Genomic DNA, 144,179 nt, shown 5'->3' on the forward strand with positions numbered 1-144,179 from the left:
CAGTCGTGTATACAGACAGAGGGGACGCTGACACAGAACACAATGGACAGGGCACTGCCTGTAATGACACTGGCATACACTGCTACCAGAACTCAGAAAGAAAGTGGTGATAGTTCAGTCCTGTTGCTCTGCGGTTTAAGGTCACTAGTGAAAACACACCCCTTCATCTTTTAGATTCATGAGCACATGGGTATTTGCAGGTCTCTGAAATATCAGCATGGGCCCTCAGCCCCTCTCAGGTTCACACCCTGATCATGAGCCCTCTTGCCCAGTATATGGGTCTTTTACTTGCCAGCTAGTTCAGTTCCATGCTCACTGGCAGAGGCATGCACTCACACATTTGTCTCACAAGCACTTTTACACTTGTCGATCCCTTGATCATCAGCAAAGGCTCCCAGCTTGGTCCACGGGCTGTGCTCTAAGCTCCTGTAGCCACCTCCCACTCAGACATGAGTCTTTCCAGGTTTTCCTCCTATGAACTGGGCTGTACAGCTTGAAGTTATTAGGTCATCTGATGGAAAAACTAATCTGCGCATCCACAGAGGAGCACAGAAAGATGATGGGGGGTGGGGGGAAGCCTAAGTGGTACCCTACCCTGGCTGCTTCCAGGCTGTCACAAGAGCATGTCCCATCTCCCCCAGCCCAAAGGTGCTCAGGGGTACAATGGCACATGAGAACCCAAATTCCACTGTTCTGGGCTCCTTCCAGGGCTGTCCCCAGATAGACATCAGCCCCATGGTGTAGAGGTAAAATCCATTACATCAGCAGTGGGGGAAGGTGCTGCAAGGGGGTCTGGGATGCAGGGAAAGATCGTTTTGGGTTTCTGGTTGGACTTTTATGGGAGGAAACAAAGGCAGGGAAAGGAGTGAATGTTGGTGATGTTGGGAGGAATATGGGAAAACAGAGGTATAAGGGGATAAAAAAGGCTGGTTGTATGTAAACGTGACTTGGCTGCCGCAGGGGCCCAGGTTGTCCCGGTGAGCTCTGTGTGCACGCTTGTATGTTTGCATGGGTGGGAGCCTGGCATGGTGCACCCAGGGAGGGGAGGGCCTGTCCTCTATAGGTAGTTCTAACAGGGATAAAGTGTGCTACACCTATTTCTGGGATAGAATTGGTTGCACCTGTCACCTTCTGCTGCCTTTTCCTATTACTTGCAGTACTCACTATTTACTCACTATTTCCACTTTCCTATTTTTTATATTAGTGACCCAGGAAAAGTAGATGGTGTGATGCAGTTAAATTACATGGGTATATGTGTTTCTCTCCTTCTGTGTCCCACAGTGTGCCTGTAGCATGCCTCTCAGGTCTTGCTGGTGCTGCTGGAGAAGCAAGAAATCAGCAAGAATTCCTTTCTCAAAGCCTTGGCTGCTGCAATGGCTTTATGTCCTCCTGTGATCCTAGGTTTACCTAGGGAAGAAGTAAACCACTCTTGGCTGGAGCTAGATGGCAAGGTGGTTGCTTTCCCTTAGGATCTTTTTTAACAAAGTGCCTTGTCTTCACCAGACAAGCCTTCCCTTCTGCATTTCCTCCTCACTGCTTGCAGTGTAGCTTGGAAAGGGTGAAGGTACCCAGACAGAAACATCCCATGCATCCCAGAATCGTAGCAGTGCCAAGTACTCCTCTGCTTGCACAATATTCCACGGGAAGCTCTGTTTGGTGCTGAGAGGAAGACAGCCAGGGAAGTGCATCTTTGCTGGGATACTCACCGATTACAAAGAAGTATTCCGTTCATCTCAGTGCAGCCTTTTCTGCCTCAGTCCTTGGCACGGGGTGGTAGGGGGTCCTGGTGCTGGGCTAATGAGGTTAGTGGGGTTGTGTGGGAAAGGATTTGCTTATCTGTGTGTCTTCTCAGCTGTCTGAGACAAACTCATATTTCTTTATGTATGATGATGGCTAGAACAACAGTTGTGTTTATGCACAAATGAGTCTTGTCTAGACCGTGCTGACTCCCACAGGTATTTCTTCTAGGCATATGATGCTGGGGTGCTCTGGACAAGTTCTCAACAATCTGCGTTTCCACAACATTTACCCTCTGATCCAAAAAATCATACCCATGTTGAAGTTTCAGACCTTATTCTTTTCATATACTTAGTTGATCTGAATAAGGTTCATTAAAAAAATCCTTCACATTCTTCAATAAATTAGCAACTTTCTTGGGTGGAGAGGGTGTGTCTACTGGAAGGGTATGGCTTGGATTTTGAGGGATAAATGGAGGCCAAGAGAGATGACAGAATGCAAGGGAGGTTTTTTCTTTGAAGGCCTGAAAGAAATTCCATTAGGAGACAAGGCAACAAAACTTCACCTTCTATTGCATCAACGTGGACTTTTTCAAACTACCTTCATATGATTAAAAGAAATTACATGACAGACACCTGTAGGTATGACCACCACTTGCCATTTGTGGAAAGAAATTTTCTCTTACCATATGATTGGTACAGCTTTGGGAGACAATAAATCATCATGGTATAGAGAGAGAAAAGAGAAGAGAAGCTTTTCCCTCCAGTCGAATGTGTGATTCACTTGTACATAATTCAGATGACAGGCCTGCATCTAAAGCAAGGACAAGAACAACCTTGTTGAGTTTCTCTTCTCACAAAGTGCTCTCTAGAAAATTTTTTCTAGTCCTCACATTCTATGTGACAAGCATCAATACCCAAAAGATGAAACAGAACTTTGATGATTTCTTGCAGTTCAGTCTCCATTCCTAACAGTCTCCAGAAAGCCGTCCTGTGTGTCTGGAAGGAGAAGCATAAATTTGAGAAGAGATCTTTAAACCATTTCTAATAAGAAAATATTGTAAGATGAAAAAAGTTACAAAGAAAATATTTAGAAATAAGAAGCACCAAGTGTCCAAGCAGTTTTGGCAACAAAAAATTGTAAGGGAAATAAGAAAAGTTTTCTTAACAGTCACGCTTGTATGTCTTCTAAGTATGCAATCACTTCTCTGCAAATAAACCAAACTTAGGTAAACTAATCCTACATGCAGGTTGTTCTGGCTCTGCTACTACCCAGTTAGCATTTTATGGACAAAGGTGTATTTCGAAAAGTGGTCGGTACAACTCAGCAGCCTCTGTCACTATCTCAGCTCTTCAATGTCATCATAGCCTGTATCTTCATGAGCAGGGGACACACGCCTCTCAGCCCCAGCAGTCCTGTTTCCTGACGCGTTCGGACTCCTGTCTGAAAACATGAAGGGAAGAACACCGAGGTAAATGGATGTCCTGTGCATATTACCTGTACATGGTTGTGCAGCTAGCAGCATGGGCTGTCAGTTGTCTCCTCCAGAAGTTAGAACCTGAGATACGCATGGCTGTGAAAGACCTGAGGACTGCTTGTCTCATTTTACCTCCTGCTACATGTACACATGTCCAAGGATCAAGCTTGCTGTTCCCAGAAAACAAGCTACTGATCAGACTTTAAACACTACTAATAAGGGCAATTCTTCAAAATCCCTAAATAATTCCATTTTACTACCTCAAGTGTTATCTGACACATTGCAAATTTAGTAGGTCTGTCCTTGTCCATCCCACAAATGTGCCCTGATACATCATGTCCCAGGGCTGTGACGGAGTGCTCAGCCCACCGGGTTTGAAGCCTGTGAAGAGGATGTCACCCACCCTGGTGACCGGGGAGGCACAAAGGCATGGGACTTGTTGGGACATACAGGGGAGAACATCTTGGGACTATAGACAGCTTACTATGGACTGCTTAGGGGAGGAAACAGAAGCACAGAGAAGGAGGGGTCCATGTAGCTTGGGGAGGAACAAACGTGAGCAAATAGAACAGTAAGTGGATAAAAGGGGCTGGTAGCCTGTAAACAGGCTGCTGGCCAGTCTGTGTGTTTGGCCATGCCCTGTGCCTGATCAGCAGTATCTGTCCTGTTGTCTTCTTGAACTCCATCTCTAACTGCTTCCCTCCCAGGTGTCTCTGTTTGGTGTGTCTGTGTGTGCACAGGGGTCTGAGTGCCAGCAACCAGAGCTGGAGCATGGCTCAGAGGGGTCATGCCAGTAACCGGAGAGACTGGAGTGGGCAGAACTCTGAAGTGCCACCAGCTGGGGTGGGACTCAGGGCCTGCCCAGGTGCCAGCAGCTGGGGTAGGGTACCCAGGGGCCAGTTGCCTGGGAGGCTGCATGTCTAAGCCCAGGTACTGGGGGACCAGTAGTGTGCACGTGGGTGTGTGGAGTAACTGGAAAGCCAGGGGCTTCCAGGACCAGTTACGGGATAGGCCGAGTGTCTCAGTTACTGGTGGAAGTATAGTGTGCATGTGCACGGGGAGGTGCATGTGTGTGTAGGTCTGATTACCAGAAACTGGAGTGGGTCCATGGGTGCCCAGGGTTAGCACATGCAGGTGCCAGCAGCTGGACGAGCCGGGTCCTGGGACAGCTGCTGGACAAAGTGCCTAAGGCCAGCAAGGGGAGGAATCCCTGCCACGTGTGTACATAGGCATGTTCCACCAGTAGCCTTTCACCCTGGTCAGCCAGAGTGGGGAACAGGATGAGGCCGTTGGTGCTGCTGGTGTTTGAGGGCTACGTTTGCTGTCTGTGTTGGCTCTGTAAGCCAGCCCTGTGTGCCTGCGTGTGCATGCCTACACGTGCTCAGCCTCACCCCTGGCTGGAGCTCCATCCCACTACCAGATTTAGCAGGCCCTAGCACCTCCTAATTTTTAGAAGACAAGCAACAGACCAGAGAGGTGAATATACCTTAACTATATGCAGTTTTTGCAAACAGCAAAGTTCATCAATACAACTGAGCAGCTTTGTATGAAGTCAACAGCAAGTGAGGTTCACAAGGACACTGAGAATTCATTTGAGTAAGGTAGAAGTGTATAAAACTTTATACATAATGTTAGAATTAATATAATCATGGGCCGTGAAACCCCCCCAACTCTCTAACGTTTCTCTAATCACTTTGAGTCCTAAAATATTTTCATTATTTTTTTCACACCTTCAGTCTGTCAAATATGTTTATCCCTACCCCAAAACGTGGAGCTGATCAGAAAGTGTTCCATGGTTACACTAAGTACACAGAGAAAGAAAAGTCTGTCTTAAATATTTTTTGTTGATTCTTTCTGAATTAAGTGCCTGACAAAACTTAGTGCTAGGATATAAACCTAGCTAAATCCACCCTCCAGGCACTGTCCATTGTCTTTAAGAGCTCAAAGAGATCAGGCTCTGAGGGACTGGAAAAACATGAACAACTTATGCTGATTTTTAAGATGGTGTGTGTGGGAGAAGAAAGAAGATTAGGAGTTACAGAAAGTTCAGCTTCAGAAAGGTATGTGAACAAATAAACTCCTTGTAAGGAGACAGAAGAAAAAAAGCAGGTAAATAACAGGTAACATGGATTTAACAAAAATAAATCACAGCAGATAAATATGATTTTTCTTTTTGATTATTTAAAAGTGCTTTTATAAGGGAGTAAAGTAAATTGTCACTCAACTCATGGGATATTTTTGTAAGTAAATTAGAGTCTAACTCAAACCTCTGTAGACTGGGTACATATTCAGTGAAAAATGGTATTCTTAGTGTAGCTCACTGTACCAGGTGAAATTCTTTGACAGCCCTAAATACAACTAAGTATTTTCATTAAGTCCTAAGATAAGAGAGACATGTTCTTATTACATTTTCCAGATGATGCCATACTGACAAGGTTTTGAGGGACATAGAATGAAATCTAGTAACAACATTTACAAGACTACAGATGAAGGGGGAAACAATCAACTGCATAATTAGAAAGATCAGTGTCTAATGGTATGTAGCATTTTACAGAGTGGGATTTGAAGTTGCATCAGGCCAGGGACGATGAACCCAGATCAGGATTCAAAGTCAGGAGTGTCATGTTGTTGCAAAAAAGGGAAACATCACACCAACATGCATAAACAGAAGGATAACCTCTAAGACATAAGAAGTAGTCCTTTGGCTCTACCTGATACTAGTAAGGTCTTAGTACCATGCTGTACAGAAATACTGTAAAATATTGTTTCTGAAACACTTATTGGAAGATATGAACCTACTGACACAGCCTGAGTGGAGACATACAGAATAAGCAGAAGTCTAGTCGACAAGAAGCAGAAAATTGACTGATGTAGGTTGTGGTAGTCAGAGAAACAAAATGCAAAACCGAACTGAGGGGGGATATGTTAACAGTCTTCAGGTACTTAAAAAGGGTGTTACAAAGATGAATGCAACTCCTCTATTCCCACGGTCATTGGAATAAGAAGTAACAATTCTAATTTGCAGCATTGAAGACTTATGTTAGGCCGCAGGCATTTTGTAGCTGTAAGGAAGGTACTGCACGGGTATATGTTACCTGTAGAAGCTGTGGGAACGTGGGAATGTGCTACTGAATGGCTATAAGAACAGAGTGATGACATCCAACCTGCATCCTCATGCAGGCAGGTAGCGTTCCCCCTGACAGGGCTTAGATAGAGCCTGGGTGATCCCCTGAGGTACCCTCCACCTTGTTTTCCCCTGCGTTCAGTACAGTAGCTATAGATTATGAAAACAAACATGAAAGCACTGCCCTTCTGGCCTCACCCGTCTGTGGATCCTGGTTTCCGTCACTTTCTTCAGAGATCCCAGTGATTTCCTGTCCATTCTGCCCAGAAGAAGCATCATCTTTAGGTCCAAAAGCTTCTGTTGCATCATCATAACCATCTTCCAGGGCATTTTCAGGCAGCGGGGAGGCCTCTGGAACAGTACAGGTATTAATTATAACAGGGAAAGATCCTCCACGACAGAAAGCAGTAGCTGATGATCCAGCAATAAGGGCCTGTAATACTGATATTATGATGCTAATGAACAATAATAACCCAAGAATCCCCCTGAGGACTCTGAGGTGTTTCAGACAACAGTGATATAACTCCAATAATTGTTATACATTGCTGTTACAAGTAGAAAGCGAAAATCAACACGGAGTAGGGACAGGAGGCAGAAGACGATCTGAAGAGGGAGGCAGTTTGTGACAGGGTTTTATTTCAGACTAAGATTCCCCACTGCATTTCATAATTGCACAATGACAAACTGCTCCTTGTTTATCCCTCTGTGGCACCTGCTTCTTACTATTTTCGTTACTTTAACCACCTTCTGTTAAATTGCCCTGAAATGGTCTAGCTAAGTAGCCATCCTTGGCTGTTTGCATATGGACATGTGGCTACAAGCTTAGGGCAAACCTCTAGAGAAAAATACCTGCAGTTCTGCTCCTTTTCTCCAGGCTGAACAGCCTCAGCTCTCTCAGACCCTCTCCACAGCAGAGGACTCCAGCCCTCTGATCACGTTTGTGGCCTCCTCTGGACCCGCTCCAACAGGTCCATGTCTGTCCTGCACGGGGTGCCCTGAGCTGGAGGCAGCGCTGCAGGGGGTCTCACCCAGGGGCAGAGGGGCAGAGCCCCCTCCCTCACCCTGCTGGCCACGCTGCTGAGGATGCAGCCCAGGGCTCAGCTGGCTTTCTGGGCTGCAGGTGCACACTATCAGGTCATGTCATTTGTCACCAGCAGCCCAGGTCCTCCACAGGGCTGTTCTCAGTGCGTTCCTCGCCAGCTGGTACTGACCCTGCGGATTGCCCTGAGCCAGATGCAGGACCTCGCACTTGGCCTTGGTAGACTTCATGAGATGAGGTTCACATTGGCCTACTTATCAAACCTCTCAAGCTCCCCCTGGGCGGCATCCCTTCCCTCACACGTACCAACTGCACCGCTCAGCTTAGTGTTACCTGCAGACCTGCTGCAGGTGCGCTCCATCGCACTCCCTGTGTCATTAATAAGGATGTTGAACAGTGCCAGTCCCAGGACGGACCACTGAGGGACCCCATTTGCACAGTGAGCTGCTGACTGCAGTTCTCTGGATGCAGCCATCCAGCCAATTCCTTATCCATGGAACGTTCTACCCATCACACTCACTTCTGTGCGCAGCCAGCTCGCTCTCTCATTTCTCAGGACAGCTAGCCCTGTGGTCCAAACTGCACTGGAATCCACCCCTCAGAAAATACTGGTTTTCATTGTTTTATGGAATATATGTATATATGTGTGTATGTATATATGTTATATACACATAGACATACAAATAATACATACATAAAATTAAAATACATACAAAAAATAAAAAGCACTCTTATTTCACTTTTTACCTATTACTCAATATTCAATCTGAATAAGAAAAAGAGATCTATTTTGGAATAATTATCCTCTTAATAAGTATTTCAAATCGTGTAAGGAAAAGAAAAGCTTTTAGTTTTATTTTAAATAATAAACCCCCTTAATATAAAAAAAGCAATAGAAAATAAAATCAAAGACATGGTACAGCAGAGAGTCTGGGATATGAGCAACTGAGGTCCAAAACTGCTTGTGCCTTTGACAGTTGATCTCTCAGAGACCGGGCAATAGCTAAGAGAGCATTTTGATCAGCTCTAGGAAAATGAAATTCTTCTCCAAACACTTTCTCTTACTCAGCTTTTTCAAATTATAAAAAACAAAAACAAACAAAACACAAAAAAATCCCCCACATCTGGCAAACTGCATTTTCTTCAGATCACTCAGATTAAAAATCTTTAATCAGCTCCAATGACCTGCCAACATTCTTATTTGGAGCATGTTTTTCCTGTATCTTAATTCTCCTCATTTATCTCAGAAATGAAGGAATAGCTTACAAGCTGCTACAGTCTCAATTTCTGGGAGAACAGTGGTCAAATTGTTAGATTCATATGACTGGATCCTATGAAGAGTGCAATACTGCCAGTAAACATCTATTTGCAATTTCTCATATAGAAGAGAAGACTAGCACTTATATATGAGATTGCATTGCATTCTCCAACCACAAGAGTTAAACAGAAATTTTTGGTTCACATCAAAACATCACTAGTGGACATGAAGTGCAGCAAGAAAAAAATTTTTAATGGCCAATAATGCTTTGGAAATTAAAAGCTGCCCTGATTTTGAGTCTCTTTCTTTGTAGGATCCCCATCTTCCATTACCTTGAGTTGCTCCGGGACCATTTTCTTCATCACTGTCCCCACTATAAAACTGTGCTTTTGGTTTTGTACTCTCTGAATAAGAATCTAGGCAAATGAGAAAGACAATGGTATCAGATCAAACTCGCCTTAGCTGCTAAGACTGCATCATGAGGACAAGGGTAGGCTACAGTAATACCATCCAAGGTCAACAGATTCCTGGGCAGCCAGTATTACTCCTGCAAGGTAAAGAGCTTACAGCGCAGTAACCAAGGATCCACTAGGAGCCCCATAATGCCTCCTGTGGCTCATGGTGGGGTGCAAGCCACCAAGGAAGAAAAGAGTCGGCAGGGGGAAGCCTACAGAGACACAGCTGCTGGGAGGGAGATACAAATTATTCCTTTATTTGTTCCTGCTTTAAATAATGGCAGCAAGAATCTTTTTATTTGTTTGTTTGTGGCAGGTTTTCTTGTTAATTGGTTTGACCTATATGGCTGCAGTGAGGACAGCACGAAATGAACTGTCCCTGTGAGAGGAACTTGCAGGGTCCAGTGGGCAGGAAACTTCTCAACTCAGATCTAGGAATTCTGTTTCCCTGGATATTTGGGACCTGCAAAGTTTCAGCTTGGGATCTGAGCCACCAGGAGGAATTTTCCCTTGACAAGAGGAAGACACACAGACCTGCCAGGCCAGCCATGCCCTGCTTTTCCTTCACCACGTCGTAGTCGATCTCCTCATAGACAGTCTCAGGGAAGGGGTCATAGGACAGTCGAGAGCCTGCAAGTAAAAGGCAGTGATCAGTCACACAGCCTCTGCTCATACTCAGGCTGGGGTCATGAAAAGGAGAAGTCACCTAAAGGGGTCTGCGTGGCCCGGCCGGTACCCAGGTCACCGAGAGGTGCTGGCTGAGGATAAGCACTGCTGGGCTCTTTCCCAGCCAGACGGTAAGTGAGAATCTCAGTGTAGCAGCACATGCCACTCATCTCAGTCACCCAGCCCCAGCCTCCCCAGCCAACTAGACGCTTGCCAGCCATGTGGAGGAGGCATCTCATACCAGTCCCAAGGGACCCACCTCTCTGCTGTGCCCTGGCATGTCGGATCTGTCCAGCAAGAATGGCAAGGACCAGGCAGAGAAGGGCCCCCAGGACAATGCAGAGGATGACAGGCACTGAAATTCTTGTACTGTCTGTTGGAGGGCGGCGGGGAGGATCTGAATGGAAATGGAGAAGCAACAGATAGAGAATCAGGTGACCCAAAGGGCTGATCCTCTGTGGCCTCCTGCTGTGCCCACGCTGGCAGGGTGAGGCAGGTCACCTGCTGCCCAGTGGTGGATCCCGCTCAAGCAGCTGGAATTCAGCAGCTGGGGATGGTGCCACTGAGCTCTCCTTTACAAAAGGCTGCTGGAGATGCTTGCTGATGAGCTGGAATATACTGCTGATGGATCAGGGACTTTAAATTCTCATTTGATGGAAGAAAGAAAGAGGGAAGAAGTAATGTGTTACCTGCTCTAGTGGGTGATGCTGTTGTTTCTGTCATACCTGCAAAAGGAAGGTGAGTCCAGGTTAAGGAAGATGCAAATGTGAAAAATAGGGAGAACATCTTCATGTCATTCATAATATTACTGCAGTCAGAATTATGAAGGGGCTAGTCACCGGGCTGTACAGCTGGCACAGTGTGGCTCTATCCACCTCCTTCCCAGATCTGTGTAATGAACCAAAGGACCAGTCACTAACCAGAGCAATCCACAGCAGCATCTTCTTTATGATCACAGGTTTTGCCCACCAAGGGCTTGGCAGGACAGTCCCAGAGAGACAGCTCCGTTCCTTTACAATGCACCTTCTCCAGCCAGATGGGACCAGTCCCTTCCCCAAAGGCAGCTTCACCCAGAGCAGACACAGCAGATCCACAGCCCAGCTGCCTGCATACGACATTAGCATCTGCCACATCCCAGGAATCGTCACAGACCGTTCCCCAAGAACCTTGGTGCCAAATCTCCACTCGGCCTGAACATCCATCCTCTCCTCCTATGACTCGTAACTTCTCCCTGTCTGCAAGACACAGAAACCTTCTGTATCGCTGAAACAGCAGGAAGGTCCGCAGGGAGTGGTAAGGAGAACCAAAGAGGTAGAGGTACCTGAGCAACTTGTAGCGTTCGGGCACTCAGCAAATGAGGTTGGGGTCGTTGCCTCTTTTCTTCCTGCAAAATTTAAATACCGAAGTAAATAATTATTCTCTGAAAAGTGCAAGGGAGAATAAAATGCTTGAAAATTCATCATCAGGTTAATTTTTTCCTATAACATACATGGCCCATACTTGGTGAATCATTGTTCGGCTATTGCTGTGAATTAAATAATCTTCCTGATGACTCTGCTTGCTTTCTTTCTTTCTTCTTGTGTGAGGCAGCTGCAATCCCTTTCAGTAGATTTAAATGTCATCTAGAATTCATTTATATTACAGTGGGAACCCACAGATATGAAATACTGTCATAAAAGCAGGCACTAGAAATGGACCTTTAGAACTAAACTAATTCATACACTTGTCCATGGCTATGTGCATGCATGAGTGTACATGTACATATGCACTGATGCACCTCCATACATGCAGAAACACATACATGCCTCTAGACGTCTTGAGAAGTCTGACCTTAACTCAGATCTCACAGACTGACTGTAGCATAGATTTTTTGCTTTAAAAATATGCAATGGCACCATCCTATCAGGAACTTCCTTGGGATTTTCACTGTGTAACTGCACTCGGTGCCATTCATGTAACTATAATTTACTCATTTATATCAAGGACATAGACAAAAGAAAATGTTTGTGCCATTTGCATGAAACTAGAAATAATATATACCAGATAACAAATGAACGTGAGGTAATTAGTACAATGTCCATATATGCTTGCGTAGGTTTATGTGTATGTCTGGGCAGTCCCGTACAGATGCATTTCTAATTACCACGGCAAGAAATATGGGTCTCTTCTGCGCGGTTATCACATGACTGAGGATCCCAGGGGTCTGACTGACATTGCCAGAGAGAGCTATGTTGCTCTGTACACTCAACGTGGTCCAGCCACGTGGGCCCAGAACCTCTGCCGTACTGGAAGTCACTTGCGATTTCCCCATCGTCTCCACAATTCAAGTGTTTGCATACAGTTCTTGCAGTGACTTGAGACATGTAATTTGAGCAAATGCTCCCCCATGTCCCATTGTAGAAAACTTCTAGCCGCCCAGCACAGTCATTGCCATTCACCAGCCTCAGAGCCAGGAACTCTAGAAGTGAAGACACAAAAATGTAATTAGCCAGGAACTTGGCTGTGATCAGTGAAATCCAGAATCTGCTAACAATCCTGTTCATCATGCTGAGTCAGAAAAAAACCACTCTGGAAGGGACAAACACTTAAACCCAAAAGTTAACATCATATACCAATCTCAACATATATTTGTTACAAGATTCAGAACTTGTCCCTGCAAAATGCATGAGCAAGAATATAGCTTATGAGGTAAAGTAAGATTACTCTTTCATATGCCATTTTTGTAAAGGCACACATTTGATTGTTCTTTTTCCAAAGACCAGCCAATAGGCAAACCCTGCTCTTCACACAATAGCAACCACTGTCTTAGGGATTGCAGCTGTTGCAGGCTTCCCAATCTAAGCATCCTCAGGGCTGGCTGGTACTTCGTCACTCAAATAGGCCTAGGTTTTCTCCTGGGCTGCATGGGTTTAAATAAACCATTGCTCAGCTCTACTTTCCAGCTGCCTGGTGATGTACCCACTCCACTCATTCTCAAATGGTTGAATTTTTGTAATGACTTATGTTGTCTGATTCCCGCCTAAGCGGCAGTGCCAACAGGTACTGTTTATATATCCCTTCTAAGGTGCTACCTGTGCCTGCTGTCTGAGTGGGGAAAGCTTCTAACCACCGTGGTGGTGCTCTGCCACTGAGACCATAGCATCTGCCGGTGTTGCTGGGGAGGAAGGTGTTGGTCGGTATAATCCATCGCCAGCCATCTCCCAACATTCACTTCTCTCACCGTGCATACTGTTTCATCATTCATGATGCGTGGTGTGTTACTCCACAGACATCACACTGCCACATTGCTTGCATTGTGTCTTCCCAACACAAGCTTAAGCAGCCTTCTCTGTCCTCAGTCCCTCACAGCATGGTCAGCAGTTTCCTAGGCTCATCTGTCTCCAAATAATTTTCCTTTATGCTCCTGTCCCAAATCTCTACTGACAGTTGAGCCAGCTGGTCAGCTTGGTTGCTATGTTTCTTGAGTTGCCTTTGAACTTGGGATATGTGCATTATTAGCATGACATACTAAGTGGGTCTTCCTTCAAGCAGCTGTTGTACTGCTTTCCATACTTCAGCTCAAAACAGTTTTCCTCACTGCTGCCCGTTATCACACTTTCATTCAAGCCATTTCCTTACCACATTTTTTCACTATCCAGGAGCCTGTATACATGGGTCTGTTGGTGCTCCTGAGTATGTCCCAAGGCCCTTTTCAAGGCCTTTCTAATTTCTTCAAGTCTCCTTCCGGATGGCAGCTTCTCCTATAGAGGGGTTCCAAGGATTTCCACCTCCTGTATCCTGCCGTGCTTTTACAGGATCCATCAGTAAAGAAACTCTGTTGTTTATTTTTGGTACTTAATTCACCATATGCTAGGGCTTTGACAGCCAGAGGTGTTTGGTCTTCCTCATGCTATTGATTGCTGGCCATTGACTTAGTTCAACTAATCCTGCTCTGGAGCTTGAACCAGTGAGTGCAGATGGGAAAAGGGCCAGTAACCAGTTTTGCCATGTAGTTGTGGTTGCTCTTCCCTTGGTGGTGTTGAATCCTTGAACCTAAAATTCAGGATGGCTGGTCTAGGGCGTAACCGCAGTGGCTGCTCTGCGCTCACTTCAGTGGCACCCAGACACCCTCTGCATATGCAGCAAGGGCTTCTTGCTTTATAGGGCAGTCGACATTTTCTGCTCTTTTGTGGCTCTGACACCAGAGTGCCAACAGTGTCTCTCATCTCTTGAGATGCTCATAGTACCACAGACTCCATATCATGTTTTTCTTTCCTGTGTGTGTATATAACAAAGTTTTTACATTGCTACCTACCTATATTGGTCCTAAGGCCAGGGCATGGACTACCTTCTGCTGATTAGCTCCAAAGATTGCTGGTGTTCCTCTTCCCACCCAAAATGAGGCTTAATTTCAGGTCATTTGTTACGTGGGTTTAGTCCATTGGCTATCACCAGAGATATGCATACATCAAAATTCAGCAGTGCCCAAGAAAGCTCAGGTTCTTGTTTGTTGTGTGGAGGTCCATGGTGCTTATCCAAGCAATCTGGTCAGCTGGCATGTATCTGCATCCATTTTGTGTGCCTAAAACACGTATATCTTGAGGGGCCCTTTTTACTTGGGAGTGCTTGATGGCAAACGCAGCACTGAGAAAGGTATGGTTACCTAGAGCCCTGTACTTAGTACTTCTGGAGTTGTTCTTCCAATCAATACATCATCAAGTTAGAGGAAAGTTCTTTGGAATGCTATTGCTTTAAAATCTGGTGGATGATGCTATAGCAAATAGCAAGGGCTGTGTTTCCACGCTTGGGACAGCTGGTTCCAGATGTGCTGCACACCACTCCAGGTGAAGGCAAACTGAGGTCTTGCATCTTCGACCAGTGGGATTGAGAGAAAAGAGAAAAAAAAGTATTTGCAATATGAGTTATGGCATACCTGGTACATTCTTTAGCTTCTAGCTCATACAAGAGCTGCAATGGGTCTGGAACTGTAGCAGCTGCAGCTAAAGGGTGTGTGACTTCATTCAGAGTTCTGAAGTCTATTGTAAACCATCATCCTCCAGCAGACTCCACACAGGTCAAACAGCACTGTTGTATGGTGTGTGTTTAAGACCACCGCTTGCTTTCCCACGGAAACAATTATTTAGGGGATTTTATTGGCAGCCCCATGGTCAGGTTGATAGTGCTTTCAGCAAATCGCTTGGATTGGCAAAGGACTGACATCGGGATCTATTTAAGCAAATTCAGCAATGTTTGGATGATTAGAGAGTCCTGGGGAGTCCCATAGCTTGTTCTCACCTGTGCAAGCCACAGTGCCTATTCCAAAAACCCTGAAGCCTTTCTGTCCCATCCATCCATCTCTGGTGGTCAAGAAAGTCAGTGTCAAGGGTGACAGGGGTAGTAGAGCCAGTGGCAGCAAATAGGGTGTGCCAAACCCGCCTGTTCAAGCTCAGATTCCCTTCCTCCAGAGCTGGGCGTGTTTCTCCTCCAGTTACTCCAAGGACAGTTTATTTGTCACTGCTACACAGAGGGGATAGTAAGATGCCCCGAGTGCTGCTATAGTTCAGTATTGACCCAGTGCACAGTGTTGTTGAGGCAAGGGTGCCTGGCCACCTTGTCTGGCCAGCCTAATAACTTTGGTTAACTTCATCCACTGCCAGGCCAGGGGACACCACCCCTCAGTGCAGTAAGTTCAGATCAGCTGCAGAGCACAAAGTGGTCCAAAAGTGGGGGTAGCAAAAGGGAGTGGTTTAAATAAGCTCTCACCTCTCTCCTGTGCTCAAAATTCTAGGTCTATGGACCTAGAGGGCTTTTCCTTCCAGTCTCTCATATTGTCTCCCTTTTCTTTCAGATCCATCCTTAAGTCTCAGTGTGTAGGAGGGGCACACACAGCACTCCCATTCTCATTTTCCTGAGGCTGGCCATGCTGCTGGTTCCTCAGTATTATCCTAGTCTGCGCTGCTAAGCTTGCACTCTTCTTCTGGCATCCTCACTCCAGAATGGTATACATAAGTCACTCCTTGACTTGATCAGCAGGGCATCCCCCCAGGTGGTACCAGAGGGGCACAAGTAGCTGTGCCTAGCCAGTGGAGAACCCAAGCTCTAACATTAATGATCACAAGCATTTCAGGATCTCTCTCCCTTTGCCTGTGACCACACTCCAGCAGTCCAGGAAACTGCAGTTGATTATTCGCTCCTTCCCAGTCCTTTCAGAGGGGTATTTTGTTTGTAGAATCAGCACAATTAGGCACTGTTCAACATACCTCTCCATAAACTGGTCCCAAAGCCCTCCTACGTTGTGCAGTATGATCTTTACAAGTGGCTTATGACCTGAACTCCCCAAAGCCCTGCTGTCTGAAGCTTTCAGCTCTATCTCTTCTGCTCTGGTGTCCCAGCAATGCCACAGCCACTGCAGAGGCCTCTCCCTGGAGCAGTGACTGCAAGTTTCTCCATTTATGCTCAAAGACCCATCGAATGGTCATAGTCTGCAGAGCAGCATACCCTTTTCCGTAGGACTCTGTAATTACTGTAACTAGGGCTGCTGAAAGGACTCGGTTTTTTAATTCATCATAAGCCCCCAGTTTCCCCTTCCAAGGTGTCAGGGTCCACTTCCAGGTCAGCCAATATGAGCTGTAGGTGCTCCCACAAGCAGCAATTATTCCAGTCCCAGGGCATGCCAGGTACTAGTGTTGCTGGAGTGTCTCCTACATTTACTGTCTGCTATCATGGGCAAAACAGTTTCCACTTGGGAAAAAGAACTTTTTTTTTTTTTTTTTTTTGCACTTAATATAATCTTAACTATTACTTTGGGTAACAAGGAAAAAAGAAAACATTAACAATTAAACATTAGGGAAACTCCTTTGATCCACTCCATTGGTCCTAACTTCCTTTATTTTCCCTCCCAATTCCTTCAGTGAGGGTGGCAGTGCAGGAGGTTGTTTTTTTTTCTGCTCCTGGCTTCTTATTCATTTTCCTCTACTCCAGCATGCATGCATGCTCCACAGCCTGCAATCCCTTCAGGGACTGTATTTTCTCCACTGTGGGTGCTCCACAGGCTGCAGTGCCCTCAGGAGTTTATCTGTTCCAGTGTGGCTTACCACAGGGACAGCATACCTCCTCTGGCACAGAAACCATGTCTTCATCCATGTCCCCAGCAGTGTCTTTTTCCACTTCTCCTTCATTTCTGCTTTCTTGCAGCTGCCACTCTGTCTTAAATATGCATAGGCAGAGCCACCATATGCTCCTCTGATCGGTGATTGCTGTGGGGCCCAAAGGTTTATTTCTGTTGGTGTCAGAGCCGGTCATAACTGACTGTAATGGGGACATGGCAGTTGATGGCCTTTCCCACACAAGGAACACACACAGCCCTTTGCTGTGGAAATCTTTACCAAAACCCTCAAATTTACCACCCAGTTATCCCACTCCACCACACACACATATGCATGTGTGTGTTAATGCAAAATAAGGACTTCTGTAGACCCTTTGCATCTTGGTGGGACCAAGGGGATGGGCTGACCAGCTATGCTTGTAGCCTAGAAAGCAAGAGGCTGTCCAAGCAACTCTCCTCTATTCTCTGCTTCTCCTTCATGTAACCCTTCCCTTTCAACCCACAGACTCAGAAAAGGCTTTTCCAAACATACCTGAGCACAGGACTCCAGCATCCTCTTTGTGTTGGCAGTTGTGCTCACCCCATGCCCTAGAGGGACATGCCCAGAGATCGGATTCAGCCCCAGTGCAGTTCACATCATCCAGCCAGATCTGTCCTGAGCCTTCACCATAATGAGCAGATACAAATGCCTTGATGGCATGTCCACATCCCAGCTGTTTGCAAACAACATTAGCATCTGCTAGATCCCAGTTATCGTCACAGATGGTGCCCCAGATGCCATCATGATAAAGCTCTACTCTCCCAGCACACCGCTTTGTTCCATTCACCAACCTGATCCGTCTGCTACCTGCAGGGAGAAAACCCAGCTGTCAGCACGCAACGTAACAGTGATGCACAGGCCAGTGCAATGGATGCACGTTTAAAGCACTGTTAAGGCATCACGTTCTTGTTATATTCCAGTGTTATATTCTTGTGTTATGGTTTCTTGGGTAGAATGCCTGTGATGCTAAAACCACACAAAAGGGAAGGCCTACTCCTGCATCAAGTAAATGTTTGAACAGTTCCTGTGAGATGTTGCAGAAAAGGAGTGTCTAGTCATAGCGAGTATATGCAGAGATCACCTTATCTTAGAAAGCCGGAGAAGCTGTTTTCTATCTAAACTCATTTAGTTTGGCAGAGACAGAGACAGTTTCTGTTACAGATAGATTACAAGATAAGAGTAGAAACAGTTCTAATTTACCTTGGAAAGACTGCAGCTATCTATACATACAGAAATGTCACAAAATGTCACCTATTTAATTCCTAAGCGACAGCCAGAATGCGTGGCAGTCATGGCCAAATTAGTGTTCTTATGGCTTCTGTATTCTATTTTTTTTTTTTTTTGATTGTGTGGGATAAATCCTCTAACAAATCCAAATGAAGGAAACACTATGTAAATTACATTTGCTTCCTTAACTATCATTGTCCCCTAGAGTACAGAAGCAGGTGGATTTTGCAAGCTCAGCCCCATGCCTGTTTAACACCAGGTGAGGCCACATCATGGTGGGCTAGAGGCAGCCCTGGGAAGCACCGTGTACCTTTTGCACAGTAACTCACCTGAGCAAATCACACCAACATCTTCAGCAACTCCCGCTGGCTCTGCCTGGAAAAGGGAGGTCTTACACAGCATCAGCTGAGTCTCGGTTCCAGCACACTGGACGTTTCTCAAGCCAACATGACCCACGCCTCGCTCAGACCTTGGGAGGTAATAGGCTTTCTTGGCAATTCCACACTGGAGCTGCCTGCAGACCACATGGGCGTCTTTAATGCCCCAGTCATCATCCAGGACTCTGCTCCACGTGCCATGGAGTGAGATCTCAACACGCCCATCACAACGGCTGTTACCACCTGAGAGTCTGAGCGATTCATCAAGACCTGGGCTCAAGAGAATTGGAAAATGTATTGAATAACATCTGCCACTCTTACTGCAGTAGAAATAACACGCAGGAAAGATGGGAAAGACAAATCTCTATGCTGGTAAAAGAATAATTCTCACCACTGGTTAAGGAGACTGCATCTGTTAAGGATTTATTTGCTTGCATGCACACAAGGGTCTGTAATGGGAAGCGAGAAAGGCTTCCCTAGCTCAAAGACTAGATCCTGTCAGGAGTCAGGCACATCTAAATAATGTGAAGCCTTCTACTACATGAAGTTTCTGTGCTGAAGTAAAGGTTGGAGGCAGGGGGGAAAGGAAAGGCCATTAAAGATAGGCTGACATACCAGACTTGCTTGGCAGGGCGAGATCACCAGCCGTGCTCTGGTCTGAAGTTGCACTGCCTAAATGGCTGCTCCTGACTTACCTGAGCAAACAACAGTGGCTGCTTCTCTGGCTGAGCAGGCTGGATTGCCCAAAGTCACTTGAGCACAGTCCCACAGGCAGGACTCTGTCCCTTCGCAGTGAAAAGCATCTCTCCATATAGGCCCACTCTCCTCCACAAAACGGTCTCCTGTCTGGATTGACTTCGCATAGCCACAGTTCAGCTGATAGCAGAGGACGTTGGCAGCTTGCAAATTCCAGTGGGAGCGGCAGAGCCCTCCCCATGTGTCTCCATGGCGGATCTCCACCCTGCCAGAGCACGTGGTGCCATTCACCAACCTGCCCCCCGGGCACCCTGCACACAAAAGAAGGTGAGCACTGAGGTGTCGCACCGGTAACTGCTCATGGGCATGACCTGAAAGGGACTGGGAAAAGGGAATGAGTTCTCCTTAGCATTCAGTAGCAAAAATTACTCCACTGGACCACTGCAACTTCTATACTCATACCTAGAATTCAGCCCATCCTATTTTACTGAGAAGAACGACTAGAAATCAGGATCTGGTCCCCTTTGCAATTTTTAAACTCAGGGCACCAGGTTTCAGGGCTCTGGCTGAGCCATTAGACCTTGATTGTTCTGACCAGCCTCAGCTGGGGTGTCCAGCTGTGCACCCCCAGGTTGCTGGTCCAAGGCTCTGAAACTGGACCAGACCTTCAGTCCTTGCCTCAACTATGTGACTGGTTTAACTGTCTCCAGTCCCATCTCTCGCTAATCCTGCCAACCCTCTCCAGCTGGGCCCTACATCTGATTCATTACTTTGCCTTGTCTGGAACTGACCATAGACCTTGCCATCAGCACCTTCCCCTGTGCGGGTGGTGTGGACTGTGCCTCGGTGCATAAGGATGCTGCCTGTGTTGTTCTCACCCTCTGCCCCCAACTCATCCTACCTGGTGGAGCAGCCCTGTTCTTGCTGTCCCCTGACACCAGGAGCATTTCACAGAGAGCAGCCTTGTGGCATGAGTGAAAGTGCAGCTCAACTCCTGGAAATGCCTGTAGCAGTGGACAAAAGACAGAGCCTGGCTCCACAAACACCCTCTGGAGTCTGGGTCAGTATTTTTCCTCAAAGAGATTTTTCTGTTCTGCTCTTAGACCTTTCCACTGCTCACCTGAACATACCACACGAGCCTCTCTCCCGGCAGGGCACTCATCGTGACCCAGCACACTCACAGGGCAGTCTCTCGGGTGGGAGCCATTCTTCTTGCAGCTGAATGTGCCGTTCCAGACAGATGCATTTCCTTGCCCAAAGGACCGTCCACTTGGTATCAGCACAGCAACGCCACAGTCCAGCTGCTGGCAGAGGGCATTGGCAGCTGGGAAATCCCACAGGTAGTCACACAGGGTTCCCCACATGCCTCCATGAAGTAGCTCTACTCTCCCTGAACATGTGGTACTGCCATTTGCCAGCCTGTACCCACCATAGCCTGCAGGAAGAATACAGGAACTTAGCAGTTACTTTTGTGTGTGTGCATGCTGTTGCACTGAAATTTGTAAGAGGGATGCAGCTGCAAGGAACTAGCAGTTGCTATGTCTGAAGTTACTGGGAAGCATGTTAGACCAGGATGTTCATGAGCCAGCTCTGAAAATAAGTCTTTATTGTCCATGCTGTAGCCTGCACTACATGACTAAAAGTGTCTTGACTCTTTAAGTTCAGCCTCTCCTCTGCTCTGCTGTCTCCTCCTCCCACAATACTGCTGCTACCTTGCAACATTTTTTTCTTGCAGAGGCAGTTCCAACATCACACCTTGCATTTGGAACATGTGAGAAACTCACAGCAGGAGCTCCCAGTAACACTCTCTCTCTCCTAGTAGCTGGTCATCTCACACTACCTAGTAAGCAGCAGCTGCTGTGTGCAATTCTCAGCTTTCATCCATGCCACAGCACAAAACTCTGAACACAATGGGCCATGCCCACAGGCAAATTCACGGTAATTTAAGTGCAGCATGGGTAGGACTGTGGTACCCTGCTGCTGGCCCTGTGCAGCCCCGCTGCCTTCCCACGCTGTCACTTGCACTTCCCTGGTCCCTGCAGCGTACTCCCCAACAAGACCTGTATTTCTGCTCCAAGCTGTGACTCTTGCAAGCGGAGGCAGGAATCAAGACTTGCCAGCTACTGATACCTCAGCTAACGGGGCCACTCAGCGGGCACAGCTCATCTGGCACAACTTGGCTGGCACAGCTCAGCACAGCTTGGTGGGCACAGCTCGGTGTTTGGGGCTGCAGGTCACCATGGCTGTAGGGAAGTGCCCACAGCAGCCTTGGACAGACTGCCGCTGCTCAGCTGGGGGGCGGCTGAACTGGTCCTTCCCAGGCATGTCTGGTGGCAGCATGTTGTAGCAGCTCTGCCCCATGCTCAGTTTACTCACTTTGATTTGTGCCCTTGGAAAAAAGTTGTGTTTGCTAGGTCTACTCACCATTTTGGTAGTGGCTGGCAGTAAGTTAGCTGTATTTAGAGCAGCCATAGACCATATGGAGTTCTTAAATAATGTTATCTGACAGTCACATCTAAAGACATCCAGGCCTCTGACAACTTTTTTTTTTTAATAGATTTGTAACTTGTGCCTCCTTTAACCTTTTGGAGATATGGCACCTCTCCCAGTTTCATGATTAATTGAAATGCCAGGGATTAACACACACACTGGCAGCACAGAAAATAATTCCGTTTCTCCATGTTCCTGCTTGTCTGCTCTGGCCATCTCCCCTTTTATGTGCATGAGAAAGACATGGAAGGAATTCTCAGCACTATAGAGTGCACACCTCTGGTAGCATAAAATAAGTCACAGCCTTTTTGAGATCAGCACCCCTGGTGCAGAAGTGAAGTGACAGTAAGGCCTGTGTGAGGCGCGGGCTCTCGGCAGAGCAACCGAGAAAAGGCTGGGCTGCTCTCGACTGTGCCCTGGCCTTCCCTGGGTGGCTTGAGGCACGACAGGGGAAGCACCCCAGAGCCCTGAGGCGGGTCTGAACTGTGGGTCAACAGGAAGACGACATAGGAATGTCACCTATGAATGATGCCTCTCAGTCCGAAGTCTCACCTGAACACGCCACAGTGGCACCATGCGAGCAGGCCTCGCTGCGGTGCGGCGCCCTTGGACAGTGTGCCAGGTGAGTCTCATTCCCCACACAGTGAAACTCTTCTTGCCAGGTCACTTCACTTCTGTCTCCAAAGTGAGTTCCTCTCGAGATACCCACAGCGTGGCCGCACGCTAACTCGTTACATACAGCAGAGGCAGCTTTGAAATCCACATGTGAAAAGCAGACCGTAGCCCAGGTTTCTTCTTGCTTTACTTTCAGCTGTCCTGAGCAGGCAGTGTCCCCTCCAGTCAGACGCAGCTCAGAGAAACCTGGGAAAAAAATTCCGAGAAATCCATCATCAAGGGCTGGTTGTACTGACCTGATTTAGAAACTCCCATAACTTTGTGGGCAAGACAAATCACCGCTGTGAGCAAGACACCTCACCTCTGTGAGGACCACTGACGCTTTTAAATAACCATTGTGGCAATTCCTGTATGCCACTAACAAGAGAAAATTGTGTGCAGGAATGCTGATTTCTTAGTATGTGAAAATACTAAATCCTTGGGAAACTACAGAAGAAGGGAAGTTTTGAACATTTGCCAAATGCTTGGGGAGCAGCAATCCCCAGATAAACAGATAAATAAATAGCCGTTTCCTAGTGTGTGTCCTTGAGACTCCATTGTTCAAATGAATAGGAAACCAAAGTGTCCCAGAAAGAAGACAGGAAGTTGCACCCATCCTCGGAAAAAGCTAAAAAGACAGCCTGGTGATCTACAGGCTGGTCAGCCTCCCTTGGTACCTGGGAAAAGCATGGAGTGAATCCTCCTGGAACACATTTCTGGGCACAGGAAGGTGAGTGGGAAGAGGCAGCACAGATTTACCCAGGGTAGATCATGCCTGTGTGACATTACTTTCTCTGATAAATTTAAGTGACTGGATTTGTGGATGGGGGGAGACCAGTGCATGCCATTTACTTCACATTTAGCAAGGCCTTTGACACTCTCTTGAACAATAGCCTTGTATCCAGACTAGGATGTTACAGTCTGGGTGGTTGGACAACTACTCGGCTGGAAAGCTAACCAGAGGATCAGGCTCAGAGAGGAGCCATCAGTGGGTGGCACTCTCCCCGGGGCTGGCAGCACGGGAATGCCACTTGTTGGGCCCTTCCTGGGAACTGCTCTGTTCAGAACCTTTTCCAAGAGCCTGGAGGAGGTGAGAGTGCACTCTTATCCATTTAGGGGGTTGGAGAGATAACCCCAAGGGCAGAACTGCCGTTTGGAGGGACCTAGACAGGCTGGATTAATGGGCTTGACAGGAACCTTATGAAAATCAAAAAGGACAAATGTGAAGTCCTGAAGCTGGGAAGGAAACACCTCCTGCGATGGTCCTTTATCCAAAGAGCAAAACCAAGCACATTTTGCAGAGGAAGGCAGCCACACAGACATTGGAGTTTTTTGCCTTTGTAGATTGTCTTGTCTTAGCTTACACAAAGAGCTGGAGAAGGGTAGCTGTATGGCACAACATAGCGTTTTCTTGCTTCTCCACCTACATCTGCTTTTTTAACTCCTATTCTTGGTCAAAGACAAGTTTAGTACTGCTTACCTGTTGCCTGGGATAGCTGTGATAGAAACCAAGTGTTTCTTGTCCTGTTCTATGTCATTTACTATGTCTGCTTCCTTTCTATGTCATTGCTGTGCCCCAGCAAAGGAGCCATACACTTGACAGTCAGTAGAAGACATAATGCTGATGCAACGTGCTTTGGCGGAGCGGAGGCCATGGAGAAAGCATTACCTCTACGCAGTACCTGGTTTTATCCAGCTAGGACAAAGTTTAATCTCAGCCCTGTAACATTTTCCATTATACAAGGTTGGATGACTTCTTACCTGAGCAGATCACTCCAGTATCATAGTAATGAGGGCAGGTAAAAGCACCCCATCCTGTATGTGAACAGTTCCAGAGATTGGGTTCATCACCACGGCAATCAACCCGATACAGCCACGTCGGTCCAGATCCTTCTCCAAAAGGAGATTGTTCAAGGGCCTGAACAGCAGATCCACATCGTAACTGCTTACAAACAACCTCAGCATCATCTATGGTCCAGTCACCATCACACACAGTTCCCCACTGCTCCTCATATTTTACTTCCACTCTCCCAGAGCAGGGGCCAGTTCCATTTGACAGCCTCAATTCAACAGCACCTTTGTACACAGAGACAGAGCCAGGTTATGGAAAGGACAGTGCCTAATCATGATTACCTATTGCATATGGTTAATGAGATTATTACTACTCTTAATTTACTATTAAATTAGACTTATTCAGTTCACCTTTCTAAATAGTCCAACTTAAACTTTTTTTGCAGGGAGTTGTGTCTGTATTTACAAGTTTGAGCTAACCATACTGCTAAAACGTAAATTATTTCTAATGACTGGTGAGTTTTCTCTTTTTCTGACCTGACAGGGCTCGGAAATGCTGAGTGATGTCCCTGCTGTGTGATTCACAGCGGCTTCAACAGGAACGCCTCCTTTTTCTTTGCTGTTCTGCCATGATGATACTCAGCTGAAAATGCTTGCTGGGCACATCCCCATATTCCTTCATTCCTATGTTCAGTACGGTGTGAAGAAGCAATTTCCCTCATCTGCCTCAGCTTCTTCCTCTCAGACAAACTATTACTTGCACCTCAGTGTTCCAATACTCTCTATTCGTTCCCTCCTTTCTTGCTCGAGACACAGGGTCCCCAACAAGAGAAGAGGATTACTTAAGGGCGGGGGGGGGGGCAAGCCATCTCAGGAGATGCAGCAGCATAAGCAGCAGAAGGACAGGTAGGTCTTCATGTTGTTCCTCACGCCCCATCATCTCTTGGAGTGGGGCTGATGCCCAAAGAACCCTCTTTTCCTGCTCTGCTCCCAGGCATGCCTCTTTCCTTTGGTATGGATACACTTTTCCCAGTTCTTTTTCCTGTGGACTCACAAAATAACATTGCAGTAACCAGAGAGCACTTGACAAAGAGCCTGACAGAAGAGGGAAGATGCACACATTGGTTTCTTGCTCTACAATGTTGGTCTGCTACTACAGATGCTTCAAATACCATATAGTAGCTTAGCACAGGGATTTAAAAGGTAGAGAACACAAAGAATTTTGTTACAGTCAAATGCAGGAATAACGGTGGGACCCAGACGCAGTCCTTAGGAAGCCAAGCTACACAAAAACCTACTGGGACCCAAGAAATGCAGGGGAACAGGTCTGAGTCTGCACCTTACACAGACACAGTCAACACTGGAAAAACTGAAGTGTGTAGTCTAAGGTGTAATGACACCTAAAGAAAAAAAGTTGACTTGTTCAGGAACTGTCTTAATCTAGTTTTTTTTCCGAGTCAGGAATTCTAAGGCAAGAGTTTTGGAACATATTTTCATTAAAAAGTTTCTTTACTTACAGGAAGGTTCATAGCTGCTTTGGTGAAAAGTATACACAGAATCACAGAACATGGTGAGTTAAGGTTCTGAATTGACATAGACAATGATTTTCTGTAGACGTTTGTGGAAAAAAATTGTTGAAACAAAAAAAACCCGCCCAAACCTTCTGCCAAATTCCTTGAAAACAGTCACCATTGTAATTAAACAGCAATACAATGGCATGCATTTGTTAGGATATGTGCTAGAAAGCTTGTCTCCACGTGCAAAGGAGAACAGAGGCACAATGGGTGAAGGGGTGGCCCTGCCCTGACCCTCTCTGGGACCCTGCCAACAGAGCCACCAGCTCTGCTCTGCAGCTGTGATCAACGCAATGGCTTCCCCGGTCACTGTAGAGGCTCAAGGGGATGGAACACCATGGGATGCATGGGAAGAGCATCTTGGACTTGCACAAGGCTTATGATGGAACATTTAGGAGAGGAATCAAAGGTGGGGAAAGGGAGGGATCAAGGATGTTTGGGTAGGAGGAAGTGTGGGAAAATAGGTTAGGTGGACAAAAGGACCAGAGGAAACAGGCACAAATTGAAACACAGGAGCTTACTTCTGAACTTCAGGAAACGCTTTTTTTTTCTACGAGGATGACTGAGCACTGGAACAGATTACCCAGGGAAGCTGTGGGGTTGGGTCCCTTGGACATACTCAGAAGCCATCTGGATGTGGTCCTGCCAGCTGGCTCTGGGTGGGAGGCTGGAGCAGATAGCTCCAGGGGCCCCTTCCAGCCTCAGCCACTCTGTGATTCTGTGAGAAGCAGCCAGGGGTGGGTAGGTGGGCTGCTGATCGGTATGATTGTCTGGCTACACCCTGCACCTAAGCAGCACTGTCCATTATGTCTCCTCAGTAAAATGTTTCTAGCTGTTTTCCTGCGTGAGGTGACTAGTCGGTGTGCATGTGTGTATACGGAGGGCTAAGTGCCGGTGAGTGCGGCTGGACCACAGGTCACAGAAGCACATATCTTTGGTGCTGTACTGGTTTTGGCTGACAGAGTTAAGTTTCTTCATAGCAGCTCGTATAGGGCTGTGTTTTGGATTTGTGATGAAAAGAGTGTTGATTAATGCAGGGATGTTGTAGTTACTGCTGAGCAGTGCCTACACAGAGCCAAGGGCTTTTCTGCTGCTCACACCATCCCACCAGTGAGTGGGCTGGGGGGCACAAGAAGCTAGGAGGGAACACAGCTAGAACAGCTGACCCCAACTGACCAAACAGATAGTCCATACTATATGACATCATGCTCAGCTTATAAAACTGGTGGAAGAAGGAGGAAGGGGGAATATTTGGAGTTACATTTGTCTTCTCAAGTAAGCATTACACATGATGGAGTCCTGCCATCCTGGAAGTGGCTGATGGGAAGTGGTGGCTCCTGCCTGTGATAGGAAGTGGTGAATGAATTCCTTGTTTTGCTTTGCTTCCACACACAGATTTTGCTTTACCTATTAAATTGTGTTTATCTCAACCCAGAAGTTTTTCCTCACTTTTACCCTTCTGATCCTCACTCCATTCGTGACCACTCGCTCAGCTCCCATAACAGCACATGCTGAGGGCTGCTGCATGCCCGAGCAGCGCCTCAGGCCAAAGGAGAGCACCAGGTAGGCAGGACCTGTGCCCAGAAAGAGCCAAAGGGCCATCATAGGGCCACTGTCACCTGCAGAGTGCTGGCTCCTGCTGCCCCTGTCTTCTGTCTGGCTGTTTCTTCAGAACCTGCTAACTTATGGAAATGGTATAGAGCAAACCTCCAAGGTGGAAGGTATAAAACATCACAGACAACAGCACAGAGCTGAGCTGGAGGCTGTAGCTCACAGGGTTCCCCAGGGTCAGTGCTGGGGCCAGTCCTGTTCAGCTTGTCCATCACTGACCCGGCCAAAGGGGCAGAGCGCACCCCCAGCCAGTTTGTTGATGATACAGGACTGGGAGGAGCAGCTGGTACCCCAGAGGCGGCGCTGCCATTCAGCCAGCCCTGGCCAGGCTGGAGAGCTGGGCACCGAGGGACCTCATGGAGTTCAAAGGGAAGTGTAGGGTCCTGCCCCTGGGGAGGGACAGCCCCACACACCAGTATGAGCTGGGGCTGACCTGTGGGAAGGCAGCTCTGTGGGGAAAGACCTGGGAGTGCTGGGGGGCAGCAAGTTGCCCATAGGCCAGCAGTGTGTCTGTGTGGCCAAGGGGCCAGTAGGACCCTGGGGGGCACGAGGAGTGTGACAAGCAGGTTGAGGGAGGGGATCCTGCCCCTCTGCTCTGCCCTGGGGAGGCACATCAGAGGGGCCAGCAGAGGCTACGAAGATGATGAGGGGATGGCAGCATCTTGTGTACGAGGAAAGGCTGAGAGAGCTGAAGCTGTTCAGCCTGGAGAGGTTGAGGGAGAATCTTATTAATGCATGCAAGTACTTTAAGGGTGAGTGTCAGCAGGATGGGGCCGGGCTCTGTTCAGTGGTGCCCTGCAACAGGGCAAGGGGAAACGGCCACAAACTGCAACATGAGAAGTTCCATCGGAACACAAGGAAGAACTTTACTGTGAGGGTGATGGGGCACTGGCAGAGGCTGCCCAGAGAGGCTGCCCAGAGAGGCTGTAGAGTCTCATTCTCTGGAGGCATCCACACCCACCTGGACGCAGCTCTGTGCAGCCCGTTCGAGGTGACTCTGCTTTAGCATGGGGTTGGGCTGGTTGATCTCCAGGGGTCCCTTCCCACCCCAAACATGCTGTGATTCTGTTCCTAGGTATCACACTGCTTGCTGTCATTTGAGACTGAAACATGAATATGTCATTTTTATTTGCATTTGAAACCAGACCTAATTTCTCTCTCTGTTCCCTGTCAGTATACCAGCCCATGAACTGATGCTAACGCAGCCACTTCCTTCAGTCACTAACTATTGCTTCATTTCTCTTCCCAGAGTAAACTGCTAGTCAACTAAGAAGTGATTCTGCCTCCATCTCTGTCCGATTGTAGGCTGATTCTTGCCTGCTGCATCAGACACAGACAATGTAGCTCTGACACATGACTTCCTCTTATACATAGGGAAAAGGTTTTACCTGTTTGCTGACAGTGCTGGACTTTCTTACAATTTATTCTTTATTATTTAGATTCTGAAATACAAAAACTTTAAGGTACATTATTCAAGTGACTGACAGCTAGTAACTTACAAAACCTATTTTTTCTGTAGACTAGCCTCGCTCCTCAAGTTTCCCGAGTAAGAAAGTCTCTTACACACGTAGCACGAGCCTCTGATCACTACAAAATCCCTTGTACTTGCAACTTGTTGTCTCAGGAGTATAATCTTTCTGTAAATAATCTTTAAAACTATTCTGAAAGATGTTCTGGAGAGCAACCCACAGTGTATTTGCAGAACATGGTCTGAAAAAGTTTTCACAGCTAAAAGTATGTGTATTTAAAAGAGAAATAATTTCTAAGAGAAGTTCATAGTAAATTATTAAAGGAACAAGATAACTATTTCCATAAGCCATATCCAGGAGTAAAACACACAGCTCCTCACTTGACCGATCAACCTTTCTGCAACTACATTTTTAAATAATCCAACACCTGCTGTTTTCAACACGCGGCAGCATGCAGGGCTGGGCGCAGAGGCAGCATAACCCAAGCAAGGGGCCGCGTGAGCGGCGGGGGATGCAGCGGCGTGGGGATGCACTGCCAGGGCAGAGATGTGGCTCCTAGGTGCTGCTGATGGTCTCAAGATAAAGCTACTCCTGTCTGCATCTGCCAGTCAGTCTCTATTTTACCATTACTATTTATACCATCACTGTTAAAAAGAAGTTGGCAGAAAACTTACTCTCATTTCTACAGTACTGCTCAGCTGACACTCAAACATTGCTACAAAGAGGTCTAAATACAAACGTTTAATATTGTTCTTCCCACTCCTTTGCACAGAAAGGCCTATACCTCCTCCTCCCATCCACTTGAACCATGACTACATCCACACAACCAGTAAGAACCTTTAAGACTAGGGCCATGCTACATCAAAATATCAACCACAGCAAAGTCTTGTTCTTGTTATATGGAGATGCAACCACCACCACAATACCAAAGTGCCACCTCCACGTGTACAGGGAAAAAGATGAGGATTCCAAATCAGTCTTTTATTATCAGCTTCAAACATGTACACAGAGCTCTAGAAGAGCAGAGACAAATAGCGGTAAGCTTCAGATATACAGGAACAACGGAGGGGACGGTACGTTATCCAGCCAAACCCCACTGGGCACACAGAGCACCACAACATCATCTTACTGATGTTGGATAAAAGCCTGGAGTTATTAATTCTGTATACACAGAGCTCAACAGGGGAGGCAAGGCAGTAGTAAGGATACCTAGCTGGTTTCCATTACAGTTTGGCTGTTTACTAAACCTGGGCTCGAATTCCTGTGAGAATGGCCAGTCACTGATGTCTGAGTAGAACACAAAACCATCACACATGGCTTACTCTTCGTTCTCTCAGGATTGCCAAGGAGACTGAATCAAAGACAGAAATGTATTTAAACACCTTCCTGTCACTTTTCCTGGCAGATTGATGGAATAACAACTTATTCATATTGAATTTACAGTATTTTCCTATCTCACTGCCTTATGTGAAAAAAGTATGTACTTACCCAGGGAGGCCTGAACAGAGAGGAGAAGCAGCCACAGCACTGGAGTAGAAAGATGTCCTTTTGCTGTCATCCTGATTGCAGACAGATGAAACATCATGCTCTATCAGGCACTGCCTAGACCAAACTCTGCATGGGCTTCTCTGTGCCTCACGAATGACTACAAAGGAGGAAATATATAGGTTCACATGCTAGCATGAACTAAGTGAAGGAACCAATAGAAATACTGTTCACCTTTTTAGACATTATCAGCAGATTAATCTCAAATCTGAAGGAACCAAAACCTCCAATAAAATTTGAAATTTGTGCCTATGGCCTTATATGAAGGACGATTGCACTTCTGACGCCATTGGTATTGCCTTGTTTTATTATGGGACCAATATCAGTTGTACAGGCAGAGCAGTACACAAAATGGTTATTTCTCACCTGGCAAAGTAATGTGAAAGTGCAGAACACTGGTCATTTTATGAGTCACTTCAGAAAAGAAAAAGACGAAGAAAATCCCTAAATTTGTAGCTCATCCATCTCCTTGGGAGAAATCGTACTCTTACTATAAAATCAACAGAAGTTATGTTTATCATCAGTGGTGGTTCTGTGAGTAAAAAATTATACTTGCACTGTCTTGGAGGCAAGCGCTGCTCAGGGTTTCCTTATTCAGCCCAAACCTGAGGACTGTCTGGGCAGAAGCCCTTGAAAGCCCATCTTCCCCAGGGTGCAAATTACGTGAGCTCCCGCTTCCTCTGCTGAGTTTCTTTTTGTTTCAAGTTATGTATACTGGTAGCTCTGCCTACTTGCTCATTCACTCTAGAATGGTGAATTTAGGGAAATAAAAGCTGCTGTTAAACACACCGTGGCTACTTCCAGTTGCTCATTCTTGGCAACTGGAACAAGTTGCAGGGTGCTGTCTGCTTACTCCCATCTAAACACACGCTCCTCTTTATGACACTGACACACACATGCCTTTTGCCTGATGGCATGTCTGGTGTTCAGCTAGAATCCCAAGCTCTGTGACATTCAGGGTGTCAGGTCCTTTGAACAAGCTCTGTAGCCTCTTCCCCTTCTCCCTGGGCTTTGCCTGCCCATGCGAGGTCTGTATAACCTTGCAGCAGTGTCAAACTGCTGTGGAGAGAGCTGCATGAAGAAGAGCAGGGAGAAGTCTGGCTAGAGGCTCCCTGTTCTTTACTCAGGAGCTCAGACACTTGTCTGCGGTCTCTGCTAGAGCTATATGGCAGCCAAGTTTGGGTCCAGCTGTGAACTTTGCTCATACTGACCCTGAACTGCTAACTTGACTTTATGGTTTCATCTTGGACCTACTATCTTACCACGGCTTTGTCCAGATTGCCAGGACTGCCGACTTAACCTGGTTGCAGTCACTGCACCTACTCTACTTTTGCTCAGGTACTGTGGGACTGTACCTCTTGCTGAGGGACCTGCTTCATGCCTGGCTTGCTGTCAGTGTTGGCTCCTGGGTGACCTTCTCTTGCAGAGCAGCCTGCTTCTGCTGCCTGATATGGACCTCTGAAAAACAGTCACTGCCACTCTATTGGAAGTCTAATCAGGGTGAGGAAGAAAACACTACAGGTGTGTTAATGAGAGACAGACAAGGGTTGTGGTTTAACCCCAGCTGTCAACTGAGAACCAGGCAGCCATTTGCTCAGCCCTGCTCTCCCCTGGTGGGATGGAGAGCAGAACTGGGAAAAAGGTAAAAGTTGTGAGCTGAGGGGAGAATAATTTAATAATAGAAATAAAATTTATAATAATAATAATAACAACAACAATTGTAACGAAAAGGAGAGAAGGGGAGAGGGGGAAGAAATCCAAAAGGAAAAATAAAGCTACAAGTGATGCACAATACAATCTCTCAGCACCCACTGAGCAGTGCCCAGCCGGTCCCCAAGCAGTGATCCACCAGCCCACACCACCCCCCCCCCCCCCCAGTTCATATACTGAGCATGGCGCTCTATGGTATGGAATATCCCTCTGGCCAGCTGGGGTCAGCCCTGGCTGTGCCCCCCGCAGCTTCTTGTGCCCCCAGCCTGCTGGCTGGCAGGGCCTGAGGAGCTGAGAAGTCCTTGAGTTAGTATAACCACCACTGAGCCACAGCTGCAACCAGCCGCGGGCTGCCAGCACCGCTCTCAGCCGAGCCCAAAGCACGGCACCGCACCAGCTGCTGGGGAGGAAATCGCCGTCCCAGCCAACACCAGGACAAGGTACCCATCACAATGCCTACTCCTGTACCGAGGTTCAGTGGTTTCACTTAGCACTCTTTTCCTTGCTGATTACCAGCTGTCAACAGAATTCTCATTGACATTTTAAAACCTCTCCAGGAAGTCTAAGAGTGAGATCTGTTTCTCAGCATGCAGCCCTTTGATGGCTGGAGTCTCCTTCATGGGCACTGTGACCAAGGAACCAGGTACATGCCAGTGCCTGTGGATGCTAGAACTCCAGAATTCCCAGCTGGGGAGAAGCTGTACTCCCCTTTGCTTCTCTTTCCCATTACAAAGAGGCATGTCATCAGGACTGGTAGTCACTTGGGCCAAGACCAGCAGCAGCAGGGATTCCCTGTGCCCCATGGGCATGAGGGCTTATCTAAAAACCACAGTCCCCACAATGACTTCTAACAAGTCTTGAATATGTCTGGTGACACCAGGATGTGCTTCCAGGTGATCCACAGGACACTTTCCTATCCCACCAGGAGAAGACATGTATTCAAGAACAAGTTCAACAGCAACATGACACTGCATCCAGCCTTATCTACCTAGCAACAGTTGTGAATGACCTTAAGGGTATCTTCTCACTAGACACAGAATGTTCCTCTATGGAAGAGTAACCCAGCGGTTAGCATTGCACAACCCATCAGCACTGTTGGTATCCTTTGTCTTGATAGACAGGCACTCGGGGGCATCTTCTGTGCTCTGGCAGCAGAAGAAAAAATCCAGCACCATCTCCACTAAGCACAAACATCTTGGTCTGCCTATCCAGAGGAATACAAAGTCTGTCTTACAGTCAAAAGGTGATGAAGAGACTAACAAAAAATGTCAGTCTAAGAAAACAAACTTCTGCATCTAAGTATCTTCAGACAGGTTAACACTAACTGCAGGGCTGTGTAATGTGAAGAAAAGTATGAAGTTGGTGTGAAGATATGTAAGACTGGATGTCACAAGGAGGCTTCTGACAATCAGAAAAATGAGCTCCTGGAAGAAACCTCCAATAAAAATAGTAACAGAAAGAAACTTTTGTAGTAAAGGCCGAGGTCATAATCACTGAAAGGAATTACTGGACATGTTTCCTTCAGTTAACACAGGTGTGAACCTGACAGCCAAGGTGGTCCCCTCAATTCCCTTGCCCCATAATTCAGGAATTACCACAACAGACCTTCTGTATAAGCCATACTTTTGCTGTAAAAACACAGCAAATACATAGTGCAAGGCGCAATAGAACTACAAACTCCACTGTTCCCTGGAACTACCCAGAGAAGTAAATCTAAATTTGAAGAGAATGTTGCTGTAGAGTAGACAAAAAGCCCTTACTCCATAGCTGCCATGTGACATTTTCACCTGGTACTTGACAATGGACTCTCCGCTGTAGACATGTAAAATCCCAGATTTCCCTACATCGCAACCAACAAAAGGGGGAATGAGCAATATTAGTGGAATATTTATTGGTCAAGTGAGGTACAGATGGGACTCGGGCAGACAACAACTGATGAGCCTGAGCTAATCCTAAAAAGACAAGCAGGGGCAAGATGGTTTCATGAGTAGAACTATGAGTTTTGCTGACAGGTGTCCAAGTCAGCGAAGACCACAGTTGATGTTTATTAGATCATCTTTTCCTGGTTAAACTGTTAATAGAATTAATCTGTTATTATGAATAGCAGATAACTATTCACAGGGAACGCTCAGTTACCGCCTCCCATGCAGACACCAACAGTTACCTGTTTAGAGCAGGATCTGGGAGGCCCATGCAGTATGCCAAGGGCTGGCACACCAGGACTGCCAGCTGAGCTCAGGAGGAGCCTTTAGGGCCCATTTTCAGTAGGTCTGAATGCAATCCTGTTATCTTTGTGCATGGAAGTCACTGCATCCTGGGAGGCAGTCGAAGTTACACAAGCCACTGTTGGTATCATTGCATGCTGGTTAACGCCAAGAGACTTGAGGTTCTTGTTCTGTTTCCGTGTTCTTGTGGACCCACAGGACTGAGGGTCTCCACACCATGTGTGTTTCCGGAAGACTCTTGCATGTTGCCTTTCAGCACCTACCCGTCCTTCCTTTGATCTGATTTCTGGTTACCGTTTTTCCATTCACACACGTAGGCACCACTCATTCAGGCAAATTCATCTGATATGGGCTTTTATGACAGAAATGCAGTGCCTGAGCTGATCCATAAATCTGCATGTGATCCACAGGACACTTCTCTCCAGATTTCAGCTCGCAGCTGCGATCTTTACCACCAATCCCTTTGGACACAGCTCTCTTGTATTTATGTACAATTTATACCTTTATGGTTGCTGCACATTAAAACCTAGAATTTTAAAATATGTCACTCAGTGCAAAGAAACCAGGAGGCAAATAGCTATAGCCCGATTGTTTTAATTCGGTCTACCACATGCCGAGACACTGAGCCCACTCAGATGACAGGAACTGGGTCTCCACAGAGCTCTGTTTTCTGCAGTTTTGGCTCCAGGGGTGTTGGGTTTCTAGTTAAACTGGCAGAGCACACTAGTTAAACTGGCAAAGCACAGCAGATCCTTGCCTATAAGTTGTGGGTCTCCAGCCCGCACAGCCGGACAGCATTCCAGGGACTGTCATCCTGCAGCTGCTTCTGCTGGCCCTCAGCTGCTGCCCCGTCAGCCCCTCTGGCCCCAAAAGGTGGGCAGGTGGGGGAGCCTCTGCCCCAGCCAACATAGCCACTTGCTCTGCAGCGTTCAGGGAGAGCTGCTGTACTCCCCACTTACCAGACAGTGCTGTTGGTAAGGGCTTCTCGTAAGCTGTCAAACTGCTGCAGGTAAAGCCAAACTCCTAAATATTTATCCTACAGCGTTATTGAATGGACTTAATCAGGATACGAACCTTTTTGTGCAGAAGGCTGTATTCATTTCTAAAAGACTCCTCCAGGTCTTAAGACTTTTAGTCCCATAGGTCTGTGAAAGTGGGTGAGGAAGATAAACACACATCTTGTTATCTAGAGTTAATACAGTCTGCTCCAAAACTTGTTTGGGGGCTATATAAGTATGCATCTTTGAACTGCTGTTATCTTAAAACAAAACATAGATGGAGCTAATACGCGATGCTAAGGTAAAGATGATTGTGTCTGCAGGAAAACAAGCAGTTAGGAAGGAAACCACTTTCTTACTTGGGCTGTGCTGGAGGGATTATGAGTTTCAGAGAAATTAGATGTATCCTGTGGTTAAGTTAAACCTGAGCATTGATAAGGATTAATCTCTGTATCTCAAACTGACAATGGTTTAAACAAACATCTGAAATGAAGTCATCTGAAGTGGCATTTACCTTTGTGTATCTTTACGAATGTATTTTTCAAAAACTTCCAAAAGCTAGTCATACGTTTTGTTACTCTTGTGGGCCCAAATGCTTTCGGAGAAGTGGCTGTAAGAAATCTTCCAACAAAAGTATGACTTGAGAAAAGTGTACTTTAAAAAAACACATGTATTTGACAAAATTTGTTTTTATAGAGGGCTTAAGTGCAAGCCAATATGATTTATATTGTAAGAAAAATTAAGATGTCATTCAGTTTCAGAATAAACTATATTTCAATCTTATGATCCATTGAATGTCTGTGTCCCCAAGAGTTAAATAGAAAGTAAAGTCTTAGTGACTTTCTTGGAATTGTGGTCTAAGGCAGATGTTTGTGGTGCACTTTCTCTGAGACATTTTAATTTATACATGGAAACTTTGGTGGCTTCTTTTTGTGGCTATTATTTCTTTCTGTCCCATTTTTCCTTAAAAATAATAATGAAAAAAATCTTTTAGTATGATTGTGTTGCTTCCCCCCCCCCCCCCCCCCCCCCCCAGTTTTTATTAGTTCCAAGTAGTCATGAAATCACTGTTTATTCAAGCCACATATGGTAAAGTTAACTTGAGGTAACTGTCCACAGTTTCATCATGAGTACGCAATCAACTAACAACAGAACAACTGATCCAATGGCTCCTGAAAAGTTGCATTAACGATGGTGCATTATGCTGTGACCTTTGCTTCAGAGGACTGTGAGGTGACCCCTGTTTTTTAATTAAATGCCAGGACCTCAGTTCTCAAGATCAAAATGTTTTTTTCCAAGTTTCAACAGAAGGGAGGTGATGTGTGTATGTCTGTGCTTGTCCCTTTTCTAAGATAAGATTTCTAAACTTTTTCTCCAAATTTTTAAATCCTTCATCCCTGAACTTGAAGGCACAGATAAAAACCAGTGGATCAGGTCTCTCTGGCAGCTGTCTCCAGGCCCTCAGGTCCTCCAGTACTTAGCTCCTAAGCTTCTTACTCTACTCACCAGCAAGCCCAGCTTGAAGTTTGCTGGTACACCACCATCTCCATCTGCATCTGTGTGGTACCACACTAAAAAACATCAACTTTGTCTTACATTTAGGTGTGTTTTGTAGCCTATCAGCAAAAGCACAAAAATTCTTATCAGCCAACTGCCAAAACCAAAACTCTGCTGTGGACCTCCTGGGGATGCAGTGGAACCAGCGATGCCCAAAAATGCCAGGGCTGGCGTGACAGCTCATGGATGCAGGCTTCCCTCTGAAGGAATAAAGATGCCCAGGGACAGCTGTGCTCCAAAAGCCACCAAACATGAGGGGTAGCCAGTGGTGCTGGGCTGGCTTCCTGAGCTGCTTGTGTGTGGTGAAGGAGCTAGTAGCACCCAAAAGCACCAGGCTGTGGCATAACATAACCCCAAATGTTGGAAAATTCCAGAGAACACTTGAGAACAGGGGTTCCAAGTCCCTCACTTCTGCCAGCCGCACCTCCCCAGGATGGACTTCTGGTCCTTCTGGTTTGTGGGGAACAGAAGAGTGGACAGCACTGCTATGTGTATCCCATAATCTCCGTTGTTGGGGGGTTGGGAGGATCTTTGAACAGGAAGCCACGAACCTCCTATAATTTCTTCATAGTTCTGAACCTGAGGCCTCGGTTTCCCCAGGAAGTCGAGGCACATCCTCCTGTCCCCCCTCCCCGCCCTCCCAGAAGAGCTGCACAGGCACATGCATGGGGGCTGCTGGCTGTTCTGCACACAGGGTCAGCTCTCCGTGCAGAGGGGCTTGTGGCAGCCTTCTGCAGGGGGTGGGGGGGAAGACCAACACTACCCCAGGTGGGGCTGGAGGCTCTGCTGCCTTCACAGCTCAGACGTGGAGAGAGCAAGAGGCAGAAATCCACTGGGCAAGAGAGGAAACGTGGTTCCAAGTTGTGGTTAAAACATGCAGTGACCTGGGTTAGCTGACAATGACAGGTAAGAGCCTTAAAAATTGTGGAACAGAAATTAAACCAGTGAACACAAATGGAAACATTAAAAACAACTGTTTTTCAAGGTTAAATTTCCATAAACATGTAAGAGTGTGTCCATGTCCTTGTCCTATGTAACAAAGCAATGCTTTATAACATCTGTTACAAGTGACAGTCCATAACAGAACCTCTTTAGGGTCACAGCAGAAATTGCACTGAAGGAGCATCTCCCCTGAAGTGAGAAGCGCTGTTAACAGGTTTCTACATGATGCAAGTAAACAAGCAGGACATGTTGGGGATGACAGGAAATTACTTTGCATAAGTTATTTTGAAGTGCATTTCAGAAACTGGAGGAAGCCTTTTCCCAGATAAACTCCACAGGCTGGAGTTCCAGCAGGAATTATTCTGGAGTGAAAGGTTTTACTAGAGCATGACTGAACATTTGTTCTTCAGGATTCTTTTTCCCTAGGTATCAAAGAAAGATTCAGAAAGAGCGAGACTGAAAATAACTCTAATCTAGCTTAAGAAAGTGCTTTCAGATGGTGATCCTAGGGATGCAAATCAGTTAATAACTTTCTACTGCTGCCCACAACATTTGCATATTTTCCAGTGCTAGTGATTGATTGTTGCTAATATTGCAATTCTGGTTTCCTTTTGTAATTACATTAGGGGTGTGTGAGTGAATCCTACACATACAGGAGAAAAACAGGAAAAAACAATTCTATCTAGTACTGTAGGAAGGAAAAATACATTTAAAGGAAGTCAAGGGAGTGGAAAGAAAGACTGCAAAAAAGATCTGAGCACCTCTTCATGCTCACTGTTCTGGCACAAGATCTTCTTGCAAAAGTTCTCATCACTACACCACAAAAATCATTCTGTATGAATTTGTGTAGGGTGCAGGTGGAGAAATATTTAACAGAAAGCAGCAGGTTGAAGAACTGAAAACTGCATGCTTAGAGGTGTCATGAGAATGTCTCCCAACCACTGATACACTCCAGGCACCAGTGGTACTGTGGAACCCACAGGAACTGGTAAGTTCAGAACATGAGAAGACTGATGGATGGGTGCTCAGCCACCAGCACCCACTGGTGTCAGCACAGGTTGAATAGCTCAGGGCACAGCCAAGGAGGCAATGGGTGTTATATGCAAAGATTATAAGATTAAATATATACATATCTATGTATATTTGATGAGAGGAAGGATCCCTTTAGGAATTTTCTGAACATTGTTCTAAAAGCTGCAGTTGGGCAGCTGTTGAATAAACAGCTGGGGCTGGTCTCTCAGCCATTACTCTGAGCAGGCTACTGCAAGTGAGTATGTGTGTGTCGGGGGTGGGGGTGGGTCTATGTGAGACAGAAAGAGAGAAGGGACCTGTGTAAGGGGGTAAGCATGTACTGTTCAAATAGCTATCTATTAATGAAAAAGGTATTCTAAGAAAACAGCAGCTTAATTAGTAAAAGACATTAAAGTAAATATTTTTTGTGATCTGGGTTTCTCCAAGGTGTAATCTTCTGTCAAGGAAAGTAGGATTTGCAGTAACCCTAATATCACATGTATTGATACACAGAAGGAGACAATCTAGTCAAGAGTTTTAAGTGCTCCTGTTATGTATGTCTGATTGAATCCTTACATTTTCAAGTTTGGAGAATAGAAAAATGCCTGTATCTTTCCAAGGAAATAATTTCAGCACTGAACATTTGGGTGCCAAGTATGATTAGTCACTTTTGACTAAACTTTCAAGGTTTTTATATTTTTACATTACATACAACATATATTGAGCACAATTTCAAGATACTGTCTTAAAATTATTTATCACCCTTTGCAAGTACCATCTGTGTACAGACATTAATCAAACTAAAATCAGGGTAGCAGTACTGCTCTTAAAATACTACTGTGATAAACGCAGAGTTGTGGATCCCTGGGAAAGCCTCCAAGATGCCATAGGATTTTCCATTTCTCTTAGCTCAGGAAAGAATGCTTTGATTGTAAAAGCCCCTCAGTAACCACAAGGATGCAAACTACAGTGAATGGCTGTTTGCATATACTGTTTGAACCATTTACCTCTTTCGACATTTAACCTGTATTGTCTTTCTGCACAGTTCCATCTTGTGTCCAGAAAGAACAGGCAATAAAAAATTTAGGAATTAACTGGAAGCTGTGCCAGTTAAGCTGCATTTGCTTTGTAACTACTGCCTGAAGAGTCTACAGAAGTAGAAATGAGTATTGCACACCTAGAACAGAGCTGACCTAGCCAATACCAATAACCAAGGCTCTGGAGGTTACATGACATTGATTAGGGAAAGCAGAGGGATAGAATCCCCACAGGGGATTTGGAACCCATGTACAAAGAAAGAACACTCAGGGCTTCTCTAGAGCAAAATATAGGCCAACAGCACGTAACCCAAGCGTAAGCATGACATCAAATCCCCAGGAACACACTACAGCTCCTATCTGTAGGATTGGATCTGCGTGGGGTTTTTTTCCCATCCTATTTCTACTGGATTTTTGTCCAATAAAAATTTCACATAAACCTGATAACCCATGACAGAAAAGGAACTGGAAACAAGGACTCTGCTCCCTGAGCTTGGACAAGACTTGTGCAGCCTGCCATACCAGATACACTGTTTTAGGCACACGGAATAGCTGCATTCCGCTAGCCCCACAAATTATGTGGGGAGGAAAGAAAATGAAGTGTAATGAGAAACTATGCTCTTTTAAAAGATCTATTATTAGGTTTAATTAGTTATCCAGTTTAATGTTGAAGTCCTGCCTTCCATTTCTGTAAGCAAACGCAGAGGTGTAAAGAACCATCATGCAAGACACCTGGTTGTCAATATATTCCTATGCATGTGTATGTTGGTGTGTGCCTGTAGTGTTCATTTCAGGAAGGTCTGTGAGGAATGAACTGTACATGTACTATTGATAGCTCTTCCTATTTCTTAAAATGATGTTCTGACGGGCATTGAAAATAGCATCCATAGCAGGTTTTCCAGAGTTTCAGTTATGAAAATTCCAGCTGTGCTTATGGGTATGCAAAGCAGAGAAGGATCCTGTAGTGATCAAGTCTGTCAATTACATAGCACATCTTTGCATTTCTTGCCTGGAGCTAATGACTAGAATCAAATTACTGTTTCATTACTTGGAAAAAAGGCAAGACTGATTTAGAAAACAAATGAGAGCTGTTTTCCTTTTCTTTCTCTGAAGTACCCATTGATGATCTTTTATTGTACAAAGGGATTTATGATTTACCATTCATCTGTAGGATATTTTAATACCATATGTTGATATTATCACAAACCTGAAGTTCTAACTGTAACCCATTTTATTAACCATTTTGTTCAGAGCCTTTTCAGTGTATGGCTTCATCAGTATCCAATAGTCCACAGTCTCATGCAGCATAACAAATTGCAATTTGGATTAAGACAAACAACAAATATTGCAATACACCCATATCAATTAGTTGCAACGGCTCACCTCTCACTGTGTCTGTTACGGGGCGCAGGTTCTCCCACTTGCCTCAGCTACGCTGGGCACCAGTTGTTGCAGTCGGAGCCCAAATCAGTCAGCCTCACATGGGGCACCCACTGTTGCAGCACAAGCAAGCTATCAGGCTGCAACAAGGCTTTTATGGTCAGTCAGATTCTACTCTCCATGCTTTTTGCTCTTCCTCCAGAGGCCATGCCAGGCCACACTCTACTCCTCAGGGCTATTTAACTACTTAGCAGGAACAAGCTACAGCGGCACATTGTCAATGTCAATCAACCCACTGCCTTGGTAGCAAGGCCACAGCTGCAGATTATCAATGCTCATCAACCCTCTGCCTTCACTCCTCTACAGTAACAGAAGTCATTTTCTGTCTGTCTGCTACAAAGGAATACTAAAGGCCATATACCTTGTTAAAATACACTCATAATGTTGCCATACTTTAATACTTCCCTTCAGGGAACAGAAATCACATCACATAGTAATTTAAGAGGAATTTGGTCCTCAGACAAAAATAAAGGCTTCTGATTAAACCAGAAAATTACAGAACTCCAGAAAAGTCTTGTTAGCGGAAAAGAGTTCTGTTTTAAATGCTGGCATCTTTGTTTTATGCTACATTTGAGCAGTTCCCTAGAAAATCTTGTCTTTTTTCTTTTGTCTTTTTTTTTTTTGTTCCTGCATCCTCAATACAAAGAACTATAAGACAACATGATTTGTATCATCTCATTCTGCTGACATTAGAACAGGATAAGCTTTGAACTTTGCTTGTTTCCTGATCTGATTTATGATACCAGATTTTAAATAGACCTGCCAGTGCATCTAATTAACATTGGGGTGTGTGGAAATAGTTGGGATGTTTTAGAAAGATCTGGTAAGATGAATTTCCAATCTCCTTCGTGATGGGGGAATCAAACCAACTTCCAGCTTACAAACAAAACAGAGAAAAGAAAAATGCCTACTATCAGATAAGATGCATAACATTAAAGAATCTTAACTCTAGTAACTATTATTTTCTTACTAGCAAATGGGTTGGTTTTTTTCCCAGAACAAATATTTGTCAATCTTATTTAATAATTTATCTAATAGAACAACAAGGATTTAGTAGACTGTGAGATGCATTTTAAAGATATTTTTATTAATATGACAAGTTAGCTGTTACAGAAAGAAGTTACAGAAAGAAATATCTGCCAGAACATTGACCCTACAAGGTGTATTCCAGTATTTCTGCCTACTTTCTCTTTTAGATTCCAAAACATGTGTTGAGGCACAGGTAACTCTTTCATTTAACTCTAGGCAAAGAAAGCTTTGGAGGGACGACCCATTTAAAGAGCCTTAAAGGTAACACAGGAACCTCTTTCAAAGCACATGTCCGCTGAGGAACACGGTTAGGCTCTTTGTTCATGAGGGGGGAAATGGAAAAGAAACAACATAATGTAAATCAAATCATATGATAAGGGCTATTCCTGCTGAGCAGCCACGTACCTTATGGCTCAGCCTGCAGCAGGACAAAATGCATGTTCTCTGGGTTGACCGTACCCCATGTGTCTTGCTTGTTCCTGTGGCCAGAGAGGTCAGAGTTTGTTTCCCCAGGGCCAGTAAGAGCATGCCATACAGGTGCAGAGGGTACACCAGACCTCCCAGCACATGTGTTTTGTGCTGCTAAGCTGGGAATAACCCTTTTTCACAGATGGTGAAGATGCCACATCATGGTGTCATTGCCATGTCCTGCCATAGAAAATTCCTCTGTGAGCCACTGCTGTCACCTGTGGAACAGTTTATAAGGGGAAGAATGACTCCCAACAGAAATAATTATTTGACTTGGTATTTTTAAATCTCTTTGAAGACCCAGTTCCAGCACTTGCTCAGTTGACAGATAGATTGCTTCAAGCAGACTGAACGTGATGACATCAAAACCAGGTATGTGAAATCAGAATGGGCTTTGTCCACACAAGTGATGATCACTTTAAAAGAACGTAAACTCCCACTGCAACTGAAAAAGATCATAAACTTCCAGTCCTAGTCTAACGATAATGTGCTGAGTTTTGGACTCTGCCAAAACATGTGATTTGTCCAGGAAATTGTAATTTATTTCTAAAGCTGAAGGAATTCCTGTGTAGAAAAAATTATAGGACACAGCTTGTCAAAATTGAGACACTTCACGAAGATGTGCAATTTCTAGAAAATTTTAAAGATAATATCAAGCCATGCATTTAAACATTTCTGAACTACTTTATCAGTAATGCTAATTAATTAATTTAAATATTTTAGTAATTTAATGATACTTGACAATATTTAAATGACACAAATCCATGCTTCTGATTTGAAGAATCTATTCTCCATAGCAAATCCCAAAATAGTATCCTGTCAATTCATTATTCAGAAGAGTCTGATATTAAGGAAATTCTTTTTCCTATCCAATATACCTTTTTGCTGGGAACAGAGACACTGATTACTAGTTCATCAATAGCAGGAAGCTCAGAAGGCTGTCTCATTCTTTACCAAATCATACTGGAATCTTAAAGATGCTTTTAGAATCAACAAATATTTTTCTACTTAGAGAATCAACAAGCAGTCAAAAATTTTTGGGAATTCCTTAGCATCCTCATTATGTGCTAACTGACCAGAAACAGCTTTCAAGTTTCATATTCACATTTAAAATTTGCACGTGCTGGTGCTTAAGCAAGTCTGTTCTGTCAGCATCATGAGTCTGATTTGTAACTTAGAGCATTTTGAGTGATTACATTATTGTCCAAGTCTTGGCCTTGTTTTTCTGCTGTCTTAGAGAAACAGTGGTGATTTCTAAAGAAATACAGCAAGCAGAGTACATGTATTCTGCAGGCAATCATCTTTCAACATAGGAGAGAACTTTTAGAATTCTTCATTACAAGATCATGTCTAAGTGAAGCAAATTCCCAGCTTCTTCGCGTTTCCAGATCAGGCCTATAGCCTACTCATTCATGCTTCTATTACTTCATACCTCTGGTGGTGACTTGGATCTAAACTGGAAAGCCCAGACTAGCCCACTGTCTTTTCCATGGATCTAGTTCTGACAGGACAGCTTGCATGGTGCAAAACCCTAGCTAGTAGCTCTCGAAATTTGGGGTTGCTCCATATTAAGACCATTGAGTGTCCTGCAGGACAGGCAGCCATTACAGCTATACACATGGCTTCCCCGATGCTTAAAGGTAAAAAAATGTCAGCTAAAATTGGAACCAAAGAAATAAAATACGTAACATAGAAGATAAGGAAGGAAAGGACTGACTTGATGGCACCAATATGGGCCTCTAAGCTGGGATTCCTGAAGCCAGTTGCACTGTTTTGTATCTGCCTGGTGTGTATCCAGAGAGATCTGATCAGCAGGATGCTTGAAACCACAAACACTATTAAAGGCAAAGCTATACCAGCATTACAGAGAATAATCAATAAAAAGAAACTAGCTTTCATTGTGACTCTCCTTTCTGAAGAATTTGTCATGGTTGAAGGAGCAGAGAAGTTGTCGTGCACATCGTAGACATCCCAGGCAAAAAGAAGAGAGGTTGCAAAGGAGAAAAGAGATGATGTTATCAGCACCCAGGGCACGAGACAGGAAATTCTTTGCTTCAACCAGATGAAGAAAGACTGAGTAAAACTAGCAATCTTGATACAATAGAAGGCACTAAGCCAGGCTGCAGACCAGAAGCTGGAGTAGTTCAGAAACATAAAAACTGTCTTTAAAATTACAAACAAATGTTCTTCATAATAGGAAGTTTCGCAAAACAGACTTAGGAACAAATCCAGCATCATCCAGGACTGCAAAAAGAATCTGGATAAACTCAGAAAGATCATAATTGCATCATATGAGGACAATATTTTGCTCCTGATGCAGCTAGTTGAACTGGCAACCAAAATAGTTCCATTTCCTAGAAGTCCTGCCATGGATTCAATTATAGCAATTGCTAGAAAAAGGAGACAAAGTAACATGGACATAGCAACTCAAGAACTCACAATTTTTACTCAGCTTTTCATGGGCTCCTGAAAGCCTTAGACTTGCAGGGCAATGCTACTAGCTGTTAACAGTGCATGCTCACCTATTTATATCAGAGGAAGAAGTATCATAATAAGTCATTTAATATCTATGTTATTTTACATTTTTTGATGATTAAAATAGCTCAGCTGTTTTCTCTAATCATGCAAATTCGATAAAGATTCAGTTACAGACTTTTCAGTTCAGAAAAAGGATTTGCATTTAAAGGGCTCAGATGCATTTTTAAAAACTTGTGGTAATCCAGTTCACAGAACTCTCTGAATTTATGTATTTACAGGTGGAGAAGAGTTTCACATGTGTGTATGCTGTCTCATGCTAGGACTGGGCCCCATGCCCCTGTCTGTCGGGAGAGAAAGATCATTTCAATATCAGAAAGTGCAAGAAATGTAAGACATTTTCAGAAAATACACAATTAACTAAATTTTGTACACAAATGCTTAAAGCATCTTAAACCTGTTTGAGGAGCTTGATCTGATTTCCACATCTGGCCATGATGCAGTTATTCTTCCTCTTCCCTCACTCCTGCAACTGTTTGGCAAGCATTCTCACTGTGGGTCCTAGGTTTGCAGAAAAGACATTCAGCTTGGCTACTATTTGCTTTATTTTTCCTAACAAAACAAAGGATTCAGACCTTGGTTCAGCTTAAGGAACTAGAATGGAATAGCTAGTGCTACCTAAGGGGAGCATTTGTCTGGCAACTGACTGACAAGCTAACTGGTGCTGCTGCCATGCTGCTGGGTTTTATTCTGCTCCTGCTGTCGTCTCAGTTAGATTTATCCAGAAAGTACCGGACCAATCTTTTTCTCCAGGAAGGGGAAAACTGAGGTGCTGGAGGGTAGATAATTTCTTCACGCTGCAGAAGATGACCCTCCAGCTCCTGAGGTCGTATGGTGTTGTGTGCCTGGGTGGGCCACAGGAATGGCCAAATTTCGACATCAAGAAGGTCACCTTCAAGGTTCTATGCAGTAACCTAGTGCCTGTCACCAAGTGTCACCTTATCACATTCTGGGTGCCAACACTTGTGAAGAAGGTCCTCTACTGCATTGTGTAGCCTTACCATCTCAATGTTGATTGCTAGGCAGCCAATTTGAAGTTCATAGCACAGATGGAGGTGCAGGTCTCCCAGGCCATTTTCCAGACTGTTTACCCATGAGTCAAAGACATCACAGAGATAAGATGGGTGTTAGCTGAACCTGAACTCCCCATCTTCATGGACACAATGTGTACGTACATATCCCTGTATGCTATTTATGAAGAGGCTAACATCAGTACATTTAAAAAGCTACTCAAAATGTTGCAAGTCCAGAGAGACAATTATGGATGAAGTATGCATTACAATGGCCATGGGTGTCAAGGAGTATCAGGAGGAGCTGTTCCATGAGGGAAAGTGAAGAAGTTACCAGAAGGCAAGGCAGGGACAGTAAGGGCAGGGTCCAGCATGCCATCCCACAGCATATGAGCAAGGATACCAGATAAGCTCTGTGATGGTAACTGGGGTCAGCCAGCAGCCCACTGATTGTCAGACAAGTCCATAGTGATAAGGCATGTCCAAGACCAAGCCAGGAATTCAAGTCTGCAGGTCAGGATCAGCATCCAGACCAGCTGAGCATGTGTCAAGGCACAGGCATAGCTGCAGTGCTGCCCAGGCAGAGACCAAGGGTGAGCATCCTAGAAGCATCTCCTGAAAGTATGGGGGGCCAGGCCCCACTGCAGCTTCCCGCAGCAATCTGTGTCAAGGCTGTGAGTGCTGGCTCTGCACTGAGGCAGGCAGACACCTCAGCAGGGGCAGGGAATGGCCCAAGACCTGACAGCACTGCTGGGGCAGCACCTGAGAACTTTGTCAGTGAGTCCATTCCAGTACCATCTTTCTGACATCTGGTGGTAAAACGAATAATATCAGTGCTATTCAACACAAGTAAATTCCAAGGGTTCGACCAAAAAAACCCAGTTTGTTTAAACAGGATTAACTTCTGCAGTAGATAGGTAGTTAATTACTAAAGTAGTTCAGTAAATGTATAGAGAACAAGTGTACTGTGTACAGTATTCTGGGCTGTTTGAACAGGAGCATAGCCAGTAGACCAAGGGAAGTGATTCTCTCAGCACTTTTTAAGACAGCATCTGGAATGCTGCATCCAATATTCAGGGGTAATTTTATTTTTCTAGTGACTGGAGACTATTAAATCTGCAGATTCAGTAGGTTTGGATTAGGTGCAAAGGTTTTGGAAGACAGATTCAGAATTCAAAATCATCTTGACAAACTAGAGATGCAGACTGAAAAAATATGGACAGATACTTATAGACACAAAAAGACATGCATAAAAATGCTGGATGAGGAAGAAGGTGTCAACAGAAGTACAGGGAAGGATCTGGTGGGTACAGCAACAGTTGTGAAGACAATCATAAAACTACAGCTGGGATGCTGTGAAATACAAACAGCAGTTTTTGTTTGCTGTACAAATTAAGGCATTGTACTGTTCTGTGTAGCTCTAGTAAGGTTTTTCTGCAGAACTGCAAATTTAAAAAAAAAAAATGCACGAATTGAAAGCACCAGCCTTGTTTAGTTTAGAGAGAAGAAATCTGCAAAAGGTCTTACGCATGCAAAAAATAACTCTGAAGCTCTTCTCCATGTACATTATGGGGAGGGCGAGGAGTGTCAGGCTTCATAATAACTAAGTCTGATCCTTTTTACAATTAGAGTGTTAAAACTCAGAGGAAAAAAAGTCACATATATTCTTATTGCAAAATTTTTAGAAGATTTTGAACAAGAAGCTGCAAGAGTGTCACAGAGGGAAAGCTGATCCTGCCTTTGAGAAAAGAAGTGAATGACAGCACAACTTGGTCATTTAACTACGTAGAAGTCTAGTAAACATGCATTTGTTTCCACTTCATCAGTCTGGGAGAAAATCTTTCCCAGCTAATTAGGCTGTTCAGTTTGTCTTTTGACTTTGTGTATTGGAGTCTTTACTTCTTAGTAATACCTCATAGTCACGCAGGAAATTAGCTAATTTCAAAACATGCCACATTGCTGGGCAGATACAAACCACTCCATTTACAGATGCATCGGTAAGTTACCTGGCAGCTCAAACCCACACGGTACGTCGGGATCAAGGAGTGGAACGCGAAATCTCCAGAGTCCTGAGTTTAGGCCTTAACCGCTGACAGAGTGCAGCAGCTGGAGGTACCAAACAGGATGAAAAGCATAGGAAGAGACAAGATAAAATGAAAACTTAGTGGAAATACACACCAGGCGATTGAGGGTTCGGCTCAGGAGAGACAAGGTGACTTTTTCTTTTTTTTTAAAAATATGTCAGTCCTCTTTGTGTTTCACAAGCATTTTTTGTGATACTGCAAAGTATATGAAGAACTTTAGAATCAAGTACAATCTAAAACACAGAGGGGGACAGCAGATTTGGGGCCTAAACAGAAGAGGAGAATTTTTATGACCGATGACACTTCAATATCTGGTCCACAGCTGTAATTAAAGGTGAACAATATGGACGTACTTTTATTTGTAAAAAAAATTGGAAAATGGTGTTCTTGCTGACACCTTTTAAAGCATTACCAATGGCCCTGGAATTCCTATAGTTTCTAATTTAACTGTAAACACTATGCTTCCACATAATTTCTAGTTGTGGCATTATAGTTAAAACATACATGTTGAGACACAAACCTCTGAGTTTTGGTCATGACCATTGATTTTAACAGTCATGACTCAAGTGATTCTGCGTCAGAAGAACTTAATCTACACATGAAATATAGTTGATTCTGCTTACTAGCCCCATAATGTCTGGAATTACTCTGAAATTTCACCTCACACATCAGCACCCGTTAAGTCATAAGGCTTAGCTCTATTTTGCTGCCACAATCACAGAAGTTAGCCTGGGCATGCTGTAAGCAGGTATTAGTGAACAGCTCCACATCTCACACAAGGCTGCCTCTCATCTCAATCAATTCTGTAGGGCCAATGTGGGCTTCGGTGTCATTAAATTCACCACTTTTGATTGTGTTGAATATGAAAGGGGATTTTTAGTTCTACTGACTTTTCAGAATAAGAACTGAATTTTAGAGCAAATATCCTTTTAAATCAGCCTGTAAGCAATTTTAAAAGACAAAGAAGGTAGCCAGTACTTCAAAGAACTATAGAAAATGTTTTTTTAGGATGTATCTCAGAAGGTGGGGCACTGCGAAGAAGCAAGAGCAGAGCTGGTAGACATTCAGTTCTAACAGAGTCCATCTGGCAGCCTGCTCGCCTCAGACATTCCATTTGCCTGACCATGCCTCCACAATAGCAGGCTGCATGGCTGCTTATTCAGGGATTATGTTTTTACCCTTTCTTGCCCTCCTTCATTTTAAATAAAAGTTTCAGAGGCTAAGGCTTGCTTTTCTGAATGGAAAACAATGCTTCGTGGGGGTTTTGGGATGATTTCACTGTTAATGTTTGACTGTGTGAAAAGACAGGCAACTACAGAAAAACCTTTTTAATATAGGTCTTTACCTGGTTGCATAGAAAAAAAATTCAAGTTTGCACTAGTACAGTAACTGCAACAAACTACAAAATCATTAACAATAGCCTGAAGTGTTATCATAATTAAGCTTATTTGTCCTTAGAGATTGTGCCCAGTGAAGCAATAAAATGAGACACTAAAGTGAGATAGACAGTAACACAAGACATTCATGTAGGGCAGGATTATGCCCAGGGAAATCCAGGAGAATAGGGTGGGTGTTTTGTAGTTTCAGCTTCAACATCTTCTGCCATTCTTACTTTCAGTGCTTTCCCCTTCTGGCTTCTTTGGCTAACCTTCTTTACCCTTCTGTCTTAATTCTCAGGCTTCCCTTCTCTACTATCTGAAACCCACCCCTTTTCTTTTCTGCCATCAAGGCTACCCTTCCTCTCTACGTCTGATTCACATGCCTTGCATCTCTTTTATCCACTTGGCTTCCAGGCCTGAGTATGCTCTTCCTTTTGGGTGGGTTGATGAACCTTCAGTTAGAAGGACCCAGACAGGTCAGGCTAGCCCTCCTTTTTTCTCATCACCTTTAACAGATTCAGCCAGGTAACTGAACTACCACACACTGAGCTAGTCCATGCTTACAGCCTTTGTCTTTCCTCTTCTTCCTGCCTCCTCTGAACCTAGTGTCTTTTGCCTGATGTTAGTGGTTAGAAGAATCAGCAACTTTTCTGTCCTTTTTCCTAAATAAAGGTGTTAACAAGTGGCCCAGAGAAGTTGGAAGAACAAGTTGCCCAGGGAAGCTGGGGATGCTCCATCACTCGAAATGTTCAAGGCCAGGTTGAATGAGGCTTTAAGCAACCTGATCAAATGAAAGATGCCCCTGACCATGGCAGGGGGATGGGACTACACAATCTTTAAAAGGTTCCTTCCAGCCCAAACCATTCTGTGACTCTATGATTCTGTGTACCTGGTGGGCTGAAGGTAGATGGGAGAGCAAGTATTTGGTGGGATAAAAAGGCAGTGAAAAGTTCCCATCTGCCTATGTGACTAAGAGTCTCTGAGAACAATTTTGCCACAGAAGGGATCACTCTGTGCTACCCATAGGGCAGTTAGAACACTCTGCTAGATCCCTGACTGGCAGCTCCTGTTCTGGGCTGCTTAAAATGAGTTTATCCTGCTATCAGTCCTCCCATCCACAGCAGAGGACGAGGGCTCTCAGATTATATTGCCTCCAGTTTCCTGAACTTCTCTAGTGAAGCAGCAAGCTCTCGCAGTGCTTTGGTGTTCTGATGTTTTCAAAACAAATTTGTGCTTTTGGTGGTGACCAAAACTACTACTAGCCTTTGGCAGACAGTCTTTCATATAAATAAGAATTTCTTTCATGTTGCTTTACCCCACAAATGACACTGCTCACTGGTAGTAGGGCCATCGGTGACCATCTGAGGTAGAAAAGCTCGAGTTAGGCAAGCTTGTTTTTGAAACTAAGCAATCTCTTTGTAAGGGATAACTTTTCCACATGAGTTTCCAAGATGTCTGGTGACATTAACATTGCTGCATCATATTTTTCTAATGTTCGTTTTTTCCTTTAATTACAAAAATCTGGCAAATTTTTGTGCAGTCTATGATACATACCTATTTTGGAAAGGTTGAAGCTGGGATATCAATCTATGAAGTAAAATTTTGCCCTGCCAAAGTGCTGCAGGGGAATTTACCATTCACACAATGCTGAAGATCAAAGTCCCAATTCAATTTCACTTCAGGACAGATATTAAGAAAATAATTTCTGAAATCTGCCTAATTTTCTAACTCTTGAATCTATAAGGAACGCTTATAACCCCATCTGTCAAGCACACATCAATGCACTTAATAATTCCACATTTCTTTGAACCATACACCTATTTAAATCTAAGTCTAAAAGATAATTGCCATTAAACAGTTTTATGTGTGACAGCTGGAAGGCCTGTCCAACACTATTTTTTTCAATGTGCTGATCAGTGTTACATTTGGAAAAGCTAGTGTACTGCTAGCTAGAGAAGAGAAAGAGCCTATCACACAGAAAAAAGCCAGGGGTCCTAATTTGTGGACTCCAGAGAGCAGAGCTGTCATCTGTGCCTCAAAGATAAGAAGGGAATCAGCCGATAAGGATTACTCGTGACGTCTCACACACACACACACACACCAGTCCTTCTTCCTGCATCAGTAGTTAGAAAAAGTTTACAGGGAAACTTTGTTGTATTCAGCAGCTGATAAAGGCATCTTTAAAGAAACTTATGTGCTAGCAGGAAAAAACAGCATGTATACAGCACCATGTTCTTGTACATGTGAATACTGCACGTATGCAGCTCACAATATCCCTGAAGCTCTACAGGCTGTATATTCAATAAAGACGTTGGACTGCACACTGCCATCATGCAATACCCTCCAAGGCAGACCTTCTTCAAGGCTTAAATGCATATGCAGCCATTACACTGTCCTGTGGCACCTAACTTGAAGACTTCCATATCCTATTGATAGTGTGGAAAATGTAAGATATGCTGCCCCAGCTTGTTGCTGCCAGATGCAGATGTGTTCTGCCCTTACTCCAATATGTGCAAGAAACTCTGCTTGGAGAAGTACATAACTGCAGTGTCTGAGTTACTCAGCTTCAGCTAATGGCCACAGTCAGGCTTTTCTGAAGCATGGGTCATCTAATTTGGGGTTAAATATGTCTTATACCTGTGTATCTCAGAGCACAAGCACAGAGAGAGCATATGTGTGGAATAAATCCACATTTTCTCCAAAGAAAGATATGGCTTTTTGAATAAATACAAATCTTAATGATTTCATTCTCTCCATAACAGTTCAACCTTCCTACTGAATTATTTAATGAGCTCTATGCAACAGAATGGTGCTCAGGAGCACAGTCTTCCAATGGAAACCAACAGTCATGTCTGTCAGATCCAGTGTATAATGTTATTATGATCTGTGATGACTTAAGAGATGGAACATAATCTCCATGCCAGATCTTGCAAGACAGTTTTCTCAGCATCACAGCACCACTGAAGCGTGTACTAAATTCGAAGACCCGTGCTCTTCACTGAGAAACTGATGTGCATTTCATGTCCTGAAACATCCTATGCACACCTACACTGAGACTGTGATCCAACTACTTTTCAAGATGTGTCCTGATTCATTTACAAGATCGGAAAAAATTGCCCGTATATACACATTCAAAGTGTTTCTAGATAATGCATGTGGGACAATCCATTTGGTGTGGCATTATTAATGTAACATTTTGTCAAGTTATTTGGTAAAATAACATTTAATCAGCAGGAGGTAGCGGACCTGTTAAAATATACGGGCTCATGAAACCATGTTAACTCCAATCATAACTCACTGGCATATTAAGCAAATGGCTTTTTTGCTCTTCCCAAATTCCATTTTAAAGCTGAATACTTCAGCCAAGATTTTATTACTTTCTTCAATTTGAATTACATTGTGTTCAAAATGATCATAGCCACTTTATAATCAAAAAGGCAATAAATTCCTTGTCCAGAGAAATTTCAAAGCCTAGAAAGTGTTCATGAGAAAAAATAGAAGTAAAATTAATTTCATTACTTAAAGCTTGAGAACTTTAGGATGCTGTAATTAGAAGATGGAAGAATTCAGACACATGGATAAAGCAGATAAATAACCTACATAATGTTATGAACAAATTTGTCCCGTCTGTTTACAAAGGTAACTCCACAGTAAGATCACTTACAGTTAAACCTAGCCAGGCCACTATTGTACCATTTCTTTGTCTATACTACCAGTGCAACTACTGAAAAGCATTTGTGAGAGAGTACTGGAACTGCAGATATTGTGAAAAAAGATGCACAGTAGGGAAGAGTGGAAAAGGCTCAAAGGGGAATGCAGCAGAAACATATGGAAGACTTAAAGCTATGTTAAACCAAAGGATTAAATGGGTTGAATTTTCTTACATATTCCCATTTTGCCGTTTACACAAAGATTTGAGATTTGACTAGCTGTAAATTAATTTAAGCCACAACGAACAGACCACCTCTGTATCTGTTGGACAGTGTGGATCACAGTAATGCTGCTCCCAGCAATGCAAGAGTTGTGACTACCAAGAGCATCTTGTTACTTCCACTAACAAGATTCTCAATCATTTATGCAAGAAGTATTCACAAATTGGATTCTGATGCTAAGATGAAAGGAAGTAGCCTATTGCAAGGCAAGAAAGGTCAACAGGGACCTTTTTTGCTGTATGCAAGGGCCTTTTTTACAGTATGTAGAGCTGTTTGGTAAATGTAGAAATGTATAGCTACCAGCGACCCGAGTGGTGGAGAGGACTGGCAGTAAGTTACTGCTTTCAGTCATGTAAGAAGTCTGTTGTCACAGTATAATCAAAGATGTTAAGAAATTATGCACCACTACAGGAATAGGGGAAAAAGTCAAATTGATGAAGGTGAGAAGATTTGGACTTTAGGACAGTGACCAAAGATTTGGCAAGCTCTGAACAACTGGACAGTTATCTAATTATCTTCAGACTAGTGAACCAAGGCACCATGCTGCCCTGAGAAACCAGTGAGGTGGGGAGGTAAACAGTTCTCTCCTGGTATTCTGCTTGGTTCAGTCTTTTTGGAAGCTGACACCAAACTGCTCCCCACCATCTTTCTCAGCTCCTAGCTGCCACTTGAGAAGGTCTCAATTCCCAAAGTCCACTACTCAGCTTTTAACATCTTAGGGAAGGAATCTGGTTCCCAGTCCGCAAAGCAGAGAAACTTCCCTCTCAGATCTTTCCAATATGCATCCTTAGGGAAACAATGACCCCCAGGCTGGGCCGTCACCTGAGAAGCCACAAACCACTGTAAATAGAATCCGTAATGAGCGGTTTCTTTTATGCCTCTTAATGAAAAGAAAAAGAATCAGAAGTAGTTGTGTATTCACCCCTTGAATGGACTTAGGGGTGCAGATGAGCGACAGCACCAAGAGAGTCAGGATGCTGGCCTTGCCTGTGCCGGGGGAGGAGCACGGGATCCAAACCCATGCTATCTTGTGATAGGCAGGGGCCTCCAGGCCCCAGAGCAGCAGGTTGGAACAGGTTAGCAGCAGTGAGAATATCAGACCAAAACAGGCTCGTTGGGTGGGCAGGGTAGTAAGGCTGTTGGGGAGAAAGGGAGCAGCAAAGGGCTGAGGAGAGGCTGGGGGAGCTGGAGAATCACCTACTTCTGTTCGAAAAGGTTTCAGTCCCCTCCAAGGCACAGAGAGACACGTGGATCATCAAGGGAGGCAGAAGGGAACAAAAAAATACACTTTTATGAGAAGCAGAGGTGTTGAGAAGAGAAGGTGGTGGAGAGCAGCTGAAGTGTATCCATCCCCCCCTCCCATCTTCTGTAAGGGTGTTTTTCTCAGGGCTTTCCCTTTCTTTTCTCCTCCCCACAGCAATCAGCCAAGCTGGGAAGAGGAGATTGTCTCTGAGCTTAGCGGCGTGTCTCAGCACAGAAGACTGGTAGTAAACAAGCAACAGATCTGCCGGCTGTGGAAGCCACAGGAGCAAAGCCTGAGCAGGGACCAGGATGAGCACTCCTGCAGAGGTAAGAACACAGGCTTGCCTTGCGCCCTGCTGCGCACCTGCGCTGCACCCCTCTTTGCACTGCTGCACTGCACCGCTCACTGCCCCTGGAACCGCAGCGGCTGGGTCTGCAACAGGGTGTTCAGAGTTAATGATGTGGTATGTGGTGTGAGTAGTCAGAGGTTCTTGCCTTTCTTGTTCCTCATCCTAAAGGCCACTCTGAGGCTGCATGTGGATCTGTCTGAAGCACTGGCCAATACATAGTAGTAGTAGTAGTAGTAGTAGTAGTAGTAGTAGTAGTAACAATAATAACAATTAACAATAACAATATCTTTTATTGTATCCCCATTTTTTTCAACAAATTATTTTAAGGAGTTACTAGTGCACAAAGACACAGATTTTTCCCCCACAAATAATTGTGGGTAAACATGGCATAATGTTCTGAATGTATGCTAAGCCTAATTGCTCCCCACTTAATGCGTTGTCCTTTTCCTGATTTGATGTCTTATATAAATAACTAGTGAAGTGCTAATTGCATATTTACAGGCAAATTGCACCAAACTGAACTGTTAGCTCAGTGTTGCTAAAATGTACAAAACATTCAAGGACAACAGAGATAAGTAAAGTTTTCTGTGTAACTAAATAATACAAAAAAGAAATGTGTATGTTTTGTTGTGTGAGAGCTGTTCAATGTATTGCAAGAATTGTGTCTGTAATACAGTCACTTTATCTTGTCTGTAATTTTCCGGCTGAATAATGTGCAGAAATGTTTGATTTGTGCATCCATTATCATATTTCTGTGTGATAAAGATCAGACAACAACCACAATTTTAAAGTTATTGGCTGTGGTTATGCTTCAGGCTTTTAGTACTCCAGAATATGATTCAGCAAACTTTCTGTTTAGTTCCTCATGTTAGCAGGTACTATGGCTAAAATACTATTTCTCAAATGGCATACAATGTGCTCAGTTTATATGCTTAGGTGATTTACTGACAAAAGATAAATTTAAGAAAATGTTGATGTTTTTCTGAGTATTGAGGCATTAGTCTGAAAACATGTCAACCATATAACTAATGTGATAAACACAATTTGGGTAATAGCCAAATTCAGTAATTCGTGGATAATCTACTGGCTGAAAAATAATACACCAAAACTGTCTGGTAAATAGTTATGAAAAATAACTCCCATTCTCCCTGCCTTTGATGTCTTTATTTTAATTTACTAGATTTTCATAAAAGTTAGATGCTTCTATTTCTGCATCAGCACTAAAACACTGGGAAAATGCAAGGTGAGGAAGAAGCGCACAAAAGAACTTCAGTGTCCCTTGCAGAACTGAAGAATGGCTCACAAACAGAAAGAAGGAGATGCTGAAGGAAAATAAAGTTCTTTGGCTGATTTAATTGCATCAAATAGTTCTTGTTTTAGTAATAATAGTACCTGTCAAGATTCTGCTAGCCTAAATCACGCTCATATTTGAATTGGCTGATTCATGTAGTACACAAATTCAAAACTATTCATTTTATAATTAAGGACAATTATAAGTCAGCTTTTAGTCATTTTACAGGCATTTGATCTCACTTAGCTACAGTGAAGCCATTTAAATCTGAGCACTTGCACATTCTTCAAAGAAAAGCATGAAAAAACTGAAATTGTAGTGGAAATTACATTCACCTTCAACTTCATGCAAATACGAATCATCCTTCTCACTTACTCATAATCGAGGCCCATATGGAAAACCTCTGTCAGAGCTTAAAGGCGTTCTATTCTGTTCCACAGGCTTGTTCAAACTATTCACTTGTCCCTTTATGTGGAGCATGCTGGCTGAGGCAGCCAAGCCTCAAAACACACCACAATAAAGTGCTTCTGCTTCCTGCAAGTGTATAATGCTCCTGCATCCTGAGCGTGAGAAGTGTTTATATCCCATCTCCAGTTCCATCCAGTCAAATGCATACTTCCTCGACCAAGGGTCTCTGAATTAGGAAGGGCTCTGTTTTTCGGTGCCTGTGAAACATTTAGTCCATTTGTGGCATAAAAGTGGAGGTCACACAAGACAAGGATTCTGACAGGGCTATTGCCCAGGTCAGTATCTTGACAAGAGTACTGAAAGAGCAGGTGTTTGTATGGTTTTCTTTAAGCTGTTGTCATGGAAAAGATATAAGGGAAAACTAAGTATGACTGCCTTCCTCTATTTTCTTGGTTTATGTAAGTCCACAAGTTCTCTCAAATTCATCCCCAGTAACAGAGTAAAGATTAGAATGACATTCCTGTTGAAGGTGGACTGTTTGAAGAACACTGTTTATCCTTATGGCTCATGTAACACAAACCTTAATACAGTTTCCAAGTAGAGGCACACAACCAATTTCCACCCTTGTCTCTTCTTTTGGCGTATGCTGTGCTCAGCCAGCTACTTCACTAGTTGTTTCACATTGGGTTCTTGAGGGGGACAGTCTAGCTCTCCTACAGTTTTATAAAAAAACTATTATTTAATGCACTTCCCATTTCAAAACGAACATAATGTATAAGCCCAATATAGACCTACTGTTAACTGGGATTTCAGCAGAAATTGCTGTGACAACCTTAAAATACCACTGTCTTGCTAGGATCTCCACAGCCATGACATATCTTACTCAAAAGAGAGAAACAGATGTCCTCCGATAACATGAAACCAAAGAACTGCAAACTTACCAATATTTTGTACTAGGAATAGGCCAGATTTTCAATGTGAAAAGCAAAATGTTCATTGCAGTAGAGAAATCTGGAGCATTGTGAATGTAAATAATTCACTCTCTCCCAAATGGTGAGAGATGAGGGCATGTTGGAGAATACTTTTTCTTATTCCTTTTCAGCCAAGCAAATTTTCTTTCACTCACTTCCCTGCCATACTGTTAGGTCATGATACTTAGTCTCTACTTGAGAGCTTTTTTACTACAAGGGGTGTATGAAAGGAATTTGGATTTCCTGCTTTATATTTCCTACACTGTATTTTGCCAGTATGATCATGTTCTGTATCTAGCATCTTTTAATGCCAGGATTCACTTGTATGTACTTGCTCTCCATTTAGTTATTCTGCATCCTGCCTAAAGAAGTCAGGAGAATAGTATTTTAAAAGGGAGAAAAGCAGTTAGGCACTTAACCCTTGTTAGCATTTTCCATGAGTCAAGTAAGCTAACATCTGCTCTTGAGAGGCTTCTGTTAATGACTGAATAAAATGCACATTTGAAAAATATAAAATTATGAGGTCCATTTTTCTGTTTCTTTCTGTGTTTTCTGTTCTGCTAATATTTTTGTACAGGAATTGTACATAGTATATTAGGCAAGATCATTAACAGCAGACTTATTAATTTCCTTGGCTTTCCTTTGCTTCATTTCTTCTTGTGATTTTTGTAAAGATCTGTTTTCTGTTTTTGTGGAAAAGAAGACAGATACAGAGTGTAGTGACAAATGCGGTTTACCTACTGCATGTAAGGGAGCAGCAGGGTAGGCAGTCTAGCAACTGAGAGTCATGACAAGGCAGGCAAAAAGTAAAGACTTCATCAGCAAGGGGTACACCCCCATAGCATGGGAATGGGGGTAGCGGGTGAGGCAGGTCTGGTGGCAGTAGCCAGGGTGAACCAAGAATGCAGATTGCCAGGCAAGTCCATTGCAAGGAGGCAGGACCAAGGTCAAACCTGCAGAATCGGGTCTGCAGGAAGGTCAGGACCAGGGCAGTGGGTTACACAGCCAGCTGCAGGCACAACTGCTGCTGCAGCGTAGCTCAGGTGGAGATCATGCACGGCAGCTGCATAAAGCAGCTCCTGGGTGAAGAAGTGGGCACCTCCACCGAGGCTGCTTCTAGCTTTTTCTCAAAGAGTTCCAAGGGCTGTCAAGGTTTCTCAAACAGCTTTCTTTTATTGGAGAACCAGGCTTGAGCACAGGGAGCTAAGCTTGAGGCTGTTGGGACTGGCCCTGACACTGGCATGTAAGACTCTCCAGCTAGCACTCCCATCAGTTTTACACCTATGAGTTTTACTCCTTGCTTGCTGTACTATTTCTTCTCTATCCCTGTTCCTCTCGGGTTTTCCATTATCTTCTGCTTTTCTCCCTTTTGCCTCCATTTTCTCACTGTATATTCTTATTCAGTTATTCCACTTTTTTTTTTTTCCCAGTTCTTTCCCTTTCCTTATATTACCAGTGTCCATTCCTGATCTGTTCTTTTGTAATCTGCTGTTCTGCCCTCTTATGTACATCAAAGTAGGTAGAACCAGTGGACACATAAAGTAAATGTCACTTTATCTAACTTTATTCAGGTAGACATCAGAGGTGTATCCTAACATAGTCAGCTAGCTTCCTTCATAGTCAACAGAGAAAAAGACAGGTAACTGGGCAGGACACTTCAGCTCATTCTAAGGCAGATGTCTAAAACAGAGCTGTCCCCATAAGGTGCCTGGCCTTCTCCACTGGCTAAAGAGACACACCTAGATTATGAACACAACTAAATTAAAGTGAGATAAAATCTGTATATAACATCTTCTCTGTGACTTACTGCAGTTTTTAGACTAGGGCAAGTCTTTTCTCCTGCTTGAATTGGACTAGAGTGCTTAGGATCCAGGAGCTATTTCTTCAGGAGGAATAAGAAATTAGTGCCCAGGTTGCCAGACTGTAACAGAATAAAGAATGACCAGTCCTAGCCATCCTGTTATTAGCTTTATGGGCTCAAAAAGGCTTTGATATCTTCAGGAGGTGTATGCAAGGTGCATAAACCAAAAGGAACTATGGCGGGACAGACCTCTTCAAGGCAAGCTGGCTTCTCAATGCATTATTCATAACACTGTTCAACAGTTGTAGCTGGAAAAGACAGGGAAACGAAGGAGGTGAGAAAGCCCCTTGGAATAGAGTCACCTAGATGACTTGGATGACTGTTGGTATTCTGGCAGTAGTCCTGCAAGTGATTTTCTAGTAGATTAGATGGAAGACAGAGTATATGACCAGTGCTAGCTTTAATATTAATTTTTCTGTCTTCATTTTTTGTCTTATTTTTCTCTCTTCAGACCTGTGACCAGCAGCTGAGAACAGGTGCAACAAAAGAACGATGCCTTCAGGGGAAAAGCCTACTTCTGTGTACACTTCTTCTCAGTACTCTCCTTGGCTTTACACTGCTTGTCACCTACATCATGATGACTTGTGGTCTAGGTATAAGATGGGATATCCTTTTCCCTGCTTCCTCATCCACCCCATTTGTAAGACCCCTTTCTCTCCTAGATGCCTCCATTGTGTATTAGGCTTCGCATCTCTCTTAAGAATCAGATTTTCAGTATCTCAAAGAATCCTAACACCAATTGTAAAAAAGGTACACTATTCTGTATCTTCCTTGGGTCATAGTGGGGAGGGAACCCCAAACTTGTCCTCCTTCTCTGCCTGCCATTTAGTATGCCTGGGCCCAGTTTTGAGGGAAAGCATCATTATATTGCTTGCATCTCATCATCATGTCATGCTCTGTCTGTAGTCACCTCCAGGAAACTGGACTGAATATGAAATTTGGAGCTCCTCCTCCACCTTTTTGTCTCTGACTTAGTAAGTCTAGTCCTAGTTTTCTAGTACAGATCAGTGCAGTCATAGTATCAAAAGAAAAGCTACAGTCCCTCGCTAATGGGGGAGCTGTGAGCATAGCCCAGAAATATTAATTTGCCTTTCAAATTTGCTAAAGGACTATCTGAAGAACGGTCCATGTAAATGTTTATGCATATGGAATGCTTGGTACTAAAAGTGCAATTACATTGGTGGATACACACATTCCCTGCTCAAAAATAAATCATTGACTCTTCATGTACTATTATTCTTTTGCCCCTGTTATGTGTTGGAAACCTACATAGACCGAGGGAAAACTGTTAATTTAGATCTTGTCTGCTTCTACTCTGCCTACCTTTTACCATGTCAACTGTTGAAACCATAGTATAGAATGCTTTACTTTGATTTACAAGTAGCTTATCTCAGTAAATAATTGATCTGAACTGATGTTGATACAAGACACTGAACCAAGATGAGAACACATACCCAGTGATCTACAGCAGTTTAGATAAAGGGAGTTTTAGATCAAAGCAAGATGTACTAGAAAGTCTTTGTCCTGATTTAACAGATGTGATTGCTGAGAAAAGTTTCCCGTACATGAACATCTCCCTCCACATTTTAAACTTGGCTCCTTATTTTCTCTGTGCTCTGCCCTTCTTTTGCTCCATACGTTGACACCATCAGTTGCTTCTTGCTTATCATTTGGCCAGATTTGGCTGATTCAGAGAAAATACACCGAGAAGGCAGAATAATCCAACCTGTGACTGCCTAGGCAGTATGAACGAAGGACACCATCTCTGGACTGATTACTTGTCCTTTATTCAAAGTATCTCCCTTGTAATGTGCAAAGGCAGTCTTCCTGTGAAGTGAAAGAGCACGCTTTGTTGCATATTCAGCAAAAACTTACATGGAATTCAACATTCTGCATGCAAAGGGGTTTGTACCAAAACTAAATCTTTCAGGGGAAATGTCCCACAGATAACTTCTCATTTTTTCATTTGGAGTTGTTCTCACTCTCCACTGTTACTGTTCAGTTCTCTCCTATTTACTTCCTGCCCAGGATCCTGTGATGCCGAGCTGGGTCTTACACTGTTGGCCAGACTCCTGAATTCTAGGAATGACACTATAGACCCCTGTGAGGATTTCTACAAATATGCCTGTGGCAGCTGGGAAGGCAAACACTCAAACAGAACCACAGAAGAATCACTAAATGTATTTGATGTGTTGTTGGAAGAAAACCAGTTGATCCTGAAAAGGCTCTTAGGTAGGGACAGATGATTGGTGTGTTACCTTCAGCATCTTCCTCAGTCAGAGCTGGGAATACTAACTGAGAGCACAATCATTCCTAACAGGGACTGTGTCCAGCCTCTTCATTCTTCTGTGTATGACAATCTTACATGTACAGATTTATTCTTGATCATATCATATTACAACAGCTGCATTTAAAACATTTTAGTACCCTTTACCAAATCTAACAGATGAAAGTCACACTTTAAAATTCTGACAGCAGCCCAAACCATTTCCTGTTGCCTTGTAAAAGCAGACACTGCTTGTCTGAATGTGCGCTCTGGTCATGTGTCCTGACTCCAAGTGGGACTGAAGCCCAGACGTGTACCACCTTCTGCTTGTGCCCCTGTTCCCATGCAAAGAAACTCATGTATTTGGCCTCAGGAAGAGTCATGGCACTAGAAGGTCTCTTGCTTTGAGTGACCATGGAAAGTGTGGATGTATTTACTAAATTGTTCTGAATCAAAGCACAGTATAATATTTTCTCACAGCTTTCTGTGCTCTAATACTGTCCCAAATCATTTTTTTTTTCCTCAGAGGCCCCACAGTCTGGGATAAGAGGCTCAGCTAAGGAGAAAGCAATCCGGTTCTATCGATCCTGTATGGATACGCAACGGATAGAATCCCAAGGAACTCAACCATTGAAGGACTTCCTAAATCAGGTGAATGTTTCTGCTGTCTCCTCTCCCTTTAGAAGGTAATTCCTGCAGGGAAAAGGAAGTTAGGATCATATGGCCCTACATATTGGAATTTTGCTGGCAGCTGGCCCTGAAATAAGCTCATGGTTCACAGTACAACTTCTAGGTGTTAAATCAGAAGTCTAGCTTTAAACGCTGTTTCAAGATGTGATTTTCTGACATCAGGTATCTGAATCATTCCTCATGACCTTACATATTACTTCAGGACTGAACAACAACCAAGACTGCAAAGAGGGATCACTTTTAATCTCAGAAGCTCAGTTCAATAGGATCCAACTTCCAGATCAAAGATCATCTTGCAAAATGGGTGAAATTTTTGTGTCTGAGATGTGATGGCCATCCACTACTCCAGGCTTCAGGGGAGCTTGTTTAAAGAGGAAAATGCTTTTCTTTCCATTCTGGGAGACTCTTCTCAGTGCCAGGGATGGTTGTACATGGCTGCCATGCTAAATGTGATTACACCCTATCTCCAAGGAGGATGCAGAACCTTCCAGCAGAAGGAACAGTGACTGCAGGTCTATCTGCAAATCTGCTTGTCAGGGAGGTGGGACCTGTAATCCCTGATCCCTGGCTGTCCTTCTGGATGGCTTTAGAACAGAGACCTTTTTCGTCTCACCTTCTCCTGCTTTTTTCCTGTATAACTTGTTCTGTTGAATACCATTCCTTTTCCCTGTGTCATTTTGCAGTTCATTGCTTTGCTTAGGTGAAAGTATCAGGTCATTTTAAAGCCAACAGGGTATGTAGACTTCTTCATGAGTTTTCCCTGTTGCTATTTGCTTTGTTGCTTCTCAGTTGTCATAATGACTGAGCTCATACAAGTGAAAAATTATTTTGTAAATATGGACCAAACAAGTGTTTTTCTCACCTGCTGTCATGCTGTGTCTCCCCCTCTCTAGGTTGGTGGATGGAATATGACAGGTGCAGGGAAAGCAGAAGACTTTAATGAAACTCTTCGGACTCTCATGGGCAGATACAGCACATTTCCCTTTTTCAGAGTCCATGTAGGACCCAGTCCTTTTGACCTCAAGACCAATATTATTCAGGTAAGCAGGTTAAAGAAAGAAATTTTTCAGGAAGCACTGGGAATAAAGAGTCAATTACATGGCCCATGAGACCCAAACTTGCTGAATTTAAGCCTATGTTCTTCTGTGAAGAAAGTTTTCCCTAAATTTCAGTAAACTTGATTTTATGACATAAAAAGCACTTATTTCTGGAAATAAGCAGATAAGGAAGAATAAATTGCTTACTTCTTCTCACTTCTCCTGCCTGACAGTGTAGACTGTACTTCATTGTGGAAGGGACTGTTTCTTCTAATGCTGATTGGTATGACTAGTACAATAACGGACTCTGAGTGCTAAGTGTCTAATACACAGTGTACTATGAATTTTGCAGCTCACTGTTGTGACTGAAACCTGCTAGGCAGCTAAGCACCACACAGCTGCTTGTTCACACCCCCACCCCAGACCAGAAGTATAGAAGTGTGAAAACTCACAGGTTGAGAAAAAGATGGTTTAATAGTGGAAAAAAGGGGGAAAAAAAGAACAATAAGGTAAAAAAGGAATAGATGCAAAACCCACCAATTGCTCACCATCAACTGACCACTGCCCAGCCAGTTCCCAAGCAATGGCAGCCCTTGCCAACCTCCTTCACACCCACTTTTATTATTGAGTACAATGTCATGGTATGGCAAACACCGGTGGTCAGTTGGGGTCAGCCGTCCCAGCTGTGTCCCCTCCCAGCTTCTTGTGCCCCCCAGCCCACTCACTGGTGGGATGGTGTGAGCAGCAGAAAAGCCCTTGGCTCTGTGTAAGCACTGCTCAGCAGTAACTACAACATTCCTGCATTATCAACACTGTTTTCATCACAAATCCAAAACACAGCCCTATACGAGCTGCTATGAAGAAACTTAACTCTCTGTCAGCCAAATCCACTACATCATGTAGAAATATTCAATGTGGTTTACATTTGACCATCAGTCACTGCAGATTGTAATGAGCTTGTAAATGAACTGCAGAATATGACAGAGCCACAAAAATTACTTAGCAAACATTTTCCAAAAGTAAAAGTAAGACACAGAAATTAACAAAGCCTGTTAAGCATATTCTCACATTTCTAGTGTTTCTGAAAATAGTGAGATGCTTTTCCTTTACTCCTTTTTGCAGATTGATCATCCTGAGTTTGAGATGCCACCTGAGAGTAAAATCAAAGAACAAAATTATCTTGAGGTAACATATCAGAGGCTGAAGAAAGGTAAAAAGGTATTTGGTGTAGGAATTTCCTTGAAATGCCTCCTGGCTCAGAGTGGTCTGTTTCCGTGGGTTACAGTCACTGACCTCTGAAAATGTCTCCAGAAGGAATTCTTTACAAAAGTCTCTACTTTTCCAAAAAGGTAGTTTGTAAAGTGCAAATCATTTTATATGCCAGGATTACAACTCCTAGTGTAGAAACAGAATGCTATAGTTCAAATTTGTATTTGCTAAATAACATGAACCTGGGCTTCCCTCTAGGTTCCACCTTGAATGAACATTTATAAAAAATACCATCCAAAGAAAGGCTTTGTAACTTTAAATCTGTGTATTGGGGGAGGGGTAACTAGCATTTTAGAAGTTATTTTAAAATGTTTTAACCTAAGCAGGGAAAAAAAGCTCTTTGACTTTGGGAGTCATTGCAGCAAAATTAATTTAATCAGAGCTCTGTCATTTTTCTGAACTTTATAAAAACTGAGTTTATTTCAGTTTCTTGGTCTGACTTTCAGAGAAGTCCTCAAAAAAACCCAAAAACCCTGTCTACCCATCACGAGCATTCCTTTGATACCTCATAAACATAGAAGTAAGACTCTGGCATTTTGTTTCCATCAAAAATACTGGTTCATTGTATTACTACACATCTCTCCTTTGCCTTCAGAAAAGGCAGGCCTACATCCCCAAAATTACTCTGGTATTTAATGTAATTGTAAGCTGGGACAAAAATAACCTCTTGAGAATTCAGTGTTCTTCACTGAGAGAGAAGCTGTACTTGGCAAACTGATTCCACATGAAGAATTACATGAGGATGTTGCAGTGAAGAAGACAGTTTTAGGTACAGGGATGCAGTGGTTTTGAAAAATTGAAGCTTATATGGTCAAGGTGGTTGGATGGGTGGGGTGACTAATTTTCAGTCATGTTTCTCCCGCTGATCATATGCTTTGTATTGCAGGTTCTCCGTGTGTATCTCTCATATTTGAGGAAATTGGGGGGCCTACTTGGAGGGCCACTGGATGATCCCACTGATTCCTTTTCCCTTACTTTATCCTTCATCTCTAACCTCCAGCGAGTTGTCACCCCACTGCAGGAAAGACAGCAGAGGGGGATGCTGTTCTTTCGCACTACCATTAGGGAGCTACAGGTATCTATGCCTTCGAACTCGAGCAACACAATTCCATGTGGCTCATACATAGACATTCCTAAGATCTAGATTAAAACAGATATGAGACAGTCTGTTTAGATACTATTCCTTTGCAACTTGAAGTCTGTTGAGCTTTAAATAATCTATTAACTTACGATCTTTTATTGACAGCAGTTGGATTTTTCAGGCCCACCCCTTCCCCAGTGCTAATTTGATAAAAAAAGGCAATTGTCCTTTTCTACTATAATCAATACCCACATTATGAAAGCAGTTTAACTTGTTGGAAGTATCTCTTTACACAGTATTAGGGAGACTATCCCAGCTATTTCTTGGATCCATAGTTCAGCATGTAAGCTCCATTTTACTTCTAGGAAAAGGCACCTGCTATTGACTGGCTGTCGTGTCTCCAGGCTGTCTTCCACCCTATGCCAATGAACCTCTCTCAGCCAGTTGCAGTGCATGACATGGATTACTTAAGAGGCATGTCACAGCTCATCAAACAGTGGCACAAGAAAAGGTAGGAGTCAATATCTCTGGTTTTAGTTGTTCACGCCTCAAGAAATATTAGAGGCCTATGTTAAAGCCTGCTGAATCCAGTAGCCTAATGATTGCAAGGGTGCTGTGGCTCTGTATCCACAGGTTTAGCCAGTACTAAGGCTTAGCATATATTCCAAATAGACTTGCACATGCACACACCATATATGTACACACATACAAATGTATGTGGTGTCACACAGATGAACAGAGATGGAACACAGTGCCTTTACTGGCACCCACCCATGCATAGCGTTCATACAAACATGAACAGCCCAGACAGCCTGATCCTGTTCCTCCTCTCCAGCTGATCAGTATTGGTCTATACTAGTGAAATATATATATGAACATACACAGTAAGGATCACTCCAGTAGCTGGTCTCAGATATTCAGTCTGTCCAGAAGCTGGGGCCAGATCCCCTGGTGTCCACAGCTGCTGGCACCTGGATGTATGAGTTCCCGAGTCCTGCAGCACCACTTTGGTTGCTGGTACTCTGGTACCTTCCTGTTACAAACACACATATACAGGCAGATCTCTCCAGCAGCTGGTCCAAACTGCTAGTCTCTCCAACAGCCAACCCTCAGACCCGTGCTGTCTCCAGCAGCTAGCCTGAACCAAAGTCCCTCCAGCAGGCAACTCTCAGACTCCTTGTCTCTCCAGTATCCAGTCCCATCCCCACACACTGAGAACAGAATGTTATTTAAGAACAGCATTTAATAAGATAGGACAGATTCTGGTGACCATGTGCAAGGCTCAGTCAGGCAAGCCACAAGTTTATGCTCAACCATTCCCTCTTACCACTTTTCCTCTCCACTTTCCCACACGTGTTTCCCCCAATACACCATGATCCCTTCCCTTTCCCTGCCTTTGGTCCTTCCCATAAACATCCCATAATAAGTCTTAACGAATCCCACAGACCCCTCAAAATACTCTATAAGTTTCACCCAGTCCTAAAAACACTCTTTCTCCTGCTTCCCACAAAGAATCCTGTGCCCCAGCAGGCAATTACCCCTTGAGTCATCAGTGTTCTGGGGAGAGCATTTCTTTGGTTGACTCAGCCCCAGGTGTAGCCCATCCAGAGTACTTCATTGTCATTGTTCAGGTTACTGGAGTTCCTCTGCATTAAATTATTCCTCTGATACTTGCCACGCCTCTGTGTTTATTGTGACCAACCTTCAATCTTCAGTCTTTTTAAATGTCATTTTCCTACAGGATCCTTCACATTTATATGATTGTTTGTCTGGTTGGGAATCTCTCACCAGCCCTTGACAGTAGATTCCAAGATGCACGCCTGGAGCTATCTAAGATTCTTTATGGAAAAATGGGATCTAGAATGGTGAGTTAGCCCTTAACCATCTTCTTCAGACTCCCCAGCAGCTGAACACACCAGGACATGCCTTCTGGATGTTCTCTTGATGCCTCATCTGGATGGAGTCTCTCAAATTTGTGACTCTTACTCTTACTGGAGTAGGGGTCCTCAAACTACAGCCCATGGGACAGATACACCACACACACAGACACACACAGACACACACAGACACACACACCAGACACACACACACCAGACACACACACACCAGACACACACACACCAGACACACACACACCAGACACACACACAGACACCCCCAGGGTCCTCAATCCGGCTCCCGGTATTTAAAGAACCACCATCCCCCACACACAAACACACCCGCTGGGGGTTGGCGGGGGAAACCAAGCAGCCACAGATGATTCCTGACATGTCATCCGAGTGCCAGCCCCCTGGTTAAAAAGGTTGAGGACCCCTGCCCTAGGGCATTAACTGCTTCCTTTTTCTCAAAAGAAATGTGGGAGTAGACATGACACAAAACTTTAGAGTGCTAAGTGCACTGTATCATGGGGTGTCAGCTAGCATGTGAACTTCATCTTGTGTGAAAGTAAGTGAAGTAAATCGTAAGAAAATCAGTCTTCTACTTGATTAAAGCTTTCTGAGGTAGCCTAAATGGAACTACATTACTTATCACTCACTGCTGTCATTTTTAGATAGCGGCGTATTTGATACTGACTGCATGTTTACATATCTTTTTACTGTCTTCCTATCTCTTTGGCCTCACTCTCATGTCTTTATTTCTTTCTCTGTTCTTACAGGTCCCAACTGAGCGCTGGAGGAAGTGCTTGACTGATACCAGCTCTTTCTTTGAGCCAGTTCTAGGGCAGATGATTGTGCAAGAAATTTTCCCTCAGCAGACCAAGAAACTTGTAGGTATTCATCCTCTTAACCATCAAGCAGAGCTCAGCTTCACTTCTTTCTTTTTTTGGCATGCCAGTTTAAGACCACATTAAGGCAGCAAAATCATGTGTAGGTTTTATACCTTTTTACATATTCCCATACTTACACACTTCACCTCCTATTTTGGGTATGAAAGATGTCAGACCAAGACATTGCTGTCATTTCTAGAATAACCTATGTTAAAATATTATTAAAAAATATCTTTATCTCAATTGTTAGCAAAGTCATGTGTGCAGCACCAGTATCTATGACAGCCCTACAAATGCATGCAGTCTCCCTGTGCTTCCTGGAATGGCAGTATTAACAGTATTCATTACCAATCTGACATATCAAATAAGATTTTCAATTGCAAAGCCATTAAACCATTGTATGACCAGTTGTACAAAAACAAATCAATGCCAAAACATTCTGAGTAGATCCACAGTAAAAGGAACACCTGCCTGCAGTGTGGAAAAAGATATTTTTTTTCCTTTGATGATTAGCGTTCCTTTTTCTTTTGAAGGAAGTTAATGTAGGTGCTAGGTTTTGTAAAGAGTTTGCAGTGTAAAAAGTGACAAGAGTAAGTAATTCCAAGAAAAGTTAATGGGAAAACTAAGACTATGTGTAGTGAAGCACAAAGCTGAATGAACAAAGCATAATTTTGTGAAGAGACTCAGATTGCCATAACTGTGGAAAGGGAGACACCAGCATGAAATACTTGTGGATACTGAATTTTCATTTCATTTAAAAAGTGGGGCAGTCATCTGGTCCATTCCTATCCCTGCAGGGATTGAATGAAAAAAGAATTATGTTTCCCTAAGTTACCATGAGAGGCAAGATGAAAAGGTGTATGGGAGAGAATGGTGAGCCCTGTGAGGAACCACTGAATGCCAAATAACTCAACCTAAATCGTTGTAGAAACTGAAATCTCCTCTTTCATCACAAGAAAAGGAATTTCCCCCCAGTTATTCTGTGGCTGAATTGCTGGAACATGGAGTGGTGGTACCTAAGCCTGAGCAATGTTTTTCTGTAGTCCTGAATGTGCCTTCTTTTCTCCGTGGCAGGCTGAGCAGATGTTCTCTGAAATCCAAAATGCTCTCTATGGCCAACTGGATCAGTTGGAATGGATGGATGAACAGACCCGCCAAGAGGCTAAAGTCTTGGTGCGTGCAGAAGGCAGGAGTTGCTGAGGCGTTCCTTTCCCTGAAGTCTTTGGAGAAGGAAAGGAAGGGGCCTGCACCTTCACATATTCCACCTGCTTCCACAGGCACACAGCCTTAAATAGATGTCTTGTACACGGTGCAAACTGTATGTGGTGTCTGCAAGTGCTATCACACACATGTGGTCTTACGTTGATGTGTAGGCATAGAAAGGCTCATTGTTTATTTGTCCACAGATAAAAACTATGCTCTAAAAAAAAAAGCAGAGTAGAATAACATTAGACCTCAGGTCATTGAGTTAAGAAAGCAGAGTAGCAAGAGTAGAAATCTTGTTGAAACAGAGTAGCTGTCATTTTGAAGGGTTGATTCACAGATTATATTTAGGTTGTTTAGAAATAGAGTTTAAATAGGACTTCTAGAATGTAAAGCCTCCCATCGGTCATGTTTCTTTTTGTTTGTCTGTTTGTTTGTTTGTTTATTATAATTTTAGGTTTCCAAACTACAAGTGGACATTGGCTATCCAGCTCACATACTCCAGTCTGCCAAAGTGAACCTGGAATACCAGAATGTGAGCTATACAATGTAAACATGCCTGCCTCATTATTGGCAGTTTACCTGTACCAACTGCTATCTTATCTGCTGCTAAAAGAGGCTATGACCTCTGGAACAATAATAATTTCCTACTGTTCATTTTCTGGGAACATATGGGCCCACAGAACCTTTATCTGTTGCTTCTGTACTGTTGCCCGTGCTGTCTCCTATTCAGAGTGGCTGGCCTGATACAGATTGTTTGTACCTCCTTGTATGTTCTGTTCGGCCTGCAGATAACATTCCTGTCATATCTTAAACTGAAGATCTTTAGAACTGGGGGAGAAAACCCACAAGTATTCCATTGGTTTGTTTTTTGATGAATCCTTTTTTGACCCATGAGACTTTTTCTCATACTAATTCACTTCTCACTCATGCCCTATGAGTCACATTACCTGTCTCTTCCCTCAGCTGGAGATAAATGAAGACACTTTTTTCCTCAATGTGGTGGCTTGCTTGAAAGTACTGAGGGAAAATTCCTACTTGAAACTCCTTCAGAATCACTCACAGGATAAGTAAGTGACAGATACTGATCTGAAAAATATAACAGAATCATGCACTTGTGGACTAACTGAGGTTGGAAGTGACCTATGGAGATCCTCAAGTCCAACTGTCCTGCTCAAAGCAGGGTCAGCTAGATCAGATCACTCAGGGCTGCGTTCAGTTAAATGTCTGTCTCTCTTCTTCTGAGGAAGGAGGGACAGGACAGGAGGGACGGGCAGGGAGGTGGGGAGAGCTGGACACAGTACTTCCAGCTGTGGTTTCACCAGTCCTGGATTAGAGGGACATAATCACCTCTCTTGACCTGCCAGCAACACTTCTAATGCAAGACAAGATGCTGTTGTCCTTTGCTGCAAGGCTGCATTGCTGCATGCTGCTTAAAAAAGCCTTGAAGTTGTGAGAGTGAATCCCCTAATGTGTGTGAAAGTTAAGCTAATAGGTCTGACCATCTGTAAACAAGTGAAGGTTTATTTCAAACACCTTTAACTCCAGACAATGTGAATTTCATCATTTGCTGCTGCTGTATGAATAATTGTATTGAGGAGACCATTTTTGCAAGCCCAGTGGAGGAAAGGAGCAAGGTATGAGATAAGGAGTTAACACATTCTCTCATTTCTCTTTTTCTGCTTCTAGCTGGTATGTGTCCCCCTGGACTGTGCGTTCTTACTACTCAATAAGGCACCACATGGTGGTCTTTCCTGCTGGAATGTTCCGCAGCCCTTTTTTCCACATGGAGTTTCCCAGGTATGGAGGGTCTGCAAAGGTGGAAGATGGATGTAGGCCCTTGGCTGCACCATGTTTCCAAGGAAGAACCTTAATGGGTCTGTCTTTAACCTCTTTCTTACTGCATCCCAGAATGACACTGTAAAGGGGGAAAAAGTAGCTTTTTCTAAAGCCACATGGATACTGCCTTATGAATTCTGAAAGAGTGTGATCATTGACTCTGCTGGAACAAAATCAGAATCTAGGCGAAGCTAAGCTAAGCCAAGTATATTACTCCAGAGCGAAAAGACAGAAGTCCCATGTAGCTTAACTGCAAAAAATATGTTTTACATTTGCCTCTAATTTCTAGACTCCAAGAGTTCCAGCATCTAACCCATAGAAATCTAATGCAGAGAAAATAGGAGCCTCACAGAGCAACTTCTTATCAGAAGTCTTTTTCAAATGGATCAAACATAGTTCTTCTCTTCCTTTTTTTTAAAGAAACTTTTTCTAAAAAGGAAATACATTTTTCATTCTGAGTCTTCCCCTGCAACAATGACACTTCTGTGGGCTACACTCTTAGAGCTGGGTTCTTTCATCATATGGAATAGATCTATTAAGTGATTTTTTTCTGATATTAAAAGCACTTAAAACAGTTGACTGTAAAAATATTATTTGATGTCCTTTTTTACACAATAATGGATAGAAACTTCTCCTAATCCCATTGTACTGAAAGCTAATCTCACATTGTGGTAAGAGGCTGCATTTTGAAAGAAACATGTCTCAGTTAAAAGCAATTATTTTCTCCATGATGATCTTCTACCACTAGTTGTATGACATCTTCTAGCGCTTGCAGTATTTAATGAATTCATTATAGCATGAAAAACCAGACACCTCAAAAGAATAACAGGAAAAAATAAATTTTCCAGTGGTACGGGCTGTCACCTGCCATATCCTTCCTCTCTGAAAAAGTGTCTACAGCTTCTTAATCCTTTTCTCTTGAGTGTTAGTAAAATATATTTTTCTCACTGTCATCCCCATCGAATGAAATAAGTCAAACTTGAACAGCTTTTGGTGAGTTGGCACAATAACATTTTCTCAGATGATGCTCCAAAGCCTAAATCTTACTGACAAAAGCCAAATCAGATGACTGTAAGGGAAATTTTTAAAATAAGAAGTCAGCAAAGCAATTCAATTGTTATGGAATCCTAGAATCATAGAATGGTTTGGGCTGGAAGGGACCTTTAAAGTTAACCAGTCCAATCGCCCTGCCATGGGCAGGGACACCTTTCACTAGATCAGGTTGCTCAAAGCCCTGTCCAATGAGACCTTGACCACATCCAATGGTGAGGCATCCACAGCTTCTCTGGCAGCAATTACAAGTTATCAGCTACAGAGCTTCTGAAAGAGCAGTTCTAAAAGAAGATAAGCATTAGTTGTTTTTTGTCACTTCCTAGTGAGTTCCCAGTGATGATCTACTACAATAATTTCATGCTTAAGCAATGTTAATCAGTACATGTAAAGAAAGAAAGAGCTCATAATTTCATATTACGGAAATGCATTTTGAGTGTACTCTTGTGTGACTGTAAATTCATTGCATAAATCATATATATTCTGATTAGAAAGAACTGCTGGAGGTCTCTTGTGCAATCTCTTGCTTGCAGTGAGATCACCAGTGCTAGACCAGAATAACTGTAATCAAACTTTCATGATTTTAATTTGCCTTGCCAGTTTTATGCATCGTCTTTCATTAGACAACTTTTGCAAGATTGCTTCTCCAACCATCCTGCTTTTGTATGATTACCATTGCAGTTAGTTTGTGCAGTTCAGCCCGTAGTGGGTAAATAAGGCCATACCCCAACAATAACAAATATGAGTTAATAAAGGCAGAATCTTGTTCACAGACTCTTCATTATTATGATGGTTTATTAGCTATGAATACTTTAAAGCAAGCCCATAGTACAATTTTAAAGATTAATAGAGTAATTTACACTTGTATCTGCATTTTTACAGTGTACCGCATCTGAGAGACAATAAATAGAAAATGCTTCTGTGTGCTGTCAGAATAGAATGTTCCTGTGTAGCCCACAGTTGTGCTCAGTGGCTATAAAGAATGTTCATCTGCCCTCTTTTTCTTTTCAAAAGCACTCTTTTCATGTTCATTTTTCAGTGCTGTGAACTTCGGAGCCATTGGGGTCTTCATGGCGCATGAACTTCTTCACACATTCTATGGCTATGGTGGGTACCAGCTGTGGTGTCTTTCTTTGCTCTTCTGGGTCCCCACTGGTGCTTTCCCTCAGGGGATCTGAAATCATGGTCCTTATATAAATGTATAATATATATATTATTAAGGTAGATGAAGGTAAGGAAAACCCATTCCAGGCCATGCTGACTACTAAGAAGACTCGGTGGTTAATGTGAGGAATACAGGTGAATGCCAGGAATACCTTTACTTTCCAGGATTTTTTTTCCCCCTACAGTGCTGCCTGGGGGCTGTCCTACATGCAACAGTAGTGCACTACAGAAATCTATAGACTGCTTGGTTGAACAGTATGAAAGCTATGGCTTTAAGGTCAATGGTACTTTTACACTGTTGGAGAATACAGCTGACACTGGAGGGCTTGCCATCGCTTACCAGGTATTGTAGTCTACTTACTTCTCTAATCTCACAGCCTTACCACATAACTCAATGGCCATATCACAAGACTGCTCTGCTGCATCCCTCTCCTGCATGCTGCTCCAGTTCGAGATTGCTTGCACGCCTGTGCCAGTGCAGCATGTGTCCTGCATGTCCTCTGCTAATCCAGACACAGGTTCCTCACAAAGCTTTGCTCATAACCTCACTAGTTCCATGTAAGACCGCTTCTCCCCTTCACCAGTCCTGGGATGGGCCTTTCTTTACTTCCCTATTTATGTCATGCACACAAAACCATGTCATTATTTATATGTTTATGTTATACCTGAGGATCTAAGGTGAGACATGAACCAGAATTCTGTGTGGTGGTAAAATGACCCCATAATGATGTTTTCAGCAATGCTTTAGTCTAGAGAGAATTTTTTATTTGCTCAAGCAGCTCAAGCAGCTCATGAATGCAGGGTGCTCTGGGATCTCTAGGTCACAGATTGTTACTTGTTACGTTCTTGCACAAAGAATGTTGGGAGGGAGAAAGTCTTTTAATTTTTCTTCAAATACTTGTGACTTGCTTTGAAAGTAATTTTCATTCTTTCATGGTGCAGTCACCACATCTTCTGTTATGACAATGTGTGGGTGTGGTAGCGTCTGAAATGGGAAGGAAAGGGGTTATATTGTTATTCTCCCATCTTAGAGTTATTCAGGGCATGGCCAGCAGCAGGGAGCATCCCAGTGAGGAGAGAGATATACAAATTTGCGTATTTATTATATATTAGATTGATATAATTCATTGACAGAAGACATGGTTTTGGGACACTGTCTGAGGGGGGATTTATTAATAATTTTCTTTCTCCACAGGCCTATAAGAATTGGCTGAAAAAGCACAAAGAAGAGAAGGATTTACCTAAGATTGGACTTTCACATGACCAGCTTTTCTACCTCAGTTTTGCTCACGTAATGAATTCTAGGCTAGCCATATGTCTCTCACTCTCCATTGTCTTCCACATTATTAGAGTTTGTCTTTCTCAATATTTAATCACTTTTCCCCTTATTCACAGAACTGGGAATGTCCGATGTTCCCGAGAGATGCAGAATCTTATTTAGAAAACTAAATTTCACATGTAGGGCCCCTAACCTGTTACGGATCTCAAAGCTAGCAAAGGGCTTGTCTGCAAATATATCTTTTACAAAGCTTTGAAATCTACCAAAATTAAGCTGTAGCCGATAAGCTGTGTCAGGGAAAGCATGCTTCATTGCCAGCTTCTGAGTATATTTTTCGCTGTTGTGAGCAATGTTACACAGGGAAAGTGGAATTTTACTGGAAAAGGCATGTCTCTTTCCATCCCTTCCTTCATCTGCCTCTCTGTTGTGGTGAATAACTAGATGTTGTATCATTGAGTGACTGATAGTGAAAAAAGAGAGTTTAGAATGTTATTTAGAGATAAAGAACTAGAAGTACATGTACACCTAGTTCAGGATTTCTGTGGGAACCTGGTTTAAGGATTTGTGCCAAGTTGTGTAGTTGTGCATAACTGTACAGTTGAGTTCTTCATCATAGATCATTGGATTTCTAAGTCACACCCTTGTAAGTCACTGTAATTGTACAAAGGGAAAAGTTTTGTGCATGTATTGACATTAGGTCAGAGCAGTACGTAGAAAAGCAGTTCTGAAATCGCATATTATTGGGTCTTGGTGGCAAGATTTGCATTTCGGAGGCTATCTGGCAGCTACTGCATAATTTATCAATGAATAAAGACTGAAATCACAAGAGTGAAGACTTGGAGTGCTAGTTTAACACCAGTAAAGTCACATAACCTTCCCCTCAATCTCTCAAGTAGTAATGAGATGTTGTGTTCTTGATGAGCTCTCATTGCTTTTGCTTAAGATGCTGAATCTGGACACTGAGACTACATCTATACCTTTATTTTAGATGGAGTCCAAAGTTGCACGAGCCTAAACTCCAAGGTGGTCTAAATTCCCTGTGTTCTGGACTACACAGTATAGAAAGAGAGCAGATGGCTTTTCAGATAGGAAATTGGAACAAGGAAGTTTAGGGAAAGAGAAAACAGTCAGAAATTGTGGTGGTGAAAGGAAAAATCTGAACATTGTCGGCACCCACATAAGTGTGTTTCATTGTTTACTCCAGCAGCCTCAGTCACATGGGTGGAGGCACGAGGAGCCTTAAGTCTTGTTCACACAAGGACTTTCAGTCAAACTGACTTTCCTGTTTTGCCTCCTTTCAGGCAATGTGTGGACACCAGGATCCTGAGAAACTACAGTCTTCCCTGAACACAGATCCTCACAGTCCTTTGCCACTTCGTGTTTGTGGGTCTGTCAGCAACAGCCAGGACTTTGCCAAGCACTTCTACTGTCCCAGTGGATCCCCAATGAACCCACACAAGAAGTGCCACATCTGGTAATCTGCCTGGAAAAGGAGGAAGAGAAGTATGTCCTCAGTGAGAGAAAGACCTGACCTCCTCTACCTTTCTTTTCTTGTTATCCTTTCCTCAGCAGCTGATGGTAGCAAATTTTTTCCACTGAGCTCATAAGGAAAGAGGCTCTCCTCCTACTGCTCTCAGCACACTGTCCCAGATTAGACAACTCTGGAGTTCAGCAAGTCCCACATTAGTAAGATGACTAGCCAGTCTCTAGTAGGCAACATCTGAGAAGCTGTAAACAGAAGGACTGTTACATTATTAGTCCCTCTGTTCAGTGTATTTCCTTGTCTACTCCAGCAGCCTCACAGTCATGTTGAATGGACAGGTCAATAAACTGGAGGTCTAAGACCTGTTCATGTAAGATTGGCTCTTAGGGAAATCCTGTGCATTACTATGCAAACCACACATGTAAGTTAGCAGAGAGGGAAGAATCTTCTTCTTTTCTCCTGCCAATAAATGGAGATGGGTACTAGGAAAGACTCAGTGGCTGCAGCTTCTAGGCTGAAGGAGACATCACTTAATAATGAAGGTTACTGAAGGCCTTCCCAGTTCTGTTTTTGTTTCATCAGGAAATCTCCTAGAACATCCTTATTGGTGGGAGGGGACTGGAGGCTGAGCATAGATTCTCGTTCTTCTTCCTTTTCCAAAAAGGTTGTCTTTTTTTAGTCTTTATTTATGGTTGAGGATATGGCTGAAGGTGGAGTATGGGACAGTCACAAGGGTTTCTAGAAGTCTCTGAAGACTGAACAATTAGAATTCCAAGAACTTCTCTGGATCTGAACCTGGTTCTCTCATGCTAAAAGTTCTTTCATCACTACATTTGTAAATATTTACCATCCAAACAGAGAAGCAGAGCTGCTGTAGGATTTTACTTTCTATTTGAAATTGAGTTTTAGGTATTTATTTACTTTAGAGGAAAAAGAGAGTAGGAAGTAACGTATTTTAAGGTAGCAGGAGAAGTGCTTAAAGCACATTCTCAAGATTAACACAATAATCATATCATTTTCAGGTTCTGATAATTAAAAATTTATACCAATGTTCTAAAATTTACCAAAGTTAATAAGTATACAAAATACTCTTACTCTTTGCATACTCTTCAAACTGTTCTTGATTATGGGAGCATTTTTATTTTACTTGTTATGTTAGCTGCCTGGGGATTGTTTGTGGAACAGGTGATGGCAAGTGGGAACATCCCTTATCGATGTAAGCTTTGTAAAAATTGTGACAATCCTAAAATTGTGTTAATCTTTTCCAAATACTGACCAATACAGCAAAACATTTTCCAAGAACAGACTGTTCAGAGATATTTTTTCATTAATTAACTAAAATATTAATAAAGTGTTTGCTTCAGAGGAAAAAATTCATTGCAAACTCTTTATGACCAGGCCCACTTCTTTGTTCTGTATTTGTACTGTTCCCAGCATGACTGCACAAGTAATAAATAATAATACCTCAAAACAATTTGACTTATTTACCCATCATGAAATATAAAAAAATTGGGCTTGTGCTTATCTTTACCATTTAAACACTGTATGCATTTACTCTACTCATTTAATTGATTTTGTCCTAGCAGAGTGTCCAGACGGTCTTTCTTTTAGATGCTAATAGCAATTAACATTGTACCAGACCTTGTGTGTAATACAGAAGTTATTTTAGTGTAATGAGACTACTTGGCTTCTTTGTTTATTATGTATAGAAAAAAGCAAAAGCTATTAACAGTCTCCATATTAAGCATCTTTAACTTTTCTTGTATCTATCTTGTTAAGTGTATGGGGGGAAAGTTCCCTGGAATATGCAGTTTTTTCTTGTTCTTATAATGTATGATGGATTTACGAATACTCTGTTCAAAAGGCAGGGTCACCCTTGAAATTGGTGAGTTGAATCAATTCTTGTTTATTATCTATGATGTTTTTACACAAAGCACATATGGGAAGTGCAAGAAGGGAAGTCTGGCTTAGAAAAAATTGCATGAGTCTTGGACTGAGAATTTATTGTGTTTCTCAAAAAGATATGTGCACAAGGCCCCTGCTCTTGTTCTCAGTGTTGCAAGTTCCCTGGGATGTGGTTGGTGAAGAGAAGCTATGCTCCCTAGTAGGTAATCATGAAACGCAGGTAGATGTTCAAATTGTTATCATCCATGACCATAGAAATTATTTCATGCTTTATGTCACATATATAAAAAATAGAACAATGCTGACAGTGTTCAGGAAAAGAGCCAGATCCAACAGTGGATCTTTCACCACTGAATTCCTCAGTCTCTGTGAGTCCTCATGCTGCACCATGTCGATCACCTCCATTCCTTCTCCCATTGACGAGGCCACAAATGTTTCCTCCATTTGCTCATACCCTGTAACTGGGGGTGGGTAAGAACAACATAAGCTTTCTTATTCTCTTCTTTCATACTTGGATAATTTTCGCTTCTGTTTCCCTCCCTCTTTTCTCCCCCTGTTTTCTATACTTTCAATTCCATTTCAACCTTACCATGTGTCCATTTTCTCCTTCATACTACACAGGTTTTCATCCATACCCCTTCCCACTCTCCACTTCCCTTGTCCTTGTTTCTATTCTTCCTCATTAAGTATATATTCCTCTATGCCCACCCTCCCCATAGCATCCTCATAATTCCCAAGTGTGTTTTCTTCATGTGTATAGATGTGAGTGCGCAAGCCTGACCTAAACTTCTCTCCCTTTGCCCTGCTAAGGGCATGCAATTGTAGCAGGGTGGTAAGTGGTCATTCAGGAAGGTGAGACCATCATTACTGCTATTTTACAAGGGGAACTGAGGTACAGAGAAGCAAAGTGCTGGAAGGACTAGGGACTGGAATCTGGACTCCTGTGATTTGACACTTGCAGGATTTTTTTTTGTTTCCCATCTTTTCTCAACACAATCTTTCCCATCTTCTTGTCACAAGTGCGTCTGTCTTCCATTGATTTCTCTTCTCTCATTTTCTCACTCATACATTTGATCAATTTCTCACTTATTTCTCCACACACTTCCTCCCTGACTGTTGCCTGTCTTGCTTTTTCTCTTCCCACACTGGCTCTACTTCTCAGACTTATTCTCCCTGAATTGCAGCACTTTGGTTGTTTCCTGGGTATGCTGTGTGCTGTGACAATGTCTCATTTTTCTTCCTCAATTTCATTGCTGCATGACAGACAGTAGAAAAGTGTTCAGTTGAGCAAAGAGGTAGGAGGACGGAAGAGGAAAGAGGAGCATCACTCAGGCCCTTCCCAGGAAACAGTACTTGAATGGCCAGCATGTCACAAGCTGTAATTTGGTTTTTTTAAAGAGGAATCTATTGTCAGGTGGAGAGGAACTGAACACTTCAGAAAAGGTGCCAGATCTTAAACTGAGCCACAACTCCAAAGATAGCAGATCAGGGTCAGAAGCCGTTGCCTTTTCCACTGCACAGCCAGTTAGGTATTTTTAGGGGCATTGATTACCGACTTGTCACAGGCCAATTTAAGTTGTTTTAGATATTGTTCTCTCAAGCAGCAAACTGATTTTTAGAAGGAGTTATGTGTTAGGAAAAGTTGCTGCTTATTGCAGGTAGGATCTTCTCAGAATTTATCTTCTTCTTAGAAAGTTTTAACTCTTGCCTCTAAGATTCTGACAGGACTTCTGGCTTCCTGGTTCCACCACACTCAGAGGAAACTTGGCTTGGAACAAACCAACTGCTTCCTTAAGGCTCTATTCTGAGAAACCACTGGTTTTGGGGCAAAGAACTTTAATATTAAACTATATCCCCTTGAGTAATAGTAGGAGATGTGGCACAAGAAAGACTGCAACCACAGTGGCAAATGTGACTGTCTCCTAGAATGACTATCCGACTTTGCTCTCATTTCCTGTGCTCTTCCCTTGTAAGAGTCACGCCAGATTAATTCTTTTATCTTTTCAGAGCCATAACTGAATAGGCCTTAATGGCCCCTACCAGCCTCAGCTTGGCATCTCCACCCCCATCCCCTGACCATGGTTCCAGGGGCAACATGTAAGCTCAGACCTGAGTCTCCAATCTATTTGTGGTCTGCTGCAAGCATACCTAGCCCCCACTCCAGTGCCACCACAACTGTGCCTGACCATGGATCCTGTTATTCTGAATCTTGGCCTACAAACTGACTTCACGGTTTGACCTTGAATATGGCTTATCACTATGGGCTTGCCCAGTAGTCATGGGACTGTGCCTGACCCTGGTTTCTTTCATTGGATCTGATCCTGGCCCTGGCTCACTGACTTTTATTCCTGGTTTGACTTTGAGCCTGCCTTATGATTATGGACTTGCTTGATGGTCTGTATTCCTGGCAGAATACCTACCTATCCCTGCCAATGGGTACCTAACGTCATCCCCAGGCCTGCCTCGTGTGGGGGCTGTGGGGGCTGGGCCCTTGCGTGTGGGGCACCTGCCCAGCCATCTCCCTGTCCCCTAGAAAGCAGCTGGAACTCGCTGCTCCCTGGAAGTTAACTCAGGCTTTCTTGAGCACTGAGGTGGCTGCCACAGAGACAGGCCTGCTGCCAAGCGGGGCAGAGAACCCTCTTACAGGAGCAGCCTGGCCCTGCGTACTGCCCCCAGGGTTCTGAGTGAAGCCCCCTGCCCTTCTGGCTGCCCAGCCTCTGGGGCTCCCTGGCAGGGCCTGGACTTTTCTTCTTAAGCCCACTGAACCCCCAAAGCTCCTCTTGGGCAGCCTGGCCCACACCTCACCCCTTTTCCCCAGGCTTTAAGCCCCCCATATGCCAGGCCCATTTCCCAGTCTTCCATCTCTTTCCTGGCTCTTTACCTTTAGAAGTTGCCCTGTGGCATCCCATAGCAATTAAGCCACTCTACAGCATGTCCATTCTGAACCCAGCTCTCTGTAGGTCATGAGGGGGGCCTGCCGAGATGGGAGGCTGCCGTCAGGAACATGAGTGAGCCAAGGGGCCTTGATGTCCTTGGCCAGCCTGAACCCATGTGCCTTATCCCTCAGCCCCTGCCTTGCCTGGCTGCCGGGCTGGGCAGCTGCGGGACTGCGTCTCTGGTCACTGCCACTGCATCTGGTTCTGACACTGACCAGCATTCCTCCTTGAACTTGGACCTATCTCACCATCGCAGACTTCCCTGGTGATCTCTTGTATGATCCTGATGACGATCCCCAGGCCTGTCCTGCAGGGAGGGGGCCCTGTCTGCCTGCTGGCCTTGCCACTGCTCACTTGCTGGCTCCCTTCTCCTTAGGGATCATTGGACCCCTCTGTCCCCTGGCACATACCTTTGCATTCCTCTTCCACTTTTGTCTTTGCAAAGCCGAGCTTCTGTGAATACACTGCATCTCATTTTCTGCCTTTACTCGCTCTCCAAGCCTCCTCTTTCTCATTGTCCCACCTCAGCCCACCCTCCCACCTCCTGATGGACTCCCTTCCTCCCACTGACCATTGCTGGCTGTGCGAATCATGGTCTGGCTTTCCAGCAGTGTGACGGCTTTAGCGAAGGCTGAACAGTAAGTGGCTGGGAACACAACCACCAGACAGATGGTAAATCCCAGGGGAGCTCTCAGGGCTGCATTACCCTCCATCCGACTCTCCCATCCAGCACAAGACACTTTAGCCCCTCAAGCCTTTCCAGCTGACAGAGTCAGGGTTTCCCAGTGCCACGGTCCTGCTCGGGCACATTGTGACATCCCTGGGCGTGTATGATGTACAAAGGTGTCTCGTACACTGTTCTGCAGCATCATGTGTAGCTAAGGACACCCTATAGCATGAAAAGTGTGGAAGCTTTTGGGAATCAGTAAAAGTATGTCTCTGCTCGAAGTTAAAAGAAAATGGAATATTAGATCATAACGACCCATCCTGAGAGTTTCTGTAGCTCCCCCTCAGAAGCAGTGCTCACAAATAACTGACTGAAACTGGACAAAAAATGCTTTATAAAACTGATGCTAGTGGAGGGGGAAGGAAAATGTTATGACCTTCTCAGTTCATTGCTTAACTAATTATTAGTAGTTTGTGCTGTTTGGCTCACACAGCCTCTGTGAATAGAAATCAATTTTACTAAACCAACAGTAGAATGACAAGCATGTGTTTTCAAGTGTCCCCTAGATGGTGATCTAACAACGTCGTGCAGAAACAGCTCACCTTACAAAGCACCCGCGGGTGGGGGGTGTGGATCTCAAGTCTTATTAACCCTTGCCATTCACTTTGCGAGACCAAATTACCCACTCTAGTTGAGTCTGTCCAGACCACATTTTAGGAGTCTAATCATGACTTTCCGCCATGTAGCCTGGGAGACAATTTTCTATTTATTTTCAAACTCAAGTTTAACGCCAACTATCATTTGCTGTACTAAATATCTTCCACACTTCTTGAATTTACATACAGTTGTATGTTACCATTGGCTTTCCCTTTTCCTTTTTGGGTTGGTGTTTGTTTGTTTGTTTGGGGGGGTGGGGGTGGGGGTGGGGTGGGGGTTGTCCTTTTCTACTATTAATAATGGCATTTTTATTCAAGACCTTCACATTTTTTTCTGAGATGCCCAAAAAACCTGTCTGGAATTTAGGCAGGTTGGGAATTTAGCTTGTCAAATCAAGAAAATAATTATTCCAAGCCTTTGAAAGTCACTACAGAAGGAAGCACATGCAAGGATATATAGACTCTGATTTATAAACACTGAGATTTCTACACCAGGCGGTGGTTCTGGGTCATCTTGCTGTCCAAAATACTAAAGGATTTTTTTCCAGCTAGTTTTCAAAAGATTTTACACTCAGCCCAGAAAGTGCTAATTAGAACCAGACTTCAGGAACTTCAAAGATTAATTTGTCAGAAATATTCATTAAATTGAATTCCTGAATATTACATGGCTGTATAAAATTCTTATATACGATCTCCTACTGAACAGTGTATAATAAGGAGTGAGATGAATATACCAGGTATGAGTAGTTGAGTACTCTCAACATAGGAGAAGGCCAGAAGCTTCAACAGATCTGAAGACAGAGTGCATTGGATAGAGTAAGAGGGAGTGGGACTGGAACTTGAGATTTTCAGTCCTGCAGCATGACTAGTAAAGCAACTTCAAGGGGCATGTTCCCTACAGAGATCTCTGGATCTAAAGGAATCTGTACCCAGTTCAGCGTAAGATTATATATCAAAAGTGTTCAGCATTCCTCACAGGGAGTGTGGAATACTTACAAGTCCTCACCCACACCTCTAAAACTCTTTATTTAAGCAAAGTAGGTAAGTAAATAGATGCCAGATGTGGGAAATCATACTTCTACCGAGGTCATGGTGACGGACTTACTCTGACATCAGACCAAGCTCCTGCCTCAGGAAGGGATCCTGCTACCAGACTCTTGCTCCTACATCATTTCCTGTGTTGGTGTGACTCAGTTAATGAGGTATATTAGGTGACAAAACCATTTTAAATACAGGCTTTACTAGGTCAGTTTTCTAATGGATGAGTTTTGGATCCAGATAGCTGCAGTGACACAAAGGCTAGTCTGCAGCAAGGCAGAAGACACAAATGATTAGGGTGGGATTAGGCTAGGCTGCCCTTTACTGAGTGCCGGACACTACACATTCAATAGAAGCCATGGTCTTCAAAAGAGACAGAGTGACTACCAAATCCTTGCTTGAGTTCAGAAAATTCTGGCTCTTCTTTCTCTTCATTTGTTGTTCTATATGTTCACCAGCAAAGAACATGTTGTGATAAAGATAGGAAAGGGATGTACTAAGATGAAATGCAGAATGAGAAAGATTCAAGCTAATAGCAGCACTTCTGAAACACAGCTCCATCGCTGAAGAATTGATAAAAATCAAAATGCAAAATTATTTTTTTAAAAAATAAAAAAGATGGAGAGCAGAACCAGACAGTCTAGCAAATGGATTTTTGCTCAGTCTGGCTGACAGTAGTAAGATATTCAGCTGCCCACCTCAGACCTTATATGTATATTTCTCTGGATGTTCCTTGTTACAGTGTTTTCCATGTGTGGGTGCAAGTATGTGTGAAAATTTCAATTTCCATGCATTCAGCATAAGAAAGATAGAGCAAAGAAAGGCTGAAAGAATTAATATGGCCTTTTTTCCCTATTTAATTTCTGTTCCCATAATTAAATCATACTTTGTCTGCATTGCCACCCCATGTGGAGGTAAAGATTGTTCTACATCATACAAATCTATCTTCAACACATTAATTAAACTGATTTGTTTAAAAAGTTGTTGGATATTGTGTCTAAGTTGGACATATTTTGAACTGAGCCTTTTGGTGCTTGGGCTCCCCTGGCCTGCACACTAGTAGGTTAGCATCACTTTACTTCTGAAGAGGGCTGACTTCTGTTCAGAAATCCCATTCCACATGGCCTTGTCCTTTCCTGGAATCCTCACGGTCATTTCTGCTTATTGTCACACTGACTGTGCTGGACATCAGATCCTGGCCTAAGGCTGTAGTTTTCTAACCTAACAAAAGATGCAAGTTCTGCAGACAATGGAGCGGATTCTTAGTGTAGTCCAAAGGCCTGCCCTTTGGACTGAGGTAGAGGTTCCGAGGTAGAAAGGAACTGTGGATATGGATTCCTCAGTCCAGACAGTGGATCCAGAGTGGCAGGAAATGAGCAGGCTATGAGAGACATTAACACATTGAAACAATTGGATAAACCAGAGTCATAGCAATAATTTCTCTTTCTGGAGATTTTGACTCAATATTTCATGTTTTCCTCCCTTAGCTAATTCTGCAACATGACCCAGTGTGAGGTGCAAAGGCAAGGAAAATATCCAAGGCAGTACCGCATGCTGGCCACTGGTCTCAGATTGGGCTGGGACAGGAGGATAAAACTAATTAATGTACGCTTTCTCCCTCACCAGGCTGGACAAGCTGGTGCATGAAATCTAGTAAAGCAGCTCTCCGGTCCAGTGAAGCACAGGAGAATTGGCAGCACCAGGAAGGTTATCACTGTCTGCATCAGATGACTCTCCTATGTGAGGTCAAAGCTCCATGGATTTGTAATGAGGAGGTGGAGGAGGCTGCAAAGTCATTTCCAAGATGGAGCAGTGAGGGCCTTGAGGCAAAAAGGAACCAATGGAGGGAAGAAAGGAAATGGACAAAAGATCATAATCAGTGAATTTCTGCATCCTACCCCAAGGCTGTATTCCTCAGAGAACAGGGTAATGCCAGGAAACTAAAGGCACACAACTTAGTTGATGCCGTGATCAGAAAACTGAGATGGAGAACTTGGGGATACTCTAGTTGTAATGGGGAACTTCTGAGAGCAGATCCCCTTAGGAGTGCCCAGAACTACGAGGGCCAGGGTAGGGAGAAATGCCAAATGCAGAACTGTGTGAAGATCCCAGAACAGGAATAAGTGGACAGATGCAGGGCAGGACAGAGGGAACTGGCAGAGGTTTTTTGGGACCGTAGGATGGGAATGGCTGGGCAGCTGCAAGACAGGAACGATGGGTGTTGGAGGTTCTGGGCTGGAGATGAATGAACTCCTCAGCTCAGGGCACAGACACTTGCCAGTGGAGGTGATAGCAGCGGGTGCCGGGTGGAGCTGGACGTGTGTCGGCGGTTTGACTGAGACAGGCGGAGCGAACGGGCTGTTAAGGGTTAATCCAGGCTACGAACCCCGTGTGCGCCGGCAAACGCCGTTGTGCAAAAAAGGCCCCTCGCAGAGGCAGCGCCCCCAGGGGCGAGCGGGCGGGGGGGGGAGGGGGAGGCTCATCCCGGGCAAAGCTCGGTGCAGCCGGGGAGAGGCAGCTGCGGCGGGGGGAGATCGGCACCCGCGGCCCGAGAAACCCCCCTGCCCGGCAGAGGGGGAGGCTGAGCGCGCGGGCTGATGAAGGCGCGAAGCGAGAGAACGTAAGACAGACGGGACGGAGCACTGAAGAGTGACGGATCTGGGTGGCTTGTAACCGCGGGGGGCTGATGGGTTTGTACGCCGAACTGCATAAACGTGCGGGCCTTTGACAGCGGGGGGCGGCGCGGGGGGCGGGGCGCAGCGCCGGTGTGGGGAGGGGCAGCGCCGAGGGCAGCGCGCGGCCCCTGCTCCGCGCGAGGGAGATCGGTGGGGGCGGGGCCCGGCGAGGGGCGCCTGCAGGCAGCTCGGCTGTGGCCGCGGGGCTGGTCGCAGGGAGCCAAAACGCACACTGCAAATTCCGCACTGGAGATAGTTCTTTTTATTTTTCTGCCACGCTTATTGTCAGAATGGTAACTAGTCTGCTGGAATCTCATTTTCATGACTGTCACATCCGTTACACAGGAAGGCACTCGTTCTCCCTCTTCGCTTTCTCATGCAGAATTTACAGCTGCTGAGGTCATCAGTACACAGAAAACTTAGAAAGAGGAGTGAGAAAGAGCAGCAACCTCTCTGGAGTTTCAAAAAATGGCCATTTTCCACCACTAGTAATGGATCCTGAAACTGAAAATGCCTTGCTGCTTCTAATAGCAGATAGCAGCAGGCAGGGTGTATCATTCCACACAAGAGATGGAGATAATCTCCATACCCCAGAGGTTTAATCTATCTCACCATGACACAGTACAAGAAATTAAAACCTCCTGAGCTGGGAGCCATGGTGACAACGGCTGATGATCTTGCAAAAAAACAGTGTGACATGGATTTCCACTGGAGGATGGGCTGTGTTGCCAGTTTCCCTGCTCATCCTCTTCTTGTCCCATTTCTGTTTTCATCTGCCCTTGTCTTGATTGCTATTAATTATTTAAAATAATAACAGTGGAAGCATAGGCAAGCTACATTGTGTGAATCAAAGTGCTATTAAGCCTAATCATCTTTGATAGCAAGAGGAGGAGTCACCTCCAGCAGGGAATCCTTCCCAACTAGCTCAAACAGCTGCACTAGGACAAGATAAATTACTTTTTACACTAACTCAGACCTAACTATATTTTAAATACCTAGATTTAAGTGAGATATGCACCACTGCTTGTAATTTTGAAGAAAGTGAATTCAGATAAAAGAGGACTTTCACAGCTGGAAGCTTCTAAATCAGACCACTCCATCGCCTGTCAGGCCCCTTCTTTTAAACACGAGGAACGTGATGCCTTCAGCAGCAGCAGAGAAGTCAGTGTAGCCAAGGGAGAAGAAGTTTTAACTGTTGGAAGCACCTTGCTGTCTGGCCTATCAAGCCTCACATCATTTATCCAAATACTTTTATGGCTCTCATCAACCACCTCCCTATGCGTTCAATAAATTCTGAAATCTCCTTTACAGTCATCTTATTATGTTTGTTTTAAAGCATTTTGCTGTTTTTTTCTCTGATTTACTTCAAGCTACCCTGACTGAATTTAGACACAAGATAAAACATAAATGACTTCAAAAGAATTTCAGCTTCCCATTATTTCAGAAAGTCACAGTTGTTAAGCGAGTTCTTAAGAAAATTAGTAGACTATCTTTAAGATTATTGGAAACACAATATGGGAAATTTTGTTTTCCTTATGCTCTCTGAATATACTTGCTTAATATTTTCAGCGCTCTTTTTTTAGTAATGAAATCTAGGAAGTCACTTTTTTAAAAAACTGCCAAAACTCAGGGATGCAGTCCAATATGCACCATAGGCTTTGAAGGTCTTTCTGCAGAAGTCATCGTAGTGCTTGTACAATGCAAGTTATGTTCATTTCCCATGGAATCCACGTATATCCATCCCTCTGATTTTTATGCAGCTTTTATGATGTAAATGTTAATGTTTTTCTTCGTGTGTGAAGTGATATAAGGCGTATGCAGAAACAGAAATAATTTCATGATTATTTAATCAAATTTGTAACTATAATTAGTTATTATTGTTTAATACATTAATGTATATCATTATGACAATAGAGTGAGACCTCCAAATGGGTGGAGGCTACATATACTCAGGGTTCTTGCAAATGAGAATGTTAGGCAACTCTCCATGGGCTTAGGGAAAGTATAGAGAAGAGGAACAGAATAGCTACTGTGGGAATGCAAAAGTCATTAGGTGCATGGTCAGGGCCTGGAATCCCTTCCTCCCCAGGCAAAACATCAGTGGCATTGTTCTGACGTGGTTTTTTTATGAATGGGCAATTATACAAGGTTCTGTCTTAATTTCTTTTGAACCTGTTCCAGAGCTGACCACATGATGTAACTATTCATTAGATAAGGTACACAAATCACTGCTACAATCTTCTTCCAGGCTGTAATTTGGTTTGGGGTAAATCAGGGCAGTACAATGATAAGATGGAGATCCAAGATAATCAGGTAGTTTGTAAGAAAGACTGTGATAGTTCACTGCTGCCAGAGGTGTTATTATGAACTGTCCCTGAAACTGCACAATCTGTGTCAAGCAACATGTCTTAGTCACTCTTACTAGCGAAGAATATTTAGCACTAAAAGAACTAAATAAATAATTGTGTTCAAACTTTTAAATGTGATTATTAAGAAAATGAGTCTTACTTCATTCTTATTATTCTAATTGTTTTCTTCTAAATAGCCATGGAAGACTGTGTTAACCTCAGTGACTTTCACTTCTGAATTCCCATGGATCAGTTATCATTCCAGTGTTTCTCTGTTCAGAGAATTTTTACTCTTCCAATCTCACTGTTTCTTCTTTCAGCATTTATAAGCCTGGTTTTTCCAATACTGACTTGCTGTATGGGGATAGGCAGATGTAAGATATTGCACTGCCCCTTTAAATGTAACTGCACCCGGCTTTTTAAAAGAAGTTGCAAAATAGGAATGCCTTAATTTGGAGCCAAGATTCTTTTTAAGTAGTATCTGCATATGTACTAGCTAAGTGGGAGTATTACAAATACTCTTCAAGGTGTTGATGCAGGCGGTTACACAATACAGTGCTCCGGATGTTTCAGAGTGCTCCTTGTTTTCCATTGTTTTTTGGGGTTTGGGTTTTTTCTTTCAGTTTGCTGAAACAAAACCAGTTAACCCACAATTAAAGGTTTGTGTTATTTCTTGGTAAATCATTTGAACTTTATAAACAACAGAGTTATCTGGAGAGGGAGGGAGAAGTATTTGTGGCTGTGAAGCACTTGGACTGAGAGGACTGTGCTGCAGGACAGACTGGACAAGTAACGGCTGGCTGCAGCTGCAAAGATAGGATCTTAGATGCTTTGCATTATCTGCATCTTCTGTAATGTGCTTGACCTTCTCTTTATCTATTGGATAAAGTTTTTTTAAAGCTGGGGCCCTCCCTTTTACAGAAATTCCTTCTAAAATGGGAATACATATGTACTACCAACAGGTGACATTCCCTGTTTATAATGCAAATGGACACGTTCTGAAAACCTAGTTGTGGCAGAATACTCCCTGGCACCATGATACTGTCATGCTTTCTCAGAATTGCGCCAGAGGGCAGAAGCTGCCAGAATGTACATTCTTCCCATAATACTCTTGATAATGCGATGCCTGACCCTCAATCTGATCTGTCTGTTCCGGCATGCAAACTGTGCCCACAACTACAGTAGAAGCTCAGCTCCATGCCGAGTTTCTTTGTGTGTCCTGTAGTCTAGCCCTGGGAAACAAATAGCAGAAGTTGTTTTGAAGATTTTTTTTTTCTGTTGTTCCTCTTTCTTTCCAAAAGATAGCAGATTCACAAGCAGATTCACCCAAAGGTGGAGAAGTTCAAATGCCTTACATTTAATAACTTATGTGACTGCCTTCTGAGCTCCGTTTCATGTGAAATGACATATCTAAAATGTATATTTGTAGGGTTTTCTTCCCATGAGTTCCTACTCATGGCTTGGAATACTTGTTGTTTCTACGTAACATAATCAATAAGCATACTGTTAATATAAAATATGTTATATAATTTCATAGGAAAGGATGATATTACTCAGAGCATAGACAATATTAAAGAACTGACTCAAAAGATAGAATGGTTGAAATTATATATGCTTTCTGGTAGTGAGAAATATTCTTAAAATTGCAAAATGATCTTTTATTAGCCCTATGGTAATTTACTCCTGGTTTTTAAAGTAATTTGTTCATTTGGGTAAGGTTTCAATGTATATCACTCTCCTTGGGCAGATAGGTGTGGAAAAACTGACCATTTCAATTATTTGGTGTTACATTCTCTTATACTTTATTATTGTATTATCATTCCTCTATTATTAAAAAAATTATCTCCCACAAGTAATGCAAAAAACTCAACAGTAACTGAATGACTGCCCTAATTCACAGAGTCATCACCAGGATATCTTTACAAAACACTCACTGTATGGCAGCATGTGAACTAAAAATGCAGCTAAGATGCACAATGCAGTTTGTTCATCATACCACAGCAAAGAAATCAGTATAGGTAGTTTCAGATGTAGTTGCAGTAACAGAAGGAACTACCAGTTCAGATAAGAAGTTCAGTAATACAGTTTAAATTTTTATTCTTGGTGTTGTTGCTTCCAATTTTTCTATAAATAGTAAGTAACTATCAGTCCTCAACTTCTTGACAATAACGTGTCCTTTTCAAAGGCATTTTTAACCAAAAATGCTATGGAGCTAACAGTGTCCGTGAAACAGTGGCATTGCTGCAGAGCACTCATGGGTCTGCAAATCAGTAATGTTTTGTGAACTGTGGAAATCAGCTGGCAAAGTAAGTCCTATAAGGTTTCATAAGGATTAGTGTATTCGTTATATGTATGTGCTTCCCATACTCCAAGTTCTGATTTCATTATTTCTGAAAAATAAACAGGTATCAGGGTTTTGTTACTGGATGATGGAAATGAAAATGTCTCAAACTGTTGGGAAAAGGAAAAGGAAATTTCCAAATGAGGAAAGATTAAAAACACTACATAGTTGTTTTCTTCCTAAAGAAGAAAGGAGCAAGAGGTGACATTACACTTTTTAAAGACTGGAACAAAAACACTAAACTGATAAACTGATCTGTAATAGAAATAATCTGTTTTCAAACAAAGTTTGTATATGGTATCACATGAAAATAGATTGGGAGTCAACATTTACAGTTGATTTCAGAAGGAACTTAAGAGGCAGAGAAGGCTTTAGTATATAACAATTTTCCTTGGCAATTGCACATACAGGAGAATAAACTTGGTGACTCCAAAGGGCAAATTATGGAAAAATGCCGTGGGTGCACTGGGGATGTTCAGGTGGAAAAATACTTTGTGGACTTTTCCCCAGGGTTTGGATGAAGGTCACCCAGATTCAGTGTTCCTACAGCAGTTCTAGAGATGTGGCCTCTGATCTTACAGGCTTAAAATCAGAAGATGGGCAAAGACTTGGGCCGTAGTGCTGGTTACTCTGCCACATTAATGGGAAATCAACTACTCAAGAGCTTCAACTGATCTGATTTAGTGTTTGTGAAGGTCCCAGTCTAAGTGAGAGGCTACACTGGATACCTCAAGAAGTGTCTTCCTAAAAACATGTGATTCTACTTTTTTTTTTTTTTTTTTTTTGAGAACGATGGCCTTGAACCTCCAGCAACTTGACTCTGAAAGCATGACGAGCAGATATGAAGTTGCTTCTTCCTAGCTATAAATGCAAAGTTCATATGTGTTTCAAGAGATACCAGATTAAGAAGCAGAATGGTTCATGGTGGACTCTTGTGTGCAGAGAAAGCTAAAAGGGTTTTTGTTGAAGCAGGTTTACCCTGCAGTCTGTAGTGATGAGATACCCCAGCTAACCAAATTAGCTAGCTTGGTTAGTGGCAGCAGTATCAGTTTACACTGAATTCTGAGCTGCTTTGGCTGTTTGGTGGCAGGTTCTGGTTAGCTATATCCTTTAGCTAATACACAGAGCTACCATGCTGACTACAGCATGGTTGTACCCTTGGTGTGTATATATTCCAGACAGGTCAAGGTTAAAATTATTTGGTAGAGGGTACATCTTGGGAAGACAGTTGTTTTCCAGGCATTATGAGAGGCAAATTATTCTTTTTTCCCTGAAAATTGAGATCTTGCAAGTTTATTTTAGCAAAATTCAAATCCTCCAAACCACACGTATTTCAGCTCAGAAAACAGTTTTAAAAACAATTCTACAATGTGAGTTGATCTTGTTTCCTAAGGTCAGCTTTTAAAAATTAATTTTCAGCAGAAATAAGAATTGCAGCTTTAGCTTTCTACCACTTGTAAGTATAATTTGTTGATTTAGCTATAACAACTCATGACTATATCACAAATAGAAGCATGTTTGTAAGCAGTATTCAGGTCCAGCAAGTACTGAAAATACAAATAGGCTTGTTCGCACACAAAACCCTGAAGAACACGTTTATTGGATATTTGTTCACCTCCAGTATCTATTTTGGCTAACACTTGAAGAAGACAGTGATGTAATTTTGAGGGCTGTACAGTTCTAGCATGTACTAATTTCAGCGAACAGGTAATGATTAGATACAGAAAGTCCATATGTTAATGAATAAAATACAAATTCTAAAGAGTTGTCAAATTTTTTGTTCTTAAAAGCACTTCTATAGATTCATAGTCTTTAAAAGGGCTGTACTCTCTCCTTGCTCAAAGCAGTGAGAACATCCAAACTAGATCAGCTCGCTGAGAGTCAGTTTTGAAAAGCTCAGAGAATGATTTCACAGCCTCTCCTGACCACCTGTTCCACTGCTGAACCATCCTCACTGCAGTGTTTGAAAGTTGTTGTTTTTTGTCCTTGGTAGCTCTGAGAAGAGTCTGGCTCTGTCTTCTCTATGCCCTTGTTTAAGCTAGTTAAACACTGCTATTAGACCTGCACCTTCCCCTCCCCTGTGGCTATCTCCATGATAAACCCAGCTCCCTCAGTGTCTCCTTGAACAGTGTTGTCCATCTTAGGGTCGCTCTGCTTGATGTGCTCCTGTTTGCCAGTCTCTCTTCTGTGCTGGGGAGCCCAGCCCTGGACACAGCCTCTTGTGCGCAGTGTAACCCCTCTGAAATGAAAGGAAATAATTCTGCTTGACGTACTGTCTACAGTGCTGCTAATGCAGTCTTGCACGTGGTTGACCTTCATCGCTGCAGGGGCACGCTGCCGGCTTCTGCTTGACTTGGAGACCCTTTTCTGCAGAGGTGGCCCCAGACCAATCCTTCCCTAACCTGTACTGACAGCAGAGGTTTTCCAACCCCAGACCCAGCACTGGCTTTGTGTCTGTTGAACTCCATGTTACTTCATTTTATCAAGTAGCCTCGGAACAGCAGCCCTGTCCCCCAGCATTGCAATCACTCACCACACTTTGGTGTCATCTGCAAACTTACTGAAGGTGCCCGTTGTGCTTTGAATGTATGTGTGATACCATTAACGATATGAACAAGCTTTCACCCATCCAGAAGACCGTGGTCGGTCTCTGCTAAATAACCCACAGGGCACAGAGGAATTTCAAAGCATACGTACACCCCTACACCAGCTCCTGAGTAGGTTAAGAACTAGGACACCCACTATGGAGATCCCTGGGAATAACTAAATACAGTATGCATTTATGTTTGTTACTCGGTTGTTGGGCATTACATGAGCCTTGAGCTTGTGTTTAGTGAGAGTGGATATACAGTGACCACACCTCCGTCTCGGGACACAAGGACTGAATCAAGGAGAAGTGAGGTTACTACTGAGTCACCTCCTAATGCCATTTTATGATATCACACCTGTAGTAATTTTTTAAGTTGTGATCTTTGTGTCTCGTTATCTATACTCCCTTCAGCAGCACAAGTGATATTTTTGTTGCTCACTCAAGGAAAAAGTGTCATTTTGGATCACCTAAACAACAAAAGAAAGAAATCCTTCACTAAGATGTAGTTTAAAGAATATTTAAACATATTTAATTGTTTGGTCCATGGCCACTGGTAATAAGAGACTTCAGGGAGGCTATAAATGAGCCTTTGACTGGAAAATGTCATGAATCATACTTGAAAAGGGAAAGGTAACTTTTTATTTCAGGTTCTATTCTTAGAAACCCTCAGAATGATAGAATGCTTGCTTTAATAGTTTGTTTTCTAAATGTTTGTCCTATTCAGAGTTATCTAAGTCAACGTAACTTCTTTCCCCATAAGATCCTAGTTGGAAGTTGTTGCAAACATGTGCTTTGTATGCTTCAGGCAACTGAAGAATAGAAAAATTCAACTGTTACTTGGGGGGGGTGGGGGGGATGGGACAACAGTTGAACACACACCAGAGACAAGAAGTTCATCACTTTGGCTAAGCCCAGTGCCTGAAGACCTCACTTCTCAGCATCACTTTTGCTCTGTACTCAGTTTTTAATCAGTGCAGGTCTGTTTTAAGGAACAGCTTCTTGGTATATTCAACATTCTCAGTGGGAAGAGAGGGTAATGTTTAATTTTGGTCATTCATCATGTTCTTAATTATGTGGTTGTAATGACAAACCTGTTTGTGCTGTGGAGTAAAATTTCTGTCATCTTGTTGGCGGGGGTGGGGGAAACAAATCACCAATGCACATACAGCTGTTGTAGCTCTTCAGGTGTCATGGTATATCAGGCTGAAATTCATTAGCTGATGAAGTCTAATTGGATAACATGAATGTGAAGAAAACCTCAACATAATGCAGAAGAATGATAATGAAATGAAACTTTCTGATCTAGCACAGTGTTTTGGCAGGCACAAAAAAGGATTCTGCATTATTAAATAGGGTGAAAACAACAGAATCTGAGGAAAAACAAAAATTCAAACAACAAAAATATCTCAACCACCAACTTTTCCAGCAGAAAAAAAGGGGAAAATAACTAACTGCTAATAAATAACTAAATTTACAAATAAATTATTTGAGTCTTAGCAGTTAAGAAATGCATTAAATAAAAAAAAATAACCAGTTCCACTTTACAGGAGATTTGTCATTTCCTTTCTCAGTGCTGTTAAAATTTCTTATAAAGTTTAGTTCCCTGCCTTCTCCCTGAATCAGTTTCACTTTGCGTACAGCACTCTTCAGTTTCTACCGTAAAATTTTCCATGAGGTGTATAACAGTCCTTTTCCCAGAAGTTCAGGACAATGAGTGCTACAGCCTTTGAGTATCTTTCTTAACTATTGCAAATCAGTACTGCACAGAAAGAACAGGATTACTTGCAGAGTAACACAGTAGCCTGAACCTTCCCTGGCTTAACTAACCAAAGATGATTAACAGACAGACTTCCTCTGTCTATAGGCGAGCCCATTGATGAATATCCTTCTTCAGGATAACCTGCTTGAGAGGAACATTTCTAGTTTCTATGCTATTTTTCAGAGGAGACCTCTTTAAACTCTCTCTGCTTGGGATCGAACTCACCTAATCAAAGGGCTTCCAATAGTTAATGCAAGAAACCACTGGATCCTTTGTCACTTCTCTGCCAGAAAAATTCTATAAACAGTTCTTCAGATACCAGAAGTGGACTCTACCATTTCTCGGTGATTATTTATTTTCTGTTGTTGAAAGCAACAAGTTCACATAAGCAGAGATATTTATTTATACTTTAATATTACTTCTAGGAACAGTGGGTTATCAAAGCTGATTTTGCAGAACAGCCAGTCAGATCTGGCCTCTTCCCATGATCTCTTGCTACTGCCAAAACTTTCAGAACAGGTCAAGACTTCACTGGGACAATCTTTGATGCTGCAATTTGAAGAGTAATAAGTGCAGAGGTATTTATAGGACCACTTAAATTGTGAGGGAAACATTAGGAAGCAGCAAGGGCTGGCTGCACCCGAAGGGATGGGAAGCTGAGCATGACTCCATGCCAGACTACAGAGGCCTCATCACCCCAGGTACAGCCCCACACTGCCAGAGCGAAGTGAGCAGGCAGGCCTGGAGATGGTAGCCAGGTTCAGGCAAGAGCCTATATTGTCAGGCAGTTTTGTGGTGATGAGGCAGGTCTCAGATCAAACTAGGAAGCTAATTCATTGATCAGAATGATGTCCAGTGGTCGTAACCAAGATTCACTTATCACTAGGTAGGGTCCATATTGACAAAGCAAGTTTGAAGTCAAGCTAGGAGTTAGTCAGCAGGTCAGGGTCTAGACCTTTGGAGCCCATGGCCAAATACAAGCAGAGCTGTAGCTGAGCTAAATATTTATGCTCCTACAGAACAGATCAGGAAGGAATTGAAGACACAAGACAGATTTTAAATGGGGCTCCATACTCGTGGCCAGGGTGTATGTGTGTATGTGGTGTGTGTGTTTGTGAAGGCTGCGGGCTAGACTAGTCAGGGCCAACAAAGCCCATTAGTGTACTCAGGAACCTAATAGTGTCCCCTCCCAGCAACATGTATCCTCACACCTTACAAGTATCTGGGGTCAGAAAGGACTGTTAGCAGAGTGGTTTAATTGTGGGGATTTGTAGGACTATCTCAGGAGACACAGCGCCAAGGACAGGGTACTGAGAGAAAGAAGGCGTGGGAGACTTGGGGCTGGGTAGCAGAGCAGGATGCTGGCCAGGTTTGAGGTGATGAGTATGTGGGTGGACACCCCATGTGACGCTGGTCAAGGCCATTAAAGCAAGGCCATTACACTCAGGGACCTGGCCAAGGTAGGAGAGGGGTATAAAAAAAGAAGTAAAATATTTTGACTGTAATCTGTGATTTCACAGGTTACAGGTGTTTATAGCATGCCCTATGATCTGTGATATATGGCTCTAAGAAACCATCAGCAAATAACATTCTTAAAGACAAATATTTAACAGAGCCCAGATTTCCCATGTTAGCCAGGACCAAAGCTGGACCTTTGTCATAAGCAGTTACCCTCAAAATTCTCCCTTTTCCACCAAAACATATATTCAGGAGCTCCCTAATGATGCTTTGGACAGCATAACTCAGAGCTGCTTGTTCCAAGTACTAAGTGGTGTCACCTGTTGTCAAACAAATAAACCAGCCACAATCCAAGTTTGATTTCTTGTCTGTTATCCTGACACAGTAGCACAATTACCACGGGCTAAGACCCAAATAACTCAAAGTCAAGCCAGGACAGATTCATTTTTCAGAGGTTTCTAAGAATCTTCAAAGCCTGATGCCAGCAAGCTATGAAACTGGGAGCCAGCATGCTCACACTCAGTCTGAATTCAACACTATAAGGCACGAACACCCAGCAACTTTCACACTAACTTCTTCCTTTTTCCAAATGGAAAAGTGTTGCTAGCCACAGGTTTGGGGGTTAACATTCCGGTGTATGCATCCCAAATACATATTTTCACCCTTTTCTGTATCTTCAGGAGAATTTCTACTAAAAAGCAGGGTGTACCAATTCCAACACTTCCATGCAGAACTTTACAGTTACTGAATTAAAGACAGGTATTCATATGGCACTCCTGACCACAAGGTAAAACTAATTAGTGAGGGGCTCTTTTTTGCTAATGCTTTCTCCCATGGTAGAGGCTGGTTTAGAGATTCTTAGTATCACCTTTGGGCTGTTTTAAGATCCCAGACCTCATTTGAAGAAGTCCAGTTGAAAAGGCTCTCATGGCTTGATTTCAACGTCTCAAAGCTTCAGGTCCTACTGTAACAATTTTTATGCTAGCCCACAGTCCAGGTGAGGTTCCAAGCCCTTTTCTACATTACCTATTTTTATGTTAGGACTCACTACCAGTTCCCTCTGTGTAGAACTAGAATGCTGGTTTCATGTTCACTCATTCCATCTTTTCCAAAGGAATATACTTCTGCTTTTATTGAGTACGTGAGTCCCTGAGACACTGTCCCTGAAGGGGAGGTTGGGGGTTTGGTCTCTCACTTAAACAAATGGTAAACTCTAAACTCCCCAGCTCACCAACAGAAAGCTTTCTGACTTAATCTAATAGCTCAAATGACAGCAGTAGGAAAGCATCCAGGACTCCCCAGTGGGGCAGAATCCCACTGACCCACTCATTCAAGGTTACTTATGAATTAGGAAGTTTCTTGACAATCCTCTTTTCACTAAAAGCTTTCCTTTACTATAGCTGCACTCACCGGGGGCCTTCATTTCTTGCTATTGTCTCTTGGCTTTTCCTGGAAACACTACAGTCTACTGCAAACATTGGTGGGGTCAGTTTTATGAAGTCTAGTGATCTTTGTGCCACTGCACCAGGATTTTCTGTAGCACCCAACAAAACTATGGCAGCTCCCTCATCTAACTCACCAAGACCCTGGGAATGCATCTTTCAAAAGGCACTGGTGCTACCATTCCCCACCACAGGTAGCTAGCCTTGCTCCTGCTACTCCAAGTCAAAAAGTAGAGATCTACTTCACTTTAAGTCTCTTCTTAAACAGGCTTACTGCCCACACATGTTCACAAACAAGAAACACACACTATTAATTAAGATAATTCAGTGTAGTATTTTATTTAAAGCAAGCTTGCCTCTAGCCTTTTATGTTTTTTTCAGGCTGGGAGAGGGATTAGCAGAACTGCCCACCAGTATTAAATGCTTAATATATTGTAGAACCTTAAAGATTTCTTTTTTTTAATATAAAACAATATTAGGCCTTAATATAGTTATTAATGCATTGTTAAGTTACCTCTATTTCTAAGTTATCTGTGATATACTGGTAGTTAAAGTAATTCATATTTATACCATAGAGGAGATCTTGCGACCATAAGAGTTTCTCAAGACTGGTAGAGATAAGACTACTAGTATGCTTCTTCTGGAATATCTACTTATTTTCTTTTGTTACTTAGGTTTGGGTTTTGATATATGTCACCACTCAGTTGTGTGATATGAAACTACATAATACTATGCATTTGCATGCAATTATCCACAGCTTTGTTTTCCTATGCTACACAAGTAAGATACTGTAACTTGAATAACTGGAAATATCACAGTCCAACAGGATTCCCTAACATATCTGTAATACATCAAGAAATTGTTGGCTAGTCATTATTACAACCTTCTCCAATGGAAGATTATCTATTATACATATGGAGAAACTACATCACTGCTGACTTGGTGAGTTCTGGATTTTGTTCTTTGGCCTGTCTATACTCAGAAACTTATCTTTCATTCCATTTTCCTGTACTTCTGCTTCTCTCATTCTTTTCTCTGGTAAGTCACATCTCTAGGGCTTGTATTAGGTGCTGTGATGTCAGAAAAAGAATTGCAGTAGAACCAGAAATGTACAGGGGTGATGTTGAAAGACTGAAATCTGGTTGTAGGCTGAACTTCCACTCTTGCTCCTAAGATGGTAGCCTAAACTTGAGTATGCAATCCATACGCTTTGGTTTTGCTGTTGCTGAAATGACAGCATTTGTTTTATGATTTCTGAAGCAGGAATCTTTTAAGAGCAAAATTTTATGAGAGGTAAGGTGAAAGATTGTTGCAAACGGGAGCAAATAATAGAAAATGGCATTTTATTTTTAATGTTTGAGCATGTATGTGATTCTGAAGGAACATATGGAACAAGACAGGGAGAAATATACAGTGGAAGAATAAGGTCATTCTGAAATGGCCTGGAAGCCTGTGGCTCTGGTGCTGTCCACAAGTCAGCAAAACAGGCAAGTCTTTTTGCTGAAATTTGTCCAAGCAGAAAGGCTGGGGCAATACTTATCTCTGTATATAGACAACTTGGGTTAACTAGACTGACCAAGGCAACTTAGCCACTCAGTGGCTCCACAATGCTCTGAAGATATGTGAAGCATCCAATTATGCTACTTTATTTTTCTACTGGATATTTAACATGGGGTTTTGGGGTAAATTTGGAAAGCAAATGTAGAAGATAATTTCAATTCATCATAATATATAAGTTGAATCCTCTTTTTCTTCAAAAGCCACTTTGTCTAAGTTGTCCTGGTACCATTCATTATGTACTTTTCTGTGATTAACAGAAACCTTTAAGATCTTTTCGGAAGATATAAAAGGGGGACTCCTACCATGTGCAGGTAATATTGTTTCTCCTGTAGGTTCAACAGGCTTCCTTACTTTTACAATGCCTTTTGTCTTGTTTCCTGCTAAGCACAGTTCATAGTCTCATGGATTTTGTGAAAGACTGGGATTACATTTAGATCTTTGTAGTAATTTTAAAATACCTTGTGGCTCTTGTAAATTTCCCCCTTCTAAAGAAATTGTAAGAGAAAGTCAGAAAAGGCAAAAAAAGAACATGCACTCCCATGTCACCAGATAAGCACATTTGATTCAATCCTACATGCCTTCAGCACTCAAAATTCCCAGGAAGGTTAACAGGAGTTTTGTGAAAACGTGGAATATAAGGGTCAGGGCCATTCAGAAGGAAAGGAATCCCTGCCATGTACTATGCAAATTATGTCTCTCTCTGCCTTAGCACTGAATCTACTTTTATGATAGGTCAGGTAATAGCCATTTTGGTTTATCTTTGAAAGAAAGAGGTGGATGGGATGAAGACAAAACTGGAGATTATGTAGAAAATTTTCCTGTAGTCTTTATCTGTAATTTTTCGTTTTCAGGCATGTTGCTAGAAAAGTCTAATTTAAGTTCCAGGGTCACCAAAAGTCAAGCAATTCATACTTAGCTATTCAGATGTGGTTGTTTTGTTGTTGTTGGGGGGGTGTGGGGGTGTGTGTGTTTTGGTTTTTTTTTTAATCTAGGCTGAACTGAAAGAAATGCAATGCACTACAAAAAAGTGAGAGTAGTGTCTGGCAAGATCATGATCCCCAGTGGCAAAAATGGCTTTCTTCTTCCTTTGTAGAAGGTATGTGAAAACAGGAATTCCTTGGTTATTGCTGAAGTATTTCCACATATTGGCTTATTTACACAGTTTCTATAGCTCTGCAAAGGGCAGCACATGCTAACTGCCATATGTAATGTTGATAGATCTTTTAGAACCATGGGGTGACTGAACTGCCCAGAACCAATGTTGTCCTATCATTGCTAGCCCACTTCCAATTTTGTGTTGTTAGACACTGTGGTGTGAAGAACACATTTGGCCAGGTTGTGTTTTGTAGGTCTTCATGCTTACATTGCTACTTGTGGCCTGTGGACATATGAGGGAAATTGTGTGTAAGACTCTGACATCAGCTGTCACATTTGTTAGGTAGGGCCAAGCTGGAATCAAGAGATTCTAGGAATTGGGTCAGTCAGTGTCAGCCCAAGTCAGAAATGGGAAGTCAAGGCACATGACAGGAAAGGGCATCACTGGCAGCTGGGATCAAGACCCTATTTGCAGTGGGAACCTGGGAAAAAGGACAGTAGAGCCAGAATAATGTCAGGAGCTACAGTCAGGCCTGGAGAACAAGGACTGGGAGCCAGAGCCACAGTTGGAGCTGGGAGGGGAGCTGTGGAAAGGGATACAAAGAGCTAAAAGCAGATCCCAGGAACATGGAAACCCACATACACTGAAGCTGTACAGATGTACAATCCACCTCTCAACTATAGGCCTTATCAGGCCCTTGGTTTCTGAAAAGCTGTTGGCAGCCTGCTGCTAGACTGAGAGCCCGGCAGTGCTTAGGCAGTGTGGCCACGATCTGCCAGAGGCTTTGGTCCATGCGATACTCGCATCTTATTTCACCCGTCTTTTGTCTCTGCGCTTTGACCTCTGTCATGAATTACAAGAAAACATCTTTTGCAGTATTAAGATATAAATATTTATGTAACAAGTGGGTAAAGGAAAACTATGGAGTCAGATTTAGTGCAACTTGAGGCTATCATGAAGCTGTAACGAACACCCCAGACCCTGTGGGTAGCCCAGTTGACTCTGCCCTAGTTTCAAAGTCCCTGGGCCCACCCTCCCCTCAGCCTGCTCTCTTGGCTTCCTCTGATTTTGCACCTTGGAGTAGCGTTTCTGGGTGGCTGTAGCACTGCTGACCAAGGGAGGGAGAATGGTGTCCCTGCCAGCCCATCCTGCCAATACCAGGCTTCTAAGGCTTTTGCGCTTTGGAGGGGCAGCAGAAAGTATTCTCTGCCTGGGAGAACTGCTCAGGAAAACAGGGATTGTGTCTTCACACATTTAGACTTCAGTGTCTAAATACCTTCTCAACTTTGAGTGGGGTTGCTTCCCCTCCTCAAGAATGTTAGGAGGGATACATTACTGATATTGTTAAAACCCCTCACACTTTGCTAGTCGGGTCTGCCTGGTATTATGCTCTAACCTCTCAGTGTAGCGAGTAATAAATTTTTCCCATTCTGACAGTTTAACTCAACACTTCCTCCCAGAACTGGACAATTCAGTGAAGCTTGCATTGTACGACATGACTCCTCAAGTCTGCCTTAAAGCATTGTTTTTTCTGTGTGGTAATTTATACTTTTATAGGATAGGACAGGACACATCATGAGTTTACTGAAGTTTAGATGTGAATCCTGGTTTGGTAAGTAAGTGACCTCAAAACAGAGCAGGAGTTTCCAAGAGGTGACTTAGCCCTGCTGCTTTACACACTTTTCCCCCTGACCCACTGATTCTGCCCAGCACTCTGAACCAAATCCTTTTTCCACTACAGCAGGAGTAAGAATGAAGGGACATGTCTGTTGATTCAAGTTGCAAGAATATGACAAGTCTTTAGAGAAAGAAGACTGGAAACTAGGAGCTTTTATCTTTTTTTTTTTCTTCTCCTGTAGCTTCTAGCTTCTTTGCAAGAAGAAGAATTATCTCCTCTCTTCATTTTGATATCTTGTCTACTGCTTTGCAGACACCGCCCTATGAACTTGACGGTGTTTTTTTCTATACCAAAACCTAGGTTCTGTTACATAGAAATTTTCATCCCTTTCCTAAATAAGCTTTTCTGGAAGAAGTGTGAAGAAAGAGTGAGAGATTGTAGAACATTAAAGGAAAACAAATATGCAAAGTTTACACATTAATCTACATAAATTCTTATTCCAGCTTGTGAGGTAGAGTGATTTTGTTTGATGCAGAGGAGGTGGAGTCTATAATGATGATTTCTTTGCTGGGATTTGCAGCCAGCTGGGGTGGAGGTGTGCTCTCTGTGCTACCTTCCCAGAGCACGGTGCCTTTTAGGGCACGTCCCCACATGTTCACTCACTTAAACGGTGTTCACCTGACCTGTTCAGCTGTTGATTTCAAAATAGCTTACATGTTGCTTTCCAGAGGAATTCAGAGATACATAAGAAGGATGATTGCTTCTCAATTCTGGGCTTCAGAAATGAACTACTAGAAGCCTAGGGCATCGATGCTGTGTGAATTCCTCGGCGCCGTATAGGGTCTTTGTGAGGGGCAGGCTCCGGGTGAGCTACTTCTAATCAGACACACCTTTGGGTTGGGCTATTTTGGCAACTAAGTACTTCATGAGGCTCAGGGTACGGTCTGCTAGGGGCAAGTGATTTTATTTTGTGTTTTTACATGTACTTCGATCAGCTGATGCACTGATGGACAGTCTTCTCTGTGGCAGTCCAGGGGCAGAGGAGTCGTGACCTGCAGTGAGCCTTCCCTGAGGTTTTCCAAAGTGAGGATCGCTGGCTTTCAGGCAGATAGGCAAGAGAAAAAAAGGCACGTGCTATGGGGGTGCCTTTATTTGGGGACAGCAAGCCCTTCTATTTCCGAATCTGGAGTGGAGTAAGTCAAAAGTTGCAAAGCAAAAAATCCTGGGATAAACACCTGGATGAAATCTACTTACTGCAGCAGAAAAGGTACGGTGTGTTTCAGCCTTCTTCCCTTTCTTCTGCTGTTCTCTCCCTGCAGCTGATTCTCACTCTTTTCCCTTAGGCTTTTCTGCCAGTAGATAAACTTTAAACAACCCTGGAGCACTTTTCTCTATCAGATTTCTTCTTTCAAGGTGGAATGCTTCTGAAGTTCCAATCTTATCTGCTTTCACAGGTGGGTTTACTAGGTCACAATTTAATTACCCTGAGTGCCGGACTCCAGTCACAAATTAATAATGTACACTCTTGTCTTCCCTGCTTCATTGGCAAAGCTCATGAGAAAATACATGAGGGTTTGATTTCCTTTAGTTATTATTAAGAGTGTGTGTGACACATACGCTGCAGCCAGCTGAAATAATGGCTTGGTTTTTGCAAGGATTCTGCTTTCTTTTTCTCTAAAGGTTGCCCTTGCTGTGGGATAGAGTGGATTTAATGTTGTTCCACACCCTGGTGGTCAGCCTCTTGCTGGGGTCGACTGCTGTCCCTCACTCCCATGGCCCAGGTGTCAACACATACAGCGACTCCTGTCAGATTATCAAGATTTCCTGTGTCTTCACATGTAAATACTGAGTCAAGGCTGTTTGTTACTACTGTACAGGGTTGCTTCCTCTGCACACAGCCATGCAGGACTATTCATGGAAATCCAGCTGAATCTGTTTTTCATTGTTCCTTGTAATTTCTGCATGCACAAACTCTACAGTACTCAAATAACAAATTGCTTCCAGTCCCTTGTAAATTTTTTTCTTTCATAACAACACTTTGAACATCTCTGGCGACAAAACGGTGGCTGTGTGGGACAAAATCTAACTATCTATACACAGAAATAAGTAGGATAGTACCTTAAGAGGGACAAATGTACATATCTGTCTGTAGACATAAAAACTTACATATATCATCATCTAACTCCTGACCAAATAACAGAAGCCTGTTCTATTATACTTCAGAGAAGTGTGACTTAAATATGCGTAAAAGGGGAGGGACAGTGGGAACATTAGTGTCTCCACAGAATGCTGAAGCCTTTACATTTTAGTATATCCATGAAAAGCATCACAGGTAACTGAAAACTGAGTTCTCAGATATTCTGTAATATCCAAATGAAGGTGTGCCAAAGAAAAGTATAAATATATCAATATTTTTATAATTATAACATTAACTTCATGTTTTTAAGTCATTGAGATATGGAAGGGACATCTGGACATCTCTGTCTAACCTCTCCCTTGAAGCTGGGCTACTGCCAGCAACAGATCATGCTGCTCTGGCTTTGTCTAGCTTGGTCTTGAAAGCCTCCCAGGGCAGAGATTCCACCGTACTTTTAGGTACTTGTTACAGGGTTGTGGTAAACTCCTAGTGAAAAAGGGTTTTTCCCAAATGTTCAACCTGAACCTCCAAAATCATTATTTGATGCTGTAGCCCCTTGTCTTACCATCTGTTGTTACCAAGAAGGGTTTAGCCCCTTTTGTTGCTCCGTTTCACATAGGCTGCTATTAGATTGCCATTCAGCCTTCTCTTTGCCTGACAATCCTGGTTAGTGATGTGCTGCAGGCACATGAACATCTTGTGTATTGCTACATATCAAGGGAATCAGAAAAACTGTTAGGCATATAAACACTTCTTCATAAACTTCTCTTAGAACACTACAGTGCAACTCCAGTGGTCCCAAAAACTAACATTTTTGGTCTTCTTTATCAGACTCTGTGTAAAACCACATTTTCTGCTTATGATATTCTTGTCTGTGAAACCAGTGTTGCATGGGGACACAATTCTTCCCTTCTGTTTTAGCTGTTTCCCACAGCTTTCAACTAACATAATTAGCCTTCTGCTATGTGGTCAGAAATTCCATGGTGCCAATATGCAGATACTCTTCCTAAAGAGGGACGGGACCATTTCTCCCTCTTATTATCTTATCCTTTCCTTTCTTGTCCCCAGAGATGCTCAGTTTGAGGTGAAAGAAAATGAACATTTTGCAGAGGACTGGAATCAGTTTTATTGCTTTCATATTCTTAATTATGTCCAGATAAAAACCCAGAAACACCTGTGGTGCCTCATGTGTGGGAAGTACTCTTATAAAACTTTTGCTTTTGTGGAAAAACTGTTGTAAGCCAAGAGGGCTTTTACTTCATCCTGTCGCTTTGTTGTGTGGAATTGCAGTGTTATGGCTTCAGCTTGAGTTCTTAGTGTTAATGGTGCTGGAATACATACAGTAATAAGCAGCAATTAAATTCTGCTATTACCTTATTGAAAACCATTGGTAAATATGTTGCTATTTAACTAGTATGCTCTGACTGCACAGAGGAAGTCTGCAAGAGAACTGTGCTTTTTCCTGACCTGCATCTGGTGATGACGATACCTGAAAGCTAACTTCTTTGGTACTTAACTTGAATTTATTTTGCCTTATTCTGCTCATTTCTTTCTGTTCAAGGCTCTTGTTTTTAAACAGCCTGTGTGTTTTAAACAGCTCTGTGTGGAGTCCCAGGGAGAGTGGTCACATCTTGTATGTCCTTACCAGAATTATCTTTGAAAATAAACTCTGGGATCTACACAGCCTGGAGCACATGAACCTAAAACCCCAACACAGTTCATAATCATGGGGAACAAAGAGATAAATACTTATGAAAATTCAGACCTGACAGAGGTGAAAAGAAATCACATGCCTGTCACAGTCTAATAGATCTAATAGATCTTCCAGAAACTGAGAGCTATTGCTTGAGTTTTGTTTTGTTGTGGGTTTTTTTGTAATCTGGTTTCCAGTGTAAGATGTTCTAAGGAAATGTGAACAAAATCTCCCTAGCATGTAATTTTAGAAATTCCACCATATGAGAATTGCAGTGTTCATAAAAAATAACTAGTAAATGAATGAGAGGAAGGAAGCACATGGATCCAGGACAATTGTTATGTTTTTCTCTGCTGTAGCCTGCCTCTATAATTTTGGTTGATTTAATAATCTATCTTCTGTGTGTCTCTTCTCTCTCACAGCTGCTGCTTAAGAATTAGCGGTATCACCTGGCCTTCATGGGATGCTCTGAGGCTTGATTATTCTAATAATGATAAAACAGTTGTGTGATACATTAAAAAAAAAAAACAAACCAAAGCATTTTTACACATTAGTTAACTATAGAAATTTGCGCTATGAGAAATAGCGCATTAGAGGTGCTTGGGACAATTTGCATAACTAGCAGAAGGCCATGGTCATTCCAAACATATTGCAATAAAAAGTTTATATCCCCTCTAATTTCCAAATCTTTTTGTGGCTCTTCAGTCTTACAGATGTATTACTGAAGTGCTTTGCTTACCCTGAAAACGAACATGGCACAAATAAAAAGTAGCTCAGCCTGACACTAGTAAACTAAGTTGCTGAAGAGCTGTACAGGGACCCAGAGAGCCTGCAGCTTCTAGACAAGTCTCTCTCAAGCCGGTGGTGAATAAGAGATATCGCCATAGTTTTGCTGTTTGTCTAAACAACTTCCCTGAGTTTTCAGTGCACAAATTCACACAGGACTGTCCTGCTTAAAATCCACATCCATAAAATCTGTCTCCATATGAATCTGTTCCTTTGCTCCCAAAGGTGACTGTGCAATAAAGATGCCATCTCCCAGCTCCACTGCTGCCCTTGTGCTGTGTCTCAGTAACAGCTTCTGAGCAGTCCAGAGGCAAACAGCAGCCTGTTGGTAACTCTTCTGCTCCATGAAGTAAGATGAAGTCAAAGCAGCATTTCTGGACTTAAGCTGTTACACTTTCATCCTAATGGAAGTTTTAAGACTAATAACAGGCAAATGTGCCTCCTTAATTTTGCAGGTGTAAAGGTCCTGCAGAGCTCACATTTTGCCAGCAACACACAGACACATGCACAGCTGCCCTCAGTGCCTGAGACACGGATTGGGCTCACAGATTGAGGAAGCAATCTGCTACCTTAAACTTGGCTATAGGTTTCCTTGTGAAGAAGTAAACATGAAATTTGTGTTCTGAAAATTAAAAACAAATCCTACTTAAATTTAAGAAATTGTTGGCGAAAACTAATTAGACACAGGGTAAGGAACACAACCTAGAATAAAACTGGAAAAAAAAAACCCAACACCCAGGCTGGAAGTTTTGATGCAGGATGAGGTTTATGCTTCAGAGAACACATTTGTTTTATGAGTAGCTCAGTGATAATAAATAACAACTAACCTCTGCTGAACTGATAATCCAGTTCTAGCATGAGATTGTTTTTAGGATGGTCTCAGATGCAGAACTTTAAAAAAGGAAATTAATGCAGGGAGTTTGCCCAGCTGGAAGTGACTAAGATCTCTATTGTTTAGTGTGGTAGATGGCTAAATAGCTGAAAGGAGAAGGCTTCCCCATCAATTTATTCTCTAGTAGAATCAGCAATTAATAACCTGTTTAATTTATTTTCAGGCACGCTCTGTTTACTGTCAGCTGAGGGGGCTTTGGCATACATGCACAAGAGATTCCAGTTAATTTGCTGAGCCTTGCTGTCAGTGCTGAAGGGATTTGCTGACCCTGACTGCCCAAGGCCCTGTTATTTGCCTACTTTTCACTTCATGCTATTACTTCCTAACTCATTTTTTAGCATCTTGTTAGGTGATCACTCTGATCCTTTTTTTCTGGCTCCTTGGCTTTCTCTGAGCACTTCTCTGCTCTCTTGAAGTCTTACACATGTTTACATAGACATAATAGCAGAAGGAAGGAAGAAGATTAATCTTCTCTGGCAATTGCATGATAAAGTGCTGAGCATGGATATTCTGAACACCACAAGAGGGGAGGAAAAGAAAGTTGAAATAATACCCTGCTGATGAATTTATAGCTCAGTTAGATAGAATTGCTTTAGACCCTCAGTAACTGACAGCCTTGGGGATGAAGCATGAAGCTAGCAGATGCCAAACTTAAACTAGAGCAAACAATAAGAAAATTGCATACAGTGAATGACTCAAGTAGCAGAATCTGAGAAGGGAAGGGAAGAAAGAGATGCTCCATTGCACCTCTGGTGAGCTCAGCCTTGAAAAAGAATCTTCAGATTGGTGGTTGTCCAGGCAGTTCACATATTTAACTTATTTCCTTGTTTTAAAAGAATAACCTTATAAATCCAAATTCTTCTTTTCATAAGAGTTAAGACTTATAGACTTGCCCTTGCATTCTTTTCCTCTTCATAAGTGTAGTGAGAGGGATGCTCTCCAAAAGAAGTGTTTAAGAAGCTGTAAATCGGAAAGGGTACATGGTACCAGCAGAAACTGCTTGTGAAATCCTTAACCTTGTTTAAAAGCATTTTACATGACTCCCTCAGTTAGAATCTGACCTACATTCTATCTGCTCCTTTGTTTCACAATGAATTTTCAGTTATCCCTTATTTTGTCCTCACCTATATTGAAGAACAGCTCACAGCTTCCTAAGCATATAATTGAATCATCTGTTAAGAAAACTGACTGACAGTAATGCATGATCGAGGCTTACCAAGTGCCTCAGCCCAGCTAAGTTCCTTAGCTCAGTAAGAACAACTCAGGAATGCTTCCAGGTGGATACTGTTGTGTTTTTTGTTGCCCATCAGAACTACTGGCTAGCTGTGTAGCTGTGCCTGTCCTAAACTGATCCTGCCAGGCAACATCGGTATTGCCTAGTGTCACAGACCTAACTCAGCTGCCTCAGGAGCTGAGTGCCCCTTGACTCCATAGCTGATGAAGAGAATGATTTAGAACAGGAGCTTAACTTAGATGTGCTGATTATCGTCTGAGTGTCTCAACAGGTCTCTGCTGAATCATTCTCCGAAAGCCACCCACTCCATCCAGTGACGCAATGGCACTTTACAGAAACTCAGCGTCTGCTGTAGGCAGCGCTGTTAAGAGACTAAGGTACAGATTTCACCTGCTGCTGCTTTGACACACAGGAACTAGAGTTGTAAAATTCATGCTGTGTTTGATGGGTCTGGAAGAAAATTGGTTAGATATGCAGAACTTAAAGAAATTCAAATGTTTTGAAGTGTATAGATTCAGTTGACTTTGTTTTATTTTTATATTGGTGAATTTGGGTCATCTAGTACCTCGCATTTATACACTCAGTACATTGCTGTAATGTATCAAAAAGGATTTGATAATTATAATGGTATGTTTTAAATGGGAGCAAATTATTTCCCCAAATATGGGACAGAAAATTAAATGAGAGTAAAAGCGTATGGTATAAACATGTAAGTCAGGGACCTTAGAGGCATCAGGGGTAGTGTGCCACAACATCTACTAACCTTTCTGGGTTCTTCTCCAGCCTGCTGTTTGGCCTGGGATCTCCAGTTCTTTAAGCCCAGTTGGAGGTTCCTACATAATTAGAAAGGTTTGACAGTTTTGCCCTAAATTTCTGAAAGGTGAGTATATCAGTTATTAGGTATCTCCCTCTTTGCAGGCTTGTAGTTTAATTAGTTGTTTATAAGGGCTTTGGAGAATTTTGTGAGAAGGGTATTGTGTTTGTGTCCTCCCACATTGTCTCTTGCCCAATCATTCCTCCTATCTGAAGTCATTTGAGGGATAAAGGCCTACCCAGTAAAACACTAACGTATTAATTGTAGCAGTGTTTATACTATAGAAACCCCACCTCCTTCTCACGTCCTGCCTCTGACACTTCTATTTTCAGGAACACAGGGTCTTTCTCAGCCAGGCTAATAGCAGGGGTGGCAAGCTTGCCTTGCTGATACCTGCCCTTATGCTTTTGCTCAGAGTGCCTTTTTATTTTGTTCCTGTTTGCCTGACCCCAGGTGCAGTGTTCTCATCAAATCATCTTGTAATTAGCAACTAAGGCAACTGGCACGTGAGGAAGCTGAAGAAGGAATGCTTCTCAAAGCAGAAAGGCTGGGAGTTTGAAGGACACACAAAAATATCTCAGAATGGCTCCCTGGGTGGTTCAGGTTGATTCTTCGTATTCTGAACATTTTTATTTCTCCTATGTTCTTCAGCATTTTTCTAGTCTAGTTTCTAGTGAATTAGGTAATGAGGTGCTGCCAGTGACAGGAAATGCTCCTTTTGTGGAATGATAAATATAATGTTCAGTTATTCTTCTATTACTTGTAGCATATGCCCATTAATTTACACTTATTCAAATTGCTCCTATTTATCTAACCTGTCCCTTTGTTTTGCTTTATCCCCCAAGTCCTCTCAAGTGTGTCAGTATCTTTCTGCTACAAAGGTGTGCAGAACTTCCACGTTTGAGGTGGATTAAATTCAGAGATAATGGTGTATCAAATGTTTTCTTTTGCTGTGAGATTCTATTGTGCATAAAAGAATCACTTAAAGCAAGAAATGTACATTTCTGTAAGCACCAGAAGGTATGTTGCCTGTTTTCCTATAGTTTTATTTTTAAATTATCCATACCTAGCAAGCACAAGTTCCGAGAAGACTTTTGTGCAATAGGCCATTTTATATTCTCTGTCTCTTTCTCTGATCTGGGGTTTCATGTGACTAATGATAGAGTTATATTCATAGATAACGTATTCTAACATCAGTGTTATCACTTAATGCAAAACACCTATTTCTTTATATAGTAGTAGCCTTATAAACTGTATCCCCAAAGTCTCGTTAACACAATAACCCCAGAATACAAGGAAGACCTTTGGGAGGTCACAAGGAGAAAGCAGTGAATGTATCTCCAGGTTTGACTAATGCATTTGTCCCATATGCTTTTTGTGCATCTCTGTGTTTGTGTGAAAGACTAACATCCATCTGTTGGTGGCTGTTAGATGGTAGTAAAAGGACAGACAGGGACAGGTAAGAAAATGAGGGCTGCCATTCTCCTTGTTCATAACAGCTTGAATTTATTGTTGTTTTACTGTGCTCCTTAAACTTGTTCAACATCACACGTTACAGCTTGACCTGAGCCATGCTAGATATATTAATCTATCTAGATTTTTTCTATTAATAATAATATATATAATTCTTTAATTATATAATGTATATTATATAATATGAATAATATATAATATTATAAAAATAATAAAAATAATTATCTATTAATCAATAGATTAAAAATCTGTACTACAGGAAAGCAGAGGTGAGATAAAAGCACAAAATTTGCTTTGTGGAGAAATCTCCTATGTGGAGAGAGGAATCTTTATTCAATACTGAAAATTTGTGAGATATAGTCTGTTTCTTTGGGTTTGAGGGTGTTTCTTCCCCTTAAATCTTTAGCTCCTGAACTTGGGCTACTAGAATTCTTTATTTGCATAAAAACAAAAATCAGAAAGCCCCACTCCAAACCACTTTTTATGAATGTAAAGTATATTCTCAAAATATTAGAGGATAAAATAAATATTTACCCCAAATTTGTGGATTTTGTCCTATTTTTTGTGATTTTTGGGTGGCTAACTCATCATTTTGAATATTGGCAAAACCTGTTTGGATGCTGAGCAAGCAGTGTGGCAGGTAGCTCTTTGCAATGTCCCCTTATGTACTTAGGCACACTGAGGAGAATTCCAGCTTTCAGATTTTGCCTCATAACTTTGTATGATGAGGAGCTACATTTCAGAGCTCATTCTTTTAATTATGCCATAGGAAGTGTTGCTACAACACCAGGTGAATTCTTGTTTGTACTTTTTCTTTTCCATTCCTTATGGGAGTAATTAAGATTCTGACCTTTTTACAATTTATTATGCTGTGTAAAAAAACAAACAAACAAACAAAACCCCAAAAACCACACAAACCACAAACTACTGCCTTTTTCTGGCCTCTGAGATACCTAGTCTGCTGGCAGGAAAGATATCAAATGACCCATCATTCGCTGTCTTCTGTGCCTCAAAATATGAGCTGTGTAATGCAGAACATGGTGGTTGCTGGTTTCTCCATCCTTCCCTCTGCTGCCGCCGCACGGTTGAGCGTGGTGAGCCGAGCAGTGATAAACTACCTGGGTTTTTAGATCTGCACTTTCCTGCTTTTCCCGGTTCTTTTCTTGATTTATTTTTTTGCATTCAAACAATACCTCAGACAGTAAGTGTGCATGACCTGTCCATGGCGATGCTGAGGATACATGCTATTCCAGGCAAAGGCCATGCTGGCTCTGCAGAGAGGCACCACGTACCTGACTGCGTTTCTTATCAGCCAGTTTTTCTTGACTGCAGGATCTGGGAATCCCCGCTCCTCCAGGCTGCCAAAGAGAACAACCTCCCAGCCATCAGGAAACTTCTCACTGATGGAACATGTGATATCTATCAGAGAGGTAATGATTATTTGCAACAAATGGCTTCCTGTGGAAGGCAAGAGCCTGCTACAACAAACAGAGTAGTATGTACGTTGGTTTGCTGCAACATTCGCGTTAGCAACCTCAAACTGCTGAAGTCTGTGTCAGCAGCTTTGCAACCAAGTGAGTTTTCTGACTTGGCGAGCTCATCAAACCCTGCAGGAATGGTGAAGATCAGAGATTTACAGCTTGAATGGGCCTTTTGTCTAGAGGGACCACGGGAGGTGATTTGCTGTGGAAGGTGGCCCGTGGAAGGGATGGGTGCTCGTTCGCTTCATGCCAGCGTCTGCTGTTCCTTACAAGCACCCAAGTCCCTGTTCAGCTATCAGGCTTTGATGAAGGACAGAGACTGTGCAGTTACATGGCTGTGACATGACATCTGATGAGGTGGCACCCGGCAGTACTTGAGGGAGGACCTAGCACTCCTGCAATTCTCCACCCCAATAAATCCATTTCTGCTTTTGTCCAGAATAGGTGAGCATTTAGATGACTCGCATGCTTCTGCTGTTCCTAGGTGCGGTGGGGGAGACTGCCCTTCATGTAGCTGCCTTGTACGACAACATGGAGGCAGCAGTGACTCTGATGGAAGCAGCTCCTGAGCTTGTCAATGAGAGGATGACTTCAGAGCTCTATGAAGGTAACACCTCAGGGAAGGAGGATGGGCAGGATTCGGCAGGGGAGAGAGGGGGTACTACCTGTACATTTAGGGAAGTGACCTATATGGTTCCTGGTTCAACATATTGCTGAACTGTTACACCGCAAACCAACATACAAATGGGACCATCTGTTGGAGGCAGAATTATATTAAAGCCAGGTACAGACATGTGCAAACATGCCAATGCGCAATTGACAAACCCGCAGCCACAGGTGAGCCTGCTGCTGTTGCGGGATTGCCAGGGTATGTGCAGTCTGCTTTCTGGCATGCTCATGTGTAACAAAGGGGATACCCACCTGGTCTCCTCTGAAAGGAGAAAAAACTAGTTCTTTGGCTGACAAAGAATGGGGATTGAAAACAAATGTGGCCACTGCTTTTGAGTCTAGACTCTGAGCCAAGTTTTTAAAAAATGGTTCTGACTACCAATGCAGGTATGCCAGACAGAATCTTGAAACCACTAAAATAATAATGATGAGGTTTAAAACACTCTAATACATAGAAAAATTAAAGTAAATCTTCTTTGGGAGCTTTGTTTTGACCTAGCCTTCATGTCTCATGAAGGAACATATAGTCACGCAGCTTTCAGTGTGCTTCCTGGAAGAGTGTGGCATGTCTTGTTTTCCCCCAGAAAAAATCTAGAAAGTGTATCCTGTTGGTTTTTTTGGCAGGTTGCGAAGTCAGTTTTCATGAACCCATAAAAAGTTTTAAGTAGAATGGGACCTCTAAAAAATCTGTAGTCCAACCCTCTGCACACAACAGGGGCAGCTTCAAAGCTAAATCATATAGTCACTGGGGATGCAGTCCCAGACACCTCAGATTTACCATGACTGAAATGTGAACTGCAGGCTACTGATCAGCCTGAAAGTGCTTCCTTGAAAGGCAAGGTTTTATTTCTGTGTCTTACAGGGCAGACGGCTCTCCACATTGCAGCAGTGAACCAGAACATCCCTTTGGTGAAAGCTTTACTCAAGAGAGGGGCCAACGCCTGCACGGCACAGGCCACTGGGCATTTCTTCAGGCGCAGCTCTCAGAACCTTCTCTATTTCGGTACAGCCTTACCTCTCCCCCTGCAGCTACGGGTGGGAGCTGGCACAGTGATGAGGGAATATAAGGGAGGCTTGCTCTAGTCCTCATCTGAACTGGATAAGCAGAGGCTCCTGTCCCCAGGCATCATCAGTCACACACCTTTTAGCAGACAATAAGACTCCTCCTGAATATGTAAATACTACATAAATGTAAATGTATAAATCATACACATTTTATACATTTGCATGTATACAAAAATATATATTGCATTAAATTATAATTTATTTTCTTCCTATCAGCAAATACTACAAATTTTCCTGATTTCAAATAGGACAGAGTTAATTTTCTTTTCAGTAGCTGGTGCAGTGCTGTGTTTTGGATTTATTATGAGAATACTATTGATAGCACATTGATGTTTGCAGTTGTTGATAGGTAATATTTATACTAAATCAATGACTTTTCAGTTCTTTAGGTCCTGCCAGCAAGAGGGCTGGAAGGGCACAAGAAATTGGGAAGGGATGCAGCCAGGGCAGGTGTCCCAAACTAACCAAAGGGCTATTCCATACCATAGAATGTCATGCTCAGTATATAAACTGGGGGGAGTTGACCAGGGCCAGGCGATCGCTGCTCAGGGACCAGCTGGGCATCGCTCAGCGGGTGATGAGCAGTTTTATTGTGCCTCACTTGGGTTTTTTTCCTTTTCCTTTTGGATTTTATTACTCTCTCCCTCTCTTTCTCCTCTTCATTACTAGTATGACTACTACTACTATTATTATTATCATTATGTTTCATTTAATTTCAAGTATTAAGTTGTTCATATTTCAACCCATGAGTTTTATCTTTTTCCCAGTTCTGCTCCACTTTCCACCAGGAGAGAGGGGAGAGCGAGCAGGCAGCTGCCTAGTTCTTAATTGCCAGTTGGGTTAAACCATACCACTTGTCAACCTTCTTATGAAGGTGATCCCCTGAAAAGAATACTTCTTCCTTTGTGTTGTGTGGGGCAGGTCTTTTTTTCCCTTTCTGAGTAGATGAGGAGTGGGGCAGAAAACTTGCAGGTTACCTGAAGTAACTCTTCCTTTCATATCTTCTGGCTTCATAGCATGGATAGCCTTCCCTCAGTGTGCTTCAACCTCTCCTGCCTCCTGAGGTCTTAATGTGGATTCTCCCATTCCTTTCTCTGCAGGAGAGCATGTTTTATCATTTGCTGCCTGTGCGGGAAATGAAGAAATTGTACAGTTGCTCATTGAAAATGGAGCTGACATTAGAGCTCAAGATTACCTTGGTATGTGCTGTGAGACCTAGTGATGTGCATACAGTGGATCTGGACACTTTAAACCAGACTGTCATCTGTGCATGCACGTGTTTTTCTCTCATTGCAAACAGCTGTGAGATGAGAGATGCAAGAAAAATGAAAGTAATCAGTCAGTTGTGCCAGTCTTTGCATGGGGCTGGGCTACTCAAAATACTTCGTCTGGTCTGCTTCCTTGGTAGGTAACACTGTCCTTCACCTCCTGGTTCTCCAACCCACAAAGACGTTTGCCTGCCACATGTACAGCCTGATACTTTCCTATGACAAGAGCAAAGAGGGACCTGGATCACTTGAAATGATTCCTAACAATGAGGGGCTTACTCCCTTCAAACTGGCTGGAGTTGAGGGCAACACTGTGGTGAGTTGGTGTGACACGGTTGCCCCATACATAAGAGAAATGGAGAACTTGAAATAACATCAACCAGACCGTGAGGGAGTGTGTGCATGTCCTTAGTGGGTAGAAGATACATAACAAATCCCTTTTCCTCTTTTTCCTTTTTTGCCAGAAGTCTCTTGTAGGACCAGAAAACCCTTTACAAGAAATTTCTTTGTCTTAATGAAAAAAACAAGTGCTTAAGTTATAGAACTTTACACCAAATTTTTGAAGCATTTGAGTTAAAAAGATATTAACAGAATGATCCACCCCAAGTAATTTTTTTGAAATTATGACTGAAATTATACTCTTTGTCTAGATTTCATTACCCTAAATGTGACACATGGGAAACTTCTTCATGTATCCACAGGCATTTATTCATAGGCAAGAATTCAATATTTAATGTAAAATCTCATCCTTCCACTTAATGAAAAGGCAGAGGTGGTTAGTGTTTCTTCTGTAGATCCACGAAGGACAGGGTCATTTCTCTTGCAACACCTCTTTCCTCATAACATATAGAAGATTATAAAAGGTATAAAAGGATTTTTTTTCTAATTCACATATAATTCCATATGAAATCTACTGTCAAGATTTATAACTGTGTCAAGTAACTTCAGCGGCTTGATTAGACTTTAGAGTAAAAATCACTCCTTTACTTCAAGCATGAGCTAATAGTCCAATGGGAATCAGAATTTCTTCCACTTCACCTGCTCTAATTGTTTCTGGGAGATATGAGAACTACAACAACTGCAAAGTTCAAGGAAAATACACTGCAGTTAAGGGCTTTTAACAATTTTATCAGTTCTCATTGCAAACACACTATATACTGGGAAGTTTCTAATATTCTCAACCCTCTTCTTTTCTCCTCAGATGTTTCAGTACCTTATGCAGAAGCGCAAGTACAACCTCTGGTCCTTTGGCCCCTTGACCACTGTGCTCTATGATCTCACAGAGATTGACTCCTGGGCTGAAGATCAGTCTTTCCTTGAGCTCATTGTCTCAACCAAGAAGAGAGAGGTACCACGTGTTTTCTATGTGCAGGCCACAGTTATAATAAAAGGAGAAGAATGATGAGGTTAAAGGTTCAAGGTCTATACTATTGCGTAGAGCAAGGGCTTTGTACCACGTGCTGCAGGGAATACATGAAACACATCAGCTTATTCATGATCTAGCTACATCCAGTGCTTCCTATACCTCATTCTGAGGTGTGAAACTTGCAGGTGATTGGAAGAACTTAGTATGAGCAAACTACAAAAAAAGACACTGTGGGATTCAGTGAAGGGTTCTCTGTCTTTCACCAGGCTCAAAGAGATCAGTAACAAGTATCTTTAAAGTAGCTCTAGCAAGTAGCTTTCTGTAACCAATACTGATTGACTCTTAGGATGTCCCTGTGAGACACAACTGTGTTCAGAAATCCTAAACGGGAGTGCATTTTGAAACAAAAAATTGTTATTATCCCTTAATCTAATGACAGGTTATGGCCCAAAACAAAATGGGCAAATATCTCTGCTTTAGGCTCAAAAACTTGTAAAGGGTTCACTAAGATAAAAATAACTTGATGGCAAGCTTAGATCTTCTTAAGACTTTCAAGGTGCACTACCCTATCAGTTGTAATTACCTTAAATAATCCTAATAGAATAGGAAATTAATCAGAAGACACTTTAATTAGCACAATTCCTCCCATCCTGTGTTATTTCAATCTAGCAAAATTTTAGCCAAACTCCTCTAACAAAAGTTCCAGCTACTGGAGAGCTTTGCAGAGCGTGGAGGAAATCTGTGAAACTCTCAGATGCTTTTACTTAAAATCCTCTAAATTTCTGTGTGGTGATGTATTTGGAAATTCAGGGGAAAGCAGTCTCTGTCAAAAAATAGAACAACCTCAGACACTGTCCAGAAGACTAAACCATAATCCTGAAAGAAAGCAGAATATTGTGCCTCTGTCTTATCCCAAAACATACAGTGCATGCGCATCCAAGATTCCTCATTTCAGATAACGTGTCATCAAATACCAAGAGTTATTATGATTTCTTTATTTTCCATAATGCTCTTAAGTATGGGCATTTACAATTTTTGCGTGTATAACTAGTAATTCTTTTTTGCGTTTGATGTATGTTTGGCCCGAAATGTTTGCTGTTTCCTCCAGAAGAACGTTGTGTGTCATCCCATCCTACCATACCTTCCCAGTCCAGTACTGGATTAGAGGAGCATTTTTAGGCCCCAATCTGAAGAAGGTTCCTCTTTTATTAAGGGGGTTGCATACATAAATAGGTACTAAGATATATTTTCTGACCCATAAGTGGATGAAAAGTGGAAAAAATAGAAGGCAACTGAGCTACAGGAAGATTAAAGTGTCAAACTTACATCATTCCTTTGAAAATGAAATTTACTCTCCTATGGAAAACATTCTAGAATACAGACTTCTACAGAAAAGGGAAGACCTAAGGCTATCTAGCTAGGTTAATTATCTCTCACTTAATTTTGATTCTTTAGGATATCCCGTAGGCCATTCAGGAGTTCTGTTACTCATGTCTGTCTACTGAAACATACATATTCCTTGCACTTTGCCCAGTCTGTTTTTGGCTGCCTTAGAGGCAACAGGCCAAGGTACCAAGAGAAAAACATCCAGAGTGCCATAAGGAGTTTTCCTTTAACCCACTCATGCCAGTTTGACTTGCGCCTCCTTTTGGCTTATTGCAGTGTTCCCCTAAACATCACTGTAGGAAGTAGGTCTAGAAGATTTTAAAAAAGTGTGTGGGTTGAATTCATAAGCAAGATGTAAACTATACCCTGTTTGCCTGACTTATTTGGAAAAATGTTCCACTTCCCTTACCCTAAATCATCTGATACAGATGCAGATAGCCTTGTAAAAGATAATGGGATCTTTCTTAAAACATGCTATCAAACACTATTTTAAATAATACCTTTTATTTTCTGCAACACATCCTCATGTATTTACATTCATGGACTTAGATTATAGGTCTGTCTCAAGTGTTTATATACATCCAGGCCTACACAGACAACAAACTTATTCCGGTATCTAACATGGGTTTTTTTGCATTCCCACTGGCATTCAGGAAATATCTTTTTTTCTTTTTTTCAAAGCTCTTCACCAGCAAACCGAGCAAATCCAAACCCACTTGCCCATTCCAGTTTTGCAAAATAAGTTCAGCTTCCTAATGCCAGCTAGAGTAGTTGAGACTAGATTGCTAATATTGTCCCAGGGAGCAGTGTGAATGATGCTTATAAACAAATGCCCTTATGGCAATTAATTCCTTCTTTCTATCCTTCTCAGGCACGTCAGATCTTGGACCTAACACCTGTGAAGGAGCTGGTGAGCCTGAAGTGGAATATGTATGGTCGTCCCTATTTCTGTTTCCTGGCTTTATTCTATATACTCTACATGGTCTGCTTCACCATGTGCTGCGTCTACCGGCCTCTGAAACCCCGAGCAGGCAACAAAACAAGCAGCAGAGACAACACAATCTATGTCCAGAAAATGCTGCAGGTACTGTGCCTACAGGAGCCAGGGCCACAGGGGCCAGACTGGGCAATTCTCATCTAACCTACTGAACTGGGGAGCCCAAGCCTTTCCCAGGTTCCCACTACTTGTCCGACACCCTCCCCTCTTTCTGCCAGCTGCCCTTTGCCAGCACAGAATGTGCAGCATGGTCAGCTCCCTGTGCTGGGGCTGGGCTGGTTCCTGTGCCCTTGTCACACCTAGCCATATTCATTACACTAATGGGCCTTCTTTTACTCCATCCTCTAGTTTAATTTCATTTCACTCCCTGTAAAGTGTCATTTTAATTTCCATTCACTTTTTCTTTTTCCCCTCCCCCTGTCCCCCAGGAATCATATATGACATACGAGGATGAGCTGAGGCTGGTGGGGGAGCTGATCACAGTCATTGGAGCTGTCGTGATTTTAATCCTTGAGGTAAGAGAAACAGTGAGCTAGATACTTTTGAGTTTCATCAAGACAAATTTTACATGCTATACAAACAGGAGTTTGTGCTCACAACTTGGTAGGGGTTATTTGCTTAGTCTAAGGGCTTTGATGTGTCTAGGGCAATAGATGTTGTCAACAGTATCTATCCAATGAAACAGAGACAGTGTCCTAATAAGACTCCAGGCGCAGAAGCAGCAGTTGGAAGTACTGGCCGCGCTCTCAAATACCATTTGCAGGGTAACAACACAGTTGCCTTTAGCAGCATCTGTAGGTCCAGCTGAATCCCAGCTGCTTCATGAGGTTCTTAGAGATTCTTTACCCAGCACACCTAAATACTCATGTGTTTAGTGCTGGGTGAAGCAACTTCTGAGCATACACAGAAAGGTTTCTGTTTAATTGGAGATCAGTGACTGTACAGATCTATATAGGAGCCATGCTCAACCAGAGTTCTGCGGTGGGCATGTGTAGGTGTTCTCCTTACCATGAACTCTCTCTCAAAAAAAGGAGAAGTTCTTTAAAACAATACTCCACTTGATTTTGTTATGATATGTAATATAAGACTGAAACTTCTATATGAGAAAACTCAAATGATGATGCCAGGGAGAACTGAAATCAAATGGGGCTTGTTAACAACTTTCTGTCTAAGCCATGTGTGTTCCAGAAGGGCAGGTCCTTCTTCTTGCGTTTGGTCAGGACTCTGGGGCTACACTACAACCAACACAGAGAGAATTATAATAGACTTCTTTGATTCCTCAAGGTCTTTTGCCTTCATTTCTGAGGCTCAGCTGTTTGTATGATCTTCTCTCAGTAATCTGTATGAACTTTGGGCTCACACCTCTCTGCTACAACATCTCTCTGCCACATACCAAAGCCTCTCTGTTTACCCAGGCAAACAGAGTTTTTTCTTAGGTTTTCCAGCAATCTCTGTCACATCCCAAGAGGGGCACACCTGACTCAATCATTCTGTTTCTAAAGTAATATAAAATTCAAACTGTGAACCTGCAAACAAAGCAGATGCATTTGGCCTGAAGATCCTGTGAAGATTGCCCATTACCATGACATTTAATAGTAAAATTGAATCCATTTGTGTCCTAAAGTCAATAGGATGTCTCTTTTAGATCCCAGATATCCTTAGAGTTGGAGCAGCAAAATACTTTGGACAAACCATCCTAGGAGGACCTTTCCACATAATTGTGTAAGTACACCACCTCTTGAGTCTAATAAATATAACATAATATCTCTCATTTCCCCCACTGCTGTCTTTTGCTAGTTGAGTCACTTTCTCCAACCTTTTAAAGTATTCCTCATCTTGATTTTTTTCTTCCACTGGATTAGTTGGTGTGTAGGAAGCTAGGCGACTAGACAGGTAGAATTGATGGTGCTAAGAGGTCTCTGCCTGTGGAGCTGGTGGCTGTATGTTCCTGTCTTGGAATTTTTTGAAAAGAAAACAAAAAGGAGGGTAAGAGGATCTCCAGAGGGCCTGGGTGCCATCCAGAGGGACACTGATAGGCTTGAGAGATGGGCCTATGCAAACCTCATGAAGTTCAACAAGGCCAAGTGCAAGGTCCTGCATGTAGGTTGGGGCAATCCCAAGCACAAATACAAGCTGGGCAGGGAACGACTGAGAGCATCCCTGGGGAGAAGGACTTGCAGGTGCTGGGGGACGGGAACCTCCACATGGCCCAGCAATGCACGCTCGCAGCCCAGAAACCCAGCTGAGCCCTGGGCTGCATCCCCAGCAGCGTGGTTGAGGGATAGGGCTCTGCCCCTCTGCCCCACTCGGGTTAGATCCCCTGCAGCACTGTCTCCAGCTTGGGGCACCCAGTATAAGAGGGACACGGACCTGTTGGAGCGAGCCCAGGGAAGGCCACGAAAATAATCAGAGGGCTGGAGCACCTCTCCTATGCAGACTGAGAGGTTTGGGGGGTTTCAGCCTGAAGAAGAGAAGGCTCCAGAGAGACCTTATCCCAGCCTTCCAGTGCCTAAAGGGGCCAACAGGAGAGCTGGAGAGGGGCTTTTTACAAAGGCATGTAGTGATAGGACAAGGGGAAATGGTTTTAAGCTCAAAGAGGGTAGATTTAGGTTAGATATTGGGAAGAAATTCTTTACTGTGAAGGTGGTGAGACACTGGCACGGGCTGCCCGGAGTAGCTCCGTGGACGCCCTATCCCTGGCAGGGTTCAAGGCTAGGTTGGACAGGGCTTGGAGCAGCCTGGGCTGGTGGGAGGTGTCTCTGCCTTGGCAGGGGGTTGGGTCTAGGTCATTTTAAGGTCCCTTCCAACCCAAACCATTCCACGATTCTATCTATAAAGATTACTTTACTGAACTTTTTTCACTGTCTCTTCTTTCTTTGCAGCATCACATATGCTTGCATGATTCTGGTAACCATGGTGATGCGTCTCACCAGCACAACTGGCGAGGTGGTGCCCATGTCCTTTGCCCTGGTGCTAGGGTGGTGCAATGTCATGTACTTTGCACGAGGCTTTCAGATGCTCGGACCCTTTACTATCATGATCCAGAAGGTATAAGACACAAACAAATATGGGTGTTACGCACTTCCTGACACATCTTTGCAGATACGGAGAGCTGAAAGAACGCTTTTTTTCCCTCAGGACTCTAATGGGAAATGGACAAGTTCTTGCCTGCACAGAGGGTTTGGGACTTTCACATTCTCTCTTTAGAGCAGAAGTTTCCTTCGGTCTGCTCATGGTCTTAGAATGTGGGAAACTGTTTACATGGGGTTGCATTGTCACTTAGTGGAACGGTTGGGCCTTATGGTGGTTCTGTCTGCTCTACAGATGATATTCGGAGATCTTATGCGCTTTTGCTGGCTCATGGCTGTGGTGATACTAGGCTTTGCATCAGGTGAGTCTACAAAAGGAAAACAGCAATGCATTACCCCGCCAACTTCTTTAGTATGAATGAAGTGCATGGGTTTTGGTTCATTCTCGGGTTGCCCGCTGAGTTAGCTGGTGGAGGTTATGATGATGTATAGCTTCTATTTCTTGGAGCACAGTCCCTTTCCCAGTACCAATTTCTGTTCTCATGAGTTTTCAACTCTTGTTCTTTCCAGTGTAACAGGAATTAGGACGATCCAGATAATTCCACGTATATATATTTATGTCAAGGTTTAAAAACATACTGCTTTTATGGTATTTGTCTTTGGAAAATGAGAATAAGATACACAACTTTACTATTTGAAGAAGAAAATATGAGTATTTTGAGAACAAATAATCAAAGTAATTCTTAGTCATTTTATAATACAGATCGGTGACTCTAGTCAGGGGTTTGTCCTTGTTATGCTGGGTACTGCACTAGCATAGAAACATATGCAGCTGCTTCCCAGACCACTTCGTGTTGTCAGCACCTCTTACAGGGACCCTGTTGTTCTTGGGATGTGATTCCTGTTATTAAACACTCTCTTTTCCACCCCGTTGCTCTCCTCTAGCTTTCTACATCGTCTTCCAGACAGAGAACCCTGAAAAACTTGGGCAGTTCTACAACTACCCCATGTCCTTGTTCACTACCTTTGAGCTGTTCCTCACTATCATTGATGGCCCTGCAAACTATGATGTGGACCTGCCCTTTATGTACAGCGTGGTATACTTTGCCTTCGCCATCATTGCTGCCCTCCTTATGCTCAACTTGTTAATTGCCATGATGGGTGACACCCACTGGAGAGTGGCCCATGAGCGGGATGAGCTCTGGAGAGCCCAGGTAATGTGATTTACATGGTAGGGAGTTCTCTTTGAAAGTTGTCCAGGGAAAATGTGCTAGACAGTGCAATTACTTACTCTGCCACCCGAGCTCTAAAGGAGGTACTTTGAAACCTTTCCCTGACCTTCACTTTTCTCAGGGGCTAATACAAGAAGCCATGTCCTTTTAATTCTGTTTTACAGCTTCTGTATATCATCCACCAAATTTCTTTCACCCTTGTTATGAGTCTGAAGTGTCTAAGCACAAGACTACTCTTCTGCACATCTTCCCATGTGAAACTGTTCTCCAGTACATCTTTGCCATGCAGGCATACATACCTTACTTCAAAAAGCAGCTAGAAGCCCATCCAGTCTTTCTGGACCATTCTGTGTCTCCTTAGCTGTTTGTTCTTTACGCACGGAATCTCTTGATAAATAGAATTAAAGTTGCAATTTATTTTTTTTTTACAAGTCACATTCCTGTGTAACTGAAAGTTATAATTATAGGGATTGACTGAGGGGCAATAGAATACAAGGTAATGATTACAAGCAGGTCAGTAATGTCTTTTGATCCATTAAGAGAAGTTGGTCTGACTCTCTTGTTCAAAAGGCAAAAAATTCAGCCAGATCAGTTATATAGCTGCCTAACAGGAAATCTATTTTCTAGTATTTTTCTGTGGGAAAATAGTAAGTCAAATGGTTACATGTAGTTGTGTGGCCACATTGGGAAGTTCTGATGATAGCTAAGGCAGATACAAATACTGCCCTCTTCTCTAGCTTGCAAATTAACTATCCTACTCATTGCAATCAGGTAAAAAAGGAAAGAAATTTAACAGTGTTTTAAGAGCACCATTGATTCCTCAAAACACTGCACAATTAGGACTAAAATAGTGAATTTCCCTGTAATAAATGGAATATTGACTCTATGATTTTTTTTCATTACATGTGGAGCTGTAATGAAATATGTTAATGGGTCACTACGTAGGAAACTGATAATTTTGAAAGGGAGTCTGATTTTTTTTTTTTTCTAATTCATTCAAGTTCTTTCTTTTTTTCCTTTTTATTCTAAAGGTTGTTGCTACTACTGTGATGCTCGAGCGGAAACTGCCGCGATGTCTCTGGCCTCGCTCTGGAATCTGCGGGCGGGAGTATGGGCTGGGGGACCGATGGTACCTCAGGTGAGGTCTCTTCTAGTGTGCATGCATAAGGATCCCAGAGGAAGAATCCAATGTATGGATATATGGATGTTAGTAAGGAGCCTTTCCAGTGGCCTAGGGAGGAGTGTCTGGAGTCCTTCCCTTGCAGAATACAGATCCCAGTGTATTTTCTGTCTGCAATTGATAGACAAGCACTGTTCCCCTCAGAAAGCTCTGCTGTGCAGTTCCTTTTGAAATAAGCTGATGTTTTCTTATCCAGTAGTCACAAGAGACAGAAATTGCATGGGTTATAAGGCCTGATTTTTTCTTTCAAATTTCTTATGAGTACCACAGTACTTTACTGCTGGGTTTGGTTGTTCCTACGTTAGATGTGTGAAATGGCAGAAGCAACATCAATCAGTTAGGCATTCAGCATCAATGACCTGCACTATAGATGATTCAAAACCAAAACAGGAATAAAGGCAAGGTTTCTTTCTTGTGTGAACCTAGTAACTATGTTATACTTTGCAAAGACTGCATTATGTGGCAAAGTTTTAGGTCCAGGATTTCTGTTTAGGTACTGAAATAAAAAATGAGCTATCTGTAGTCTAGGTAACACTAGATTCCTCATTGTTTCTGATTTTAATCAAAATTTATACAAGGGTGAAGAAAAATTAAACTTTGGGCATGTGTCTTTTCTAAATGCCTCATCTTTTGCTGACAAATCCAGAAGGGGGAGTGGTGGCTGTATGAAATGGGAATTTCTGCAGGTTTTAGCAGAGAAATTAACCTCATAGATTTTTTCAGATTTGCTGGGCAGAACAAGCAGACCTAAAGTGGTACCAATATGCAATGCCTTCAGTCCAGGGTCCAGAATATAACTTTGCAAAAGCAATATTCCAGTGACAATTCTTCATTGAATGTTCTGAGAAAAGTGTGTCAGTGTGATCTAGTTCTGTCGAATTACATGTATGCTCATTGTGTGTGCTGTGGTCCAGTATTTCAGAAGACAAGTTGTAAGTAGTGTAGAGAGGGGTTGGTGGAAGTGAAGCAGTTACATAAAAGTTCGACAGAAGATAAGTGACATCCTGAGGCTAGCAGCCATGGAGTGTCAGAGGAGGAAAGGCAAGGGCAAAGGAAATGGATGAATACACGCATATGTACAAAGGATCTGGATCTGGAGTCAGATGGGGCAGGTCTGCCAATAGCTTGCAGCTGGCAAAATAGAAGGGGCAAATGATGACCGGGAAATGAGTTAAAGGACAGGAAATCATGGGCAGATAAGTGTACTGAGGTCAATGACAGGGATGAAGGTCTAGGAGATAATTTTGTGCTAGCCACTGCTAGCACCATGCCTATAACCAGTTTCCTGCTTCCATGTAGATTTTCTGGAATGTCTGGGTCAGTAGACATATTTTTGGGAGTGTCTTGCTTCTTGTGGCTGCTCGGTCTTGTGGATAGACAGACACATTTCTATGAATTCACTTTGTTTTTTTAATCCTCTTAACAGAGTTGAAGACAGGGTTGATCCCAACAAACATAAGATGATGCGGTACACAGAAGCATTTAAGGCTCAGGATAGGGATAACTATGACAAAGGTTTGGAAAAGCTGGAAATCAATAGGGACATCCTGTACAAGAAGGAACTGACCACTCTGCCATTGTCACGGAGCACATCCAGGACTAGCTCTCACCGTGGCTGGGAGATCCTGAGGCGTAACACCTTGTACCAACTTGGTGGAGAGGTTGGTCATGCCATGGAAGAGGAGGTCTATGATGTTTAAGAAGCCTGGGATTTTTTACCTCACAACACAGATTACTTTTGCAACAACAGTTGTCTTCTCCAACTTTCATACAGACTCCAGCATGTTGCACACATTGGTCAGCCTTGAAGAACTCTGCTGGTGAACAGTTCATGGCATCTATGCTACAAGATATGAATGCAGTCTTTTCTGTCCTACATCTGAGTGTCTGCTGTTGCACTGATATTTGCACCAAGCTGATAGGCTTGTTGAGCTGTGATCTGTGGTGGTTTGTTATCCTTTGTAAAGTCCTACAGAAATGAGTGAAGGAGGCCAGCATCCATTTAAAAGAGAAGTGATCAGTAAGACCTCTTCCAGACTGTTGCATACAGTATAATCTCACCCTCCAGTTCCACAAAATCCCAGTGCTTTCATAGCAGAGACCTGACTGAAGTTCTGTTTTACGATCTGGTATGGAACTGAGAAAAACCTTGTAAGCCCCTGCTTGGGGACGAAGGTAACTGTGACACTGTGACGATTAAAAGGACTGTAACTACTGAACTGGCATGCAGGGCCTGACAGACTCTGCCCTCTGAGGAAAGGCAGTCTCTGTGAACTGCATTTTCAACGTTGCTACCTTGGCAGGACTGTTGGCTTGGTTTGGTTTGCTTCTTGGGAGGGTGGGTGTGTGTATTGGTATGGTTTTGTTTATTTTATTTTATTGTCACTCAGGTGAATGCACTATAAGCTTTTGAAAAGAAGTGATTGCTATTCCTGGGAGGATTCTGAAGGGTCTGAAGTGGGAAATTCTTTTCCTAATGAGAGCATGTATAACCTGGTTAGGTGACACTTAGTAGCGTGAAATTTCAGCAAGAGCTGTTAATCTCCCGAGTGAGCTGAAGCGCCTCTTTTGTTTTCTGTGGAAGAGTAGGATTCTGAACCATAGCTCTCTGGCTTGTAACTGAGCCATCAAGGCTGGGTTGAGCTACATATATGAGCTACAACATAGCATTGAAAGAAATGGAGAGGAAATGTTGGGTAGATGAGCAAGCTATAGCACAGGCAGTTCAGAAACTGGTGCACTCTCTCTCTGAAAGTCTAAAACTATGCGATGAACGATGGAGTCATCCACACAGTTCCCTCCCAGGCACAATGCTGTGCCAGTCTGTTAATTTGTCATCTGCCTAGGGCCACTTAAAGAAAAATGGGGAAATGGTCAGGGAAATGGACTGTCATTTCAGGCTGCTTTGTATTCTCAGAGAATGGACTTTCTTTCCAATAGCAGAAGTGGAAAGAAATCCGTGGTCTTAACATTTCCTTCCAACAGGACTAGTAACAGGCTTTGTTGAAGAAACCGAGGATTATTATCTAGCATGAGATTTTGAGCCAAATTGTATTGAAATATCACTACAAATATCTCCTCCATCTCCTCGTTTGCAGGTGCTGTAATGGGCATAATGATCTTTGTGATTATGTGTATTTATTTCAGTATGTTCTTCCCTTATTTATGTTCTGGTGGAAGACTGACAGAAGACTGGCTGGAATTCAACCGCGTTCTTTTGAGTTGACTCATTTTGTTGAATTGGAAGTGTTGCCTGGTCTCCTACTGAAGTATTGTCAGCCCTTCCCGAGATCCTTGGGGTTTGTATTGGCGGCCTGTGGAGATGGGGCCATGCGGTGTGGTACCCAGCGCTGCAACCTGCTGCTCTGGTCGTAGAGGAATTTTCTTTCACTGTGGATGGGCGATACCGCTGTTGTCCCCCGAGCGGGCTCGGTCCCTGGTGCCCCTCCCCACACCGGCGCTGCGCCCCGCCCCCCGCGCCGCCCCCCGCTGTCAAAGGCCCGCACGTTTATGCAGTTCGGCGTACAAACCCATCAGCCCCCCGCGGTTACAAGCCACCCAGATCCGTCACTCTTCAGTGCTCCGTCCCGTCTGTCTTACGTTCTCTCGCTTCGCGCCTTCATCAGCCCGCGCGCTCAGCCTCCCCCTCTGCCGGGCAGGGGGGTTTCTCGGGCCGCGGGTGCCGATCTCCCCCCGCCGCAGCTGCCTCTCCCCGGCTGCACCGAGCTTTGCCCGGGATGAGCCTCCCCCTCCCCCCCCCGCCCGCTCGCCCCTGGGGGCGCTGCCTCTGCGAGGGGCCTTTTTTGCACAACGGCGTTTGCCGGCGCACACGGGGTTCGTAGCCTGGATTAACCCTTAACAGCCCGTTCGCTCCGCCTGTCTCAGTCAAACCGCCGACACACGTCCAGCTCCACCCGGCACCCGCTGCGGCCGGGAAGGGGGACGCTGCCGCCCCCCCCCGCCAAGGGCAGCAGCAATGCCACCAGTTTAAAAACCTGCAGAAATACAATGGAGTCGCTTATAGCTATTTCTACAAAAGTACTCCTCTTTGTGACAAATAACAATAATAATTAAAAAGCTAGTTTGTAGCATAAGATGTTTAAGCCCTGGTTCTGATTTTGTGTTCTTCATTCCTATAAACAATAATGAGAATGTTGATCTTGGAACTCAAAGAAACATACTGACATTGCAGGAGGCAGAACAGAACTCCTTTAACAGTGCTGGGCCGTGAGAGATTTCCGCATCTGCTCTCCATAAAAAGAAAACAAAAATCCAATAGCAGATATATTTAAGGAAGTACCTTCTCTTGTAAAATTACACTCTGTGATAGTTAGCTTTCAGACTCTTTGCTCAGAGCAGCATCAGAACTGTGTGATTTATTTCCTGTCTTTGGAGTTGCCTAATGTAAATAAGATAGAAAATAATGGAATATTTTGGGTGGGAAGGGACCTTTAAAAGCCATCTAGTCAACCCCCTGCAGTGGGCAGGGACACCTTCAGCTAGATCAGGTTGCTTAGACCCCCTTCCAATCTGACTTTGAAGTCTTCCAGGGATGGGACCTGGGCACCTCACTGGGCAACCTGTGCCACTGTTTCGCCACCCTCATGGTAAAAAAATTCCCCGACTATTACTGAAACTTGGCTTCCAGTTTCCTGAGGTGACTTGCATATTAAAAAAAAAAAATCCTGGAAAAAGATCGTATTTTACCAATAGTAATTGATTCTCCAGCCTTTTTGTTGATAATGCGTGGTGCAGAGTATTTTTAGCATAATTTATTTGATCTGGAGAATAAACAGCTGTAGAAGAAAATTATTTGAGGTAGGAAAAGTCAGCAGATACAGTGGGCACACCATTCTGCCAGATGTGGAGTACCTGCCCTCTCCTGCTGGTACGCATACATGTGAGCTGTGACCACGTGACCCTCAGATGATGAAGTAACAGGAGGCACTAGACTAGAATAACATTTGGGCTGGCTCAATGCAATCTGGCTCAGTCTTGGAAACAGCAATGACTACAGTCACACAAAGGCAAAGCACCTTTGCTGTATATATTCTGCAAGAATTTGCTGCTTCAGTATTTGCTTCAAATTTTTGCATTTTGTAATGTAGTTATATCCTAAAGTTCTAAAACAGTCTTGGTGCTCCTTACCATTGCAAGGTGTCTTTCCTCTCCCTACTAACAATATTGCAATAATTTCAAAGTAGACATTCCTCCTCTCCTTGAAACGGCTAACCTCAAACTATCTTCTACATTATTGAAGCAGCTTCTGAGTTTATGATGTGATAAGAATGAATGTCTTGATCCAGATGCTTGTAATAAAATGAGAAGTATTTTGCTGACAATAAAAATAATAAATATATGGAGCACATTGTTTGCTTCTTTATGTCTAAAATAAATATTATGGGTCAATTTTTGTGTTTGTTTCTTTAGTAGCAGTCAGGGACATTAGCTGATAAATTGCTTGGATTGTCACATGCAGGTTCATGTTAAATTTTTTGAATTAAAGCTGGTTTTCCACAGCAATCCACTTCAGAAATTTCTTTATACAAAATTTGTATAGAGTTTCAAACACTGACCTCCAGGTCAAAATAAGAACTATCAAGGCCCTTGTGTTTTACAGTCATTGAATATTTAGTGAAAACTGCAGTACAAGCTCCCTGGAGAAGACATATTTTCATGTTGGTGGAATGACCTACTTTGGGTGGTGAGGTGACATATAAGCTATAGCTGCCTGCAATTAAAATTCACATAGGTACAGAGAGTTGTCTCAGTAATACACATGCAAAACAGACGCAAATAGCCCAGTTTTGCATGTATAACTATGGTTAATTGTAGTTCACCGAATTCGGTGTTTACACCATTTCATAAATTATTACTAAGATTTCCTTTCTAGTCTGGGTAAGGGCTTCATCTTACATTGCACATTAAAGCAACCAAGGCAAAGAAACTGCAAGTCAAACTAACGGGATGAATCCTGATTAATGAATTCCCATAAACTCCTATCAAAGGGCGTTCTGTGCTCTTGAGGAACTCAGATGTAAACAAAGATTTGCTTGTTTATTAGATATCAATAAAATTGCTAATATACTAAAACAATAGCTTTCTATTTGCAGTTGGGTTGGGGGTTTTTTGTTTGCAATATCTAGCTTTAGTCCCCATAATGTGTTATTTTTTTCAGATTTTTATAACAAAAACAGTAACAAACCCATCACTATCTATGTCTTTTACAGAAGTAAACAAGTTAAAGCAACAATTTAAGTACTTGCCCAGTGTTGCTCTCATTTGTGTTGTATAGTGTTCTCTCACTTCTCCCATTATGCTTCTGATAAATAATAGAAAATTCACTAGCTTGCCTGGAAAAACTCTTCTGGAAGGAGATTTGACTCAGTCACCCTTCATCCTTTTTTTTAAGTGTTCAGTGCTTGACAAATAAAGCTCTAGGTTTTCACCTAGAGGTGAAATAGACTGGACTAATTCTTCCCACAAATAAATACTATTGATTCGGATCACTAACAGTGGCATTATCTACAGGAGAATTTTACAAATCAGCTTGGATTTGAAGGTATAGGAAAAGCGAGTGATTAAGAAGTGAATGAAAGATTTGAGGTTAGCAGATTTCTAGCAAGATTTATCCATTGGCTTATAGAAAAAATAGTTGTAAAGGACATCTGTGATCATCAAATATCAGATTATGTCCACCATGACTTTGTCTTCCAGACTCTTGAAAATCTTAAAGATGGAGATCCAAAAACTCCTCTGTGTACCTGTTTCTGTGCTGCACCACGCCTTGGTAAGAACTTTTTTTCTGATGTCTGGCCTGAACCTCTCAAGTCACAATTGATCATTGTCCCTTATTATTCAAACATTAATAGCTGCCTTTGACTCCTCATCCCCACAGAAAATGAAAAAGTAAGTCCATCATTACTGTCTCCTGTAATTTCTCCTCTCCCATCTGGTCTTGTGCCTGTATTTTGTCATCCACCAGCATTTTAGAGCTTAGTATGAATTTGTATAGGCTTAAATATATACATATACAAACCACATTAATTGCTGCAGTACTGAAGAGATGAGTTTTATATTTACAGGGAAAAAAAAATTGAGCTAAAAATATTTGCTTAATTCCACTTAGCAAATAGTATTAAACTGTACATCTGTCTTGATGTTTTTCTGATCCCTAGTGTGAAAAATAGCCTTGTAACCCCTGGGATTAAGGGTACACCTGATAGCGCCATCTGCCTTCTGGGTCACCTTACACACCAGTAAACTGGGGAGCCCTTCCCTGCCGAAGGACACCAGCTGAAGCATATTGAAAGGTCTCTGGAAGAAATTTGGAGGGTGTGGGTCTTCATAAAGTTCCTACTAGGCTTCAACAAAATGTTGTATACTGGTAATTAGGACAAGAACATTAATTTTGAAAACTGTTCTCTCTGAGTGCCTTGCTTAAGGCATACTGACAAGGCAACGGGAGGCTGGTTTTGCTTTGTAGCCTCAAAGACGACTTTCTGAAGTGCTAAGCTCACTGTGTTTCGCAGAGTTCGCAGTTTGTGTGATACAGAAGACTGAAATAGTTCAGCCTGTCATTAAAAAAAGTATGAGGGCTTCCTCCCAAGTCGCTGAATCTACACCCCACCTTAGTTTGGCTGCTTTTGCTTAAATTGCAGTTCATGTGCAATTTTTCATGATCCAGCCTTTCCCTGGTTGCAGAAAGTTGACAGCACATATGTGTGGCTTTCACACTGCCATGCTTGCTGGCCACAGCAGGGCTCAAACTAGCCAAGAGGAATCAGCCCTGCTGATCAGGGCTATGCATGCTGCAGAAGAAACTGGTTGCTGTCACACAGCGTTCAGAGCAGTGCCCCTGTGAGTTAGTCAGGAAAGCTGATTTTCACAGACATTGTTTCCAAACTTTGGGACAATAGAATGGCTAAACACTGGAGAATGATTATTTAACTCCAAACTTTAGACAAAGTTGCTCACCATTTTAAAACTTTGCTTTACAGCAGGGATGCAACTTTGTAGTACCGTGATGTTGTGATACATTTTTAGTATCTTTGAGTTGACAGATTCCAAAACACAGAAACACTTCTTTGGCAGAAATAAAACTGGAATTTAGTGATCATAAAAGTTTAGTAAGTGCTAATGCAGACATTTGGGGATTAACAAGGAACAGACATGGGTGCTTAGGTATCAGGGTGTTTGTGATATGATCAAATCATGTGGGAGGAAGAAGGAAGGAGGGAGGAAGGAAAGGAAGGGTGGGAGGGAGGAAAAGGAGGGGGAGAGGAAGCAGGGAAGGAAGGTTGTAGGGAAGGAGGGCAGGGGAGGAGGAGCAAAGGAGAGGGTTTTTTTTCTCTTTCATTAAGGAAAGAGCTTCACAGTACAGCTACAGTCAGAAAACGAGAAAAGAATCACAAACATCCAATTTCTGAGGCCATTTTTACATTAAATCAGTGTAAAGTGTGCATTACAGGCTGAAGGTTTTATCTTCAACTGTTTGCTTAAGCTGGTTATAAACTGAGTTCAGACTAGGTTTCTAAAGAAACCTGCAATAAGATTTTTGGCTGTAGATGATGATGTTACATGGCAAATGCTAGAACTTGAATTAAATGTGAAAAATCCAAACTTTTCAAAGATGCAAAGACTAAGTGGGATATAATTAATCTTCTTGCACTTGAACTAAAAGACAATAAAATGACAAGAATAGGTTTTAAGGAGGTGCAAGGCAGATGTAAGCAGAAGAATTTGAACTGAGTCTTTTTCACAAAGCAATGAGATCACAGCTACTCATAATTTTCCCAGAACTCCACCTCTGCTGCTTCTGCACATAGACGTACATACTGCTTCCACGTATTGTCCTTTATGACAGACACAAACCGGAATCTAATGGATTCAGATAAGAGTTAGTTCTTTTTTTCAGTTACTGTTCTTTTTTCAGGTACTTGGTCTACTGGGAACAGTGTCCGGGCTTGTTGAAGGACAGAGACTGGCTCACTGGTGCGATGCACTGGGGATGTAGCTGAGGTGCTTGCGAACACTGGCATGCTTATTCCTCCTATGTCTCAGTGTTTGGGATGAGCCTCACCAACTCCCATCAGTAAGACCACATGATATTCCACATATGAAATAATCAGGAATGGATCATGAAAGTCAGTGTGCAAAAGGTCACCTTCATGGCATTGTGTCAGCCACTGGCACTGGCTCCGAACAGCCTGTACACACATACCTGGGTGTCAATCGTCATGCTAAAGCAACTGACCTTTAACAAATACTGATCTCACCAGGGAGGGGCTGATGAAAGGAGTGGCTGACCAGCTTGCAGATGGTGATCCTAGCTGGTCTTAGCACATAACAGTTTCATCAGACCCATGGTCTGCTGGAATCCATGCTGAAAGAAGGCATGTGGTCTGCGCGGGTTATTTGGCTGTGCTGTGACCTTTAGTCACCACCTTCTCATAACCAGCCTGGATGTTCTCCTCCTATTCTCTGTGAAGGGCAAAGGTATAATACTCTGAAATGCTTTTTACATATGGTAGCAACGTATTTCCCCCTTTTCATCAGTCCGAAGGGAGTTGCCATTTATGGCTTTGTTCAACATTTTTCCTTCATGAAAGGCAAGTTCTATAGCCTTGAACACTGCTCAGGTAAAGAAAGCATTGCTGGAAGTGATTTTTGAGTGTTTTAAGAGGGCTTTTCAACACCAGTAGTTGGTGAACTGGGTATTAGGATGGCCTGAGGGAGCACTCCGTTAGAAAAGTAGTACAAATGTAGACACAATGGTGCTGCTTTTCCTGGCAGAGCAATCAATACAGACCAAAGGAGCTAGTGTCAGATCTACCTTCTCATAATACAAAATAGATCATCTATTTAAACTCAAAGATATATATGAATGCTGAAACATGAGGACATTTTGTAACTATAGCACAGTTCTTCACTACTAAAAGGAAAAGGGTAAAGTGATATAGTCAGGAACTCTGAATTTTCTTGGGAAGATCTTTTCAAACTTTACCTCACCAATAATTTCCAAAGACTTAAGTCCAAAGATTCAGGCATATGATTGGATGTTAAAGTAAAAAATTGTTTATATTTAAGTGTGTCTACCTATATCAGACTAGCCTTCCTACTGACTGATCAAAGGATATTGCTAATAGCTAATTAAATAAATCCTTAAACTTACAACAGTCATGTCAGTGTTGTTGGTGGTAAGGGGTTCTGACACCCATTTTGATGATCTATGCTAAGAAATACTTCCTCTAGATGTGCATTTGTCTTCACATTTTAACCTCCTGTACGTCTGAATTTTCTTTAGCAGGAAGGAATAAATATTTTTCTGTTTCTGTCCTTCTCTTTGTTCATTATTCCAGCAGTTCCTTCCCTATATACTTCTATATAACTATTTGAGTATGGAATAATCTGTCAGCTTGTCTTTTAAAACTCTCTATTTTTATCTCAAATGCCTTTTGTCAATCAGTAACACTGGGGCCACTTCCTGACAGGAAAAGATATGATCAAGACTTTCCCTGATTTTATTACATGATAGACTTAAAAGCTGTTTTAGAGGGTTTTGCAGCTGTGACAAATAGAAGCTCCCTTTTTAATATCATGTGCAACCTGATGCCAAAACTAATGTGCACGGCCTGTTAGAAAATGAGATTTTATAGGAAGATCTTCTCCTGGGGCTCAAATGCAGAAAAAATCTCAACCTTCTGAGATATTCTTCACATGTATATTCTCCTTTGGGTCTTTTCCTAATCTTTTGTCTACCTCTTAATCACATCAATTTCATCTTCAGGCACAGGGTCCTTCTGGAGCAGCACACAGTTCAAAGGGGTCTAGAACTGTATTCGTCTGTCAAGCACCTCCACTTAGGCACTAAGCCCTATGCAAAAGGTATGCAAAACAGTACCTTCAGTATAGGCTTAGAACAAAATGCAAGGGAATCTAATTTTTAAAAAAATGAAATAAAGGGAAACATAACCACACCTGTTGTACTGCTGGCTGTGTATATAATGTACTAAGAAGATGGGGCCCATGAGAACAAGGGCATAACCATTTATTTTCCACAGTAATATAAAAAAAGCTACCTTGTCCCTCTTTATAATGGACTTGTCATTCAGAGTGACATCGCTGAAGGTCAGAAATTAGATGGTTGACCAATTTACAAAACAGTTCTTCATTATTGTCTTTACAGACTCCAAATTGCTGAAATCCATTAAAAAGCCTATCTGTCCACCCATCCAGACCACAATGTCCTAACTTGAATACGAGAATACTGAGCAAGAAAGCATTGAGGGCTTTGCCAAACTTGGTGTAAGTAACATCTGTTACTCTCCCTTTATCCACAAATCAAATAATTTTATCACAGAAAGAAATCAAGTTGGGCAGGCATGATTTAACCTTACCCAATCTATGTGGACTGTTCCAAATCACCTTCTGTGCACATCCCAAGAGGATTTTGTCCAGTGACTAAAGTGAAGCTATTCAACTTGATGTTCCCCAGTCTGTGATCATTTACTCAGCCTTCCACTGGTAGTTCTCCTTCTCATTAGACTCTCCTGCCAAGCACAGAGGCCTAAGAGGGCTTGTTGGTGAAGACTGAGCAAAGAAGGTTCTGTGTACCTCAACCTTTTCGATGCCCGCTGACTCTGCATTCCCCAGCCATTCAACAGTAGGCCATCGTTTTCTTTCTTCTGCCTTTTACTACTAACGTGGCAATAGAAGCTCTTTTTGTTGATCTTGATGCCCCTGCAAATGCCAATTCCAGTTGAGCTTTCACTTTCCTAACATCATTCCTACCTGTTTATGAAATATTTCTCCTCTGTAGATGTAGAGGAATGAACCTGGGTTAATTAACATTGACAATATACAGCTGCGGGCTGGCTTCAGGGGCGGCAGGGTGGCTGATGTGGATAAGGTGCAGCTGTGGCTGGTTCCTGCTAAGTAGTTAAATAGCTCTAAGGGGGGGCAGGAAGAGGAGCAGCCAAGGAAGAGAGAGCTGGAAGAAGTAGATGGAGGAGAGTGAGTGCCCTGGATGAGGAGAGACAAGGAGAAGGCAGCAGAGGGACTGGCCTGAAGAGTATGAAGAAACAGTAGGAACAATAGATGGACCCTTGAGATCTTGTGGGGGATTGGTGGCTGTGCTGGGGCAAGGTGTGCAAACTACTTATTGAAGTTAACTTGATATGTGATGGTAAAAGCCTTGTTGCAGCCAGCTAGTTTTGGGAGTGCTGTGACATGTAACCTGACCTTGCTTCCACTTCTGTATGCTGTCCTTTTGCATTGGAGCTCCACCACGAATTTCCTGCTTAGCCAAAGCAGCCTCCAGGGACACCTGTCTCAGTGCCTGAGTACTGGGATGGACTGTTCCTGTACTTGGAGGGTGCTGTCCTTAAAGACCTTTGGGGCTTCCTGGGTGTTTTTAGGGATCACTTTAGAATTTCCTCCTGTGGAATCCCACCTGCCAGTTTCCTGGAGAAATTTGAATCTGCTCATCTGAAATCCAGGGTCTGTACTCTGCTGCTCTTCTTCCTCACACCCTTCAGTACCATGAGCTCCCTTATTTCAAGGATGTCACTGATTATAATAAGTGCAACCAGTTCTTCCTGCTTATCAAGTCCTTCTGAGAACACTTTCATTGTAGCTGCATAATAATTCAACAAGATTTTACCTGAAGAGTCACTGATTGATGACAAAACATTGGGTTTGGTTGTTTAGGTGTGTTTTTCTTTTCATGTGGGAAGCACTGGGCTTAGGTAGCCCTTCCACTCCCATTTCCTCTGTGCTTCTAGATGCGATTTTGCTCAGTCTATGGGGCCAGGCTTTATGTAAATTCCCATACTGATTTATATAATAGTTAGGGTCTGTGTTCCTTAAGGCACATAGAGATGTTTGAAACCTTGAAAATCCTTTTCTAGTCAGTACTTGGTACTCTATTTGATAACATCTCACTACAGTGGCAAGAAGGATGAAATGTTTTGTGCTGGACTGAATGTGCCTGAATTTGGAACAGATGTTGCTGTCCTGTAATGCATCCTGTAACATAATCCTACAATGCATGTAACACAGTGGGTTCTTTGTCATCTAAGAGGGTTTGATATATCGAGCAAAAAAGAATCGACACAGGTTGCTGATGTGAGTCAAGATACCCTGACAGTAATCTCTCTGTTCTGCCTCCAAACAGCATTCATCCACTCTCCCTAACAAATATCCATGTCAGAGTAGAGGAATGATGTAGTAGTGTTCTCAAAAGAAACTTGTTATCCTCCTATGTTCGGGCATTGTACCATAATAATCATGAAAATATACCAAATGCATCCATCAGACATACTAGATGTAATACCAATAGAAGCAAAATGTAAAGAAAAATGGCATATTTTATTGCTGATGAGGGTTTCCTAAGTTCATTTTGACAAGACACCTTGGCTGTGTGTGATAACCTAAAGGGTGGCTTGTCCCTGGGGAAAGCCAGCTAGGTCCATGTACCCATGCAGAAGTACAGCACACTCTTGCTATGTTCAGGCTGTCCTGTTACCTTACTCTTTGCTGCAACCAGGAAGGAGCATCCACAACAGCCACACGCTATTTATTACCTAGTGCTGAGCAGGGAAAAACTGTCATGAGATGTACCTGGTGCTAGACTTCAAGTAAAGAGGACTGAATGTGTCTGACCCATCCATGCTCTAAACAATTCCATGTTTGGGTTTACGTTGTCTATTCTTATCCCCCTTGCCCAAAAACTTGCTGGTGCATGATCTTTTATGCAAACAGTTTGAGTACACATGAAGCGTGTATCTGAGCACGGGTGTTTGTGTCCTGCTTTCAGATGGGACAGAGTGAATTTTCTTTTTGGTAGCTGGTGCAGTGCCGTGCTTTGGGTTTGGCTGAGAGCGGTGCTGGCAGCCCGTGGCTGGTTGCAGCTGTGGCTCAGTGGTGGTTATACCAACTCAAGGACTTCTCAGCTCCTCAAGCCCTGCCAGCCAGCAGGCTGGGGGCACAAGAAACCGGGGGGGGGGGCGGGGGGCAGGGGCGCACAGCCAGGGCTGGCCAGAGGGATATTCCATACTATAGAGTGCCATGCTTGGTATATGAACTGGGGGGGGTTGGTGTGGGCTGGTGGATTGCTGCTTGGGGACCGGCTGGGCATCACTCAGCAGGGGGTGAGCAGCTGCACTGTGCATCACTTGTTGGTTTTTGTTCCTTTTGGATTTAATTCCTCTCTGCCTTTGTCCCCTTTTCATTACAATTGTTGTTGTTGCTATTATATTTCATTCTATTTCAAATTAAATTGTTCTTATCTCAACCCAAGAGTTTTACCTTTCTCCTGATTCTGCTCCCCAATCCCATCAGGAGAGGGCGGGGGAGTGAATGAGCAGCTACCTGGTTCTTGGTTGTCACCTGGGTTTAAACCATAACAATCTGAGACTTCTCTGGAAATGGGAGTAAATAAAATGATGTTATTATCTTCCTTAAATGCTGTATTAATCTATGCACACAAATACATGGCTGACTGACAAAATCTGAAAGGTGCTACTTCAGCAATGTAATGTTGTCATGGTACATGCGTGTCACTTTGTTCTGCTTGGTCACCAATGGGTGAGTGCACATCGTACCTTCTTACTTTGGCACATCGATGTACTCCTGCTATCTGTTTATCTAATGGAAGCACACATCTGAATTCAGGTCAGGTTACTAGTACATGGATGATGGAAACATAAGCAAAGGAAGAAAGCTGAAACTCAGCTTTTCATCAGCATCCTGTATGATCTTGAAGTGCTTGAACTCTGCTTGCAGATTGAACTTTAGCATGGGAATATAGCCCCATGACTGAACATCTGCTTGTAAAATACTAAAGATTTTTAAAAAAATAAAAATAAGCAGATTGAGGACCTGTTCTGTTAAAGCTGTAGAGAGGAAAAGTGCCAAGCAGCTCATGGACACAATGAATGTTAGTATAGCTACTAGTAGACACTTGCTCTTCAGACTATGACAAAGGCAGAGCTTTGTTACAATTTAGAACCATAAGACTCTATTGACTCTTCACCAATTATAACAGCTACCAGAGCTGAAGTGATTAGCATAAAGAAGTGTGTTAGATATACTGTTTTGAATCCAGAGATAAGTTTTTTAAAAAAAATATTAAAAAATAATTCTATTTCAGCAAGACCCAGATGATTTAGAAGCCATTATACAGTCATGGGGAACTGCAGATTGTAAAATTTGATAATCTGAAGAGGAGATATACACCCTCTGTGTTAGAGCATGAAGAGATTCCTTGGACAAAAGTGGAAAAATCTCATACTAGTTGTCTGCAGATGTAACACTGCGCTGAAAATGCATATGTAAGTAAAAGCAATGAGAACTTCATTGAAAAGAAATGTTTTTCCGAATGACGAAGAAAGTGAGGGGGTTTCCATGTATTACTGAGTGCAGGAAATATCACCACAGGCAATGCAGTGAGTGACTGTGGTTTCCTAGGAATTTGATTTTATGCAGTAGCCGGAACAGAGCCCATGATTACTTCAGATCCTATTAATGGTGGTGATTTTACAGGGTGGAAACACCATGTGCTGCTATATTATAAATATTTCTTAGCAATGAACCAGAAGATATGCGTGCCCTTTGATACTTGAGGCTGAGGAAGAACATGGAACTATTAAGACATGTAGCTCTGGTGGAGAATTTAAACAGCAGTATTATATGGCAGTTTACATAGGGAGCAATGGAAACTTTGGTGATCTGTCATGTTGGGAACCATATCCTTTCTGCTTTATTCACACAGACACTAGGAAAATCTCCAAGCATAACATCAAAGTTACAGTATAATTGCATTAAATCGACATTAAGTCTTGTCGAATCTGGTCCTAAGTAACACTAAAGAAAAAAAAAAGAAACTAAGGAACCTCCAAAATATGAGGAAAATAATATGAAGATAATGATTTCTTGCGATCTGAAAATGGTAATAAATTGCCTTTTCTTGCAGCAGAATCCTTTGGGCAGGTACACTCTAGTACTGAAGACTCCTAAGCACTCCTGACCCCGTGTTTCTACCCATGAGGTAGCCTGGTCATCAACACTTCCTTGACGAGCTATGCATGCAACTATCTAAATTCTGGTTTTTAAACCCTGGAGGGATTCTCAGATTTCCCTGGAAAGCTCATGTGCGATACTCTTAGGTATGTTACCAGGCTGGGCTAGTGGCTGTGCTTAGCAGATAGTCGCTAACTCCCACCGTTCATTCTTTCTCATTAAAGCAGCAAAAAATGTCTGAAGTACTCTTTAAGGAAAGGACGGTTTGGAGGAATGTGGTTTAGTGTATATTAAGCCTGCTTGTGTGTATGAGTTTAGTTTTATTTGAGAAAACACATGAATCATTCCATCTGGACATGTGGATTCAGTTATTCCCATTCCTCTACTGCTTTGTGGTATCCTCTTTGCCAAGTCACTTTGCCTTTCCAATAATTTGTTTCTTCTTTTGTTTGTCAAGCCAATAGACATTGCTTCACAATATCTGTTGTCTAATAGAACAATGTTGGGGAGCTTTTTTAAGACTTGGAAGCATAACATAAGTACCCAGTACTTAGAGAATAAAGGCACTAATCACTCTTTGAAGCTGCATCTCTAAAAGAGTAGGTGGAAAAGAAAGGAATCAATAACTTGCTATGTCCAACATTGCCCAGATTTGCTAGAATAGGAGTGTGAATTATTTTCCCTAACATGTACTGAAATCCTGGCACAGCAGAGTACCAATTGAACCAGGGTTAAAAGATACTCTGAAATTTCCATTTGTGGCTGAGAGCTTCCTGAGCAGCAGCTTTGGCCAGCCCACGGATAAAATGAGTGATGGAAGCTGAACCTCATGCAAGTTGTTTCCCCAGCTCGGAGGCTGACAATACACACCAGAAAGAGTGAGGTTTCCCAGAACCATGGAGCAAATGCAACAGCAGATCCCAAAACATTGTGGCATGAGGGTGGCCCCAGTGCAATACATGCACCAGATTCTGCCAGGTCTTTACGTTTTCTGCTTAAGGCATATAGAGAAGACAACAGTTCCCATGAAGTGTTGTTTCTGCTTGACCTTAAAAAGTCTTAAAGATAGAAGAAGATAACAGAGGATCAGAGGGGTTAAAAGCAGATACACTGTTTCTCCCTATGAACTCAGTGATTCAAAAAATGCAGAGGTGAAAAAAATCCTGTGTAGACTGAAGAACGAAGAAGTAGAAAATAGTTCAGATTTCTCATTACAGACAGAGGAGTGGCTAAGAGGGCATGCAATGAAATGGAGAAAAGCAAACTAGAAAAACTGTTGACTATTCAGAGGGCCAACAAAGGACAGCAATTTCATTACAGAAGATTAAAACAAAAAATTTAATCCTCTAAGTAAGCTCATAAAGGACTCTGAGCTTTGGCCTCATTCATATCTGTGTGCCTGTCACTTTGTGAATACCCATGCGTGCACACTCACATATGAATTTGCTTTCAGGTTCTGTCATTATTTTTTCTTTTCAGTACCTGTGTAAGGTGAACATCAGTCTGGTGGCAGTCTGGTAGGGATACTTTTATATCTCAGAGATGTTTTTAGCTGAGTGGTGTCATAGTAAAAGCTTTTTCTCATAACAGCTACCTAATTTACGTAATAAACTGTTAAATTACAGTTGATAGTTTCAGTACCTGTTCGTGTTGGGTCATGTTAGTATTCAGACCTCCATACTTCAAAGAGAAACAGCAACGTATGAGTCAAGCTTTTACTCTGAGGAAAATAAGAACACTAGAAAACGATAATGGATAAGCAGAACTGGGGAAAAAAATGCATTTTCTAAATCAAATAAATTAGGACTTAGAACTGCAGTGTCAACATTGAAGGTAAGTGTAGGAAGAAAGAAAGAAAGAACAGAATTTACGTGTGTGTGTATGTATGTTGGAGGCTGCTGACTGCTTTAATTGAAAGTATGACAAAAGTAAAAAGCAAAATCAGATTTTCCTTTAAAGGCCACTGGAAAATGAAGTTTTAAATAAATGTTCAGAAAATCTACAGCTTTTGTTAGTGTAGGCAAACATTATATACAGAATTGTCTCGTCTCATTTTTCCAAAAACCTGACCAAACCTCAGAATTCTGTTTACACAGATTTAAGCAAATCATCCTCAGCTACCACCTTAAGTGCTATCCAAATATTTGGTTTCATTTTCTGACTGAACTTGACTGTCAGTATGCCTGATAAGGCAGACAATCTTTCTTCTCACCAGCAGATAACTTCCCTCTCTACTTTCTTGAACAGTATTTTCTCTGTTTCTGCTCTCCAGGAACAATCTCTTCATACCTCCTTCTTTAGACTAATAGTGTATCTTATTTGTCTTCTTTCTTAGAATGTAAAAATCTCTCAATAGACAATGCTCTGTACTAGCAAAATTCTCTTCAGATTTACAACAGAGCATAAACATTTTTTGGGAACTACCAGCATCTTAACAGAAGAG

At 42.8% G+C, this 144,179-nt stretch overlaps 4 protein-coding genes across 19 annotated transcripts; 2 read left to right on the top strand and 2 right to left on the bottom strand.

Moving 5' to 3' along the window:
• Positions 1-2,288: 2,288 nt before the first annotated feature.
• Positions 2,289-30,407, bottom strand: LOC101921456 (scavenger receptor cysteine-rich type 1 protein M130-like). Its single transcript, XM_027783803.2, has 16 exons — positions 30,258-30,407; positions 24,086-24,400; positions 22,223-22,531; positions 20,301-20,615; positions 19,180-19,491; positions 18,437-18,754; positions 17,373-17,687; positions 11,900-12,214; positions 11,078-11,140; positions 10,677-10,991; positions 10,446-10,481; positions 10,016-10,153; positions 9,625-9,720; positions 8,968-9,051; positions 6,537-6,689; positions 2,289-3,180 (listed from the first exon to the last, which is right to left on the bottom strand). Exons 1-16 carry the CDS (start codon positions 30,352-30,354, stop codon positions 3,077-3,079), a joined length of 3,285 nt encoding a protein of 1,094 aa, XP_027639604.2. The 5' UTR covers positions 30,355-30,407; the 3' UTR covers positions 2,289-3,076.
• Positions 30,408-38,411: 8,004 nt separating this feature from the next.
• On the top strand, positions 38,412-78,671 carry KEL (Kell metallo-endopeptidase (Kell blood group)). Of its 15 annotated transcripts, none has more exons than XM_027783816.2 (20): positions 38,431-38,734; positions 43,030-43,103; positions 45,488-45,596; positions 55,089-55,240; positions 61,823-62,026; positions 62,587-62,711; positions 63,644-63,790; positions 64,910-65,005; positions 65,943-66,131; positions 66,503-66,648; positions 67,879-68,002; positions 68,794-68,904; positions 69,979-70,077; positions 70,565-70,642; positions 71,074-71,177; positions 71,797-71,907; positions 74,036-74,103; positions 74,346-74,503; positions 75,356-75,451; positions 76,741-78,671. In XM_027783816.2, exons 2-20 carry the CDS (start codon positions 43,088-43,090, stop codon positions 76,915-76,917), a joined length of 2,310 nt encoding a protein of 769 aa, XP_027639617.1. In that variant the 5' UTR covers positions 38,431-38,734; positions 43,030-43,087; the 3' UTR covers positions 76,918-78,671. The 15 variants fall into 15 exon arrangements, 12 of the variants coding, with proteins under 12 accessions (XP_055663650.1, XP_027639617.1, XP_027639625.1 ...); XM_027783818.2 differs by having other exon boundaries at positions 38,434-38,734; positions 64,910-64,972; XM_027783817.2 differs by lacking the exon at positions 38,431-38,734 and adding an exon at positions 41,237-41,333.
• On the bottom strand, positions 43,111-45,481 carry LOC101921621 (taste receptor type 2 member 40-like). Its single transcript, XM_005235405.4, has one exon. The coding sequence runs from the start codon at positions 45,150-45,152 to the stop codon at positions 44,202-44,204; it is 951 nt and encodes a 316-aa protein (XP_005235462.1). The 5' UTR covers positions 45,153-45,481; the 3' UTR covers positions 43,111-44,201.
• Positions 78,672-104,048: 25,377 nt separating the features above from the next.
• Positions 104,049-129,450, top strand: LOC101916246 (transient receptor potential cation channel subfamily V member 6). 2 transcript variants are annotated; one of them, XM_005235375.3, is made up of 15 exons: positions 104,049-104,278; positions 113,373-113,470; positions 114,006-114,128; positions 115,053-115,193; positions 116,356-116,454; positions 116,664-116,839; positions 117,725-117,871; positions 120,147-120,359; positions 120,701-120,787; positions 121,918-121,994; positions 123,155-123,320; positions 123,597-123,663; positions 124,247-124,515; positions 125,565-125,671; positions 127,140-129,450. In XM_005235375.3, exons 1-15 carry the CDS (start codon positions 104,148-104,150, stop codon positions 127,411-127,413), a joined length of 2,175 nt encoding a protein of 724 aa, XP_005235432.1. In that variant the 5' UTR covers positions 104,049-104,147; the 3' UTR covers positions 127,414-129,450. The 2 variants fall into 2 exon arrangements, with proteins under 2 accessions (XP_005235432.1, XP_027639627.1); XM_027783826.2 differs by lacking the exon at positions 104,049-104,278 and having other exon boundaries at positions 112,771-113,470.
• Positions 129,451-144,179: the final 14,729 nt, after the last annotated feature.

This window comes from Falco peregrinus, chromosome 6 (assembly GCF_023634155.1).
Source record: "Falco peregrinus isolate bFalPer1 chromosome 6, bFalPer1.pri, whole genome shotgun sequence".
In the NCBI taxonomy this organism is placed as follows: Eukaryota; Metazoa; Chordata; class Aves; order Falconiformes; family Falconidae; genus Falco; species Falco peregrinus.

Excerpts from the sequence above, each read along its gene's own strand:
- LOC101921456 (XM_027783803.2), bottom strand. The coding sequence starts at position 30,354 with ATGATGTTTCATCTGTCTGCAATCAGGATGACAGCAAAAGGACATCTT. Across the intron at positions 17,688-18,436 it reads TGTTGGTGTGATTTGCTCAG|GTAGCAGACGGATCAGGTTG; the intron begins GTGAGTTACTGT and ends TTCTCCCTGCAG. Across the intron at positions 9,721-10,015 it reads TGCCAGGGCACAGCAGAGAG|GCTCTCGACTGTCCTATGAC; the intron begins GTGGGTCCCTTG and ends TTTTACTTGCAG.
- KEL (XM_027783816.2), top strand. Across the intron at positions 65,006-65,942 it reads GGCTGAAGAAAGGTAAAAAG|GTTCTCCGTGTGTATCTCTC; the intron begins GTATTTGGTGTA and ends TTTGTATTGCAG. Across the intron at positions 66,649-67,878 it reads AAACAGTGGCACAAGAAAAG|GATCCTTCACATTTATATGA; the intron begins GTAGGAGTCAAT and ends ATTTTCCTACAG.
- LOC101921621 (XM_005235405.4), bottom strand. The coding sequence starts at position 45,152 with ATGTCCATGTTACTTTGTCTCCTTTTTCTAGCAATTGCTATAATTGAA.
- LOC101916246 (XM_005235375.3), top strand. The coding sequence starts at position 104,148 with ATGGGGGTGCCTTTATTTGGGGACAGCAAGCCCTTCTATTTCCGAATC. Across the intron at positions 113,471-114,005 it reads ATGTGATATCTATCAGAGAG|GTGCGGTGGGGGAGACTGCC; the intron begins GTAATGATTATT and ends TGCTGTTCCTAG. Across the intron at positions 120,360-120,700 it reads ATGTCCAGAAAATGCTGCAG|GAATCATATATGACATACGA; the intron begins GTACTGTGCCTA and ends CCTGTCCCCCAG.